We start from the raw sequence: 142,776 nt of genomic DNA on the forward strand, positions 1-142,776 counted from the left end.
ATGAGCTTTCCCGCCAGGCGCTAGCTCTCATCTGGAAACTTGTGACCAAGAGCTGAGTTTTGTCAGTGGAATATTGACCAACACTGGGTCTGTCCTTTCCCCCTGCTTCACAAATCTCACAGCACCAGGGTATTGTCCAATCAGATTAATTGAAATCACATGTTTACAGAGTGCTGCTGCTTTATCAGGGTCAGACAGCGTCATGGAGAGGGAGCAAGCTAACGTTTCAACTCCCGATGACGTTCCATCAGAGTATGTTTGAAACGTTTGCCTGCTGTCTCCATGGCTGCTGCTTGACCTGCTGTGATCTCCAGCAGGATTTGTTTCAGTTGGATGCCTTCTGAATTGGTCCACCCCAGGCCACACAGCTCTTACCAAACTGGGGAAGGCTGGAGTACAGGGAGCTGGCCATGGGACCTGGCCATGGGACCTGGGAACCTGTCACTCTACTCAGCCTGAGATTGTCAATGCTGTTGGAATGTTGTTTGCAAAATCAATATTTCTAATTGTACTGCCTGTGTTACAGGCTATGTCTTTGATGGAGGAGATGATGCTGGAGATAAATGATTTGAAGAACTTCAAAAATACTGTTGAAGATCGCATGACTGACATTGACAAAGATATGGATATGGTAAGATATGGATGGAGCCAAATGTTGGGAATTGAAGGAGGTGGGGAGAGGGAAGGAGAAGGGGCGTTGTAGCAAAAGGAGACTATGGGGAGGAGGGGGAATGTACCAGCCACAGACCAAAGAGATGCCCTCGCCCCTCGCCCCTATCCCCTATCCCCTGAGGGACATGGGGAGGTAGGTCTGCTGTTGCTTGTAAAGTATTGTGTCTGTTTACCCCACGTAAAAGCTCTGCAGATTGTAACCTTCCCAATAGCACCAGGGAGGCCCAGACACCGTCTGCTATCAGCTTGGGTTTTTGCAGCTGACACCTGTTACTCTCACGTGTTGTCAGTCCTTGGCTGCAGAGATCCAGACTCTCAACACACGCTGAAACACCCAAACAAAACTCCATCCTGGAGCAGTCATCGCTTTCACCCATGGGGAGAATGTTTGTGTGGTGGGAAATCCCATCCATGTTCAATGACCCGTTACAACATTTTAATCATGCAGTAATCACCCAGAATCCAACAGGGTTTCTGCGGAGGGCGGGGAATGACAGAAGCAATCAAATCTGATCCCACATCCTGGGAGATGCCTGACAGGCATCAGGTCCCTGGGTAAATGTGGAAGAATACGCAAAGATGCAATTCACGGTGCACCAGGGGACATTGCAGCTGAAAGGTTCACTTACTTCAGGATAATGAAGATGAAAAGAAATGTTAGAAAACAGGGAGGTACATCATTTCCATAGAATATAGAACAGTGCAGCACAGGACAGGCCCTTCAGCCCTCGATGTTGGACTGACCTTTTATCCTACTCTAAGATCACACTAACCTCCATACCCTTCATTTTACTAACTCCATGTGTTTAGCCAAGAGTCGCTTACATGTCCGTATTGTGTCTGACTCTACTACCACTGCATTCCACACACCCACCACTCTCTGTCCTCTGACATCTGACCTTAATCATCCTTCAATCACTTTAAAGTTATGCCCCCACATGATAGACATTTCCACCCTGGGAAAAGGTCTCTGGCTATCCACTCACTCTCTGCCCCTCATCATCTTGTACACCTCTATCAAATCACATCTCATCCTTCATCACTCCAATGAGAAAAGCCCTAGCTCCCTCAACCTTTCTTCATAAGACATGCCCTCCAGATCCAGACAGCATCCTGATAAATCTCCTCTGCAATCCCCCTGCTAATAAAAGCCAACGCACCTTACTCCATCTTACCAACCCTATCAACTTCAGTGGCAACTTTGAGAGATCTATGGACGTGGACCCAAGATCTCTCTTCCTCCACACTGCTGAGAATCCTGCCTCTAGCCCTGTATTCTGCATTCAAATGTGACCTTCCGAAGTGAATCACATCACACTTTTCTGGATTGAACTCTATCTGTTACTTATCAGCCCAATCCCAATTCTGCATCTTGTCAATATCCCATTACAACTTACAACTAGCCTCCACATTATCCACAACTCCACCAACCTTTGTGTCACGGGCAAACTTACTAACACACCCTTCCACTTCCTCATCCAAGTTATTTAATAAAAATCACAAACAGCAGAGGTCCCAGAACCAATCCCTACGGAACATCACTGGTCACCCAGCTCCAGGCTGAATACTTTCTATCTACTATGACCCCTTGTCTCCCATGGGCCCACCTTACATTCTGAATGAGCGTACCATGAGGAACCTTATCAAACACCTTGCTAAACATCCATGTACACCCCATCCACTGTTCTACCTTCATCAATGTGTTTTGTCACTTCCTCAAAGAATCCAAGAAGATTTGTGAGGCATGACCTGTCCCTCACAAAGCCATGCTGACTATCTCTAATCAAACTATGATTTTCCAAGTAATCATGAATCCTGTCTCTCAGAATCCTCCCTAGTGCTTTCTCCACCACAATGTGAGACTGACTGGTCTGTAATTCCCAGGATTGTCCCTGTTCCCTTTCTTGAACAAGGGAATAACATTTGCCCCCTCCAAACATCAGGCACTACTCCAGTGGACAGTGAGGATACCTTAGGACATATCCCATCTGGCCCAGGGAATTTATCTATCCTTATGTTTTTTCAAAACTTTCAGCACATCCTCCTTCTAACATCAAGCTGTTTGAGTGAATTTGTCTGTTTCACGCTGTCCTCTGAAACATCAAGGTCCCTCTCAGTGGTGAATAGTGAAGCAAAGTATTTAAGGACCTCCCCTACCTCCTTTGACTCCAGGCACAAGTTCCCTCCACTCTCCATGATCGGCCCGACTGTCACTCTGGCCATCTCTTGTTCCACACATTAGTGTAGAATGCCTTTGGGTTTTCCTTAATCCTACCCGCTAAAGGTTTTTCATGCCCCCTCTAACTCTCCTAAGTCCATTCTTCAGTTCCTTCCTGGTTACCTTGTAACCCTCCAGAGCCCCTGTCTGATCCTTGTCTCCTGTGCCTTAAGTAATCTTCCTGCTTCCTCTTGACTAGATGTTCCACATCCCTTGTTACCCAAGGTTCCTTCACCCTACTATCCCTTCCTTGTCTCAGGGGGACAAACCTGTCCAGCACAATCAGCAGGTGCTTCCTAAACAACCTCCACATTTCTGTCACACTTTTCCATGAGAACATCTGTTCCCAATTTAGGCATCCTGATTCCTGCCGAATAGCATTGTAATTCCCCCTCCCTCAGTTATATACTTTCCCATAGAGTCTGCTCCTATTCCTTTCCAGGAGTGTTGTAAAGGTCAGGGAGTTGGGATCACTGTCACGGAAATGCACTCCTACTGAGAGATCTGACACCTGACCTAGTTCTTTGCCAAGTACCAGATCCAACATGCCTTCCCTCTAATCAGCTTTGTTCCACCCAAACTATTTGAACTATGTAGGTTCCAATCAATATCAGGGAAGTTAAAGTCACCCATGACAACAACCCTGTTACCTCTGAACCTTTCCAAAATCTGTCTCCCAATATGCCCATCCATGTCTCCGTTGCTATTAGGGGGCCTGTGGAAAACTCCCAATAAAGTGACTGCTCCTTTCTAGTTTCAGATCTCTACACATACCAACTCTGTACCAAACCCTCCTCTACGACCTCCCTTTCTGCAGCTGTGACACTATCCAAGATTAGCAATGCCACTCCCTCATCTCCTTTCCCCCCCCCCCCCCTCCCCCCTCCCCAACTCCTTTTGAAACATCTAAATCCTGGACCTTCCAACAGCTGTTCCTGCCCCTGTGAGATCCAAGCCTCTGTAATGGTCACAACATCATAGATCAGTACTAGGACCCACTGTTCCGAGTTGGTCATCCTTATTCCTGATACTACTTGCATTGAAATAAACGCACTTCCAGCCATCACACTGACTGACTGCATCTTTGCCCTATCACATGCCCCTCCCTCTTCACAGACTCTCTGCGCGGTGTATCTGGCTGTTCATGACCTATTCTAGCACCTGATCTGTAGCTCAGGTTCTGACCCCCTGCTGATCTAGTTTAAACCATCCTGAAGAGCTCTAGCAAACCTCCCCCCGGGATGTTGGTGCCCCTCCCATTCAGGTGCACCCCGTCCTCCTTGTACAGGTCCCACCTTCCCCCGAAGGTATCCCAATGATCCACATATTGGAAGCTCTCCCTCCTACACCAGCCCTGCAGCCACATCTGCACTCACTCTCTGTTCCTAAAATCACTAGCACGGGGCATCAGTACCAAGCCTGAGATTACTACCCTGCTTGTCCTGCTTCTAGCTTCCAACCTAACTCCCAATATTCTCTTGTCATGTCCTCCTCCCACTCCATACCCATGTCATTGGTACCGATCAGTACCTCGGCTTTTAGCTGCTCTCCTTCCTCCTCAAGCATCCTGTAGACTTGATCCGAGACATCCCTGACCCTGGCGCTAGGGAGGCAACACTCCATCGGGGAGTTTCACTCGCACCCAGAGAATCTCCTGTCTGTCCCTCTCACGACTGAATCTTCTATCACTATCACTCTCCTATCCTTCCCCCTTCCATTCTGAGGCACAGAGCCAGAGACCTGCCCACTGTGACTTCCCCTCGGCTCCCCAACCCACACCCAACAGCATCCAAAGCACTGTACTTTTTTTTATTTCAAAAATATACTTTATTCATAAAATTATTTGGATCGTGCCATTCTTGTGCACACATTACATTGCTTTACATACAGACATTGAAATTTATTTTCCTATATACAAGTCTGTACATTTACTATCCAGCTCTTCTGCTGAGGCATCAGCAGAGCCCAACTGACTGCGTGGGCCCCCTGTTCTTTAGACAGGCAGATGTTACACGGTGGTCTTTCCCCACCGCGCCTTGGCGGCAGCTGCCCCAAGCTTCAGCACGTCCCTCAACACGTAGTCCTGGACCTTGGAATGTGCCAGTCTGCAACACTCAGTCGGGGTCAACTCCTTCAGCTGGAAGGTCAACAGGTTTCGGACCACCCAGAGAGCGTCCTTCACCGAGCTGATGATCCTCCAGGCGCAGTTGATGTTCGTCTCGGTGTGCGTCCCGGGAACAGGCCGTACAGCACGGAGTCCCGCGTCATGGCGCTGCTCGGGACGAACATCGACAAACACCACTGCATTCCTCTCCAGACTTCCTCTGCATAGGCACATTCCAGAAGGAGGTGTGTGACAGTCTCGTCCCCCCACAGCCGCTTCGAGGGCAGCGTGCGGTGCGGCTGAGAGTCCGGGCGTGCATAAAGGCACAAGCCATGTCTTGGTGCTTGTTGGAAAGTTCTGGCGATGAGGCATTCTGCCAAATGGCTTTGACAGTCTGCTCAGGGAACCGCTCGATAAGATCCGCCCTCTCCTTTTCCTGAAGGGTCTCAAGGACACTACGTGCTGACCACTTCCTGATGGACTTGTGGTCAAAGGTGTTTTTCTTCATAAACTTCTCCACGAAGGACAGGTGGTACGGAATGGTCCAACTACTCGGAGCGTTCCGCAGCAGCGAGGCCAGGCCCATCCTTCGCAACACCGGGGACAGGTAGAACCTCAGTACGTAGTGACACTTGGTGTTTGCGTACCGGGGATCCACGCACAGCATGATGCAGCCACACACAAAGGTGGCCATCAGGGGTGAAGGTGGCATTGGGTGTATTTTTCCCCCGTTGCCCAGATCTTTGTACAGTGAGTCCCTTCGGACCCGGTCCATCTTTGAACTCCATATAAACTGGAAGATGGCCCGGGTGGCTGCAGCGACACAGGTTCTGGGAATAGGCCAGACCTGTGCCACGTAAAATATCAATGACAGTGCCTCACATCTGATGACCAGGTTTTTTCCCGCGATGGAGAGCGACCGTAGCTTCCATCTGCCTAGTTTCTGTCTCACTTTGCTGATCCGCTCCTCCCAGGTCTTGGCGCACGCCCCAGCCCACCCCAAACCAAATACCCAGCACCTTCAGGTGGTTGGTCCTGACGGTGAAGGGGATCGAGGATTGGTCAGCCTAGTTCCCGAAGAGCATGGCCTCGCTCTTGCCTCAGTTTATCTTGGGCCCCGAGGCCCATTCAAACTGGTCACAGATGCACATGAGTCTGTGCACGGACAGCACTTATTATTGAGGGGAACAGCCACAGGGTGTCCTTGCATTGCCTGTCTGTTCCCTATCCCTCTCCTGATGCTCACCCAGCTACCTTTAGGTGTGACTGCCTCCCTATAACTCCTCTCTATCACCTCCTCAGCTTCCTGAATGATCTGATGTTCATCCAGCTCCATCTCCAGTTCCCTAACGCGGTCTGTGAGGAGCTGGAGTTGGGTGCATTTCTCGCGGGAGAAGTCAGCAGGGACACCAATGGTGACCCTTACCTCCCACATCCTGTAGGAGGAGCTTGGAACTGCCCTATCTTCCACCCCCTCTCCTCTGAATTACCAAGAGCAAAACTATCACAAAGATTAATGACCAGGTCGTCAGTTTGTATGATCCTGATACAGTCAATTAACACGTGATGATTAGATTTAATTCGCTACAGTATGGAGACAGGCCCTTCGGTCCACACCGACACGCCGAAAAGTGACCCACCCAGACCCATTTCCCTCTGACTAATGCACCTAACACTATGGACAATTTAGCATGGCCAATTCACCTGACCTGCACATCTTTGGACTGTGGGAGGAAACCGGAGCACCTGGAGGAAACCCACATTGACACGGGGAGAATGTGCAAACTCCACACAGTCAGTCGCCCGAGGCTGGAATCGAACCCAGGTCCCTGGCACTGTGAGGCAGCAGTGCTAAATTCTAAATTCGACACACAAATATTGGCCAGGACCCTGGGAAAGAAACTGGCTTCATCCATGCTGTGATTGGATCCTCCTAGTCCACCAGAGGCAGCAGCTGGGAACTTGGTTTCACTTCTGATCTGAACGGTGACATGGATTCACAGCTGTCTGCAGTCACAGCCTCTCGCCTGCTCCAGCTAACACTAACCTCAGTCATTCCCATCCATAACGTTTACTTCCCTATATCTCACTCCTTGTCTCAGCCTGCCTTGTGCTGAAACCCTCAGGTGTGTTTTTGTGGCCTCAGTTATTCCAATGCTGCTCTCTAACATTATTCTCTCTGTGCATTTGTGGGTGTCCACAAGTCTGCCTGTGTCTCAGTGTTCGCCATCACCCCTATGCTTGCACACCTGAATTGATCCCAAAGTGTTGATTTTAAAATTCTCATCCTGGCCTTTGTCATCCTGTAATTTCCTCCAAGTGCAGCACACCCTCTGTGAGGGCTGTCTGTCTCTGTCCTTTGTGAATCCCTAATCCCCACCACACCAGCATCAACAGTTACACCTTCCGCTGCCTGGCACCGAACTCTGCAACTCCCTCCCTGAAATCTCTCCGTCCCACCTCAGAATCAAACTTTGTTCCATGGCACTACTGCAAAGAACCTTGGGATGCTTCATTACAGCACAAGTCCTATCTCAGGAAGGGGTAATATCCCAGAATTAGAGACCCAGGGACTAGGGAGAATGAAAAATTGAAGGAAATTAGAATTAATTAGATGGTCATGGTGGAGAAATTAATGGTTGTTGAATCCCTGAGACCTGATACTCTTCATTATCTGTGGATTTCTTTACCACAGAGGGCTGTTGAGGCTGGGTCATTCAGTATATTCAAGACTGAGAGAGAGAGAGAGAGACAGGTATTTAATCAGTGAGGGAATAAAGGGTTATGGTGAAAAGGCAGGAAAATGTAGTTGAATTCTGATCAGATCAGCCATGGTCTCATTGAGCAGCAGAACAGACTCAATGCAGCAAATGACCTACCTTTGCTTTTACATCGTGTTAGCTTCATCCCAGAGTCCTGAGGTCAGTGGCTATAGAGACAGACCCCACCACCAGGGATATATTTCCCTTCCCACCCCTTTCCACCTTCCGCAAACTCCGTTTCTTCCGTGATTACCTCGTCAGGTCCACGCCCCCCACAACTACCCACCCTCCCATCCTGGCACCTTCCCCTGCCACCACAGGAATTGCAAAACCTATGCCCACACCTCCCCCCTCACCTCCATCCAAGGCCCTAAAGGAGCCTTCCACATCCATCAAAGTTTTACCTGCACATCCACCAATGTCATTTATTGTATCTGTTGCTCCAGAGGTGGTCTCCTCTACATTGGGGAGACTGGGCGCCTCCTAGCAGAGCGCTTTAGGGAACATCTCCGAGACACCCGCACCAATCAACCACACCGCCCCGTGACCCAACATTTCAACTCCCCCTCCCTCACCGCCGCTCCCTCACCACCAGACGCCTGGAGGAAGAACACTTCATCTTCCCCCTTGGAACCTTCCAACCAGACGGAATTAATGTGTATTTCACCAGTTTCCTCATTTCCCTTCCCCCCACCCCATTCCAGATCCAACCTTCGAACTCAGCACAGCCCTCTTGACCTGTCCATTATCTTTCCCATCTATCTGCTCCACCCTCCTCTCTGACCTATCACCTTCTCCCCCACTTTCGTCTACCTATCACATTCGCAGTTACCTTACCATCCAACCCCAACCCCTCCCATTTAACTCTCAGCCCTGACCCACAAGCTTCATTCCTGATGAAGGGCTAATGCCCGAAACGTCAATTTTCCTGCACGTCGGATGCTGCCTGACCTGCTGAGCTTTTCCAGCACCACACTCTCGACTCTGATCTCCAGCATCTGCAGTGCTCACCTTCTCCATGGCTATAGAGACAGTCAGTGCATTGGTGATTATCTTCCAAAGATAATTGGAAGAAATTCTGTAATGATTCCTGTGAGTTGGAAAGTAATAAACGTTACTCTGCTGTTTAAGAAAGGAGGGAAAACAAAGAATTATCGACCTGACCACCTTGTATCAGCAACAAGAGCAATCTACAATAAAGGACATGATGAACAGACATTGGATATTAATGAGCTGATTAGTTATATTTAGCATAGATTTGTGAATGTGAAATCATGTTGATGTAGCAGTTGACATTTTTGTGGTTTTTATGAGTAACATTGAAAAAAGGTATTGATGGATATAGTTTACTTAGATTTTCAGAAGGCTTTTGTTAAAACCCCTCACAGAAACATGATTACAGAACAACCTCAGTTTTCCTATCATCGATTATCTGAACAAGATCTCAAGTCCCATAAATACTTTATTTGTTTACGATCAGATCAGTTATCTGAACAATCAGTTATCCAAACAAAATCCTCCATGCCTGTCTGGCTTGGATAATCGAGGTGGTTCGGTATTGTTTAAGTACTGGGATGGGAGGTACTGTACTGGCATGGATTGAGGATTAGCTGTTAGGCAGGCTGTCACTAATGGGCACCTCAAGGATCAGGACTGAGCCTTACCTGTTCACAAAATGGCAAGATGTGATGGCCCAGTGATGTTATCACGAGACTGTTAGACCAGAAATCCAGGTAATGTTCTGGGTCAGCCAGCGTTGAATCCTCCCACACCAGGTGCTGGAATTGAGGGATGGTAGGTATAGGACAGATGTCGGAGATAGTTTCTTTACTCAGAGAGTAGGAGGGGTGTGGAACGCACTGCCTGCAACTTGTGTAGTCTCGCCAACTTTAAGGGCATTTAAATGGTGATTGGATAAACATAAGGATGAGAATGGAATAGTGTGGGCTAGACGGGCTTCAGATTGGTTCCACAGGGTGGCACAACATCCAGGGTGGAGAGGTAAGTGGGGCAGGGTGGGAGGGAGAGGGTGTGCGTCTGGGGAGAAGGTAGTAAAGAGTACAACAGGTGAATGGAGGTGGGGATGGAGGTGATAGGTCAGAGGGGATAGGTTGGAAGGGAGATAGGCAGGTAGGACAGGTCATGGGGACAGTGCTGAGCTGGAAGTTTGGAACTGGGGTGAGGTGGGGGAGGGGGACTGAGGAAACTGTTGAAGTCCACATTGATGCCCTGGGGTTGGAGTGTTCTGAGGCGGAAGATGAGGCGTTCTTCCTCCAGGCATCTGGTGGTGAGGGGGCGGCTGTGAAGGAGGCCCAGGACCTCCATGTCCTCGGCAGAGTGGGAGGGGGAGTTGAAATGTTGGGCCACGGGGCGGTGTGGTTGATCGGTGCGGGTGTCCTGGAGATGTTCCCTAAAGCGCTCTGCTAGGAGGCACCCAGTCTCCCCAATGTAGAGGAGACCGCATCGGGAGCAACGGATACAATAAATGATATTAGTGGATGTGCAGGTAAAACTTTGATGGATGTGGAAGGCTCCTTTAGGGCCTTGGATAGAGGTGAGGGAGGAGGTGTGGGTGCAGTTCCTGCCGTGACAGGGGAAAGTGCCAGGATGGGAGGGTGGGTTGTAGGGGGGTGTGGACCTGACCAGGTAGTCACGGAGGGAACGGTCTTTGCGGAAGGCGGAAAGGGTGGAGAGGGAAATATATCCCTGGTGGTGGGGTCTTCTTGGAGGTGGCGGAAATGTCGGCGGATGATTTGGTTTATGCGAAGGTTAGTTGGGTGGAAGGTGAGCACCAGGGGCGTTCTGTCCTTGTTACGGTTGGAGGGGTGGGGTCTGAGGGCGGAGGTGCGGGACGTGGACGAGATGTGTTGGAGGGCATCTTTAACCATGTGGGAAGGGAAATTGTGGTCATCAATGTAGCAGAGGAAGAGGTGGGGAGTGGTGCCGGTGTAATTACAGAAGACGGACTGTTCTACGTAGCCAACAAAGAGACAACACTGCTCATCTACACTACAACGAATCTGAAACCAACATGGTCATTCTAAAAGATGAGAGACTTTACAAACAATTCAGGTATTTTTCAATATGTAATTTCAGTTACATCACACTGTAAACTTTTGCTATAAATTCTGTGTGTTACAATCTCCACAACCATCTGATGAAGGAGCCGCGCTCTGAAAGTTAGTTCTTCCAAATAAACCTGTTGGACTATAACCTGGTATTCAGTGAACTTTAAGAATCTTATCGTTAGCCCAGAACTCTGTATTCCTCTTACTCCTTCCAAAGTGAATCACCTCACACTTTCCCGCAATAAACTCCATTTGCCACCTCTTAGCCCAGCTCTGCAGCTTATCACTGTCCCTCTGTAACCTACAACATCCCTCCTCCCAGCTCTGCAGCTTATCACTGTCCCTGTGTAACCTACAACATCCCTCCACCCAGCTCTGCAGCTTATCACTGTCCCTCTGTAACCTACAACATCCCTCCTCCCAGCTCTGCAGCTTATCACTGTCCCTGTGTAAGCTACAACATCCCCTCTCCCAGCTCTGCAGCTTATCGCTGTCCCTCTGTAACCTACAACATCCCTCCACCCAGCTCTGCAGTATTCCTTATTAAGAGTATTGCTCCGAACTGCCCATACCCTCAACATGAACAGCAGGTCGCTGAGGGAAAGTGGCAGTTACATTGACATGCAGCTGCACTGGGGGAGATGCCAACACCTGGAATATTAGCATTATTACCCCCCCCTTCACTCGCACTGATGATTGAGAGACCTGTCTCTCTAATGCACTGATCTCATTGAGCACGGCCTCGGTACAGTACCTTACTCTCTCGACTATTACCTCAGCTTTGCCCATCACTAACTGGGCTGTGTTGAGGGGCAGCTTTTCCCCCAGAGGGTGGTGTGGGTATGGAATGAGCTGCCAGAGGAGGTGGTGGAGGCTGGTACATTTACAACATTTAAAAGGTGTCTGGTTGGGGACAGTAAATGAATAGCAAGGGTTTAGTGGGATATGGGCTGGGTGCTGGCAAATAGGACTAGATTGGGGTGGGATATCTGGTCAGCATGAATGAGTTGGGCTGAGGGGTCTGTTTCCATGTTGTACATCTCAGTGACTTTGGATACATTCCTGGTTGAATTTGAACTTCATTCATTCCTGTTTCTCTCTTGTGTGTTTCAGGTGACGACTCACATCAGTTTAATAAACGAGCTCCTGGTGAGGACAGCGTCGGGTCGGGATCTGCATCCCCAGGGTTTTCCAGTCACTGTCTGTAGACAAATGAAGGAGTTACTGATGAGACCGTCTGGGGGGGTTAGGGTATAGGGGGGTTAGGGTATGGGGGGGGGTGTTAGGGTACGGGGGGGTTAGGGTACGGGGGGTTAGGGTATAGGGGGTTAGGGTATAGGGGGTTAGGGTACGGGGGGTTAGGGTATAGGGGGGTTAGGGTACAGAGGGGGTTAGGGTATGGGGGGTTAGGGCAGAGGGTGTTGGGGCAGTGTGTTGGGGTGCAGTGTGTTGGGGTGCAGTGTGTTGGGGTGCAGTGTGTTGGGGTACAGGGTGTTGGTGTACAGTGTGTTGGTGTACAGTGTGTTGGGGTACAGGGTGTTGGGGTGCATGGTGTTGGGGTACAGTGTGTTGGTGTACAGTGTGTTGGTGTACAGGGTGTTGGGGTGCAGGATGTTGGGGTACAGGGTGTGGAGGTGCAGGGTGTTGGGGTACAGCGGGTTGGGGTGCAGTGTGTTGGGGTGCAGTGTGTTGGGTGCAGGGTGTTGGGGTGCAGGGTGTTGGGGTACAGTGTGTTGGGGTACAGTGTGTTGGGGTGCAAGGTGTTGGGGTGCAGTGTGTTGGGGTACAGGGTGTTGGGTACAGGTTTTGGGGTTTAGTGTGTTGGGGTGCAGGGTGTTGGGTTGCAGGGGGGTCGGGGTACAGTGCGTTGGGGTGCAGGGTGTTGGGGTACAGTGTGTTGGGGTGCAGGGTGTTGGGGTGCAGGGTGTTGGGGTACAGTGTGTTGGGGTACAGGGTGTTGGGTACAGGGTGTTGGGGTACAGTGTGTTGGGGTGCAGTGTGTTGAGGTGCAGGGTGTTGGGGTGCAGTGTGATGGGAACAGGGTGTTGGGGGACAGGGTGTTGGGGTGCAGTGTGTTGGGGTGCAGGGTGTTGGGGTGCAGGGTGTTGGGGGGCAGGGTGTTGGGGTACAGTGTGTTGGGGTATAGGGAGATGGGGTGCAGTGTGTTGGGGTACAGGGTTTTGGGGGACAGGGTATTGGGGTACAGGGTGTTGGGGTGCAGTGTGTTGGGGTGCAGTGTGTTGGGGTACAGTGTGTTGGGGGACAGGGTGTTGGGGTGCAGTATGTTGGGGTGCAGTGTGTTGGGGGACAGGGTGTTGGGGTGCAGTGTGTTGGGGTACGGGGTGTTGGGGTACAGGGTGTTGTGGTGCAGTGTGTTGGGGTACAGGGTGTTGGGGTACAGTGTGTTGGGGACAGGGTGTTGGGGTACAGGGTGTTGCGGTGCTGGGTGTTGGGGGACAGGGGGTTGGGGTGCAGGGTGGTGGGGTGCAGGGTGTTGGGGTACTGTGTGTTGGGGTACAGGGTGTTGAGGTGCAGGGTGTTGGGGTGCAGGGTGTTGGGGTGCAGTGTGTTGGGGAACTGTGTGTTGGGGGACAGAGTGTCGGGGTGCAGTGTTTTGGGGTACAGGGTGTTGGGGTACAGGGTGTTGGGGTAAAGGTTGTTGGGATTCAGGGTGTTGAGGTACTGTGTGTTGGGGTACAGGGTGTTGGGGGACAGGGTGTTGGGGGACAGGGTGTTGGGGTGCAGGGTGTTGTGGTACAGTGGGTTGGGGTGCAGTGTGTTGGGGTGCAGTGTGTTGAGGGACAGGGTGTTGGGGTACAGGGTGTTGGGGTGCAGTGTGTTGGGGACAGGGTGTTGGGGTGCGGTGGGTTGGGGTGCAGTGTGTTGGGGTACAGTGTGTTGGGGAAAGGGTGTTGGGGTGCAGTGTGTTGGGGTACAGGGTGTTGGGGTGCAGTGTGTTGGGGTGCAGTGTGTTGGGGTACAGTGTGTTGGGGGACAGGGTGTTGGGGGACAGGGTGTTGGGGTGCAGTGTGTTGGGGTGCAGTGTGTTGGGGACAGGGTGTTGGGGTGCAGTATGTTGGGGTACAGGGTGTTGGGGAACAGGGTGTTGGGGTACAGGGTGTTGGGGTGCAGGGTGTTGGGGTGTTGGGTGTTTGGGAACAGGGTGTTGGCGTACAGGGTGTTGGGGTGCAGTGTGTTGGGGTGCTGGGTGTTGGGGTACAGTGTGTTGGGGTACAGGGTGTTGGGTACAGGGTGTTGGGGTACAGTGTGTTGGGGTGCAGTGTGTTGAGGTGCAGGGTGTTGGGGTACAGTGTGTTGGGGTGCAGTGTGATGGGGACAGGGTGTTGGGGGACAGGGTGTTGGGGTACAGTGTGTTGGGGTGCAGTGTGTTGAGGTGCAGGGTGTTGGGGTACAGTGTGTTGGGGTGCAGTGTGATGGGGACAGGATGTTGGGGGACAGGGTGTTGGGGTGCAGTGTGTTTGGGTGCAGTGTGTTGGGGTGCAGGGTGTTGGGGGGCAGGGTGTTGGGGTACAGTGTGTTGGGGTATAGGGAGATGGGGTGCAGTGTGTTGGGGTACAGGGTTTTGGGGGACAGGGTATTGGGGTACAGGGTGTTGGGGTGCAGTGTGTTGGGGTGCAGTGTGTTGGGGTACAGTGTGTTGGGGGACAGGGTGTTGGGGTGCAGTATGTTGGGGTGCAGTGTGTTGGGGGACAGGGTGTTGGGGTGCAGTGTGTTGGGGTACGGGGTGTTGGGGTACAGGGTGTTGTGGTGCAGTGTGTTGGGGTACAGGGTGTTGGGGTACAGGGTGTTGGGGACAGGGTGTTGGGGTACAGGGTGTTGCGGTGCTGGGTGTTGGGGACAGGGGGTTGGGGTGCAGGGTGGTGGGGTGCAGGGTGTTGGGGTACTGTGTGGGGTACAGGGTGTTGAGGTGCAGGGTGTTGGGGTGCAGGGTGTTGGGGTGCAGTGTGTTGGGGAACTGTGTGTTGGGGGACAGAGTGTCGGGGTGCAGTGTTTTGGGGTACAGGGTGTTGGGGTACAGTGTGTTGGGGTATAGGGAGATGGGGTGCAGTGTGTTGGGGGACAGGGTTTTGGGGGACAGGGTATTGGGGTACAGGGTGTTGGGGTGCAGTGTGTTGGGGTGCAGTGTGTTGGGGTACAGTGTGTTGGGGGATAGGGTGTTGGGGTGCAGTATGTTGGGGTGCAGTGTGTTGGGGGACAGGGTGTTGGGGTGCAGTGTGTTGGGGTACGGGGTGTTGGGGTACAGGGTGTTGTGGTGCAGTGTGTTGGGGTACAGGGTGTTGGGGTACAGTGTGTTGGGGACAGGGTGTTGCGGTGCTGGGTGTTGGGGGACAGGGGGTTGGGGTGCAGGGTGGTGGGGTGCAGGGTGTTGGGGTACTGTGTGTTGGGGTACAGGGTGTTGAGGTGCAGGGTGTTGGGGTGCAGGGTGTTGGGGTGCAGTGTGTTGGGGAACTGTGTGTTGGGGGACAGAGTGTCGGGGTGCAGTGTTTTGGGGTACAGGGTGTTGGGGTACAGGGTGTTGGGGTAAAGGTTGTTGGGATTCAGGGTGTTGGGGTACAGGGTGTTGGGGTACAGGGTGTTGGGGTGCTGGGTGTTGGGGGACAGGGTGTTGGGGTGCAGGGTGTTGTGGTACAGTGGGTTGGGGTGCAGTGTGTTGGGGTGCAGTGTGTTGAGGGACAGGGTGTTGGGGTGCAGTGTGTTGGGGACAGGGTGTTGGGGTGCGGTGGGTTGGGGTGCAGTGTGTTGGGGTACAGTGTGTTGGGGAAAGGGTGTTGGGGTGCAGTGTGTTGGGGTGCAGTGTGTTGGGGTACAGGGTGTTGGGGTGCAGGGTGTTGGGGTGCAGTGTGTTGGGGTGCAGTGTGTTGGGGTACAGTGTGTTGGGGGACAGGGTGTTGGGGGACAGGGTGTTGGGGTGCAGTGTGTTGGGGTGCAGTGTGTTGGGGACAGGGTGTTGGGGTGCAGTATGTTGGGGAACAGGGTGTTGGGGAACAGGGTGTTGGGGAACAGGGTGTTGGGGTACAGGGTGTTGGGGTGCAGGGTGTTGGGGTGCAGGGTGTTGGGGTGCTGGGTGTTTGGGAACAGGGTGTTGGCGTACAGGGTGTTGGGGTGCAGTGTGTTGGGGTGCTGGGTGTTGGGGTACAGTGTGTTGGGGTACAGTGTGTTGGGGTACAGGGTGTTGGGGTGCAGTGTGTTGGGGTACAGGGTGTTGGGGAACAGGGTGTGGGGTGTTGGGGTACAGTGTGTTGGGGTGCAGTGTGTTGGGGTGCAGTGTGTTGGGGTACAGGGTGTTGGGGTACAGGGTGTTGGGGTGCAGGGGGTTGGGGTGCAGGGTGTTGGGGTGCAGTGTGTTGGGGTGCAGGGTGTTGCGGAACAGGGTGTTGGGGTGCGGTGGGTTGGGGTGCAGTGTGTTGGGGTACAGTGTGTTGGGGAAAGAGTGTTGGGGTGCAGTGTGTTGGGGTGCAGTGTGTTGGGGTGCAGTGTGTTGGGGTGCAGGGTGTTGGGATACAGGGTGTTGGGGTGCAGTGTGTTGGGGTGCAGTGTGTTGGGGTACAGTGTGTTGGGGAAAGAGTGTTGGGGTGCAGTGTGTTGGGGTACAGTGTGTTGGGGGACAGGGTGTTGGGGTGCAGTGTGTTGGGGTACGGGGTGTTGGGGTACAGGGTGTTGTGGTGCAGTGTGTTGGGGTACAGGGTGTTGGGGTACAGTGTGTTGGGGACAGGGTGTTGCGGTGCTGGGTGTTGGGGGACAGGGGGTTGGGGTGCAGGGTGGTGGGGTGCAGGGTGTTGGGGTACTGTGTGTTGGGGTACAGGGTGTTGAGGTGCAGGGTGTTGGGGTGCAGGGTTTTGGGGTGCAGTGTGTTGGGGAACTGTGTGTGGGGGACAGAGTGTCGGGGTGCAGTGTTTTGGGGTACAGGGTGTTGGGGTACAGGGTGTTGGGGTAAAGGTTGTTGGGATTCAGGGTGTTGGGGTACAGGGTGTTGGGGTACAGGGTGTTGGGGTGCTGGGTGTTGGGGGACAGGGTGTTGGGGTGCAGGGTGTTGTGGTACAGTGGGTTGGGGTGCAGTGTGTTGGGGTGCAGTGTGTTGAGGGACAGGGTGTTGGGGTACAGGGTGTTGGGGTGCAGTGTGTTGGGGACAGGGTGTTGGGGTGCGGTGGTTTGGGGTGCAGTGTGTTGGGGTACAGTGTGTTGGGGAAAGGGTGTTGGGGTGCAGTGTGTTGGGGTGCAGTGTGTTGGGGTACAGGGTGTTGGGGTGCAGGGTGTTGGGGTGCAGTGTGTTGGGGTGCAGTGTGTTGGGGTACAGTGTGTTGGGGGACAGGGTGTTGGGGGACAGGGTGTTGGGGTGCAGTGTGTTGGGGTGCAGTGTGTTGGGGACAGGGTGTTGGGGTGCAGTATGTTGGGGAACAGGGTGTTGGGGAACAGGGTGTTGGGGTACAGGGTGTTGGGGTGCAGGGTGTTGGGGTGCAGGGTGTTGGGGTGCTGGGTGTTTGGGAACAGGGTGTTGGCGTACAGGGTGTTGGGGTGCAGTGTGTTGGGGTGCTGGGTGTTGGGGTACAGTGTGTTGGGGTACAGTGTGTTGGGGTACAGGGTGTTGGGGTGCAGTGTGTTGGGGTACAGGGTGTTGGGGAACAGAGTGTGGGGTGTTGGGGTACAGTGTGTTGGGGTGCAGTGTGTTGGGGTGCAGTGTGTTGGGGTACAGGGTGTTGGGGTACAGGGTGTTGGGGTGCAGGGGGTTGGGGTGCAGGGTGTTGGGGTGCAGTGTGTTGGGGTGCAGGGTGTTGCGGAACAGGGTGTTGGGGTGCGGTGGGTTGGGGTGCAGTGTGTTGGGGTACAGTGTGTTGGGGAAAGAGTGTTGGGGTGCAGTGTGTTGGGGTGCAGTGTGTTGGGGTGCAGTGTGTTGGGGTGCAGGGTGTTGGGATACAGGGTGTTGGGGTGCAGTGTGTTGGGGTGCAGTGTGTTGGGGTACAGTGTGTTGGGGAAAGAGTGTTGGGGTGCAGTGTGTTGGGGTACAGTGTGTTGGGGGACAGGGTGTTGGGGTGCAGTGTGTTGGGGTGCAGTGTGTTGGGGTAGAGTGTGTTGGGGGACAGGGTGTTGGGGTGCAGTATGTTGGGGTACAGGGTGTTGGGGAACAGGGTGTTGGGGTGCAGTGTGTTGGGGTGCAGGGTGTTGGGGTGCTGGGTGTTTGGGAACAGGGTGTTGGCGTGCAGGGTGTTGGGGTGCAGTGTGTTGGGGAACAGGGTGTTGGGATACAGGGTGTTGGGGTGCAGTGTGTTGGGGTACTGGGTGTTGGGGTACAGGGTTTTGTTGAACAGGGTGTTGGGGTGTTGGGGTACAGTGTGTTGGGGTGCAAGGTGTTGGGGTGCAGTGTGTTGGGGTGCAGTGTGTTGGGGTACAGTGTGTTGGGGTACAGGGTGTTGGGGTGCAGTGTGTTGGGGTGCAGGGGGTTGGGGTGCAGGGTGTTGGGGTGCAGTGTGTTGGGGTGCAGGGTGTTACGGAACAGGGTGTTGGGGTACAGTGTGTTGGGGTGCAGTGTGTTGGGTACAGGGTGTTAGGGTGCAGTGTGTTGGGGTGCAGTGTGTTGGGGTACAGTGTGTTGGGGTACAGTGTGTTGGGGTGCAGGGTGTTGGGGTACAGGGTTTTGGGGTACAGGGTGTTGGGGTGCAGTGTGTTGGAGTGCTGGGTATTGGGGTACAGGGTGTTGGGGTACAGGGTGTTAGGATACAGGGTGTTGGGGTGCAGTGTGTTGGGGTACAGTGTGTTGGGGTGCTGGGTGTTGGGGTACAAGGTGTTGGGGTACAGGGTGTTGGGGTGCAGTGTGTTGGGGTACAGTGTGTTGGGGTACAGTGTGTTGGGGTGCAGGGTGTTGGGGTACAGGGTGTTGGGGTACTGTGTGTGGGGGTACTGTGTGTTGGGGTGCAGGGTGTTGGGGTACAGGGTGTTGGGGTACAGGGTGTTGGGGTGCAGTGTGTGGGGGTACAGTGTGTTGGGGTACAGTGTGTTTTGGGTGCTGGGTGTTGGGGTACAGGGTGTTGGGGTGCAGTGTGTTGGGGTACAGTGTGTTGGGGTGCTGGGTGTTGGGGTGCAGGGTGTTACGGAACAGGGTGTTGGGGTACAGTGTGTTGGGGTGCAGTGTGTTGGGTACAGGGTGTTAGGGTGCAGTGTGTTGGGGTGCAGTGTGTTGGGGTACAGTGTGTTGGGGTACAGTGTGTTGGGGTGCAGGGTGTTGGGGTACAGGGTTTTGGGGTACAGGGTGTTGGGGTGCAGTGTGTTGGAGTGCTGGGTATTGGGGTACAGGGTGTTGGGGTACAGGGTGTTAGGATACAGGGTGTTGGGGTGCAGTGTGTTGGGGTACAGTGTGTTGGGGTGCTGGGTGTTGGGGTACAAGGTGTTGGGGTACAGGGTGTTGGGGTGCAGTGTGTTGGGGTACAGTGTGTTGGGGTGCAGGGTGTTGGGGTACAGGGTGTTGGGGTACAGGGTGTTGGGGTGCAGTGTGTGGGGGTACAGTGTGTTGGGGTACAGTGTGTTTTGGGTGCTGGGTGTTGGGGTACAGGGTGTTGGGGTGCAGTGTGTTGGGGTACAGTGTGTTGGGGTGCAGGGTGTTGGGGTACAGGGTGTTGGGGGACAGGGTGTTGGGGGACAGGGTGTTGGGGTGCTGGGTGTTGGGGTACGGGGTGTTGGGGTACGGGGTGTTGGGGTGCAGGGTGTTGGGGTACAGGGTGTTGGTGGACCGGGTGTTGGGGTACAGGGTGTTGGGGTACAGGGTGTTGGGGTGCTGGGTGTTGGGGTACGGGGTGTTGGGGTACGGGGTGTTGGGGTACAGGGTGTTGGGGTGCTGGGTGTTGGGGTGCTGGGTGTTGGGGTACAGGGTGTTGGGGTACGGGGTGTTGGGGTACAGAGTGTTGGGGTACAGGGTGTTGGGGTACGCGGTGTTGGGGTACAGGGTGTTGGGGTACAGGGTGTTGGGGTGCTGGGTGTTGGGGTACAGGGTGTTGGGGTACAGGGTGTTGGGGTGCAGTGTGTTGGGGTACTGTGTGTTGGGGTACAGGGTGTTGAGGTGCAGGGTGTTGGGGTGCAGGGTGTTGGGGTGCAGTGTGTTGGGGAACTGTGTGTTGGGGGACAGAGTGTCGGGGTGCAGTGTTTTGGGGTACAGGGTGTTGGGGTACAGTGTGTTGGGGTATAGGGAGATGGGGTGCAGTGTGTTGGGGGACAGGGTTTTGGGGGACAGGGTATTGGGGTACAGGGTGTTGGGGTGCAGTGTGTTGGGGTGCAGTGTGTTGGGGTACAGTGTGTTGGGGGATAGGGTGTTGGGGTGCAGTATGTTGGGGTGCAGTGTGTTGGGGGACAGGGTGTTGGGGTGCAGTGTGTTGGGGTACGGGGTGTTGGGGTACAGGGTGTTGTGGTGCAGTGTGTTGGGGTACAGGGTGTTGGGGTACAGTGTGTTGGGGACAGGGTGTTGGGGTACAGGGTGTTGCGGTGCTGGGTGTTGGGGGGCAGGGGGTTGGGGTGCAGGGTGGTGGGGTGCAGGGTGTTGGGGTACTGTGTGTTGGGGTACAGGGTGTTGAGGTGCAGGGTGTTGGGGTGCAGGGTGTTGGGATGCAGTGTGTTGGGGAACTGTGTGTTGGGGGACAGAGTGTCGGGGTGCAGTGTTTTGGGGTACAGGGTGTTGGGGTACAGGGTGTTGGGGTAAAGGTTGTTGGGATTCAGGGTGTTGAGGTACTGTGTGTTGGGGTACAGGGTGTTGGGGTGCTGGGTGTTGGGGGACAGGGTGTTGGGGTGCAGGGTGTTGTGGTACAGTGGGTTGGGGTGCAGTGTGTTGGGGTGCAGTATGTTGAGGGACAGGATGTTGGGGTACAGGGTGTTGGGGTGCAGTGTGTTGGGGACAGGGTGTTGGGGTGCGGTGGGTTGGGGTACAGTGTGTTGGGGAAAGGGTGTTGGGGTGCAGTGTGTTGGGGTGCAGTGTGTTGGGGTACAGGGTGTTGTGGTAAGGGTGTTGGGGTGCAGTGTGTTGGGGTGCAGTGTGTTGGGGTGCAGTGTGTTGGGGGACAGGGTGTTGGGGTGCAGTGTGTTGGGGTGCAGTGGGTTGGGGACAGGGTGTTGGGGTGCAGTATGTTGGGGTACAGGGTGTTGGGGAACAGGGTGTTGGGCTACAGGGTGTTGGGGTGCAGGGTATTGGGGTGCAGGGTGTTGGGGTGCTGGGTGTTTGGGAACAGGGTGTTGGGGTACAGTGTGTTGGGGTACAGTGTGTTGGGGTACAGGGTGTTGGGGTGCAGTGTGTTGGGGTACAGGGTGTTGGGGAACAGGGTGTTGGGGTGTTGGGGTGCAGTGTGTTGGGGTGCAGTGTGTTGGGGTACAGTGTGTTGGGGTGCAGGGTGTTGGGGTGCAGGGTGTTGGGGTGCAGTGTGTTGGGGTGCAGGGTGTTGCGGAACAGGGTGTTGGGGTGCGGTGGGTTGGGGTGCAGTGTGTTGGGGTACAGTGTGTTGGGGAAAGGGTGTTGGGGTGCAGTGTGTTGGGGTGCAGGGTGTTGGGGTGCAGGGTGTTGGGGTGCTGGATGTTGGGGTGCAGTGTGTTGGGGTACAGTGTGTTGGGGGACAGGGTGTTGGGGTGCAGTGTGTTGGGGTGCAGTGTGTTGGGGTAGAGTGTGTTGGGGGACAGGGTGTTGGGGTGCAGTATGTTGGGGTGCAGGGTGTTGGGGTGCAGGGTGTTGGGGTGCTGGGTGTTTGGGAACAGGGTGTTGGCGTGCAGGGTGTTGGGGTTCAGTGTGTTGGGGAACAGGGTGTTGGGATACAGGGTGTTGGGGTGCAGTGTGTTGGGGTACTGGGTGTTGGGGTACAGGGTGTTGGGGAACAGGGTGTTGGGGTGTTGGGGTACAGTGTGTTGGGGTGCAAGGTGTTGGGGTGCAGTGTGTTGGGGTGCAGTGTGTTGGGGTACAGTGTGTTGGGGTACAGTGTGTTGGGGTGCAGGGGGTTGGGGTGCAGGGTGTTGGGGTGCAGTGTGTTGGGGTGCAGGGTGTTGCGGAACAGGGTGTTGGGGTACAGTGTGTTGGGGTGCAGTGTGTTGGGTACAGGGTGTTAGGGTGCAGTGTGTTGGGATGCAGTGCGTTGGGGTACAGGGTGTTGGGGTACAGTGTGTTGGGGTGCAGAGTGTTGGGGTACAGTGTGTTGGGGTACAGTGTGTTGGGGTACAGTGTGTTGGGGTGCAGGGTGTTGGGGTACAGGGTGTTGGGGTGCAGTGTGTTGGAGTGCTGGGTATTGGGGTACAGGGTGTTGGGGTACAGGGTGTTAGGATACAGGGTGTTGGGGTGCAGTGTGTTGGGGTACAGTGTGTTGGGGTGCTGGGTGTTGGGGTACAGGGTGTTGGGGTACAAGGTGTTGGGGTACAGGGTGTTGGGGTGCAGTGTGTTGCGGTACAGTGTGTTGGGGTACAGTGTGTTGGGGTGCAGGGTGTTGGGGTACAGGGTGTTGGGTTACAGGGTGCTGGGGTACTGTGTGTTGGGGTACTGTGTGTTGGGGTGCTGTGTGTTGGGGTGCAGGGTGTTGGGGTACAGGGTGTTGGGGTACAGGGTGTTGGGGTGCAGTGTGTGGGGGTACAGTGTGTTGGGGTACAGTGTGTTTTGGGTGCTGGGTGTTGGGGTACAGGGTGTTGGGGTACGCGGTGTTGGGGTACGGGGGGTTGGGGTACGGGGTGTTGGGGTGCAGGGTGTTGGGGTACAGGGTGTTGGTGGACCGGGTGTTGGGGTACAGGGTGTTGGGGTACAGGGTGTTGGGGTGCTGGGTGTTGGGGTACGGGGTGTTGGGGTACGGGGTGTTGGGGTACAGGGTGTTGGGGTGCTGGGTGTTGGGGTACGGGGTGTTGGGGTACAGGGTGTTGGGGTACGGGGTGTTGGGGTACAGGGTGTTGGGGTACAGGGTGTTGGGGTACGCGGTGTTGGGGTACAGGGTGTTGGGGTACAGGGTGTTCGGGTACAGGGTGTTGGGGTGCAGTGTGTTGGGGTACAGGGTGTTGGGGTACAGGGTGTTGGGGTACAGGGTGTTGGGGTACGGGGTGTTGGGGTACAGGGTGTTGGGGACAGTGTGTTGGGGTGCTGGGTGTTGGGGTACAGGGTGTTGGGGTGCAGGGTGTTGGGGTGCAGGGTGTTGGGGTACAGGGTGTTGGGGTACAGGGTGTTGGGGTGCAGGGAGTTAGGGTACGCGGTGTTGGGGTACGCGGTGTTGGGGTGCAGGGTGTTGGGGTGCAGGGTGTTGGGGTGCAGGGTGTTGGGTTGCAGGGTGTTGGGGTGCTGGGTGTTGGGGTGCAGGGTGTTGGGGTACAGGGTGTTGGGGTACGGGGTGTTGGGGTACAGGGTGTTGGGGTACAGTGTGTTGGGGTACGGGGTGTTGGGGTACGGGGTGTTGGGGTACGGGGTGTTGGGGTGCAGTGTGTTGGGGTACAGGGTGTTGGGGTGCAGTGTGTTGGGGTACGGGGTGTTGGGGTACGGGGTGTTGGGGTACAGTGTGTTGGGGTGCAGGGTGTTGGGGTGCAGGGTGTTGGGGTACAGGGTGTTGGGGTGCAGTGTGTTGGGGTGCGGGGTGTTGGGGTACAGTGTGTTGGGGTGCAGGGTGTTGGGGTACAGGGTGTTGGGGTACGGGGTGTTGGGGTACAGGGTGTTGGGGTGCAGGGTGTTGGGGTGCAGTGTGTTGGGGTACGGGGTGTTGGGGTACAGTGTGTTGGGGTGCAGGGTGTTGGGGTACAGGGTGTTGGGGTACGGGGTGTTGGAGTACAGGGTGTTGGGGTACAGGGTGTTGGGGTGCAGTGTGTTGGGCTGCAGTGTGTTGGGGTACAGGGTGTTGGGGTACGGGTTGTTGGGGTACGGGGTGTTGGGGTACAGGGTGTTGGGGTGCAGTGTGTTGGGGTACGGGGTGTTGGGGTACAGGGTGTTGGGGTGCAGGGTGTTGGGGTACAGGGTGTTGGGGTGCAGTGTGTTGGGGTGCGGTGTGTTGGGGTACAGTGTGTTGGGGTGCAGGGTGTTGGGGTACAGGGTGTTGGGGTGCAGGGTATTGGGGTGCAGGGTGTTGGGGTACAGTGTGTTGGGGTGCAGGGTGTTGGGGTGCAGGGTGTTGGGGTACAGGGTGTTGGGGTACGGGGTGTTGGGGTACGGGGTGTTGGGGTGCGGGGTGTTGGGGTGCAGGGTGTTGGGGTGCAGGGTGTTGGGGTACAGTGTGTTGGGGTGCAGGGTGTTGGGGTACAGGGTGTTGGGGTGCAGGGTGTTGGCGTGCGGGGTGTTGGGGTATGGGGTGTTGGGGTGCGGGGTGTTGGGGTGCGGGGTGTTGGGGTGCATGGTGTTGGGGTGCAGGGTGTTGGGGTACTGTGTGTTGGGGTGCAGGGTGTTGGGGTGCAGGGTGTTGGGGTACAGGGTGTTGGGGTGCAGGGTGTTGGGGTACGGGGTGTTGGGGTGCGGGGTGTTGGGGTGCAGGGTGTTGGGGTGCAGGGTGTTGGGGTACTGTGTGTTGGGGTGCAGGGTGTTGGGGTGCAGGGTGTTGGGGTACAGGGTGTTGGGGTGCAGGGTGTTGGGGTGCAGGGTGTTGGGGTACAGGGTGTTGGGGTGCGGGGTGTTGGGGTGCGGGGTGTTGAGGTACAGGGTGTTGGGGTACAGGGTGTTGGGGTGCAGGGTGTTGGGGTACAGGGTGTTGGGGTACTGTGTGTTGGGGTGCAGGGTGTTGGGGTGCAGGGTGTTGGGGTACAGTGTGTTGGGGTGCAGGGTGTTGGGGTGCAGGGTGTTGGAGTACAGGGTGTTGGGGTACGGGGTGTTGGGGTACGGGGTGTTGGGGTGCAGTGTGTTGGGGTACAGTGTGTTGGGGTGCAGGGTGTTGGGGTACAGGGTGTTGGGGTACTGTGTGTTGGGGTACGGGGTGTTGGGGTACGGGGTGTTGGGGTGCGGGGTGTTGGGGTGCAGGGTGTTGAGGTACAGGGTGTTGGGGTACAGGGTGTTGGGGTGCAGGGTGTTGGGGTACAGTGTGTTGGGGGACAGGGTGTTGGGGTACAGGGTGTTGGGGTGCAGGGTGTTGGGGTGCAGGGTGTTGGGGTGCAGGGTGTTGGGGTGCAGGGTGTTGGGGTACAGGGTGTTGGGGTGCAGGGTGTTGGGGTACAGGGTGTTGGGGTGCAGGGTGTTGGGGTACAGGTGTTGGGGTGCAGGGTGTTGAGGTGCAGGGTGTTGGGGTACGGGGTGTTCGGGTACGGGTTGTTGGGGTGCGGGGTGTTGGGGTACGGGGTGTTGGGGTACAGGGTGTTGGGGTACAGGGTGTTGGGGTACGGGGTGTTGGGGTGCGGGGTGTTGGGGTACGGGGTGTTGGGGTACAGGGTGTTGGGGTGCAGGGTGTTGAGGTACAGGGTGTTGGGGTGCAGGGTGTTGGGGTACAGGGTGTTGGGGTACAGGGTGTTGGGGTGCAGGGTGTTGAGGTACAGGGTGTTGAGGTGCAGGGTGTTGGGGTGCAGGGTGTTGGGGTACAGGGTGTTGAGGTACAGGGTGTTAGGGTGCAGGGTGTTGGGGTACAGGGTGTTGGGGGACAGGGTGTTGGGGTACAGGGTGTTGGGGTGCAGGGTGTTGGGGTGCAGGGTGTTGGGGTACAGGGTGTTGGGGTGCAGGGTGTTGAGGTACAGGGTGTTGAGGTACAGGGTGTTGGGGTGCAGGGTGTTGGGATACAGGGTGTTGGGGTACAGGGTGTTGGGGGACAGGGTGTTGGGGGACAGGGTGTTGGGGTGCAGGGTGTTGGGGTACAGGGTGTTGGGGTGCAGGGTGTTGAGGTACAGGGTGTTGAGGTACAGGGTGTTGGGGTGCAGGGTGTTGGGGTACAGGGTGTTGGGGGACAGGGTGTTGGGGGACAGGGTGTTGGGGTACAGGATGTTGGGGGACAGGGTGTTGGGGTACAGGGTGTTGGGGGACAGGGTGTTGGGGTACAGGGTGTTGGGGTACAGGATGTTGGGGTACAGGGTGTTGGGGTGCAGTGTGTTGGGTTGCAGGGTGTTGGGGTACAGGGTGTTGGGGTACAGGGTGTTGGGGTACAGGATGTTGGGGTACAGGTGTTGGGGTACAGGGTGTTGGGGTACAGGATGTTGGGGTACAGGGTGTTGGGGTACAGGGTGTTGGGGGACAGGGTGTTGGGGTACAGGATGTTGGGGTACAGGGTGTTGGGGTACAGGGTGTTGGGGTACAGGATGTTGGGGGACAGGTGTTGGGGTACAGGGTGTTGGGGTACAGGATGTTGGGGTACAGGGTGTTGGGGTACAGGATGTTGGGGGACAGGGTGTTGGGGTACAGGGTGTTGAGGGACAGGGTGTTGGGGTACAGGGTGTTGGGATACAGGATGTTGGGGTACAGGGTGTTGGGGTACAGGGTGTTGGGGTACAGGGTGTTGGGGTGCAGGGTGTTGGGGGACAGGGTGTTGGGGTACAGGATGTTGGGGGACAGGATGTTGGGGGACAGGGTGTTGGGGTGCAGGGTGTTGGGGGACAGGGTGTTGGGGTACAGGGTGTTGGGGTGCAGGGTGTTGGGGTGCAGGGTGTTGGGGTACAGGGTGTTGGGGTGCAGGGTGTTGGGGTGCAGGGTGTTGGGGTACAGGGTGTTGGGGTGCAGGGTGTTGGGGTACAGGTGTTGGGGTGCAGGGTGTTGGGGTACAGGGTGTTGGGGTACAGGGTGTTGGGGTGCAGGGTGTTGGGGGACAGGGTGTTGGGGTACAGGGTGTTGGGGTACAGTGTGTTGGGGTACAGGATGTTGGGGTACAGGTGTTGGGGTACAGGGTGTTGGGGTACAGGGTGTTGGGGTGCAGGGTGTTGGGGGACAGGGTGTTGGGGTACAGGGTGTTGGGGTACAGGGTGTTGGGGTACAGGATGTTGGGGTACAGGTGTTGGGGTACAGGGTGTTGGGGTACAGGGTGTTGGGGTACAGGGTGTTGGGGTACAGGATGTTGGGGTACAGGTGTTGGGGTACAGGGTGTTGGGGTACAGGGTGTTGGGGTACAGGGTGTTGGGGTACAGGATGTTGGGGGACAGGGTGTTGGGGTACAGGGTGTTGGGGGACAGGGTGTTGGGGGACAGGGTGTTGGGGTACAGGGTGTTGGGGGACAGGGTGTTGGGGTACAGGGTGTTGGGGGACAGGGGTTAGGTTTGGAGGATGCTGCATGGAATGGGGTCTGTGTAAATGATGCAGTGTCTGGGATTGGTCAGAAGGGGTGAATGGGTGTGTCCTGTGTGCGGAGGTAAAGGATCTTGCGGTAAAGAGGGGCGTGTCCTGTGAGGTGGGGGTGTGTCTGTGGGCGGGGTGTGGTCCTGAGGATAAGGGGGGGGTCCTGTGGGTTTTGAGGGGGTGTTCTGGGTGGGTAGTGGGAGTCAGTGAAGATTTAGTCTGGAGCGGGGCAGGATTGTCATGTCCCACTCAGAGAGGGAGGGTGTCAGGTCAGGGTCTGGGGTAGGTGGGGGGGGGGTGGGGGAGGGCGTGAGGGTCCGAGGGGTCAGGGTCTTGGGGTCAGGGTCTCGGGGTCAGGGTCTCGGGATGAGGGTCTCGGGGTCAGGTCTCGGGGTCAGGGTCTCGGGGTCAGGTCTCGGGGTTAGGGTCTCGGGGTCAGGGTCTCGGGGTCAGGGTCTCGGGGTCAGGGTCTCGGGGTCAGGGTCTCTGCTGATACGTTAGTCAGGAGTTAGGCTGTGTCTGTAATCGTGTCATTACACTGGAGTTCTCTCAATTCTTGGATTTATTTGGAGACTTTTGGAGGTTTCCATGTGTGGGGGAAATTCCCAGGCAAATCCGACAGGTCCCTGTGCTCCCCTCCTACCTTCCCTGGAAATTCCCAGGCAAATCCGACAGGTCCCTGTGCCCCCCTCCTACCTTCCCTGGAAATTCCCAGGCAAATCCGACAGGTCCCTGTGCTCCCCTCCTACCTTCCCTGGAAATTCCCAGGCAAATCCGACAGGTCCCTGTGCCCTCCTCCTACCTTCCCTGGAAATTCCCAGGCAAATCCGACAGGTCCCTGTGCCCCCCTCCTACCTTCCCTGGAAATTCCCAGGCAAATCCCTGGAATAGAAACTGGCAATTGGGAAACTCGGGGCCTGGTTTTGTATCTGCTGCTGGGTTCCCCTGAACCTCACCACAACCCAACCACCAACCGGGCTACACACCGACAGGAACCACACATTCATGATCAGAGTGGGGGGGCACGGGGGGGAGGCTGAGGGGGTGAGGTCTCGGGGGGGGGTGAGGTCTCAGGGTTTATGCTGACCTGAGCAGCAGCACATAGTGCCAATGGGGAGGGGTGAGGGACAGAGCGCGGTGTCCTGTGGGGAGCATTTATTTTGAATATTTAGTTACGAAGCTGTCGGCAGAGTCTCTACATTTTCAGTTTGAATGTCTGCATTTTATAATCCCCCGTGTCACCTGATCATGGAGTCTGCAGCTCATTGCCATGACAACAATGTGGTAGCACCACCCCCCCCCCCCCCGGACCTCACCCTCTCACCCTCACCCTCCCCCCCAGGACCTCACCCTCTCACCCCCCACCCCCCCCAGGACCTCACCCTCTCACCCCCCACCCCCCCCCGGGACCTCACCCTCTCACCACCCCCCCCCCCCCCCCGGGACCTCACCCTCTCACCCTCACCCTCCCCCCCAGGACCTCACCCTCTCACCCCCACCCCCTGGGACCTCACCCTCTCACCCCCCACCTCCCCCCGGGACCTCACCCTCTCACCACCCACCCCCCCCAGGACCTCACCCTCTCACCACCTCCCCCCCCGGACCTCACCCTCTCACCCTCACCCTCCCCCCCCAGGACCTCACCCTCTCACCCCCCACCCCCCCCGGGACCTCACCCTCTCACCCCCCACCCCCCCCCGGGACCTCACCCTCTCACTCCCACCCCCCGGGACCTCACCCTCTCACCCCCACCCCCCGGGACCTCACCCTCTCACTCCCACCCCCCGGGACCTCACCCTCTCACCCCCCACCCCCCGGGACCTCACCCCCCACGCCCCCGGACCTCACCCTCTCACCCCCCACCCCCCAGGGCCTCACCCTCTCACCCCCCACGCCCCCGGACCTCACCCTCTCACCCCCCACCCCCCAGGGCCTCACCCTCTCACCCCCCTGAGTGTAACATCGCTGTTTGAATATAACCTTGTGGCCATGTTCTCTGGGTGGCTTATATTGTAAATATCTAAAAGCAGGTTGATGATCCGAACCCACCCGTACAGGAGAGTGTTTGATTGTGAACCCAGAACAGGGTCAGGGAGCCACACTCTCACCATCGAGCAGCATTTCACTGGAAGATTCTAGCCTGGCTTGTGAACAGTTTTATATGGAATTAATTAATTGCAGCAAGAAATGTTGTGACAATGCTGTTTAAAAAGCTGTAAATTAGTCGCTATTATTTTTAAACTAACTTGTATAAAACCACTTTGCTGTGTTCATGTTCTGATCTCTGTGATATTTAGTTGGTTAATTTGAGGCTGTTCCTAAACATTGAGACAGCTCCCAGTGCCCAATGACCCAAAATCAGTATTCAAAATACACAAACCGTCTCCTAAATCTTCATGTCCAATATCATTAATTCTCTCCCTTTTGTGTACCTTAGACTTCGCACAATTGCCTGCTAACCTTTTATTTCTGTGTATTAATTTGATGTAGGGGTCAGCACTTATTGCCCATCCTAGGACAGATGTCAGAGGTAGTTTCTTTACTCGGAGAGTAGCAGGGACGTGGAACGCAAGGTCTGCAGCAGTAATAGACTCGCCAATGTCATTGGATAGACATATGGATGAAAATGGAATAATGTGGGACAGATAGGCTTCAGATTGGTTCCACAGGCAACATTGAGGGCCGAAGGGCCTGTACTGCGCTGTAATGTTGTATGTTCTATGTCCCTAGTTGCCCCCTTGAGAAGGTGGGGGTGAGCTGCAGTCCCTGTGCTGTAGGTTGACCCACAATGTCAGGAAGGAAGCAGTTCCAGGATTCTGATCCAGCAACGTTGCAGGATTCTATCGATTAAATGGCACAGAAACAGCCATTCGGCCCAAACAGGCCCTACTAGTTGATGCTTGATTTGACTCCCCTCCTTTGTTTCCCCATCTATCTGACTGGAACCTTCTCTTCCCTCTCCTTTCTCCTCGAATGCATGTGTACCATTCACTTCCATTATTGCCTGCGATAGCAAGTCCCACCTTCCCACCATTCTCTTGGTAAAAAGAACAGGGATATATTTCCCGGCACAATGATGGTGTGTATCCTGCACATCCTGCTGTTTCCAGCATTCAGCGGCACAGCTCCCAGTTTTGGTGACTGTCATTGAGAAACCTTAATATGTTTAATTTAAGATGCTGTAAAGTTTGTGTGTAAGGAGCTGAAATTGTGAGATAGCTTGACTTTCCTGGAAAGAGACGGGACCCTCATGGGAAAAGGGGTGTGGTAGCCCGGCACTATTGACTTGTTTATAGTTTCTAAATTGGTTCGACCCCATATCTCCTCAAGACCATGTTAATTCGAGCTGCAATGATTGGGTTTCAACGTTAGTTAATTGTTTTTATTCATTCACGAGATGTGGTTATTGCTGACTGGAGCAGCATTCATTGGCTATTCCTGATTACCCATTGCTGTGGGTCTGGAGTCACATGTAGGCCAGACCAGGTAAGGATTGCAGTTTCCTTCCCTAACAGGCATTAGTGACCACGAGGGCTTTTTGATAATGAGCAATGGTTCCATGGTCATCAGTAGGTTCTTAATTGCAAATTTTCTAATGTTGAGTTCTAATTCCACCACTGAACCAGGATTGTCAGAATATTACCTAGGTCTCTGAATTGGTGCTGTTGTGTAGTCACTGCTTAGTGAAGGTAGGATGATTCTTGACCATGACTCACTAGTGTATAACTAATTCTCTTGTATTTATCTCCAGAATAAAACTCCGGAACAGTTGCAGCAGTTTGTCAGTTGGAAGACGCTGCAAACCACCCTTGTGGATGACCCTGAGGACCCTTCAGATGATGTAAAATATTATTGCAGCGTTGTTTTTCGGTTACTTGTCCTAGTGAAAGAAGACTCACATCTGAATGCTTCTTTTTACTTTTTAAAACAGATTGATTTGTTTCCAGCGAGCAAAAACACTGACAAGGCTCCCCAGGCTCCAAATGTTACAGCTGAAACCTCAGATAAACCGATGATTCCTGAAGATGTTGGCAGGAACCCCGTCCCCTTGAAAGATGAGCCTTCAGCTCCAACCAAAGAGACACACTCCAGTGAAAAATCTTTGAGAAAATTGGAAATTGAACTGATGGATCCTGCAGCATTCTCGGGGACTGAGGATGAAAACCAGCTGCATCCAGATGTTGTATTAGCTCTTCAACACATTCGACAGGTGACCAACACACAACCCGCTTTGATTCAGCGAGTAACTGTTCTGGAAAAGTCCTTAGCAGATCTAGGTGAGTGCTGGAGGATGATGACCAGCCCACTTCTAACCGGGGCAACAGGACATACGCCCGGGGCAACAGGACATACACCCGGGGTAACAGGACATACACCCGGGGTAACAGGACACACACCCGGGACAGCAGGACATACGCCCGGGGCAACAGGACATATACCCGGGGTAACAGGACATACACCCGGGGCAACAGGACATACACCCGGGGTAACAGGACATACACCCGGGGTAACAGGGCACACACCCGGGGTAACAGGACACACACCCGGGGTAACAGGACACACACCCGGGACAGCAGGACACACACCCGGGACAGCAGGACACACACCCGGGACAGCAGGACATACACCCGGGGCAACAGGACGTACGCCCGGGGCAACAGGACGTACGCCCGGGGCAACAGGACGTACGCCCGGGGTAACAGGACATACACCCGGGGTAACAGGACATACACCCGGGGTAACAGGACACACACCCGGGGTAACAGGACGTACAACATGAACCAGTCTGATTCCTTTTTGATGACTGGTGTTCACTCCCTCGGACCCTCCTCCTCCTTTACTGACTCTGTACCTTGTCTGGGTGTAGGTTTGGAGTGAGCTCCGTATGCTGTCCTGTCCCTGCTGCCCAGTGACACACGGTGTTATTGGAAGTACACTCACTTGTTTCTGTGGTTTGTGCTGAGCCTAGGCCCAGGATTGGAAGCTCAGAAAAACAATTGTAAAAAGATTATTTTAAATTTGTCATATTTACTTTGCAAAATCAAGTAATGAGATTTGGAAAAGTGACCATTATTCGGTTTTAAAAAATCAATAACGAACATTTTTTTTAATGTTTTGGTCTAAATGGAAAGGATCTTTTGGGTTGGGTTTGGAATTTGGTTATTTCCTCTCTATAATCAGATTGCAGTCCCACTGCCAAGACTGGAAGGTTCCCTTCTGTAAAGGGCATCAGTCAAAGTTGTGTACTTACAAACACAAGACTGTCATTAACTGTTACATCTCCTGAATGATGTTACGGTGGGGTTTGTGTCTGTGTCCCTGACGTTATCCTCTGAGTCACTCGTCCACAAACATTACCAGCAAGTCACAGTTCCTGGTTAAGTAGTTTGTTTTTGCTCCATTTTATTAACCTGCTGTCATTGAGACTGTCTGATATGGAGTTACAAACAATGACTGCAGATGCTGGAAACCAGATTCTGGATCAGTGGTGCTGGAAGGGCACAGCAGTTCAGGCAGCATCCGAAGTGCAGCAAAATCAACATTTCGGGCAAAACCCCTCATCAGGAAAAAAGGCAGAGAGCCTGAAGGGTGGAGAGATAAGCGAGAGGAGGGTGGGGTGGGGAGAAAGTAGCATGGAGTACAATAGGTGAGTGGGGGAGGGGATGAAGGTGATAGGTCAGAGAGGAGAGGGTGGAGTGGATAGGTGGAAAAGAAGATAGGCCGGTAGGACAAGTCATGGGGACAGTGCTGAGCTGGAAGTTTGGAACTAGGGTGAGGTGGGGGAAGGGGAAATGAGGAAACTGTTGAAGTCCTCATTGATGCCCTGGGGTTGAAGTGTTCCAAAGCGGAAGATGAGACGTTCTTCCTCCAGGCGTCTGGTGGTGAGGGAGCGGCAGTGAAGGAGGCCCAGGACCTCCATGTCCTCGGCAGAGTGGGAAGGGGAGTTGAAATGTTGGTCCACAGGGCGGTGTGGTTGATTGGTGCGGGTGTCCCGGAGATGTTCCCTAAAGCGCTCTGCTAGGAGGCGCCCAGTCTCCCCAATGTAGAGGAGACCGCATCGGGAGCAACGGATACAATAAATGATATTAGTGGATGTGCAGGTAAAACTTTGATGGATGTGGAAGGCCCTATTAGGGCCTTGGATAGAGGTGAGGGAGGAGGTGTGGGCGCAGGTTTTACAGTTCCTGCGGTGGCAGGGGAAGGTGCCAGGATGGGAGGGTGTGTTGTAGGGGGGGCGTGGACCTGACCAGGTAGTCACTGAGGGAACGGTCTTTGCAGAAGTCGTAAAGGGGTGGGGGGGGGGGGGAATATATCCCATCCCTTTCCTCATTTCCCCTTCTCCCACCTCACCCTAGTTCCAAACTTCCAGCTCAGCACTGTCCCCATGACTTGTCCGGACTTGTCCTACCTGCCTATCTTCTGTTCCACCTATCCACTCCACCCTCTCCTCCCTGACCTATCACCTTCATCCCCTCCCCCACTCACCCATTGTACTCTATGCTACTCTCTCCCTATCCCCACCCTCCTCTAGCTTATCTCTCCACGCTTCAGGCTCACTGCCTTTATTCCTGATGAAGGGCTTTTGCCCAAAACATCGATTTCACTGCTCCTTGGATGCTGCCTGAACTGCTGTGCTCTTCCAGCACCACTGATCCAGTGTCTGATATGGGGGTCAAGTTAAATTCCACTCACCCAGCTCAAGGCCCAACAATCAGCATATCCCAGGAAGTGAGTTGCATAATTCACGACATATTCTAAAGTTTAGGAACAAGGGGATTTATGCTCAGTGATGATTTAGGAGACTGTCCATTGTCCCAGACATGTATGTGTTTATTTTACCCAAGTGGAAATAAACTTTTAAGATTGAATGATTGGGCATCATTTCTATTGAACATAGATTTTGCCATTCACCAGGCAAGGTGTGTCATGAGCTTGAGTCTGTTTCATTCGGCAAGTGTAGGAATACAGTCATATTGCAATATATCCTTGATCAATTCATCCCTGATCATATCACAGTGCTGCCCGGTCACATTACTGTCATGGTCTCCGGTCAATTTTCCTCAGCTCTGGGTATGGTCTTGCTGTAAACCTTGTGAGAACACACATACAGACACACACACACAGACACACACTCACACACACAGACACTCACAGACACACACAGACACAGACACACACACACAGACAGACACTCAGACACACACACACACACAGACACTCACACACACACACACACACTCACTCACTCACAGACACACAGACACACACACACACACAGAGATATTCACACACACACACTCACTCACTCACACACATACAGACACTCACACACACACACCCACACTGACAAACACACACACAGACAAGCACACACACTCACTCACACACACAGACACAGACACACACACACACTCACTCACACACACAGACACACACTCACACACACAGACACTCACACACCCACACCCACAGACACAGACACATACACACAGACACATAGACACTCACACGCAAACACACACACAGACACTCACACTCACACACACACTCACTCCCACACACAAACACTCACACACATACTCACACACACATACAGACACACACACACTCACACAGACACGCACACACACACAGACACACATATGCACACACACAGACACACACACACAGATGCGCACACACAGACGTACACACACACAGACACTCACACAGACACAGACACACACACACTCACTCACACACACAGACACACACTCACACACACAGACACTCACACACCCACACCCACAGACACAGACACACAGACACATAGATACTCACACGCACGCACACACAAACACACACACAGACACTCACACTCAGACACACACACACAGACACACAAACACTCACACACATACTCACACAAACATACAGACACACACACACACACACACACACACCATCTATCTATTGTGTCATTCTAATTCAATATCGCTATTTATTTCTGTATAATTCCTTTAAATCTGTTGCAGTGTCAGGCCATGAGATGGGGAAGGGAACTGATTTCCATGCTGCTAAGGTAAGTGAAGATGTTTCTGTGAAAATAATGCAAGGCTTTGATGTCACATCAATTCAACGTGTTTCCATTTCAGTTTTACACTCTAATTGCAAACCGCATACTATCGTTATTCAGCTGCCTGAAATGTTTCATTGGACATGATGGTTTATTTAAACATTTCTAGAGAAATAGTAGCAGGAGGTCTGAAACAGGCAATACAGAGACACCATTCCACAAGGGTCCTCTCAACTAAAAACAAACAGTATCGAATCAGAGCTGAAAATGTGTTGCTGGAAAAGCGCAGCAGGTCAGGCAGCATCCAAGGAACAGGAAATTCGACGTTTCGGGCATAAGCCCTTCATCTCTGATCTCCAGCATCTGCAGTCCTCACTTTCTCCCAGTATAGAAACAGAACAAGGCTGTGGGGAGTGGGGGTGGTGGAGAGAATCTAACAAAGATACCCATTCAATCAAACAAACATCAAAATATTTATGGCATTTCCCCTGTGAAGATCATGTTGATATTGTTGTGAATAACTGTATCCTCAATGTTACACTGGTACAAATGATGCTGCAGTCACCCTTTCCCATGTTCAGTAAATGTTCCTGATCCTTGAAAACCATTCCACGTATCAGCTTCCCAGAAACAAAGTCACGCAGAGCTTATGAAATCTTCAGCTCAGAGACCACAGTATTGTCTTCTGTCAGTGCGGCACTCCCTCAGCACTGACCCTCCGACAGTGCGGCACTCCCTCAGCACTGACCCTCCGACAGTGCGGCACTCCCTCAGCACTGACCCTCCGACAGTGCGGCACTCCCTCAGCACTGACCCTTCGACAGTGTGGCACTCCCTCAGCACTGACCCTCCGACAGTGCGGCACTCGCTCAGCACTGACCCTCCGACAGTGCGGCACTCCCTCAGCACTGACCCTCCGACAGTGCGGCACTCCCTCAGCACTGACCCTCCGACAGTGCCCACTCCCTCAGCCTGACCTTCCGACAATGTGGCACTCCCCAGCACTGACCCTCCGACAATGCGGCACTCCCTCAGTTCTGCATTTGAAGATTTAGTCTTGAGTTCATGATCAAGTTATTGCATTGGGTGTTGTATCCTGAACATTGGGATTTGGGAAGTTAACATTTCTGGAGTGGTGGCAGGATAAGGTGTTTGGTGGGGGATGGTGGGATTTATGATTTCTTTCAGTTAATATTGTTTACGAAGAGTTCTCTGTGTTTTCTGTGTGATGTCAAAGTGAGTGTGGCCCCTCAGCTCACAAATCCTCTCAGGTTGTGACAGCTGTCACCTTTATCTTGGTCCTTAGACACCAAGAGACGCTGAGGAACTGAAATCAAAAGAAGATATGAGAGCCCAAATATCATCTCTCAGGTAAGGTTACACCTTCGGGTGGAGCCAAGATTATAGCTCACCTGGTATGAACACTTGGGTGGGTTATTGACCATTGACCAATCACTCTGAGTTCCCAAGAGTGATGGAGACTTGATTGGAGTGAGGTGAAAGTGGGTACATGGAGTTAGGGACAGATGAAGAATAATTTTCTTTCATGGGACACACTGCCAGGGTGATGCTGGCAGACATATTTGGGGCATTTAAGGGACTTTTAGATCAGTGTATGTTTATGCAAGGAATGATGGGATATGGACCAAGGGCAGGCAGAAAGGATTAGTTTAATTTAGCGTCATGTTGTGGGCTGAAGGGTTCATTCCTGTACTCTACTGTTTGATGTTCTAAATCAGGATGGTGTGTGTCCTGCAGGGGAACATGCAGGGGCTGGTGTTCCCATGTATTGCTGCCCTTGTCCTTCGAGATGGAAATGCTCATGGGTTTGGAAGGTGCTGTCTGAGGATCTTTGGTGAATTTCTGCAGTGCATCTTGTAGATGGTACACACTGAGTGTTGGTGGCTTAGGGAGTGGATATTTTTGGATGTGGTGCCAATCAAGCAGGGGCTGCTTTGCCCTGGATGGTGTTGAGCTTCTTGAGTGTTGTTGGACCTGCCCCCATCCAGGGCAAGTGAGGAGTATTCCATCACACTCCTGACTTGTGCCTTGTAGACGGTGGACAGGCTTTGGGGAGTCAGGAAGGGAGTTACTCACCACGATATTCCCAGCTTCTGACCTAGCCTTTAAAGAGAGTGTTTGTGTGGTGAGTCCAGTTGGATCATATGCTGATGTGTGGTCTGTAGCTATTCTTACTGGAGTCAGGATCTGGTGGGTGAGTCTGACCCACCTGGCTCATGATTGACTAATGCTCATCATTATTGGGAGCATAATTGACTGTTAATGGCTACTTGGGAAAATCAGTTGTCCTGACAGTTGATGGACATAGCAGCTTTGTGTTGGACATAGCAGCTTTGTGGTGCAGTCCTACCTTGTCTTTGGTTCTCACTTGCATCCTGCACCCATTCTAGTTTAACAACCTGCAGGGAGACGCGAGCTGGACACATTATTTCAAAAGTGGCCTCACCAATGTCCTGTACAGCGGTAACATGACATTCTCACTCTGATACGCAGTGGGTCTGAGTAATAAAGGCATGTGTGCCAAATGCTGCCTTCGCCACCCTGTCTATGTGCACTCCATGTGAACCTGCATCTCTGGGTCCCTCTGTTCAACCACACTCCCCTGGGCCCTACCATCAACTGAGTTAGTCCTGCTCTGGTTTGCCTTACTAAAATACAACACCTTGCATTTATCTAAATTAAACTCTATCTGCCACTTCTCAACCCATTTAATCAAGACCTGTCCATAATCTTAGATAGCCTTCTGCACTGTCCACTATATCACCAATTCTAGTGTCATCTGCAAACGTACAAACCATCTCTCCTATATTCTCATCCAAATCATTTATATAAATGACACACAATAGTGGTCCCAGAATCCATCCTTGTGGTACACCACTGATCACGGACCTCCCAGTCTGAAATATAACCCCCCACCACTACCCTCTGGCTTGGAGGTAGGAGATAATTTTGTCGCCAACTGGCCAACTCTCCTTAGATCCTATGTGATCTAACCTTACTAAAGAAACCTTGTGGAACACTGTGGAAAGCCTTGCTAAAGTCACCAATTCATTACCCACCAAAGGTGAGATAGCCCCAGCCCACTCCCATCACCTGCCTTACATTGAGCCAAGCTCTCCCTCTCATAGGTGGGACCTCTTCAGTTCCAATAAAAGTCTAACCTTTGCCTCTCTGTTAAATCCTTTTTATTATCACAGTTTTTAGGTCATGTGCTTGTGTGGATTTCTGATTTTAGACCCATCTTTCCAGCTGTGACGAGCCACACCAAACTGAAATGTTCACTCCGTTCCTCTCTGCACACATCCTGCTGCATTCCCCTCGCACTTCTTGTGTTTAGTTCTGTTCCATTTTGATCTGATTATAATCGGTTTGTTTTAAACAGCTTCTATGGAAGCATCTTTTGATTATTTAATCTCCTTTTTTCCAATCAGGGACACGGTGAAAAATATTGATGAGGAATTGAAAGAAATACGCAAATTTCAGCAAACCAGCAGCAAAGACCGGGGCGAGATGCAGAAACAGGTCAGAAAACTGGGCATTGGGGAACAGTGGGATATAAAGGAAAAACATGGAAAAATCATGGGGTGAGATGGGTAAGTGGAGCAACAGTGGAGTTTATGGGGCAGAGTATTCTTTGGTAACAAGAGATTGGTTAGTGTTAATGTTCTAAGGGACCTGGGTATCCTGATGCAGATCTGTCAAGCCATTAAGAAGGCAAATAGTCTGTTGACCTTCTTCAGAAAGGGATTGTCGGCCAAGGGTCAGGTTGTCTTGTTGCAATTGTATAGAGTTTTAGTGAGAGCTGTCCTAGAGGATTGTGTTCAGTTCAGTCTCATCATCAAAGGAAGGGATTGAAATGGCACTGAGGGAGTGCACTGGAGGTTCAACAGATTAACCTGCAGTTCCAAAGAATGAGTGGGATCTCACTGAAAATTACACAATTGTTCTGGGATGTGACAGGATTGATGTGGATGGGATTGTTCCCCCAGCTGGTGGAACCAGGATTAGACTGAAAGGTCAGTCTCAGGATAAGGGCAGGGCGTTTGAAATTTAGTTCCACAGGGAATCGTCACTCAGAGGATGGTGAATTTTTGAAATTGTCTACCTGAGAAGATTCCTGCGTTCGGCAGAGAGGGGGAAATCAGTCAATGTTTCTGCTCCTCATCACGATGCAGTGATCCCAGGGTTAGAGAGGGGGAAATCAGCCAGGGATCCTGCTCCTGATCACTATGCAGTGATCTCTGGATTATGTAGACAGGGGGAAACCAGTTGATGTAATATAATTGTTTTTACAAAAGATCTTTGATAAGGTACCACATTAGGCAACTCAATGCGACGAGAGCTCATGGTGTTGGAGATGATATATATGTATTAGTATGGATAAAAGATTGGTCAACAATTAAAAGACAGAGTTAGGATAAGGGGCATTTTCAGATGGCAACCTACAAAGGTGAACCCCCCAGGATCAATCAGGACCGAGATCCACAAACAGGACAACATATATTCATGAGGAAGGGAAAATGTTGTATCACCAAGTCAGTGGATGACACAAAAACAGCTGGAGAGGCAAGTACTGATGATGGCACAGAGTCTCCACACGAATATGGACAGGTAACGTGAGGATAGTGATATAGTGCAGGAGAAATGTGGGATTATGCATTTTTTCAGAGATAATCACGGGTCTTCATATTATTTGAATGAACAAAGACTGTAGAAAACTACGGTCCAGTGGGATTGGGGAGTTCTGATGCATGGATCACAAAAAGCTAGCATCCAAGTTTACTGGGTAATAAGGAAGGTAAATAAAATATCGGCCTTTATTTCAAAGGGAATGGAGGGTAAGATCAGGGACAGTTTTCTTAAGCTATAGGAACACAGATCAGACCAGAGCTGGGATTCTGGCAGCAAATCAGAGTCCCCTATCTGAGGAAAGATAAACTGCTGTTGGAGGCGATTGGAGAGAGACGTCACCCAGCTGATCCAGTGTTTGGAAGGAGGAGACTTGGCCTGGACTCTTTGGAGTTTTGAAGAATGTGGGGCAACGTTACTGAAACATGGGGAAGCTGAGAGGGTGGACACAGAAAGGTTATTTCACTGTTGGGGGAGTCTATAGGACTAGACAACATAATCTCAGAGTATAGCATTGCCCATTCAGAGGGCACTGAATCTGTGGAATTCTTTATCCCAGACGGCTGTCAAAGCTGGGTTTTATTAAATGTATTTGGGACTTAGAGAGACAGATTTTTTAATTAATGAAGGAGTTAAAAGTTATGGGAAAAAGGCAGGAAAGTGGAATGGAGGATTATCAGATCAGCCGTGACCTCACTGAATGGGAAAGCAGACTTGATGAGCAGAATGGCTGACTTTTCTTTGGTATGTTCTTTGGGAAGAGGGGAACTCAGGCAGAATTCCTGCTCCTGATCACTGTCTAGTCACCTCTGGGTTGGGGAGGGGGAATTTACTCGCACAAACTGACTGTCTCTCCCTGTCAGATATTTCTGTTTCACGAGTGGAACCCTGTCTTAAACTTGCCCTGGTTCAGGGCTATAACAGCCTGATGAAAGTTGATGCATCTGAGTGTTCAGACTCCATCTCAGAGCAGAATATCCTCCAATCTTCTCGTCAGGAGCTGGTCTCGTGTGTGATTGCTGCTTGTTTGCAGGATGTGGCTGTGAAGTAATTCTGTCTTGTGTTCTCGTCAGTTGGATAAGTTGGGGCCAGTCCTGGAGAAAATCATGAGCTCTTCCTGTGCCCTGCTGGGAATGAGCCTGGGTCTGGAGACGGAAGCCACCTGCCCGGTCTGCAGTTTAGATGTCAGTCAAGACGCCAGCAACCTGTGTCAACGTTTCCAGAAACTGCAGGATACAGTTAACAACCTTACAGAAGGCAAGGTACAGTATTGGGATGGAGCAGGGAAAGCTGCTCCTGTATTAAACAGAATCGACTATTCCCTCCACCTTCACTCGACCAGAGCCACCTCCATGACTCACAAACAAAAACAGAAATTGATGGAAAAGCTCAGCAGATCTGAGAGAAATCAGAGTGAACGTTTTGGGTCCAGTGACCCTTCCTCAGAACTCCATGGCTGTTATTTTTTCCCTCTGTCAGGAAACAAATTGAGATGAAGAATTTTACGAGTGAAGGTATCTGTGTGGCAACAGGATGCAGAGACATTCCCCACCACACAGGGCAGGACTGAGGAAGGGGGAGAGACGTTCCCCACGACACAGGGCAGGACTGAGGAAGGGGGAGAGACATTCCCCACCACACAGGGCAGGACTGAGGAAGGGGGAGAGACGTTTCCCACCTCAGGACTGAGGAAGGGGGAGAGACGTTCCCCACGACACAGGGCAGGACTGAGGAAGGGGGAGAGACGTTCCCCACGACACAGGGCAGGACTGAGGAAGGGGGAGAGACGTTCCCCACCTCAGGACTGAGGAAGGGGGAGAGACGTTCCCCACGACACAGGACAGGACTGAGGAAGGGGGAGAGACGTTCCCCACGACACAGGGCAGGACTGAGGAAGGGGGAGAGACGTTCCCCACGACACAGGGCAGGACTGAGGAAGGGGGAGAGACGTTCCCCACGACACAGGGCAGGACTGAGGAAGGGGGAGAGATGTTCCCCACGACACAGGACAGGACTGAGGAAGGGGGAGAGACGTTCCCCACGACACAGGACAGGACTGAGGAAGGGGGAGAGACGTTCCCCACGACACAGGGCAGGACTGAGGAAGGGGGAGAGACGTTCCCCACGACACAGGGCAGGACTGAGGAAGGGGGAGAGACGTTCCCCACGACACAGGGCAGGACTGAGGAAGGGGGAGAGATGTTCCCCACGACACAGGACAGGACTGAGGAAGGGGGAGAGACGTTCCCCACGACACAGGACAGGACTGAGGAAGGGGGAGAGATGTGCAATACTCAGGTGCAGCTACGATCTGTTTCTAATGAGCTGGACTGGACATCACATCCCATCGACAGCTAAAGCTCCACTGAACAGGGAACGTGCATTCAGTACATCTGTCCGATACTGGCCCCGAGATAAAACTAGCCCAGTGTACCCCAGTATCCCAGTACCCCAGCACCCCAGCACCCCAGTACCCCAATACTCCAGTACCCCAGTACCCATGTACCCCAGTACTCCAGTATCCCAGCACTCCAGTACCCCAGTACTCCAGTACCCATGTACCCCAGTACCCCAGTATTCCAGCACTCCAGTACCCCAATACTCCAGTACCCCAGTACTCCACTACCCCAGTACCCCAGGACTCCAGTACCATAGCACCCCAGTACCACAGTACCCCAGCAGCCCAATACCCCAGTATCCCAGTACCCCAGGATTCGAGTACTCCAGTACCCCAGCACTCCAGTACCCCAATACTCCAGTACTCCAGTACCCCAGGACTCCAGTACCATAGCACCCCAGTACCCTAGTACCCCAGTACTCCTGTACTCCAGTATCCATGTATCCCAGTACCCCAGTACTCCAGTACTCCTGTACCCCAGGACTCCAGTACTCCAGTACCCCTGTACCCCAGTACCACAGTACCCCTGTACACCAGGACTCCAGTACCACAGTACCCCTGTACCCCAATACTCCAGTACCCCAGTACACCACTACTCCAGTACCCCAATGCTCCAGTACCCTAGTACTCCTGTACCCCAGGACTCCAGTACCCCAGTATCCCTGTACCCCAGTACTCCAGTACCCCAGTACCCCTGTACTCCAGTACCCCTGTACTCCAGTACTCCAGTACCCCAGTACACCACTACTCCACTACTCCAGTACCCCAGCACCCCTGTACTCCAGTACCCCTGTACTCCAGTACTCCAGTACCCCAGTACACCACTACTCCACTACTCCAGTACCCCAGTACTCCAGCACTCCAGTACCCCAGTACACCAGTACCCCGTACCCCTGTACCCCAGTACTCCAGTACCCCAGTACCCCTGCACTCTAGTACCCCTGCACTCTAGTACCCCAGTACCCCAAAATCCCAGTACTCCAGCACACCAGTGCTTCAGTCCTCTAGTACCCCAGTACACCAGTACTCTAGTACACCAGTACTTTAGTACTCCAGTACTTCAGTACCCCAGTATTCCAGTACTCCAGTACCCCAGCACTCCAGTACCCCAGCACTCCAGTACTCCAGTATCCCATTACTCCAGCACTCCAGTACCCCAGCACTCCAGTACTCCAGTATCCCATTACTCCAGCACTCCAGTATTCTAGTACCCCAGAACCCAAGTACTCCAGTACCCCTGTACCCCTATACCCCTGTATCCCAGGACTCCAGTACTCTAGTACACCAGTACTTCAGTATCCCAGTACTCTAGTACTCCAGTACCCCAGTACCCCTAAACCCCAGTACTCCAGTACTCCTGTACCCCAGCACTCCTGTACCCCAGTACCCCAGTACTCCAGTACCCCAAAACCCCAGGACTCCATTACTCCAGTACACCAGTACTCCAGTACTCTTGTACCCCAGTACCGCAGTACCCCTGTACCCCAGGACTCCAGTACCCCAGTACCCCAGTACCCCAATACTCCAGTACTCCAGCATTTCAGTACCCCTGTACCTCAGTACTCCAGTACCCCAGGACACCAGTACTCCAGTATCCCAATACTCCAGTACCCTAGTACTCCTGTACCCCAGGTCTCCAGTACCCCTGTAGCTCAGTACTCCAGTACCCCAGGACACCACTACTCCAGTACCCCAGTACTCCAGTACCCCAGTACCCCTGTACTCCGGTACCCCTGTACTCCAGTACCCCAGTACACCACTACTCCACTACTCCAGTACCCCAATACTCCAGCACTCCAGTACTCCAGTACCCCATTCCCCTGTACCCCAGTACTCCAGTACCCCAATACTCCAGCACTCCAGTACCCCAGTACACCAGTACCCCGTACCCCTGTACCCCAGTACCCCAGTACTCCAGTACCCCAGTACCCCTGCACTCTAGTACCCCAGTACCCCAAAATCCCAGTACTCCAGCACACCAGTGCTTCAGTCCTCTAGTACCCCAGTACACCAGTACTCTAGTACACCAGTACTCTAGTACACCAGTACTTTAGTACTCCAGTACTTTAGTACTCCAGTACTTCAGTACCCCAGTATTCCAGTACTCCAGTACCCTTGCACTCCAGTACCCCAGCACTCCAGTACCCCAGTACCCCAGCACTCCTGTACCCCAGTATCCCATTACTCCAGCACTCCAGCACTCCAGTACCCCAGTACTCTAGTACCCCAGAACCCCAGTACTCCAGTACCCCTGTACCCCTATACCCCTGTATCCCAGGACTCCAGTACTCTAGTACACCAGTACTTCAGTATCCCAGTACTCCAGTACCCCAGGACTCTAGTACCCCAGTACTCCTAAACCTCAGTACTCCAGTACTCCTGTACCCCAGCACTCCTGTACCCCAGCACTCCTGTACCCCAGTACTCCAGTACCCCAGGACTCCAGTACTCCAGTACCCCAGTATTCCAGTACCCCGGTACCCCAGTACTCCAGTACTCCAACACTCCTGTACCCCAGTACCTCTGCACTCTAGTACCCCAGTACCCCAAAACCCCAGTACTCCAGTACTCCAGTACCCCAGTACCCCAGTACCCCAGTACTCCAGTACTCCAGTACTCTAGTACTCTAGTACTCCAGTACTTCAGTACCCCTGTACTCCAGTACTGCAGTAACCCCAGTACCCCTGCAATACAGTACCCGAGTGCTCCAGTACCCCTGTGCCCCTACACTCCAGTACCCCAGTACCCCAGCACTCCTGTACCCCAGTCCCCCATTACTCCAGCACTCCAGTACCCCTGCACTCCAGTACCCCAGTACCCCAGTACTCCAGTATCCCTGTACACCGGAACCCCAGTACCCCAGTACACCAGAACCCAAGTACCCCAATACACCAGAACCCAAGTACCCCAATACTCCAGTACCCCAGTATCTCAGTACACCAGGACCCTGGCACTCTTGTACCCCAGTACCCCAGAACCCCAGTACCCCAGTACTCCAACACACCAGCACTCCAGCACTCCAGCACCCCAATACACCAGTACCCCATTACCTCAGTACCCCAGTATTCCAGCACTCCAGTACCCCAGCACTCCAGTACTCCAGTACCCCAGTACTCCAGTACCCCACTACCTCAGTACTCCATTACTCCAGTACCCCAGTACCCCAGTACTCCAGTACCCCACTACCTCAGTACTCCAGTACTCCAGTACCCCACTACCTCAGTACTCCAGTACTCCAGTACCCCAGTACTCCAGTACCCCACTACCTCAGTACTCCAGTACTCCAGTACCCCACTACCTCAGTACTCCATTACCCCAGCACCCCAGTACCCCAGCACTCGTGTATCCCAGCACTCCAGTACCCAGTATTCCGGTACTCCGGTACTTGAGTACAGATGGCAATAAAATTGAATAATCTAATTTAAGCAAAATCTCCAGGCATGAAAGCTAAACCCTCCATTTTCCTCTTTGCCCAAGTCTTTATCCCAAGTCTCTGTCCCCAGCGTCCAATCCTGTTGCAGACTGGGCTCCTTATTTGCTCTCCCAAACAGAGTCATTATTTGAACATTCTGATCAAATCTCTCCTCCTTCCTTTTTGCTCCAAGGAGAAAACTCACAGCTTCTCCAGTATCAGATGTTTAACAAAACGTAGCAGGCAATCCTTCTATGTTTGTCTCTGACTAAATCCAAGGATTTTCATCATCATTTCGGAGCTCCCTGCTGATGACAGAGATTTCTGCACAAGCTTTCCAGACCTCCACCTGTTTTAAGGTTTTTCTTTTTATTCTTTCCAACAAAAAACACAATTTAAATGTCAGTGCCTTCAGTGTTGCCTCCCACCTTCCTGTTCATTCTGACAGGTCTATGTGGCTCCTGGAGCTTTCTTCTGATCATCTCCCTTTTTTTTAATGTTTCCTAAATTTTGCAAACTTTGGAAATGTGCCCGGGACCCTGAAGCTCAGGTCAGCATCGGCCTAGTGCTGAACCGCACGTTATATTTCCTTTAGTTTAAACGTTCGGGCGCACCTTCTGCTCTCTGTCCCTCAACAATATTCCAATAACGCTACGACTGTTGTCATTCACTTGGTTGTATCGTTGCTGATGATGATGGGCTTTCATCCGAAACATTGATTTCCCTGCTCCCCGGATGCTGCCTGACCTGCTGCGCTTTTCCAGCAACACTCTCATCTAAACTCTAGTTTCCAGCATCTGCAGTCCTCACTTTTGCCGGGTATCGTTGCCGATGACTGTATTAAATTTTATCCCATGCTGACAAACAGTTTGATGTGATCTTTTTGTTTCCACCTTTCTGTATCCCTGAGCCATGGCAGATGTAGGCTATTCACCCCATCCATTCCGGATGAAGGGCTTATTCCCGAAACATTGACTCTCCTGCTCCTCGGATGCTGCCTGACCTGCTGGGCTTTTCCAGCAGCACAATCTCAACTTCTACCCAGCGAGTCAGTTTCATTCACTGAGATCATGGCTGACTTGGTAATCCTCTTTCCCATTTTCCAGCCTTTCCCCCCCACCCCTACTTACCTTCCTGATTAAATCTGTGTCCCTCTCAGATATTCTGTTCTCTGCACCAAGGCAAGTACAGCCCAGAGCAGTGAGATTAGGGCGGCACGGTGGCACAGTGGTTAGCACTGCTGCCTCACAGCGCCAGGGACCTGGGTTCAATTCCCACCTCAGGCGACTGACTGTGTGGAGTTTGCACGTTCTCCCCGTGTCTGCGTGGGTTTCCTCCGGGTGCTCCGGCTTCCTCCCACAGTCACAAAGATGTGCGGGTCAGGTGAATTGGCCATGCTAAATTGCCCATAGTGTTAGGTAAGGGGTAAATGTAGGGGTATGGGTGGGTTGCGCTTCGGCGGGTCGGTGTGGACTTGTTGGGCCGAAGGGCCTGTTTCCACACTGTAAGTCTAATCTAATAATGTGGCAGGGTACAGACAGACCCATATCCATCTCTGTGTCACATTGTCACCCAGTGTCCCTTCTCTCATGCGTATGTCTCCATCCTCCCACAGCCCCCTCGACCCACCGTGTGTGTAATACTGTCCTGTCCAGTTACATCTCTCCCAATTCTTGCAGGACCTGGAACTGCAGACACAGCTGCAAAAACACATTCTGCAGCTCCAGGGCGAGTGTGAGAGACTTAACACAATGACCAGCCAACTTCTACAGGAAGACCAACTCCATCAGAGAAACATTGAGGTGGGTGACACACCGAGACCAACCTGAAATCTGCTCCAACCTGACACCATCATTAAACTGAACACAAACATGGCCAGAGGAAATGTTCAGATCAGGATCAAACTCTGCTCAGTCTCAGAGGAAATGGTCACACTAGTGTGCTCACACGGTCTCCCACAGACAGCAGAATTCACTTCTTTAACAAAATCAATTCAGAATTTAAGGAGCTGCCTTAGGGGAACATCACCTCAAGCAGCAACGGAGCATTTCACATCAGCATCTGCCATAAAACAGGCCAGCAATGCACACACGGTGGGAGCTGGGTATTACCGACAGCAATAAACACACGGTGGGAGCTGGGTATTACCGACAGCAATAAACACACGGTGGGAGCTGGGTATTACCGACAGCAATAAACACACGGTGGGAGCTGGGTATTACCGACAGCAATAAACACACGGTGGGAGCTGGGTATTACCGACAGCAATAAACACACGGTGGGAGCTGGGTATTACCGACAGAGGGGGCTGGTTATTATGGACAGAGGGGGCTGGTTATTATGGTCAGAGGGGGCTGGTTATTATGGACAGAGGCGGCTGGTTATTATGGTCAGAAGGAGCTGGTTATTATGGTCAGAAGGAGCTGGTTATTATGGTCAGGGGGGCTGGTTATTATGGTCAGAGGGGGCTGGTTATTATGGACAGTGGGAGCTGGTTATTATGGACAGGGGGAACTGGTTATTATGGACAGAGGGGGCTGGTTATTATGGTCAGAGGGGGCTGGTTATTATGGACAGTGGGAGCTGGTTATTATGGTCAGAGGGGGCTGGTTATTATGGTCAGAGGGGGCTGGTTATTATGGACAGTGGGAGCTGGTTATTATGGTCAGAGGGGGCTGGTTATTATGGTCAGAGGGGGCTGGTTATTATGGACAGAGGGGGCTGGTTATTATGGTCAGAGGGGGCTGGTTATTATGGACAGAGAGAGCTGGTTATTATGGACAGAGGGGGCTGGTTATTATGGTCAGAGGGGGCTGGTTATTATGGTCAGAGGGGGCTGGTTATTATGGACAGGGGGAACTGGTTATTATGGACAGGGGGAACTGGTTATTATGGACGGGGGGGCTGGTTATTATGGACAGAGGGAACTGGTTATTATGGTCAGAGGGGGCTGGTTATTATGGACAGAGAGAGCTGGTTATTATGGACAGAGGGGGCTGGTTATTATGGACAGGGGGGGCTGGTTATTATCGACAGAGGGGGCTGGTTATTATGGACAGAGAGAGCTGGTTATTATGGACAGAGGGGGCTGGTTATTATGGACAGAGGGGGCTGGTTATTATGGACAGGGGGAGCTGGTTATTATGGACAGGGGGAGCTGGTTATTATGGTCAGAGGGGGCTGGTTATTATGGACAGGGGGAACTGGTTATTATGGTCAGAGGGGGCTGGTTATTATGGACAGGGGGAACTGGTTATTATGGTCAGAGGGGGCTGGTTATGATGGTCAGAGGGAACTGGTTATTATTTATCGAGAGTTAACTGTAGTTCCTCTCCTCCATTTTCAGGCTTTGAATGAGTCACTGAATCGTTTGGAGCGAAAATGTTGTGAAGGGGTAAGTCGTTCTTCAGAATCTGAGGTCTGAGTGATTAGGTGGGTGCGTATGTTGCCTGTGGGGTTAGTGTGTCTGTGTGGCGTTGGTGTGTGTGGGGAGGGTTTGTTGTGTGTGGGGTGTTTGGTGTGTGTGGGTGTTTGATGTGTGGGGGGTTGGTGTGTGTGGGGTGTTTGGTGTGGGGAGGGTTTGGTGTGTGTGGGGGGGTTGGTGTGTGGGGTGTTTGGTGTGGGGAGGATTGGTGTGTGTGGGGGGTTGGTGTGTGTGTGGGGGGGGAGATTGGTGTGCATGTGTGTGTGGGGGGGTTAATGTGTCTGTGGGGTAAGTGTGTGTGTGTGTGGTTCTGTTCGCCGAGCTGGGAATTTGTGTTGCAGACGTTTCGTCCCCTGTCTAGGTGACATCCTCAGTGCTTGGGAGCCTCCTGTGAAGCGCTTCTGTGATCTTTCCTCCAGCATTTATAGTGGTTTGTCCCTGCCGCTTCCGGTTGTCAGTTCCAGCTGTCCGCTGCAATGGCCGGTATATTGGGTCCAGGTCGATGTGCTTATTAATTGAATCTGTGGAGAGTGCCATGCCTCTAGGAATTCCCTGGCCGTTCTCTGTTTGGCTTGTCCTATAATAGTAGTGTTGTCCCACTCGAATTCATGTTGCTTGTCATCTGCATGTGTGGCTACTCAGGATAGCTGGTCGTGTCATTTCGTGGCTAGTTAGTGTTCATGGATGTGGGTTGTTAGCTGTCTTCCTGTTTGTCCTATGTAGTGCTTTGTGCAGTCCTTGCATGGGATTTTGTAAACCACGGTTTTGCTCATGCTGGGTATCGGGTCCTTTGTCCTGGTGAGTTGTTGTCTGAGGGTGGCTGTTGGTTTGTGTGCTGTTATGAGTCCTAGTGGTCGCAGCAGTCTGGCTGTTAGTTCAGAAACGCTCCTGATGTATGGGAGTGTGGCTAGTCCTTTGGGTTGTGGCATGTCCTCATTCCGTTGTCTTTCCCTTAGGCATCTGTTAATGAAATTGCACGGGTATCCGTTTTTGGCGAATACCTTGTATAGGTGTTCCTCTTCCTCTTTTCGCAGTTCTGGTGTACTGCAGTGTGTTGTGGCTCTTTTGAATAGTGTCCTGATGCAGCTTCGTTTGTGTGTGTTGGGGTGGTTACTTTCATAGTTTAGGACTTGGTCTGTGTGTGTGGCTTTCCTGTGTACCCTTGTGGTGAATTCTCTGTTCGGTGTTCTCTGTACCATCACGTCTAGGAATGGGAGTTGGTTGTCCTTTTCTTCCTCTCTCGTGAATCGGATTCCTGTGAGTGTGGCGTTGATGATCCGGTGTGTGTTCTCTATTTCTGTGTTTTTAATGATTACAAAGAGGTCATCCACGTATCTGACCCAGAGGTTGGGTTGTAACTGCGGTAGGGCTGTTTGTTCTAACGTTTGCATTACTGCTTCTGCTATGAGTCCGGAGATGGGTGAGCCCATGGGGGTGCCGTTGATTTGTTCATATATCTGGTTGTTGAATGTGAAGTGTGTTGTGAGGCACAGGTCCAGTAGTTTGAGTATATAGATAGAGTACATAGAGGTGAACAGTGCCGTTACATCGAATGAGACTATGGTTTCTTCCTTGTCTATGTGTATATTTCTGATGATGTCCAAGAATTCCTGTGTTGATTGTATAGAGTGTCTGGATCCGCTGATCAGGTGTTTCAGTTTCTGCTGGAGTTCTTTAGCCAGTTTGTGTGATGGTGTCCCTGGGAGTGATACTATGGGTCTGAGTGGGATGTCTGGTTTGTGTACTTTAGGTAGTCCATAGAATCTGGGGGTGTTGTTGCTTTCCGGTTTCATTCTTTGTAATGTTACTGTGTGTGTGGGGTGGGTTGGTGTGTGGGTGGGGGCTGGGGGGAGGGGGGGAGTTGTGTATGTGTGTGTATAGTATTACTGTGTGTGGGGGGGGGTTAGTGTGTATGTGGTGTTACTGTGTGTGGGGGGTGGTGTGTGTGTGTTGGGGGGAGTTGGTGTGTGTGGGGTTAATGTGTGTGTGTGTGTGTGGGGGGGGTGTTGGTGTGTGTGGGGTTAGTGTGTGTGTGTGTGTGTGTGTGTGTGGTTGGTGTGTGTGGGGGGGAGGGTGGGGGTGGGGGTGGAACGTGGGGGTGGTGTGTGAACCTGGGGATGGTTTGATGCTGATGGGCTCCGGAAGGTGACAGTCAGTGTCGGAATTGTAAGACAGTCATAAGGAACCGAGGGACAGTCACACTGAGTCCGTGCTGATGGACAGAGTTAATAAAACTTAAAAGAGAGAAAAAGGAGAAATAAACAGGAGATGAGACACAAACTGAGACACAAACTGAGACACAAACTGAGACACAAACTGAGCAGACCAGCCTCAGCTGCAGAGTCCTACCCTGCTGCCATCTTGCAAGTTTTGTTCATGGGCTATTTGTAGGAAACTTTCAGGGTTATTATAAAATCAAAACATGCAATTCCTCCACTTTATCACAAAGTGTTCTGGATGTTTTTTTTTTCTGTTTCAAGTGTTTAAAAATTGCTAAAAATGGACATATTGTTCAGTCTTGCCCACATCAGGCATTGGTTACTGGAGATAAAGCCTAAAAAAGGATGACAGTTTTGGAGATGAAATTGTGATTTTGTTGGGATAGAGCGAGAAAAGTCAGGAGAGAAAACAGAAACTGGCAATCTCTGTGTTTCATGGTAACACTGTTTCACTTCACTTTGCCCAGAAACTTCTAAATTCTTTTTCGAAGAACTTGATGGACTCTGCTTCTGCCTCCCAGTGTTCCACATCTCAGCCATCAGCTACGTTAGCAAAACTCTCCTCGTCTTCCCCATTTGTTCTCCTGCCAATCACCTTAAATCTCTTGCTGACCTTCTCTCCCTGGCTACTTTCTGTAAACCCCTTGATTGTCCACATCCCTGTAACCCTCTCTCCTCTCTGTGTTATACCTACACTGGTGATAATGCAGGATAAGTCCAATCCCTGATCTACCTTCCTTGATAGACCATGAATTTTCTTTTTCTCTCGGTTTACTGCGGAGGTCAGTCAGTGAAAACATTCACAAGAGGCTCCCAATGTCCTTTTGCAAAAGAACACAGAAGTTTATTACAGAGAAGAAAATCACAGAGTATGTTACACTTTATGAGAACTATTTTCATGTTCTTATTACAAACATCAGAAGATACGTATTGATATTTTTTCCTAACAATAACCTCCAGATACATAGCTCTGAGTGAATCGTCAACCCTATTGTAAACACCACTTCTTTTTTATTTTGCTTTATTCTGGATCTTGAGCCAAAATGGGAACAGTGCAGGTTTAAATCGAGGACAATGGAAGGCGTTGCTTCATTTTTAAAAACCAGTTGTTGAGAGGTGATGGCCGAGTGGTGTTATCGCTGACTGTTAATCCAGAGACCAAAACAAGGGGCTGGAAAAGCACAGCCGATCAGGCAGCATCTGAGGAGCAGGAGAATCAGCGTATCAGGCATTCGCCCTTCATCAGGAACGTTAATCCAGAGACCCGGGGACCTGGCTCCATCATGGCAAATGGTGGAATTTGAATTCAATAAATATCTGGGATTAAGAGTCTAATGCTGACGATGAATTGATTGTTGGAAACCCCCATCTGGGTCACTAATGTCCCTTAGGGAAGGAAGCGGCCATCCTTACCTGGTCTGGCCTACACGTGACTCCAGACCCACAGCAATGGGGTTGACTCTTAGGGATGAGCAATAAATGCTGCCTGGCCAGCAACTCCCTCATTCCGGGAATGAATAAAGAAAGAAAATCTCATTGTGAGTTGTGTTTACACTGTTACATTGTTCAAGTGATGGAGGAAGATGTTTGAGGCCCTGTGGGAGGGGGGATGTGTTCACTGTGAGCTTCACCCAGACACACATTGTTCATTGGTTTTTCAATTAAGACGGGTCATGAAGGCCAGGAGTTACCAACATCCAAACAGCTCTCTGATTGGCTCCTGGGCAAGTGGACAGTTAGTGTGTAAACAATCAGTGCTCAGGTGTCCATATTTCAAGAGGCAACATCTCTCTGTCCTGAAGAAACCATGAACAAAACAGCAGCTAGTTATTTTCAGAGAGCCGTGGAAGGTTACTGCACAGGAAAAGGCCATTCAGCCCATCAAATCAGTGCCACTGAAAACCAGCCAACCTTTTCTGTACTCACCATTTGTACTCACCTCTAACCAGTGATGGAAAACATGACCAATTAATGAATTACTCGCCCTATTGTGCTTTTAGCAATGGACTGAAAGAGTATTAAATCAGAGATCAGAGGGACGGAGAAGAAACGACAGGGATACCTCATTGAATTCTGTGGAGTGGTGTTATTGATTGGTACTCCATTAATTTTCTTTTTCTTCATCCGTAATATCTGTGTTTGTAGATCTGTGTCTGTCTGAGGTGGCTATTTAAGAAGGGGGCAGAGTTTAAGTTCGTGGAGTTACACATCGAGAATTCATATATTGATTTCCGATAGTTAGAATTGATTTCCATGTGATAAAAAATGCTTTCTTTTCTTGTTAAGAGCAGAAATCTGGTCAGTATTTTTGTGAGAGGCTATTGGGCAGCTAAATTTGCGACTTTGATTGGATTAAATATTTTTTTCTGAGACAGTATGAGTGGGGCTCATGTATCAGCCAATTCCCCCAAGTGGGTCACAGCGAGAGATTGGGGGTCAGTCTGGGTGCTTACGACTGCAGCTGTGAAGAGTTGGGTATGGATTTAGGGGCAATGAGTGGGGCGAGGGGGGATGGTGTGTGGGACAAAGCAACTAATACAAATCACTTTCCCTGTCAGAATATCAGCCGCGCACAATTTGATGCTGTAACAGACCAGATCAACAAGATGATTCAGGGAATTCTGAACAAGATCTGTTTGCAGGAGAAGGACTGGGGCAGTATTCTTGAACAGCTCACCACAGAGATGGATTGCAAGGTAATGTCCCACAATTCTCAGACTCTGTTTCCTAATGTTTTCCCGTTGGTCAGCGAGTTTATTGCACTGGTGTGCAATGATTTATAAAATAAGTGAGCTTGCAATCACTGCTGGATTTTGTAGTCACTTTTTAGTAACAGCTACTTGGTCTCGTAATAGCTGCTGGTTTTTCTGTAATAGCTGTTGGTTTTTCTGTAATAGCTGCTGGCTTTTCTGTAATAGCTGCTGGTTTTTCCGTATTAGCTGCTGGTTTCTGGTTTCTGAACCTTCTTTGTCTCTTTCAGCTTAACCGTGTTGAGCTGGATCCATTGAAGAAGCAGTTGGAAAATAGATGGAAATCAGTTCGGAAGCAGCTGCAGAGACATAAATGTTTGGAGGAGGATGGAGCTGCAGGATTAAAGAAGTGAGTGAATGAGAATCCCTCCCTCCCCCAGCCCCAGTGATTACTGCAAACACTGAAACACAGCCAGAACCCACGTCCCATCCACACAGAAAACTCACAGCTGACTCCGGAAAGCCGGTTTGTGAACAGCAGAACTGGAAGCTACCTTTACCCCTTTTTATATTAATTTGGGGAATTATATATTACACGGTAACCCGACAATCCCAATTTTAGTTTAATAGGGGCTTCAGTGAAAGTCAGCCAAGGAAATACAAGAAGCAGATTCCTCTGCTTTTGGTGAAGATGAGAATTTATATGTAGAACTAAATTTTAAAATAACAAAATCAAAACCCTCTATCTAAACCTAGACAGAGCACATCCCTCCTCTCAGACCCCCAAACATTAACTTTATGGGCATTTTGTTTTGAAAAATCACCAGAGAGCGAGCGATTATATTCATTGGTTTAATTTTACAGATTTCTCTTTCTTTCTTGCATTTGTTCCAAAGAATCAAGACCAATTCCTAATCTTTACTCATTCGGTTTGATTTTATATTGTACATTTATATAATGTTGGGCATCATCTGTATAGTACACAGTCTTTATACTGCCTTCAGTATCCCTCTTGCACACAGTACACTGTATTGAGTATACCCATTGTACAAAAGCTCAGTTGTAATATTTGACAGTCCCATTCCCTCCACCTTCAGGTTTGTCAGGGTTTCAGGAGCTGAAGTCCGTCTCTCAGTCCTTTTGCCTTCTGAGCTTCCCCGTTTCCCATCTTTCCCCATTGTAACAGGACTGCCCTTGAATATTCATCATGGAGACTACAATTCTTTCCTGATGTCAATGTCATCACCAGATTTGGTATCTGATATTCCTTAACCTTGTATTGATCTGTATTACTCTGTGAGTCAGGCTAACGGTCTAACTGATTAAAACAGTGCTACAAATACCTACCAGGCCAGAGAGTAATCTGTGCAGGAGGAGGGTTAACCCCTTTAGGACGATGATCGTTTGTCAGGAGTTGAAAATGTACCAGTTTGCCGCGTCAGTGTTTGGAGCAGAATGCAATGATGTCTCAGTAACAGCCTGTTCCTTTGACAGACAGCTCGTAAACCATTTCCACTGCCTCTCCTGTGATCGGCCGCTGGATGTGAAAATGCCCTCTGGCCCGTAAGTAACAGTTTCTCAGTGACTGGGGGCATGGCCATGGGGAATGGATCCCAAATGGAGCTCCACACAGCGCAATCAGGCACATTGTTTCAGGAAGAGTCAGTGTATGTCAGTGTGGAATTTTAACGGGCATTTCAGAAAAAAAAACAAAAAAAAAGTGAACTTATACAGAAAATAAGGGCGGCACGGTGGCACAGTGGTTAGCACTGCTGCCTCACAGCGCCACAGACCTGGGTTCAATTCCCAACCTCAGGCGACTGACTGTGTGGAGTTTGCACGTTCTCCCCGTGTCTGGGTGCTCCGGTTTCCTCCCACAGTCCAAAAATGTGCAGGTCAGGTGAATTGGCCACGCTAAATTGCCCGTAGTGTTAGGTGAAGGGTAAATGTAAGGGAATGGGTCTGGGTGGGTTGCGCTTCAGCGGATCGGTGTGGACTTGTTGGGCCGAAGGGCCTGTTTCCACACTGTAAGTAATCTAATCTAATCTAATTTCATAACAAAAGGATATCCCAAAGCACATCCAAACCAGTGAAATACTCTCGGGAAGATGAGTTAATATCGTGTTTCTGAAAGGTGGCAAACACTTCACACCAAATGCCTGTAATAAACAACATATTTAATGTTTAAAAACTCTGTTCCTCTTCGTGATGATTGTGGAAGAGATCCATCAGCTCTTTTCAAAACACTGCCATTGGATCCTTTATCAGCACCTCAGGAAGGAAAGGGATCTGAATTAAACCAGCATTCAAATGATACTCCTCCGACAGTGTGGCACTCCCTCAGCACTGACCCTCTGACAGTGCCCACTCCCTCAGCACTGACCCTCTGACAGTGCCCACTCCCTCAGCACTGACCCTCCGACAGTGCGGCACTCCCTCAGCACTGACCCTCTGACAGTGCCCACTCCCTCAGCACTGACCCTCCGACAGTGCGGTGCTCCCTCAGCACTGACCTTCCGACAGTGCCCACTCCCTCAGCACTGACCCTCCAACAGTGCCCACTCTCTCAGCACTGACCCTCCAACAGTGCGGCACTCTCTCAGCACTGACCCTCCAACAGTGCGGCACTCCCTCAGCACCGACACTCCGACAGTGCGGCACTCCCTCAGCACTGACCCTCCGACAGTGCCCACTCTCTCAGCACTGATCCTCTGACATTGCGGCACTCCCTCAGCACTGACCCTCCGACAGCGCGGCACTCCCTCAGCACTGACCCTCCGACAGTGCGGCGCTCCCTCAGCACTGACCCTCCGACAGTGCGGCACTCCCTCAGCACTGACCCTCCGACAGTGCCCACTCCCTCAGCACTGACCCTCCGACAGTGCCCACTCCCTCAGCACTGACCCTCCGACAGTGCGGCGCTCCCTCAGCACTGACCCTCCGACAGTGCGGCACTCCCTCAGCACTGACCCTCCGACAGTGCCCACTCTCTCAGCACTGATCCTCTGACATTGCGGCACTCCCTCAGCACTGACCCTCCGACAGTGCCCACTCCCTCAGCATTGACCCTCCGAAAGTGCGGCACTCCCTCAGCACTGACCCTCCGACAGTGCGGTGCTCCCTCAGCACTGACCCTCCGACAGTGCCCACTCCCTCAGCACTGACCCTCCGACAGTGCGGCACTCCCTCAGCACTGACCCTCCGACAGTGCCCACTCCCTCAGCATTGACCCTCCGAAAGTGCCTACTCCCTCAGCACTGACCCTCCGACAGTGCGGCACTCCCTCAGCACCGACCCTCTGACAGTGCCCACTCCCTCAGCATTGACCCTCCGACAGGGCCCACTCCCTCAGCACTGACCCCCCGACATTGCGGTAAGATTGAAGTAATTGTGTTAGATGTCATTTTGAGCTGAGCTGATCAGCTGTGTACAGTGTTGGGACCCAGACTCCAATGGGAATGTGAATGAACTGGAGAGAGTGATGACTGAGTGGATGAGAACGATCTGTGATGAGAACAGATTGTAGACAAAGGGAATGTTTCCTTGGAGAGGGGGGAAGCTGAGCACTGAGCCGACTGTTTTAAACATAACAAGGGGCTGTCCAGGTCACATGGAGAGACAGAAAGATTGCGAGAGAGTGGACCCTGATCTAAGATAATTTTTACAAGGAACTGGTGTGATGGTAGACAGAGTTGTCTCCCCCAGCAAGTGGTTCGCGTGTAGAATGCTCTGCTTGGAGACATGATGGAGGCAGGTTCAACTGTAACATTGCAAAGGGGCTGATTGTTTAAATCAACACAGTGTGCTCTGTTACAGAAAAGGCAGGACAATGGCAATAAGACTCATTCAGAGGGTCAGTACAGACACAATGGGCTGAATAACCTCTGTCTGCCCTGTCAGCATTCTATGGTTTGACACTGGTAAGATGATAAATTGTATTCTGTGGGAGGAGAATCCAAAACACAGGCAAAGACCAATTGTTTGGGGCAGAGACAAAGAGAAATGCGTTCACTTGAAGCTCGAGCCTGGAGAGTTTTTAGATTAGATTAGATTACTTACAGTCTGGGAACAGGCCCTTCGGCCCAACAAGTCCACACTGACCCGCCAAAGCACAACCCACCCATACCCCTTAACTAACACTACAGGCAATTTAGCATGGCCAATTCACCTGACCCGCACATCTTTGGACTGTGGGAGGAAACTGTAGCACCCGGAGGAAACCCACGCAGACACGGGGAGAACGTGCAAACTCCACACAGTCAATCGCCTGAGGTGGGAATTGAACCTAGGCCTCTGGCACTGTGAGGCAGCCGTGCTAACCACTGTGCCACCATGCCGCCCACGTTGAGGAATACGTTTTAGGCTGGCACAGTCAGATTGTGTATTGGGGGAAATTGGAGTTGAAATCCAAGTTGAGCCACCATTGTACTGAATTGGACAGCAGATTGAATGGGCTGAATGGTCCGTTTCCTGCAGGTGAAGGTTCTCATTGTTTTCTGTTCCCTGCAGGGATGTAATCTCGTTTCCGATACCAACCTACCCTGTTCACGGTTACCCTCGCTCTCACTGGCATGATGTTGACCATTCAAGATGGAGGAGTCGGGGGTAAGTCAGTGGTAGCTCCTTCCTTCCCAGAGTATTCCTCACCCCCCCAACTTCGCCATGACATCCCATATCTTTCTGGGTGTTTATAGGGTCATAGAGCCATAGAAATGGAAATAGACCCTTCGGTCCAACCCGTCCATGCTGACCAGAGATCCCAACCGAATCTAGTCCCGAGTCACTGGAATCTGATTGGTGTGAGTGACTAGGCCCACACCTTACCATCAACAGATGGCATCATGTGACTTTGACAGCGATTCGGGATGTCACAGGCAGCAATGTCTCGGTCCCGTGCTGGTCAGTCTGTGAGCAAGTGACCCGAAAACTGGAGGCTCCAGGCAGACAGGACGTTGCTGAACTCAGCAACCAGTTAGATTCTGCTGAGATCTTCAGCATTAACCACTAATTGGCCAGATCAGGGCTGTAATCTAATAGGAGTTTTGCACAAATTTATGAACTATCAGCATTGGACTGACCTCAGAGACCTCGGAGCTCAGTGCCTTCTGTTGTGTGAATACTGTTTAGAAATCTGAGAGGAAACCTTTAACCTCCCAGATCAGACTGCCAACTGGGCCGCACTTTAGAGCCACGTGACTCCATGGCTTTGTAGGTGAGGGGCTGGATTGGTGTATGAAGGCAGCTCATCACCACCTCCTGCTGGGCAACTCGAGAAGGGGCAGTGAATTAAAAATAAAGCTCCCGTGGAATGGGAACTGAGTGACATGGCTGTGACCCCAGAAGGACACTGATGCAACTGTCCCACTCAGTCTCGATCTCTCTGTGGTTTAGAATTTTGTAGTAATGTAACTGCCATGTTTCCCTGTTAACAGAGTGCAGTCCCACGCCCAACCTGATCAGAACATCAGCAGCATGCAGCGCCTACACCTGAGCCTGTGCAGACAGATAGCGAGTGTACAGAGCCACTTTAAGGGATCAATCAAGGCAGTGAGTCCATTTCTAAGGCCCCTACTTCATATAGGCTGTCCAATAGCAAGACCAGCTCCTCGCAAAATGTATGAGAGTCTCACCAAATCGTGAGTATGAGAAGAGATGAGGAATAGTGTAAGGGAGGGTCACATTAATGTGGAGAAGATGGTGTGGACAGGGACATGGAGACACAGACGCACTGGATTATAGAGTGACTGTGGTCCCCACCATCACTGCGCAAATAAACCGCCACATCTACAGATGTACCAGAGTCACAGGCAACTCACACTTGGTCTGGGTCATCCACACCCGGCCTGGTCACTCACCCCGGCCTGGTCACTCAACCCGGCCTGGTCACTCCTACACCCGGCCTGGTCACTCACCCCGACCTGGTCACTCACACCCCGGCCTGGTCACTCACCCCGGCCTGGTCACTCACACCCCGGCTTGGTCACTCTCACACCCAGTCTGGGTCATCCACACCCGGCCTGGTCACTCACCCCGGCCTGGTCACTCACACCCAGTCTGGTCACTCACACCCAGTCTGGGTCATCCACACCCAGCCTGGTCACTCACCCTGGCCTGGTCACTCACACCCAGTCTGGGTCATCCACACGCGGCCTAGTCACTCACCCCGACCTGGTCACTCACCCCGGCCTGGTCACTCCCACACCCAGTCTGAGTCATCCACACCCGGCCTGGACACTCACCCCGGCCTGGTCACTCCTACACCTGGCCTGGTCACTCACATTCTAGCCTGGTCACTCCCACACCCGGCCTGGTCACTCCCACATCTGGCCTGGTCACTCACATTCTAGCCTGGTCACTCACCCCGGCCTAGTCACTCCCATACCCCAGCCTGGTCACTCACCCCAGCCTGGTCACTCCCACACCCCGGCCTGGTCACTCACCCCGGCCTGGTCACTCCCACTCCTGGCCTGGTCACTCCCACACCCGGCCTGGCCACTCTCACACCCGGCCTGGCCACTCTCACACCCCAGCCTGGTCACTGTCACTGCTGACCCTTCAGAGAGGGAGACAATTTCCTTCAGCCAGATGGTCATGCTTGTTTGATTCGTGCAGTCTAGTTTAGCTCCTGGTCAGAGATGTGGCTGTGAGTGTGAGTGAAGAAGGTGAGAAGCTACAAGTTCAGGAGCGTCAGCCCTTACCGTTATCCAAGGTCCTTGCAGCTCGTGTGGACCAGAGCAGAACTGGCCAGGGGAAGGGGGTGGGGTAAACAAACTGACCATGACACACGTAGCTATTTGAGTGAAAACAATTAACAGGAATGTTGTGGCAGTAGGATCAGTACGGAGGGTGAGACAGTGTTCTCTGAAGCTGAGGGGGAGAGTCAAGGACAGCTGTGTGTACTGCCCAGGGTCAGAGGTTAGGAGAGAGAGTGACTGACAGCAGGACGGGGTGGGGAAGGGGGTGATTCACTGCTCATGGTCCATACGAACAACAATGACAGGATCTGCTTCAAGATTATTGGTAGCTAGGAGTTCAATTAAAAAGCAACCCCCCCCCCCACCCCCCTAAATTATTACCTGAGCCATTCGCAAATTGGAGGAGGATATGTAAGGTAAGTGCATGGCTCACATGTTGATGGGGGAGGAATGGGTTTTAGGTCATGGGACGTTGGTACCTGGGGAAGGAGAGAGCTGTCTCATTAACAGGAGGTCAACGTGAACCATGTAGGGAACTGTGATTCAACAAAACGTATAACGAGGATCTTGGGAAGGTCTTTAACCGAAACAGTCGAGGGAAGGGAATGAGTAAGAAAGGATATGGCATACCAAAGGAAAGCAGTGAGATAAAGACCAGGGTGATAATATGGGTAATAATAATCAGAGTGTGAGGGCACATCAACTGCTGAAGCCAACTTGCAAAACAAGACATAGACAGAATTTTGGGTGAGGTATTTGTAACCCAGTGTTTGTGACAAAATGGAAAAAGTGCTAGCCTAGATATTAATAAATAGACTTGTTCAACATGGAAACAGACCCCTCAGTCCAACTCGTCCATGCCAATCAGATATCCTGAATAAATCTAGTCCCATTTTCCAGCACTTGGCCCATATCTGCCCCTTCTTATTCAGATATCCATCCAGATGTTCTAATTGTACCAGCCTCCACCACATCCTCTGGCAGCTCATTCCATACACGTACCACCCTCTGTGTGAAAACTTTGCCCCTTAGGTCTCTTTTATATCTTTCCCCTCTCACCTCTGAGCACCTTCTCCCATGTCCTTATCCCAAGCCCTACACATATTGGCTCATTGTCAGCTGTTAACAGTCCCCATTAGCAGGTTGATTCTCCCAGGATGACCTTTACCCATTCCTTTATCTGTCCAACTGGTTTCCTTTCTCTCTGGACTCCATCTTCACCTCTCATTCATTCCTCCCACTGCCTCCCCTGCATCTTCAGTATACCTGTATATACCAACCTTTTCCGAGCTATAATCAGTTATAATCCTAAAAAAGGATCACTGGACCCAAAATAATTTGGAGACGCCGGTGTTGGACAGGGGTATACAAAGTGTAAAAATCACTGTCCTTATTTGGAAGCACTAGCTTTTGCAGTGCTGCTCCTTCATCAGGTGGTTGTGGAGAATAAGATTGTAAGACACAGAATTTACAACAAATCTTTCCAGTGTGATGTAACTGAAATTACAGATTGAAAAAGACCCAAATTGTTTGTTAAGTCTCTCAGCTTTTAGAATGACCAGGTTGGTTTTAATTCTTTCATATGTAAATCACAAAACTTTTTTTAAAAGTTACATTCTCGAGTGACCTTTAACAATTGGTGTCATGTCGGCCCAGATAAGGTTTTGAAGGTGTCAGCTCCCCTGTGTGAGGCTGTCTGTGCCATAATGGCCAGACTGATTCTAATCTAAAAAACAGATTTACAGAATCTTACATGGATTCATGCAGTTTTTGAGCAAAGTAAAATGTAATTCTGCAAGTACAAATTCACTCCAGAAACTTATATATATGTGTGGGGGGGGGGGGGGGGGGTGGAGGGTGGGAGGGAGGAGCGTTATGAGTGTTTGTGAGAAGGTGTGTGCATGTGTGTGAGTGTAAAGGGGTTTAGGTCTGTGAGTGGGTGTGTGTGGGAGTGTATGAGAGAGGGTCTGAGTATGTGTGTGTACAAGTGTGTGTGTGTGTGTGTGTGTGTGTGTGTGTATGGTGCAGTGGGGTCACCTGGAGTGTGACATGAACCCAAGGTCCTGGTTGAGGCCCTCCCCATGGGGACCGAACTTAGCTATCAGCCTCTGGTCGGATACTTTTCATTGCTGCCTGTCCCGAAGTCCGCCTTGGAGGATGGTCACCCGAAGGTCCGAGGTTGAATGTCCTGGACCACTGAAGTGCTCTCCGACTGGGAGGGAACCCTCCTGTCTGGTGATTGTTGTGCAGTGTCCATTCATCTGTTGCTGTAGCTTCTGTAACTTTTAAAAAAGTTTTGTGATTTACATATGAAAGAACTGAAACCAACCTGGTGATTGTAAAAGCTGAGAGATTTAACAAACAATCCGGGTCTTTTTCAATCTGTAATTTCAGTTCCATCACACTGTAAACTTTTGCAGTAAATTCTGTGTGTAACAATATTATTCTCCACAACCACCTGATGAAGGAGCAGCGCTCTGAAAGTTCCTGCTCCCAAATAAACCTGTTGGACTCTAACCTGGTGTTGTGTGATTTTAACTTTGGACCCAAAATGTTAACTCCGCTTTCTGTCTACAGATGCTGCCTGTCCTGCTGAGTTTTTCCAGCAATTTCTGTTTTTGTTTCTGATTTCCAGCATCTGCAGTTCTTTTTTTATAAATAAATGTGTTGAGCCACTACAGAGATATGATAACAAAGCCTCAGAACTAAATATTGCAGGATATTTAACAGTTTGAAAGATCAGAAGCTAGGAACAGATGGTGGGTAGCTCTGAAAGTTAAGGATGTCATTATAGTATGAGGGAGAGATACCATTTATTTCAGAGTGAAAACTAGTATCAGTTTTGGGTGCAGGTAAGAGATAGGAAATATAAAAGGCCACTAGTAGAAACACCTTCTAAGCCCATTAACCGTGAGTACAGTCTAGATCAGAGAAAAAGGGGCAGGACACTGCAATAGCCATGGTTACATTGGAAAAGGTAGCCTGGAAAATTAATTCTTAGAATGTTTTCAGGAAAATGCCTTTAAAGTGTACGTTTTAGAGACAGCCAGGGATTCTACTCTAGATCTGGTAATGTTCAATGAATTAACTGTGAATGAAGAGGCTGTGGTAGTGGGAGGGAGAGCCCAGCAGATACCGACATAAAACTGGATCAAGGCTGAGTGATTCTCTACAAATATTCATGATGTTTTCAAATCACTTCCACTGTGAAATAGTGACACTCCCATCATCTAATCACCTGCTTCCCTCTCCTTACTGTCAGAAACAAATGGGCAAAATCACTATGAATTTAAACTTCATTAACTGTTTGTTTAGAGTGACAGTATAAGTAACTGATATGTTTTGAGAGTGTTCCCAAAGAGTGCCTTCTCACAAGCAATGCTTCAGCACAGTAGAGCAGTCTGATGAAAATACTGGTGAAAATGGGGTAAGTGCTTTCTGCGATGGTCTCATTCTCAGTTAAACACTTTGTTGAGGACTTTAGGAAGCTGGTCTTCTGCCTTTGGCCCTATGCATAGCATCATGGGAGGTCTGCACATCTGCTCTATCTTCTGCGCTGGGAACATACTTCATAAGAAACCATCTCAGGTTGCTGCACTGGTTCTAACTTGGCTGTTACCTGATCCAGTTCTCAGGTCAACGCTCCGACCAGAGTCGACCCGTCTGATTTGAAATCTAAACAAAGTGTGGCAGTTAACTGTCAATCACCAGTAGAGGGTCCATTCCCCATGGTAACGCCTCTAACAATCAGTCAATTTGCTAACCAACCTATACTCTGTTCCCATGCAAACAAAATTTTTTTTTCTTTTTGAAGTTGAATTCTTGTGAAATCCCTGACAGCTGTAAGATGAAAAGCTTTGACAGAATATGTCTTTAGCAAATTTTGAGAAGATTTGTAGCTCAGGTTGAGGTTCTAGATGTAGATTTGCTCGCTGAGCTGAAGATTCATTTTCAGATGTTTCATCACCATACTAGGTAACATCTTCAGTGAGCCTCTGGATGAAGCCCTGGTGGTGTAGCCCACTTTCTGTTTAGATATTTAAGTTTCCTTGAGGTGGTGATGTCATTTCCTGTGGTGGTGCCATTTCCTATGGTGGTGTCATTTCCTGTTCTTTTTCTCAGAGGTTGGTAAATGGGACCCAAGTCAATATGTTTGTTGATAGAGTTCCAGTTGGATTGCCATGCTTCAAGGAATTCTCATGCATGTCTCCGGCTTGTCCTCAGGTGGATCTGTTGTCTCAGGCAAAGTGGTGTCCTTCCTCATCCGTATAAGGACATTAGTGATAGTGGGTCATGTCCTTTGTGGCTAGTCGATGTTCATGGCATGTAAAGGCAGAGAGGTGTTATCATTCAGTCAGTCATTCAGAGGCTCCCAAACAATGCTGTGGGGACAGGGGTTTGTCCTGCACCGTGGCATTGAATTACAAGTGTAATGATGACAATGAAACAATGTCCCCTAGGGAAGGAAGCTGCTGTCCTTACCTGGTCTAATCTACATGTGACTCTAGACCCACAGCAAAATGTTGATTCTGAACTGCATGCTTATTTCAAACCACTAAAAACAGATAGACCACGTGGCATTAACCTGGGCACCAGAAATTATCAACTCTACAAAATCCTCCTGACCAACATCTGGGCCTTCTGCTCAAAATGTGAGAGCTCCTCATTAATCAAGCAAGCACTTGACATAGTCATACTTACAGCATTGTACCCAGGTATATCCTTAACATCAAAAGCAGGACAAATCCAGCCTGGCCAGTTCCCACCCCATCAGTCTACTCTCCATCATCAGTAAAGTGATGGACGGTGTCAGTAACAGGGCTATCAAGCAGCACTTGCTCAGCAATAACCTGCTCAGTGACCCCCAGTTTGGGTTCTCCCAGGGTCACTCAGTTCCTGACCTCATTACAGCCTTGGGTCAAACATGGATAAAGGAGCTGAATTCCAGAGGGGTGGGGAGAGGGACAGCTCTTGATATCAAGGCTGTATTTGACCGAGTAAGGCATCAAGGAGCCCTGGCAAAACTGGGATTTTGAGGACTGACCTCTGTTTCTCTCCAGAAACTCAATCATTGTCATAAGTTCCCAACAAGGCAGCCAACACCTGGTAAAGGTTGGATGAAGAAATCTTTGAGAACCCAGCACCATGTGTTTGCTGAGTACAACAGTCAAGATATAGACACAGACCATTATATTTTGTGTTAATAAAATTTCTGGTCCTGAAGGAAACGTAGCCAGATTTAGGTTAAGATCGTATTCCACACTGTAGGGATTCTATGATTCTAGGAAAGATCCCAGAGAGAGTACTCAATCTAACTTTAATCCCCGGGCCCACTGAGGGTTATGGGGCTCTGTGAATCTGGGGCTCTGGGGTTACAGAGGTACCTGGTATCATTTGGGGTTCCAGATGGGTATAAAGGTTCTGGTGAATATCTGGCTTTCTGGGGAGATGAAGAGTCCTGTAAGATTTGAAATTGTAGGAAATCAGGAGATTTAAGGGAAATTCTGGATGATGGCGGGTGATTAATGCTCAAGGTAGAGGTCACTTCAGTGATGGCCAAGCAATAGGGATGGAAAGGGAGTCAGGATCTGATCCAACACTGAGATTGTGAATGAGCTGATTCTGCATGAGACAGTGGTCAGGCAAGGAACTGGAGAAGGGAGCTTCTAGCAAGAATCCAAGATCATATTGATCTTCCATTAGGTGGAATCATCCAGGATGAATATTTACCAAGTAGATGATACCACAGGCATTGAGGAGGAAGTGGGGAGTGGGGGGAGGTGGAGGACAGAGGGACAGAGAGAAAGAGGTGAGGAAGGGGAAAGAGAGGTTGTGGAGGGTGGGAGAGAGAGGGAGATGGAGGAGGGGAGAAGGTGGGTTGGGGACCTGAGAATAGATTTAGGGAGCTGCAATGGTAACAGGGTTAAGCTGCTGGAGAGGTAAAGAATGATTGCTGGGTCACTGGATACCCAGAGGTCAAAGAGAGATAATTCATCATGTTACAGTCAAAGAGGATTGTTATACCCCATTTTGGGTGAGTTGAGGGAGAGTTCAGACTGAGAGCTATATTTGGCATGGCCATGTATTTCAGAAAAGGGAAGAGATTCCAGGACGTTTTTTTTTTAAATTGAGAAGACTCTGATTCTCCTGTTTATTTTATTTAATAAATTACAAAAACAGTTTACAACAAACAGTTACATTTACAGCTGCATACAAGAGGCAGCAATTTTACAAGGGAGAGGAGCAGCAAAGCCAGGCCCCAAGCCCGACCGTTCAAACAGTTTACAGGGAGATAAGGACAAACCTCAAATCCCAGTTTCACACATGACAAGACAGTGACAACGACATTTGTACATTAGACAATACTGCTACATACAGAAGTGCAGACAATACAGACCCAGCGAGCCCCCGCCCCTCCCACCTTCCGACCACTCTAAGGCAGCCCGCCCCTACCCACCTTCTGGCTCTCGGTCTGCCCCTACGTACCATTGGGCTCTCACCCACCCCGTTGCACCTCCAGGAAGTTTTTTTATTTGTGTGTGGGATGTGAGTGATTGGCTGGGACAGGAGTTACTGTCCATCCCTAATCACCCCTTAAACTGGGAGAATATGCTTGGCCATTTCAGGCTGCATTAAGAATCAACTACATTGTTGTGGGTCTAATGTCAGCTGTAGGTCAGACCAGGCAAGCACGTTAGCTTGGAACCATATATTTGTACAACAACTGATAGTAAACTCCATTGGGCCAGGTTTTGATTCTGGATTACTTATTAAATTCTAATTTCTCCCTCTGCCATTAGTGGGATTCGAGTCCACATGCCCAGAACATCAGCTTGGGGTTCTGGATTACTAGCCCAGTGGCATTACCATCCTAGTTGGAGATGGTTAAGGTGGGGGTTCAGTCTATGGTTAATTGAGTCTGAGTGGTGGGGTGAGGGGAATGCAGGTGTGTAGTGAAGCAGTGATGGGGGACCGGGGAGAGGAGACCTGCTCTGGGTCAGTGTTTGCACTCTGTGATGGGAAGCGTGAACAGGGAATGGCAGGCTTTAAACAGAAGATTGATCATGAAAGATCTGGGGGTACACTTTGTGGACAGCAGACAGCAGGGATGCTGGCTGAATTCGATGTGCTCAGATCACCACCTTCTTCACAGAGTGAAGATTGGGTCAGGTCGGAAAATGCCATGAAGACGTTGCTGTGGTGAGAGCTGTCAGTGATTGAACACTCGCTGAGTTATTGTGGTGGGGGAGAGTCGGTGGGTGGTCAGTTTGGAGGGGGGTCAGTTTGGAGGGGGGTCAGTTTGGAGGGGGGTCAGTTTGGTGGGGGGTCAGTTTGGGGGGGGTCAGTTTGGAGGGGGGGTCAGTTTGGAGGGGGGTCAGTTTGGAGGGGGGGTCAGTTTGGTGGGGGGTCAGTTTGGAGGGTGGAAACACCATTGCAAGTGATTTGGGAGACTTGTTCTGGGAGTGGACACTGAGGTGGAGGGGCTTAGGAGGAGTATCCTTCAATCATTAAGACCCCAAGTGGTTGGGACTAATGATGGGGCTGGGGCTGTCAGATCATGTTTAAAATCGAGTCACTCTGTCGGACTCTGTCCGTCACCTGTTCCCTTTTTCTCAGAGAACGGATTTCTGATCTGATTGAGAACTTCCCACCAAATGCCCGGAGCTGCGGTGGGAGCCATACCCTGACATCTGGTTACCATCGCCGAGGCCTGAAGGGATATGATCACCACCTGAGCATGCTGCTGGATGAGGAGCACCCCAACAAGGTTTGGCCAGAGATGGACGGGGGAGATGTCTTGTTCTATCGGGGAGGGGGAAGGGGGGTCCTCTAGATGGGGTCATGTCCTCTGGATCAGGGATCTACTGGATGGGGGTGTGTCCACTGGAAGGGGGTGTCCTCTGGATCCTGATGAAGGGCTTTTGCCCAAAACGTTGATGTTACTGCTCCTCGGATACTGCTTGAACTGTGGTGCTTTTCTAGCGTCTCTAACCCAGCCTCTGGATCAGGAGAGTGGTGTGTTATGGAGGTCTACAGCACAGAAAAAGGCTCTTCAACCCATCGAGTCTGTGCTGGGTCAAAACCAACCACCTAACTATTCTAATCCCCTTTTCCAGCACCCAGCCCACAACTGCACACCTAAATCCTCCTTCGATGTAATGAGGGTTTCTGTCTCTCCCACCCTGACAGACAGTGAGTTCCAGATTCCCACCCCCCTCTGGGTGAGATGTTTTTCCTCATGGCCCCTTTAAACCTCCTGCCTCTTACCTTCAATCTGTGCCCCTGGTCCATTTTATCCATCCATCAGGAGGGAAGGTTTTTTCCTATTCACCCTGTTAATACCCCTCATTATTTTACCCATCTGCCATTGTCTCTGAAGTCTGAAGAATGGTCACTGGACCTGTAACATAACTCTGCTTTACCTCCACAGATATTGCCAAATCTGCAGAGGTTTTCCAGCACTTTCTGTTTTTGCTTCCCATTTTATCCAATTTCTTTTCATAACTGAAGCTCTCATTCCATGCAATATCCCGGCAAATCAGCTCTGCCCCTGCTCCAGTTGAATCTCATCCCTCCTACAATGTGGATTCCAGAATTATGCAAAATACTCTAACTGTGGCCTAACAAACTTTTTATGTAGCTCCAACGTCACTTCCCTGCTCCTAAACTCTGTGCTTTGGCTAGTAAAGTCAAACATATCATATGTCTCCTTAACCACTGTCTCTACCTGCCCTATTCCTTTCAGGGTCAGGGGATATGCACACCAAGGTCCCTCTGAGTCCTCATGCTTCCCAGGGTCCTCTTCCCCCCCCCCCCCCCCCCCCAACTTCATGTACATCCCTTACCTTGCTTGTCATTCTCAAGTGCATTGTCTCTCTCTTTTCCGGATTGTATTCCATTAACCGAGGGCAGATCCCATCGAGCCCCAGAGACTTCTTATCTCTCTCTTTTCCGGATTGTGTCAGCCTGTCTTTATCATCTTGTACTCTAAGGTTATCCATCTCCTCATTATTTACCAACCCACCACTTTTTCATACTGTCTTCTTATTGATCCTTCAGTATTCACATCTGGATTGGTTATATAAACCACAACCAGCGAGACCGATCCCTGTAGAATCCGACTGGACACATTTTCAGTCACACACACCATCGGCCATCACCCTGTGTTTCCCACCACCCAGCCAATTCTGGACAGGTCGTTCTGCTATAACGCAACAGTTGTGTTCCTCTGTGACCTCACACCGTGGAAAATCGCTAAACTTTTTCAGTAGAAAAATTGTGTTATCCAAACAGCATCCACAATTTATCAATTGTGTTAGAGCCAATTCGTGTTAAAGAAACGCCACGTTGAAGAAACGGCGTGTTAATGAAACGGTGTGTTATACCAGAACGACCTGTAGGTTTGCTGGCTCCATATGCAAATTCCCACTGTGCTCCTTAAGTTTCCTAGTTATCGTATATCCTCCTTAATTTAATTATAAAATAACAAAGGAATTCCTTTTATTTTACCTGCCATTATTCTTTCATCGCCCATTTTGCTCCTCTAATTTCCTGTCTAAGTTTCCCCTCACACATTCTGAACTTCTCTCAGGCCTCTGCTGTTTTGAGCCCTTGTTATCTGCCAGAAGCCTTCCTTTTTGTCTTTCTCCAATCCCATGTATCCGTCAATATCCAGGGTTCACAGGACTTGATGATCCTGCCTTTTTAATTATTGGAACATGCTGACCCTGGACTCTCCCTATTTTCCCCTTAAATGGGTCCCAGTTTTCTGACACATTTACCTGAAAGTGTCAGCTGCCAGTCCATTCTGGCCAATTCCTATCTGATTTTATTAAAACCCCCCAGCTTTCCTCTCATTGAGAATTTTGATTTCAGGCCCATTCTTGTCCTTTCCCAGGACAGTCTGGAAACTAATGGAGTTACGATCGCTGCCTGCAAAATGCTTCCCTTTGATCCTCCAAACCCTCGGCCAGCTGCACTGCCTAAGATTAAATCCCAGTTCATCCCCTCTCTCCTCGGGCTTTCTACAGACTGGCTGCAAAATCTCTTCTGGATACAGTTTAAGAATTCCGTTCCCTCTAAAACCTTTCACATTATGACTACCCCAGTTAATGCCGGGGAAGTTGAAATCACCCACTCTCCCTCCCCTTTAGTTTTATTTCACTGAACTTTGCCTGTATATCTGCTCTTGTGTTTCTCTGAACTCTTAGGGTATGGTAGTAATGTGATGGTTTTGAAGTTCTACCCCTATGGCTTCACTGTCGGTGTACCCAGTGCCAGTGTTAGTGTATCCAGTGTCAATGTACCCAGTGCCAGTGTTAAGGTATCCAATGTCAGAGCACCCAGTGTCGGTGTATCCAGTGCCAGTGTTAGTGTATCCAATATCAGGGTACCCAGTGTCGGTGTACCCAGTGCCAGTGTTGGTATATCCAATGTCAAGGTACCCAGTGTCGGTATTAGTGCACCCAGTAGCAGGGTATCCAGTGCCAGTGTTCATGTATCCAGTGGCAGGATATGCAGTGTCGTCGTACCCAGTGCCAGTGCTGGTGTATCCAATGCCAGGGAATCCAGTGTCGGTGTACCCAGCATTAGTGTATACATGGCTGGGAACCAGTGTCGGTGTATCCAGTGCTAGTGTTGGTGTATGCAATGGCAGGGAATCCAGTGTCGGTGTACCCAATGTTAGTGTATCCAATGTCAGGGTGTCCAGTGGCAGTGTATCCATTGTCTGTGTACCCAGTGCCAGTGTTGGTGTATGCAATGTCAGGGTACCGAGTGTTGGTGTTAGTGCATCCAGTGTCAGTGTTCATGTATCCAGTGGCAGGATATTCAGTGTCGGTGTACCCAGTGCCAGTGTTGGTGTATCCAATGTCAGGGTACCCAGTGTCGGTGTACCCAGTGCCAGTGTACCCAGTGGCAGGGTATCCAGTGACGGTGTACCTAGTGCCAGTGTTGGTGAATCCAGTGGCAGGGTACCCAATGTTGGTGTATCCAATGCCAGGGTATCCAGTGTTGGTGTATCCAGTGCCAGTGTATCCAGTGCCGGTGTATCCAGTGTCAGTGTAGCCAGTGCCAGTGTTAGTGTATCCAGAGTTTGTTTTAAAACTGTCCCTTACCTACACAGTGGGCTGATGGGGCCATGTCTCCTGGTATATTGGGATGACAGCCTTTGTCTCTGACATTACGGACTCTTGATATGCAGTGGTAGTGTCCCTAGCTGTGGACCAGGAGACCTACGTGCTCCAGAGCTGCGTCAGTACATGCCTGAGCAGTTGATTCGAAAGTGTCTCTCAAGGGATAGCCATGTGATCATTGGTGCTCCCACACAGTGTTGTTGGTACTTCTCACCCACAGAGCAGTGAATAGGTGCTAACCTCCCTCCCTTCTCTAACAGTGGGCAGATTCGGTGGTGGCCAATGTGGAGGTACAGCTCCCCAAGACCAGGAGCAGCTGCAAGCTGCCATCTCTGACAGCCAAGGATGGTATGGAACCCCAGCACTCCACTCTCTCACACTATCCACAACCCAGACTTCCATTTGGCAGCTGGAAGTTCAGTATTTCTTGGAGTTATTTTGGAATTTTCATATTTTCAAACCATTCTGATTTGCAGAGAATTCTGGGGCTGCTTTCTGCAGTCTGTGGAAATTATATTCGGAATGTTCACAAGACTACAGCTCAGTTTTGTCCCCACTCCCATCAAAACACACTCAGCAATCCAAAAACCTGGCTTTATGAGGGTCCAGCGCCTTCAGCTGTCATTTACATTTCAGATGGAGACTCTTCAGCCCATTGAGTACCTGTCATCACTCCTGGAACAATCCAGCCACGGGTCTCACTCAACTCCCCGTTTCCTCCCATCCCCCCCAACTCCCTGTCTCTCCCTCCGCCCACCGTCCCTGACTCCATCCCCATCCTCACTTCACCCAATCTCCGACACCGCCCCAACTCACCACCACCCCATCCCCAACGCCCTGGTCCCCATCTCCCCTTCTGTCTCCAATCCACCCCTATCCTCATCAGCACCCATCCCCCACTCTCCCCCGGTAGCTGTCACGCCTCCCCTGTCTCCCCCACGCCCCTGTTACCTTGTTGTTACTGCCAAGTCAGACTGTTGACGCTCTGCCATGCTCTTTCCTCTTACAGTGAACAAGTGCAGACCTGCTCAGTGCCCCTCTCGGAAGAGCTCATCGTGCAGACCAGCCTGCAATCCCTTGTGCTGTCCGCACCTCCCGTCCATCAAACCACCAGGTAGGGGCATTCAAATCACACCCGCCAGAACTCCACACCACCCACTTCACTCAAACAGCCCTCCCTCAGGGCACTCACTCACCACCAATCCAGCTTACCCACACGGGGTTTCTCACAGAGCTCACCAAGAGGGAACTATCTCAAACAGGACTTCTTCTCTGTCACAAGCTGCTACCACACACAGTGCTGACCAACCTGTCGGAGGGTCACTGCTGAGGGAGTGAGCACTGTCGGAGGGTCAGTGCTGAGGGAGTGGGCACTGTCGGAGGGTCAGTGCTGAGGGAGTGGGCACTGTCGGGGGGTCAGTGCTGAGGGAGTGGGCACTGTCGGAGGGTCAGCGCTGAGGGAGTGGGCACTGTCGGGGGGGGTCAGTGCTGATGGTGTGCTGCACTGTCGGAGGGTCAGTGCTGAGGGAGCGCCGCACTGTTGAAGGGTCAGTGATGAGGGAGCACCGCATTGTCGGAGGGTCAGTGCTGAGGGAGTGCCGCACTGTCGGATCGTCAGTACTGAGGGAGCGCCATACTGTCGGATGGTCAGTGCTGAGGGAGTGCCACACTGTCGGATGGTCAGTGCTGAGGGAGTGCCGCACTGTTGGAGGGTGAGTGCTGTGGGAATGGGCACTGTCGGAGGGTCAGTGCTGAGGGAGTGCCGCACTGTCGGAGGGTCAATGCTGAGGGAGTGCTGCACTGTCGGAGGGTCAGTACTGAGGGAGTGCCACACTGTCGGAGGGTCAGTGCTGAGGGAGTGACGCACTGTCGGAGGGTCAGTACTGAGGGAGTGCCACACTGTCGGAGGGTCGGTGCTGAGGGAGTGCCGCACTGTCGGAGGGTCGGTGCTGAGGGAGTGCCGCACTGTCGGAGGGTCGGTGCTGAGGGAGTGCCGCACTGTCGGAGTGTCGGTGCTGAGGGAGTGCCGCACTGTCGGAGTGTCAGTGCTGAGGGAGTGGGCACTGTCGGAGGGTCGGTGCTGAGGGAGTGCCGCACTGTCGGAGTGTCGGTGCTGAGGGAGTGCCGCACTGTCGGAGTGTCAGTGCTGAGGGAGTGGGCACTGTCGGAGGGTCGGTGCTGAGGGAGTGCCGCACTGTCGGAGGGTCGGTGCTGAGGGAGTGCCGCACTATTGGAGTGTCAGTGCTGAGGGAGTGCCGCACTGTCGGAGGGTCAGTGCTGAGGGAGTGGGCACTGTCGGAGGGTCGGTGCTGAGGGAGTGCCGCACTGTCGGAGGGTCAGTGCTGAGGGAGTGGGCACTGTCGGAGGGTCGGTGCTGAGGGAGTGCCGCACTGTCGGAGGGTCGGTACTGATGGAGTTGTATATGATTGCTGGTCACTCTGGCTCTGTGTCAAGCCTGACTCAGTTGTGCCTGTGTTAATTATGTTGTGGGTGTTTGCAGTGACAGGTTCAGTGAGCGTTTCAACGTTTGGTGTTTCTTTTTCCTCTCCTTTGAGCTTCTGTCGATTGTGAAGATTTCTCCATTGACAGTGCTAGATCTGCTGGACATGCTGATATATGACTGTAGTATTCTCCTGTGTAAAGCAGGATGTACAGGAATATTCCTGTGTTCACTCCCGTCCATTCTCAGAAAGATCATTGAAGTCTGCTCTTGGCTCCAGTTGCTTTGGCAATTGTAGCACGTGTCTCATAATCAACTGCCCGAGAGAGTGTCCTGCTCAGCTCCCTGTCCTCAGCTTCAGCTCCCTGGACTGGGAGCACTGGCTCACTCACTCAGGCTCCTGCTGAACCTCTGTCTTGAGGCTGATTGTCTTGTGCATCAGAGAGCAAGCCCATGCCACACTCTTGAGGCAGCTATGCCACTTGGGCACGTGGACAGTAGAGGCACCTTGTATTCTTGTGGGATGGTTCTGTGCTGCTACATGGACTGGAGCAATTCAGTCAGTGTCTTGACCAGGCTGTCACCTCTAGCCCTGTGATAGCTCCTCATAGGTAGGAGTGTGATTCTGTTAGTGGGGTTTTTAACAGGGTGTGGGAGGGTCATTGAAAGACTAGCTGGTGGCAATTTTGTGGCAGTATGCTGATTGTGGAAAGCTGATGGTGGATGTGATTAAAAAGCTGTGCCCATTCTTCTAGGATTTGGGTGTTTATTGTGCGCAGTCTTGAGCCATTGTTGCTGAGTATTGAGGATGAACCATTGAGTGGAGCGCAGAGGGAGGGTTCACAGCCCCATTACAGAAACTCATGCAGATTTGATGGTCAGTGAATGACTGAACTGTGTCTACTTTCTGAATCAGTTCGGCATCGTGTATCTCTGATCATGTTGTGAACATTCCTGGGGGTGTTTTGACAGAACTTAGACAACATTTGGATCTGGCTAATCATAATTTATCATTGAGAGAAACCTGGGAATTTCTGGATTTCTTTTTTGTTCTCATAGAATTAATTTTGTTGCGAATGAGAGGTAAGACCAAAGATTCTGGAGTGCAGAGAGATGCTTACTTTACAAGAGAAAAAGTATAACATAGCAAAGATAAGCAGGAAAACGGAGGACTGGGAAGCTTTTAAAGAACAACAGAGGATTATTAAGAAGGAAATACGCAGACGAAAAATGAGGTACGAAGGTAAACTGGCCAAAAATATAAAGGAGGATAGTAAAAGCTTTTTTAGGTATGTGAAAGGCAAAAAAATGGTGAAGACTAAAATTGGGCCCTTGAAGATGGAAACAGGGGAATATATTATGGGGAACAAAGAAATGGCAGAAGAATTGAATCGGTACTTCAGATTTGTGTTCGCTGGGGAAGATACAAGCAGTCTCCCTGAGGTAACAGTGAACTGAAGGGAATCTATATTTGCCAGGAATTGGTGTTGGAGAGACTGTTAGGTCTGAAGGTTGGTAAGTCCCCGGGGCCTGATGGTCTACATCCCAGGGTACTGAAGGAGGTGGCTCGGGAGATCGTGGATGCTTTAGTGATTATTTTCCAGAGTTCGATAGATTCGGGATCAGTTCCTGCGGATTGGAGGGTGGCTAATGTTGTACCACTTTTTAAGAAAGGTGGGAGAGAGAAAGCAGGAAATTATAGACCAGTTAGTCTGACCTCAGTGGTGGGAAAGATGCTGGAGTCGATTATAAAGGATGAAATTACGGCACATCTGGATAGTAGTAACAGGATAGGTCAGAGTCAGCATGGATTTATGAAGGGGAAATCATGCTTGACTAATCTTCTGGAATATTTTGAGGATGTAACTCTGAAGATGGACGAGGGAGATCCAGTGGATGTGGTGTACATGGATTTTCAGAAAGCTTTTGATAAAGTCCCACATAGGAGGTTAGTGAGCAAAATTAGGGCGCATGGTATTGGGGGCAAAGTACTAACTTGGATTGAAAGTTGGTTGGCTGACAGGAAACAAAGAGTAGTGATAAACGGCTCCATTTCGGAATGGCAGGCAGTGACCAGTGGGGTACCGCAGGGATCAGTGCTGGGACCGCAGCTTTTTACAATATATGTTAATGATAAAAAAGATGGTATTAGTAATAACATTAGCAAATTTGCTGATGATACTAAGCTGGGTGGCAGGGTGAAATGTGATGAGGATGTTAGGAGATTACAGGGTGACCTGGACTGGTTAGGTGAGTGGTCAGATGCATGGCAGATACAGTTTAATGTGGATAAATGTATGGTTATCCACTTTGCTGGCAAGAACAGGAAGGCAGATTACTACCTCAATGGAATCAATTTAGGTAAAGGGGCAGTACAGAGAGATCTGGGTGTTCTTGTACACCAGTCAATGAAGGTAAGCATGCAGGTACAGCAGGTAGTGAAGAAGGCTAATAGCATGCTGGCCTTCATAACAAGAGGGATTGAGTATAGAAGCAAAGAGGTTCTTCTGCAGCTGTACAGGGCCCTGGTGAGACCACACCTGGAGTACTGTGTGCAGTTCTGGTCTCCAAATTTGAGGAAAGACATTCTGGCTATCGAGGGAGTGCAGCGTTGGTTCACGAGGTCAATTCCTGGAATGGCAGGACTACCTTACACTGAAAGACTGGAACGACTGGGCTTGTATACCCTTGAGTTTAGAAGACTGAGAGGGGATCTGATTGAGACATAAGATTATGAAAGGATTGGACACTCTGGCAGCAGGAAACATGTTTCCGCTGATGGGTGAGTGCCGAACCAGAGGACACAGCTTAAAAATAAGGGATAGGCCATTTAGGACAGAGATGAGGAGAAACGTCTTCACCCAGAGAGTGGTGGCTGTGTGGAATGCTCTGCCCCAGAGGGCAGTGGAGGCCCAGTCTCTGGATTCATTTAAGAAAGAGTTGGATGGAGCTCTCAAGGATAATGGGATCAAGGGTTATGGAGATAAGGCAGGAAGAGGATACTAATTAAGGATGATCAGCCATGATCATATTGATTGGTGGTGCAAGCTCGAAGGGCAGAATGGCCTACTCCTTCACCTATTGTCTATTGTCTATTACATAGCATCTTTCACAGGATGAGCTGCTGCCATTCCTTACCTTCCAATCTGGCCATTACCACCATCACCATCCCTGGATATGCCCTGTCTCACTGGCAGACCAGGCCCAGCACAGGGGCAGCACAGTGTGATACAGTCAGGAGAGAGTTGCTTTGGGAGTTCGTAACGTTGACCCCATGAAGACTTGAGGCTTCAGGTTCAACATGGGCCAGGAAACCTCCTGCTGATTACCACGTACCGTCCTCCCTCAGCTGATGAAACAGTACTCCTCTATGTTGAACAGTATTTGGCAGAAGGACACAGAATGTACTCTAGCTTGGAGCACCAGACAGACCTGAAAATGGAGGGCAGGGTGGTGTCAATCTGGTGAAGCTACCAAACAGGACAATGTGCCAAACAGCATAAACAGCACTAAACAAGCTCACAACCAATAGATCAGATCAAAGTTCTGCCGTCCCGCCACATCCAGTTGTGAGTGGTAGTGTTAAAGGGTCGTAAAGATGTACAGCACAGAAACAGACCCTTCAGTCCAACCCGTCCATGCCGACCAGATATCCCAACCCAATTAAGTCCCATTGACCAGCACCCAGCCTATATCCCTCCAAACCCTTCCTATTCACATACCCATCCAAATGCCTCTTAAATGTTGCAATTGTACCAGCCTCCACCACTTCCTCTGGCAGCTCATTCCATACACGTACCACCCTCTGTGTGAAAAAGTTGCCCCTTAGGTCCCTTTTAAATCTTTCCTCTCTCACCCTAAACCTATGCCCTCTGGTTCTGGACTCCCCCACCCTATTTGTCTATTTATCCAATCCATGCCCCTCATGATTTTATAATCCTCATTAAGGTCACCCCCTCAGCCTCCTAGGATGGATCCATGTGCAAGCCAAACAGAGACATGCACAAGAATTCCTCGAAGCATGGCATTCTAACCGGAACTCTATCAACAAACACATTGACTTGGATCCCATTTACCACCCTCTGAGAAAAAGAACAGGAAATGACATCACCACAGGAACTGACATCATAATCCCAAGGAAACTGAAACACATGAATAGAAAGTGGGTCACTAACACCAGTGCTTCACTGGAGGCTCACTGATGATGTAACTTAGTATGGTGACGAAACTTCTGAAAATGAACCTTCCAGCTCAAGGAGAAACCTACATCAAGAATGATATCTGCTGTGTGGCATCCCTGTCCTTGAGAAGGTGGGGGCGATCTGCCTGTCTGAACCACTGATGTCCATATGCTGTGGGTTGACCCACAATACCCTCAGGGAGGGCTTTCCAGGATTTTGACCTAGCACCAGTGAAGGAACGGTGATAAATTTCCAAGTCAGCATGGTGAGTGTTGAAGGGGAACTTGAAGGGGGTGATTTTCATCTGAATCCATTGCCTTGGTCCTTCTAGGTATGGTGGTTTGGGAGGAGTTTTGGTGAGTTGCTGCGATGCATCTTGTAGGTGGTACACACTGCTGCTACAGAGCATCAGTGATGAAGTGAATGGATGTTTCTGACAGATCTAGGTGGGCATTGTGACCATTGGTCATTCTGTACAGGTAGCAGTGATGGGACTGAGGTGGCTTTACTGGGCATGGTCTCTCAGTAATCTGTCTTTCAAACATGTCACAGTGTTAGTACAAGACACGGTCTACAGTAACCCAGAGGCAATCTAACCATCGACCATATTCCCTTTCAGGTTCAGTAATGCCAAAAGAAATGTTCTCAGACCGTGACTGTCAGTGCCTGACTGAGCCATCACTGCTGTGTCCTTGCAATGGGAGCGAGACATCATCAGATCAGCCCTCACTGTCTGGCCCATCAACAGAGCAGCCTCTGGATGTACCTGTGCCCTCAGGAGTAGAACCACAGGCACCTGTCAAGCCTCTAAATATTTAAAACTCATGAATATATGTGGAAAAGTTTTGTTAAAGAACTCAGTGTGTGTCTGTGACTTTTGGCTTCTGAGGAAGGTGACAGGTGCTCCTGGGAATGTTAAAGTCAGCGAAATTTGTTTGTTAGGGAAGATGTTCTGAAAACATCTGGTCACTATGGCTGTGAATAAACAGGCAGTTTTTGCCAAAGTTGGTTCCTTCACATTGTGCTTTCTGCTGTTAATGAAGGTAACTGCTGAAGGAATTCCACATCTCCATGTAGCCTTGGGCACAATTATCACTCATCACTGACCCAGATTCTCATCATTTCCCATTACCAGTACATCAGTGACAGCAGCCAGGCCCAAACACACAGTGCTCTCTGTAACAGTCACCACCCCCTGCACGTTCCTCTCCAAGCCCAACACCATCCCCGACTTGGAAATATATTGCCGTTCCTTCAGTGTCACTGGGACAAAATCCTGGAATTCCCTCCCTCAGGGCATTGTGGACCAACAGACAGCAGGTGGACTGCAGTGGTTCAGGGAGACAGCTGATCACCATCTTCTTTACAGTAATCAGATCAAACAGCAATGTCATTCTTCATGTGCTCCTGGATAATGCAGTTTGTTAGAAAGTAGGTAACTCAGGGTGGGTTTGCCTGCCAGGAAGGTTTAGGTTTGAATGAAGTTCACTGTGAGTTGGTATGTGTCAGCTCTCAGTGGTCTGGGCTCCACCTGACAGCAGTGTGAGACCATCCCAGCTCTACGCAGAGATTATTGCTAGGAGCTGGGGCTGAGTTAGTCAGGACTGGATTGGGAGTGAGGGATATGGGTGTGGGGACAGAGAGAATTCAGGGGGAGACGAGGGTCCTCAGGACGCAGTCAAAGTATTGACAGGGTGAGGGATGAGAATGACAGGAGAGTGGGGGTGGGTCAGAGCGGGGGGGGGGTATGCATTGACAGAGGAGGGGTAGGAGAGAGTACAGGGGGAGGATGAATGCTAAAGCAGGGAGGGTGGTGGAGAGTATTCAGAGTTGCTATGATGAACCTGTGTCTGGGTTTGGACATTAGTTAGTTAGGGGACTGAGCTCAGCAGAGTTTCCCCAGCACAAGTCTGAGTCAATAATGACTTTCTTGGTCTGTGTGACCCCAGGAACATTCAAATTAAATCTTACTGGAAATGAAGAGTGTAAAAAGAGCAAGCTCCTAGGCAGATCCAAACATTCTGTCCTGTCAGAGGAATCTCAAAGATTTTCTGCCTTTAGTTTGAATGATAACATTAGACAGGAGATGGGAGATCTAAACATGGAGCTATAACCCTCTAACCCAATTGTGATAAAGTCGCCAAGGCAGCAAGTTAGCCCACTCCCCCAGTATTGGCAATGAGTGACCAAATTCCTCTCCATTCCATCACACACCCACCACCAGTTCAGCCTCCTTCCTACCCTCAGCCCTCGCCAAAGTCCTGCGCCTACACTTGCAACCATACCTGCTCCACCCACACCAGCCTTCCCACCCTCTCCCCAGCCTAGCTCACTGCTGCCCTACCCTCATAGTGACCAAATGACCAACTGTCCCGGGAGTATTTGTGAGCAAATCCTCTGGCGCACCTCCTCAGTTTGCTTGTGCCTCAAAATTCTTTTGGAAATCGTTTTGTTCAGAATTGTATGAGTTATCCTGCTGCGAACTGATTTGTTCTGTTCACTGTATTGGAATGTCAAACCACTGACCCCACACTTTGCTCATCTGAATAAATATCATTTGAAAAGGAGATTTAGTTTTGAGATGGACTGTGGTATCTCAGAGTTATTTGGTGTGTAATTGTTCTACACTGCACATGAGGACAATGACAACCCTGGTGATGTCCCCCACTGTGACAGCTGGCTTATCCCAAGATGGAATAATGTAACTGGGAATGTCAGGCGTGGAGATCAGCAAGTTACAGGAATGAGGGAAACAGTGGCACAAAATGGTGACAATGGGCCAGAACCATGAGGTTTAAAGGGAGTGGGTGAGAATATTGCCAAAGCGCTCTCAGTTCAGGAACGGTTGGAATAAATGGGAAAGATTAGATTACTTACAGTGTGGAAACAGGCCCTTCGGCCCAACAAGTCCACACCGACCCGCCGAAGCGCAACCCACCCATACCCCTACATTTACCCCTTACCTAACACTGCGGGCAATTTAGCATGGCCAATTCACCTGACCCGCACATCTTTGGGCTGTGGGAGGAAACCGGAGCACCCGGAGGAAACCCACGCAGACACGGGGAGAACGTGCAAACTCCACACAGACAGTCGCCTGAGGCGGGAATTGAACCCAGGTCTCTGGTGCTGTGAAGCAGCAGTGCTAACCACTGTGCCACCATGCCGCAGTTCTGGAAATAACTGCCATTGATGAAGCAAGCAGAGTGGGATCCCAGGGAATTACACAGCATTGGGCCCATTGTCTGTGGGTGGGTAATGATACAGGGGTAGGGCTAGGGTGACACTGAGAGTGTGGGGGGTGGGGAGGGAGGTGGGTCACTGAGGGGGTCAGCGACCGTCAGAGGTCACAGAGGGTCAGGGGTCAGTGCCCACATCCCCATTGTCTGTGGGTGGGTAATGATACAGGGGTAGGGCTAGGGTGACACTGAGAGTGTGGGGGAGGTCACTGAGGGTCAGGGGTCACAGAGGTCACTGAGGGGGTCAGTGCCCCCAGTTGTTTTTCCAGAAGGTCATGGATCCAACGTCCCGGGAGCGCGCCCCTCCGCCCGCGGGTGCTGGAGGCGAGCCGGCTGCAGTGCCGGGAGCGCGCCTTGCGGAATGGGAGTGTGTCGGGAGCGCGCCTTGCGGAATGGGAGTGTGTCGGGAGCGCGCTTTACGGAGCGGGTGCGTGCCGAGAGCGTGCCTTGCGGAGCCTGAGTGTGTCGGGAGCGCGCCTTGCGGAGCGGGCGAGTGCCGGGAGCGCGCCTTGCGGAGCGGGAGTGTGTCGGGAGCGCGCGGCGATGGGGTCTCTGAGCAGCCGCCAGGACGCGGGTGTGGAGGATGTGGAGGTGCCGCCGGCTGCGGTTTATCGATACCCCCCGAAATCCGGTAAGACCCGGGGACCGGACACCACCGAGAATCCGCAACCCGCACCGGGAATCCGCAACCCGCACCGGGAACCCGCACCGGGAATCCGCACCCCGCACCGGGAACCGGAGAGTAACGGTGCTGGGGGAGGGGTGTGTGTATGTGTGTGTGTGGGAGTGTGGGTATGTTTGTGTGTGTGTGTGTGTGTGTGGGGGGGTGTTTGAGGGTGTTTGTGTGTGTGTGTGTGGGGGGGGTGTTTGAGGGTGTTTGTGTGTGTGTGTGGGGGTGTGGGTATGTGTGTGTGTGGGTATGTGTATGTGTGTGTGGGGGGGGGTGTTTGAGGGTGTTTGTGTGTGTGTGTGTGTGTGTGGGGGTGTTTGAGGGTGTTTGTGTGTGTGTGTGGGGGGGGGTGTTTGAGGGTGTTTGTGTGTGTGTGTGTGGGTATGTGTATGTGTGTGTGGGGGGGTGTTTGTGTGTGTGTGTGTGTGTGGGGGGGGTGTTTGAGGGTGTTTGTGTGTGTGTGTGGGTATGTGTATGTGTGTGTGGGGGGGGTGTTTGAGGGTGTTTGTGTGTGTGTGTGTGTGTGTGTGTGTGGGGGTGTTTGAGGGTGTTTGTGTGTGTGTGTGTGGGGGGGGGTGTTTGAGGGTGTTTGTGTGTGTGTGTGTGGGGGGGGGTGTTTGAGGGTGTTTGTGTGTGTGTGTGTTGGGGGGGGGTGTTATCTGGTGATGGGTGACTGAGTTGATCCCCTCCACTCCCCGGGGAGCGGGTGGTGATGGTGACGCAGAGACTGAGCAACAACAATCCCCATCAGCTCTGGGTAACACACTGGGAACCAGGTCACTAGGCAAATAGATAACCAGACAGATAACACAGCAACTAGATAACTACATAACCCACTAGATAACAGATCAACTAGATAACCAACTAGAATACCAATTAGATAACACACTAACTACATAACCAGCTGGATAACAGACCACTCTAGACTGGGTACTGTCTAATGAGAAAGAAGTAATTGGCAGTTGATTCCTGTGAGGCCCCTTTGGGGATGAGTGACCGTAATACGATCAAACGCTTCATCAGGATGGAGAATGATGTGGTTGATTCTAAGATTAGGATCCTGAGTCTAAACAGAGGACATGGCGATGAGCTGAGCCTTGAGTTGGTTTGATACATTGCAGAATATTACTTAGAGATACCAGTGGACAGGCAATGGCAGTCATCAGAGAGCGTGTGGGTGAACACACCCCAGGCAAAGGTACATGGAGAATATAGCCAAACGCAGGCTGACAAGGGAAATGAGGAAATGTTAGCTAAAAATAGCAACAGACCTGAGCACGGGGAGTAGCTGAGAATTAAGCAAAGTAGGACAGAGGGATTGATTAAGTAAAGGAAGATAGAGTAAGCTTCCATAGGTGTGTGAAGAGAAAAATATTTGTGAGGACCCATGTCGGTCCCTTAGTCAGAAACAAGGGAATTTATGTTGGGAACAAAGCAATAGCTGACCAACTAAATACTTTTGGTTCTGTGCTCACAAAGGAGAACACAAATGACAGACCTTAAATATTGAGGAAGACAAAGTTTAGTGAGAGTGAGGAGTATTAGTAGCGAAATGGTGTTGGGGAAATTGGTGGGATTGAAGGCTAATGAATCCCCATGGAAATTCCTGGGGCCTGGATATTCTCTATCACAGAGTATTTAAGGAACTGGCCCTAGAAGTAGTGAAAGAATGTTCCAAGATTCTCTAGGGTCTGGACTAGCTCCTACAGATTAGAGAATAGGCAAGATAACCCAGTATTTAAAAAGGAAAGTAGGGAGAGCATTGGGAGTAATAGACCCATCAGCCTGGCATCATTAGTAGGGAAAATGTTAGAGTCCATTGTAAAAGATTTAAAAGCAGAGTAGTTGGAAAGAGGACTGGACTGAGTCTGTCCAGATTTACGAAAGTGAAATGCTTCACAAATCGATGGGAATTCTCTGAAGATGTAACGAGTAGAGTTGATGTGGGGGAACCAGTGGATGTGGTTTATTTGGACTTTCTAAAGGCTTTTGACAAAGTCTCCCAGAAGAGATGACTGTGTAAAATAAAAGTACGTGGGATTGGGTAGAGTAATAAACTGGATAGAGAACTGGCTAGCAGACAGGGAACAGAGAGTGGGAATAAATGGGTCATTTTTTTGAATGATGAGCAGTAATTAGTGAGGTACTGCAGGGATCAGTGCTCAGACCCCAGCTACTTCACAACATATAATACTGATTTAGTCGAGGGAACCGAATTTACTATCTCCAAGTTTGCAGATAACACAAAGCTGGGTGGGAGGTTGAGCTGTGAGGAAAATACAGAGATGTTGCAGTGTGATTGGACAGGCTGAAGGAGAGGGCAGATGCATGGCAGATGTAACATAATATGGATAAATGTGAGATTATCCACTTCAGTAGCAAAAACAGGAAGGCAGATTATTATCTGAATGGCTTTAAGTTGGAAAGGGTGCAAGGATACCTGTGTGTCCTAATGGACTGGTCACTGAAGGTCAGCAGGCAGTGAAGAAAACAGATGGTACACTGGTCTTTCCAGGATACAGGAGAGGATTCAGGTCCACGCGCAGGAATGGCTTGTTGCAATTATACAGGACCGTGGTGAGACCACACCTGGAATCTTGTGTGCGTTTCAGGTCTCTTTCTCTGAGGAAGGGTGTCCTGGTGATGGAGGGACTGCAGTGAACGATTCCCAAACTGATCCCTGGGATGGCAGCACTGACCTAATGAGGAGAGACTGGAACAGTTCGGATTATACTGACTGAGGTTTAGAAGGATGAGGAGGGATCTAACTGAATCCTGTAAAATTCTGACAGAGCTCGACAGGGTAGAAGCAGGAAGGTTGTTCCTTATCTTGGGGGGATCCAGAGTGAGGCGCACAGTCTCAGGATTGAGGGTAAACCATTTAGGACTGAGATGATGAGAATATCTTCACCCAGAAAGCAGGGCGCCTGTGGGATTCACTAGCATGGAAAGCTGCCCAGGCTACACTATGCCTGATTTCAAGAAGGAGTTAGACACAGCACTTGGGGCTAAAGGGATCAAAGGAACTGTGGGAAAGATGGGACCAGAATATTGAGTTGGATAATCAGGCAATATCTCAGTGAATGGTGGAGCAGGTGTGTCGGGCTGAATGGCCTGTTCCTACTCTCGATGTTCAATGACAGGGATGCATGGAGCAGGATTAAATACATTATATAACCAGGAGATCATTAACACCAACCAAGAGAAATTTGCTTTTTCTCTGTCAAATTAATACTAAAGAATATAAGCGAGGAACTAAATACCATCACCATCAATAAAGAAGTTTTATGAGACAAATTAATGGTGTTACAGGCAGATAAGTCCCCTGTCCCAGACAGCTTGCATCCTACCATCCGAAATGAAGTAGCTACACAGATAGTGGATGCAGTGGTTATAATTTTCCAAAAGTCCTTGGACTCTGGAGAAGTACCATGGTTTGGAAAATTGCTCATGTGACACCCCTATTCCAAAATACTGATACTTCTAGCTATATTAGCCTAAAATCTATTATTGGGCAATTATTTAGGAGGCAATAGAAGAGCATTGGAAAATCAAATCTCATCAAGCAGAATCATCATGGTTTCATTAAATCTATCACGTCTGACCAGTGTATTAGAGTTTTCAAGGAAGATTCAACCAGGCTGGATAGAGGGAAACTAGGAGATGTAATTGCATTTGGACTTCCAGAAAGAATTTGATAAGGTACCTCACAAAAGGTTAAGGTATAAGGTGAGAAAACGGGGTGGGGGTGGGGCAGTGAGAAGTGACCGAGGAGGAGTCTGGGAGAGTTTTTCCATCCTCCCAGCAGCAGGCAAAGGGAGGCACACTCTGGTGGGAGCAGCTGTGAGGTCAAAGTGCAGGCTTTGTTCTGTGTTGAGCTTGCTGAAGAGGGGGTGGGCAGCAGTGAATTACAGTGAGGTATGGTCCTTCCCTCTCCTTTAATCCAATAGTTACTCTAGAGATAGTAATGGCATTTACTGGAGTGGTCTGCTCCTCCAGTGATATACGGGAGATCAGAAGATCAAATGTTCCTGACAACAATATCTGCAGGAACAATGTCCACCTCAGACTGTATGGATCAGTTACAGCAGCAGACTCACTGAGGAGCAACCAGGTAGCTTAAGGCTTTATTGATAGGCGTTTGAGGGAAACGGTCACACCAAAGTTCAGCCAGACCACCAGGAGGAGCAAAGCAGGCAGTGCAGCATTCCCCTGTGGCTATTACCCTTTCCAACAGGGATACCATTTTGGATACTGCTGGGTGGGATGATCTCTCAATGGAATAGTAGCACAGATCAGTGGCACCGTGATTGGCTATGTTGAACTGCAGGGAGGGTCAGTGTGTAGGCAAGCGGTAGTGATAGGGGACTCTATAGTTAGGAACACAAATAGGTGTTACTATGGACATGAGAAAGACTCCAGAATGGTGTGTTGCCTCCCTGGTGCCAGAGTCAAGGATGTCTCTGAGCGGGTACAAGATATTCTGAAAGGGGAGGGAGAACTGACAGAGGTTCAGGTCTATATTGGTACCAATGACACAGGCAGGAAGAGAGATGATTTACTGTAAAGAGAGTTTAGGGAGTTAGGCAGGCAGTTGAAAAGCAGGACCTCGAGGCTGTAATGACTGTGAGAAAGTGAGGACTGCAAATGGGCTTCCTGTACTGCTGAATCAGCCCTATCAGCATTCCGCAGAGATCACTCCCTCCGCGACTCCCCTCACCCTCCACTCTCGGCACCTTCCCCTGCCACCACAAGAGGTGTAAAACTGCACCCTCACCTCCATCCAAGGCCCCAAAGGATTCTTCCACATCCAACAGAGATTTTCCTGCACATCCAAACATCTCATTTACCATGTCCCTTATTCTCGATGCGGTCTCCTCTACGGTGGGGAGACAGGACACCAACTCGCAGAGCATTTCAGGGAAAATCCCCAGGACACATGCACTAAACAACCCCACCGCCCTCCCCTCCTACTCTGCCAAGGACATGCAAGCCCTGGGCCTCTTCCACCACCAAATCCAAGCCACCAGGTGCCTGGAGGAGGAACACCTCACCTCTGCCTTGGCTCCAACCACACGGGATCAATGTTGATTTCTCCAGTTTCTTCATCTCCCTTCCCCCACCTCCCCCAACCTTATCCCAGTTCCAACCTTCCAACTTGCCACTGCCCTCTTGAACTGTCCTACCTGCCCAACTTCCTTCCCACCAATCCGCTCCACCCTCCAGTCTGACCTATCACCATCACCCACCCACCCCCCCCACCTGCATTTACAATCACCTTCCCAGCTACCTCCCCCTGCGCCCCACCCCCGCCTTCCTATTTATCTCTCAGCCCCCTTGCCCCCACCACATTCCTTATGCCCAAAACATCGACTCTCCTGCTCCTCGGATGCTGCCTGAGCTTTGATTCTAGGATTGTACTCTCAGGATTCCTCTCTGTGCTGCAATATTAGGAGCAAGAGGATAGCTGGGGAAAGGGTAGGTCCACCTAAGGCCAAGGGAGGGAATTACATGTGGAGCAGAGGAATTGGGTGAGTCCTTAATGAAAATTTTGCATTAGTATTCACCAAAGCAGAGAGCATGGATGATGGTACGGTCAGGGAGCGGTATGCTGATATTTTGGGGCACGTCACTATCAAAGAGGAGGTGGTGTTGGGTGTCTTGAAAATCATTAAAGACCGATAAGTCTCCAGGGCCTAAAGGGAGGCAATGGAGGAGATTGCTGGAGACTTGACAGAGATCTTTGCATCCTCTTTAGCCTCAGGCGAGGTCCCAGAGACTGGAGAATCACCAGTTCAGTTCCATTGATTAAGGACAACAGGGAGAGTAGGTGATTATAGGGCTGTCAGCCTTACAGCAGGAGGAGGGAAGATTCTGAAGGACATACTTACTCACATTTGGGAAAAATGGACTTGGAGGTAGTCAGTGTGGCTTTATGTGAGGGGCGGCTTGTCACACAAATCAGCTTTTTTTAAAGGAAGGGACAAATCTGATGGATTTTTAAAAAGTGTATTCACGTGTGGCATGTGGGGTCTCTGGCTGGGCAGTATTTAGTGCCTGTCCCCAGCTGCCCTTGAATGGAATGGAATGGCTGACTAGGCCGTTTCAGAGAGCGACTGAGAGTTACCCACAATGCTGTGGGCCTGGAGTTATGTGCAAGGCCAGACCAGGTAAGGATGGCAGATTCCCTTCTCTGAAGGACATTAATGAACCAGATGGGTTTTTATGACAATGGGCAAACGTTCCAGGAGTAGTTTCTGAATTATGTGCTTTTAACAAAACTCTTGAATTTAAATTCTTCCCTTTGCCATGGTGGGATTCAAAGCAGGCCCCCCTGAACATTCCCTGGGGTCTCTGGGATAACGGTCTGGCGATGATACCTCTGGGCCATTGCTCCTCTGAAGGTTCGGGCAGTGGGTGATGCCTGCAGGGACTTTACTGAAGCATTTAAAAAGGTCCCTCATGGACGGCTCATCCAGAACGGGAAGGAACAGAGAATCCATTGAGTGCTGGTGTGGCAGCTACAAAACTGGCTTACTCCCAGAGCACAGAGGGGAGATACACTTGGTCACAGAGCCCAGAGGGGAGATACACTTGGTCACAGAGCCCAGAGGGGAGATACACTTGGTCACAGAGCACAGAGGGAGCTACACTTGGTCCCAGAGCACAGAGGGAGGACTACACTTGGTCACAGAGCCCAGAGGGGAGATACACTTGGTCACAGAGCCCAGAGGGGAGATACACTTGGTCACAGAGCACAGAGGGGAGACTAGGTGGTTTTGCGGGGGCGACAGAGACTCACGTTTGGTATGTTGCCTCCCAGGTGCAAGGGTACGTGATGTCTCTGATCGTGTTTTCTGGGTCCTTAATGGGGAGGGGGAGCAGCCCCAGATCGTGGTCCACGTTGGCACCAACGACATAGGTAGGAAGAGGGATGAGGATGTTAGGCTGGCTTTCAGGGAGCTAGGTTGGAAGCTCAGAGCTAGAACGAACAGAGTTGTTGTCTCTGGTTTGTTACCCGTGCCACGTGATAGAGAGTCGAGGAATAGGGAGAGAGAACAGTTAAATGCGTGGCTACAGAGATGGTGCAGGAGGGAGGGATTCCGGTTTCTGGACAACTGGGGTTCTTTCTGGGGAAGGTGGGACCTCTATAAACAGGATGGTCTACACCTGAACCTGAGGGGCACCAGCATCCTTGGGGGGAGGTTTGCTAGTGCTCTTTGGGAGGGTTTAAACTAACTCTGCAGGGGCATAGGAACCTAGACTGTAGCTTTAGGGTGCAGGACCTGGAGTGTAGGGAGGTTAGGAACGTGGCATCAATCTCGAAGGAGGGTGCCTGTAAACAGGAAGGTGGCTTGAAGTGTGTATACTTCAATGCCAGAAGTATAAGAAATAAGGTAGGTGACCTTGCAGCGTGTTGGTACCTGGGACTTCAATGTTGTGGCCATTACAGAGACGTGGGTACAACAGGGACAGGATTGGCTGTTGCAGGTTCCAGGGTTTAAATGTTTTAGTAGGGTCAGAGGTGGGGGTAAAAGAGGGGGAGGTGTGGCATTGCTTGTCAAAGATAGTATTACAGCGGTGGAAAGGACGATGGAGGAAGACTTGCCATCTGAGGTAGTTTGGGCTGAAGTTAGGAATAGGAAAGGTGAGGTCACCCTGTTAGGAGTTTTCTACAGGCCTCCTAATAGTCCTGGAGACGTAGAGGAAAGTATTGCGAGGATGATTCAGGAGAAGAGTGAAAGTAGTAGGGTGGTTGTTATGGGGGACTTTAACTTCCCAGATATTGACTGGGAAAGCTATAGCTCGAGTTCATTAGATGGGTCAGTGTTTGTCCAATGTGTGCAGGAGGGTTTCCTGACACAATATGTAGACAGGCCAACAAGAGGTGAGGCTATACTGGATTTGGTTCTGGGTAACGAACCAGGCCAGGTGTTAGACTTGGAGGTAGGTGAGCACTTTAGTGACAGTGACCACAATTCGGTGACTTTTACTCTAGTGATGGAGAGGGATAAGTGTGCACTGCAGGGCAAGAGTTATAGCTGGGGGCAGGGAAATTATGATGCGGTGAGGCATGACTTAGGATGTGTGGATTGGAAAAACAGGCTTCAAGGGAAGAACACAAATGATATGTGGGGATTGTTCAAGGAACAGCTGATGGGTGTCCTTGATAAGTATGTACCAGTCAGGCAGGGAGGAAAGGGTCTTGTGAGGGAGCCGTGGTTTAACAAGGAATTGGAATCCCTTGTGAAAGGGAAGAGGGCGGCCTATGTAAGGATGAGGCGTGAAGGTTCAGTTGGGGCGATTGAGAGTTGTAAGGTAGCCAGGAAGGATCTAAAGAGAGAGCTAAGAGCAGCGAGAAGGGGACATGAAAAGTCCTTAGTTGGTACGATTAGGGAAAACCCAAAGGCTTTCTATAGGTATGTCAGGAATAAAAGGATGACTAGGGTAGGTATCGGTCCAGTCAAGGATAGTAGTGGGAAGTTGTGCGTGGAGGCGGAGGAGATTGGAGAGATACTAAATCAATACTTTTCGTCAGTATTCACTCAGGAACAGGACACTGCTGATGTGAATATTGAGTCACAAGTGAGTAGAATGGATGGCCTTGAGGTATGTAGGGAAGAGGTCTGGGGAATACTGGATAGGGTGAAAATAGATAAGTCCCCTGGGCCTGATGGCATTTATCCTAGGATCCTCTGGGAAGCTAGGGAGGAAATAGCGGAGCCTTTGGCCTTGATTTCTATGTCTTCGTTGTCTACAGGAATAGTGCCAGAAGACTGGAGGATAGCGAATGTGGTCCTCTTGTTCAAGAAGGGGAGTAGGGATAGCCCTAGTAACTATAGGCCAGTGAGTCTCACTTCTGTTGTGGGCAAAGTCTTAGAGATAATTGTAAGGGATAGGATTTATGAACATCTGGATAGGAATAATGTGATCAAGGATAGTCAGCATGGTTTTGTGAAGGGCAGGTCGTGCCTCACAAACCTTATTGAGTTCTTTGAGAAGGTGACCAAGGAGGTGGACGAGGGTAAAGCAGTAGATGTGGTGTATATGGATCTTAGTAAGGCGTTCGATATGGTTCCCCATGGTAGGCTACTGCAAAAAATACGGAGATATGGCATTGAGGGTGCATTAGAGGTTTGGATTAGGAATTGGCTGGCTGGAAGGAGACAGAGGGTAGTAGTTGATGGTAAAGGTTCATCTTGGAGTGCAGTTACTAGCGGTGTTCCGCAAGGATCTGTTTTGGGACCATTGCTGTTTGTCATTTTTATAAATGACCTAGAGGAGGGGCTTGAAGGCTGGGTGAGCAAGTTTGCGGATGACACGAAAGTCGGTGGAGTTGTGGTCAGCGAAGAAGGATGTGGCAGGTTACAGCAGGATATAGATAAGTTGTAGAGCTGGGCAGAAAGGTGGCAAATGGAGTTCAATGTAGCCAAGTGTGAAGTCATTCACTTTGGTAGGAGTAACAAGAAGATGAATTACTGGGCTAATGGTAGGCTGCTTAGTAGTGTGGATGAGCAGAGGGATCTCGGTGTCCATGTACACAGATCTCTGAAAGTTGCCACCCAGGTAAATAGTGCTGTGAAGAAGGCATATGGTGTACTGGGCTTTATTGGTAGAGGAATTGAGTTCCGGAGTCCTGAGGTCATGTTGCAGTTGTATAAGACTCTGGTGAGGCCTCATCTGGAGTATTGTGTGCAGTTTTGGTCACCATACTATAGGAAAGAAGTGGAGGCATTGGAACGGGTGCAGAGGAGGTTTACCAGGATGTTGCCTGGTATGGTAGGAAGATCGTATGAGGAAAGGCTGAGGCACTTGGGGCTGTTCTCATTGGAGAAAAGAAGGTTTAGGGGAGATTTGATAGAGGTGTACAAGATGATTAGGGGTTTAGATAGGGTTGACAGTGAGAACCTTTTTCCGCTAATGGAGTCAGCTGTTACAAGGGGACACAGCTTTAAATTAAGGGGAGGTAGGTATAGGACAGATGTTAGGGGTAGATTCTTTACTCAGCGGGTTGTGAGTTCATGGAATACCCTGCCAGTAGCAGTGGTGAACTCTCCCTCTTTATGGTCATTTAAGCGGGCATTGGATAAACATATGGAGGTTATTGGGCTAGTGTAGGTTAGGTAGGCTTCGGTCGGCGCAACATCGAGGGCCGAAGGGCCTGTACTGCGCTGTATTTTTCTATGTTCTATGTTCTACACTTGGTCAGAGAGCACAGAGGGTTAGTTGTGGAGGTGTGGATCTGTCACCCGTGATATTCCACGGGGATCAGTGCTGAGATTCCTGTTTTTTACACTTAATGTAAATGATTTGGATGGAAATGTTGTTGGACTGCTCAGTAAGATTGCAGATTACATGACAATTGGTGGTGGTGTACCGAGTGAGGAAGGGTTACAAAGATCACGGCAGCATATCGATCAGCTGAAGGTTAGCCAGGCAAATGAAAGCTGGGACAGATTATTTTCAGGTATCTGATTGGCATGGACACGGTGGGAGGGAAAGATGGTGTGCTGGGTGAGGAGGGGGAGACTGTGAGGGGGGATGACTGTGAGGGGGGATGACAGTGAGGGAGGGGGAGGGGCAGTGAGGGGGGGACGGTGAGGGGTGAGATGTGGGAGGGGAAAGAGATTGTGAGGGAGACGGTGAGGTGGTTGACAGTGTGGGGGAGACGCTGAAGGTAGGGGAGATGTTGAGGGAGTGGGAGACAGTGCGGGAGGGGGAGATGGTGAGGGGTGAGATGTGGGAGGGGAGAGACGGTGAAGGAGGGGGAGATGGTGAGGGCGGGGGAGACGGTGAGGGCGGGGGAGACGGTGAAGGGGGGACAGTGGGGTGGGGAGGGACGTTGAGGGGGAGATGCTGAGAGTGGGGCAGATGGTGAGGGAGTGGGAGATGGTGCAGGGGGGATGGTGAGGGTTGAGATGTGGGAGGGGAGAGATGGTGAGGGAGGGGGAGACGGTTAGGGGGAGACGGTGAAGGGGGGACAGTGGGGGTGGGGAGGGATGTTGAGGGGCAGACACTGAGGGCGGGGCAGACAGTGAGGGAGTGGGAGACGGTGCGGGGAGGGAGGGAGGGGGAGACGGTGGGGGAAGATGGTGAGGGGGGAGACGGTGAGGGAGGGGGACGTGGTGGGGGGGTACGGTGAGGGAAGGGGGTTCGGTGATGGTGGGGGAGGGGGAGTCACTGAGGGAGGGGGGACGGTGAGAACAAAGTGAACAAAGAAAATTTAAGGCACGGGAACAGGCCCTTCGGCCCTTCAAGCCTGAGCCGATCCAAATCCACTGTCTAAACCTATCGCCCAGGCCTAAGCATCTGTATCCCTCTGCTCCCCACCTACTCATGCATCTGTCCAGACGCATCTTAAATGAATCTACCGTGCCTGCCTCTACTACCTCTGCTGGCAACGCGTTCCAGGTACCTACCACCCTCTGTGTGAAGTACTTGCTGCGTGTATCCCCCTTAAACTTTCCACCTCTCACCTTGAAAGCGTGACCTCTCACCCTGGGAAAAAGCTTGTCTCTATCCACCCTGTCTATACCCTTCATGATTTTGTAAACCTCAGTCAGGTCCCCCCTCAATCTCCTTTTTTCTAATGAAAACAATCCTAACCTACTCAACCTCTCTTCATAGCTAGCACCTTCCATACCAGGCAACATCCTCGTAAACCTTCTCTGCACCCTCTCCAAAGCATCCACATCCTTTTGGTAATGTGGCGACCAGAACTGTACACAGTATTCTAAATGCAGCCAAACCAATGTCTTGTACAATTTTAACATGACCTGCCAGCTCTTATACTCAATATCCCGTCCAATGAAGGCAAGTATACTATATGCCTTCTTGACCACTCTATCCACCTGTGCAGCCACCTTCAGGGTACAATGGACCTGCACTCCCAGATCTTTCTGCTCATCAACTTTTCCCAAGGCTCTTCCATTTACAGTATAGTTCACTCTAGAATTAGACTTCCCAAATGCATCACCTCACATTTGCCTGGATTGAAACATCTGCCACTTCTCCACCCAACTCTCCAGTCTATCTGTATCCTCCTGTGTTCTCTGACAGTCCCTTCTGCTTTCTGTTACTCCACCAATCTTTGTGTCATCTGCAAACTTGCTGATCATACCAACAGTGCCCTCTTCCAGATCACTTATGTATATCACAAACAACAGTGGCCCCAGCACTGACCCCTGTGAGACACCCACTGGGCACCTTTCTCCATTTCAAGAAACTCCCTTCAGCTACTACTCTCTGTCTCCTGTTGCTCAACCAGTTCTTTATCCTCCTAGCTAGAACACCCTGCACACCATGTGACTTCACTTTTTTCATTAGTTTACTGTGGGGAACCTTATCAAACACCTTACTAAAGTCCATGTATATGACATCAACAGCCCTTCCTTCATCTATCAACCTGGTCACTTCCTCAAACAACTCTATTAAGTTGGGAAGGCACGATCTCCCCCGCACAAAACCATGTTGTCTATCACTGATAAGCCCATTCTTTTCCAAATATAAATAGATTTTTTCCCTCAGTACTTTCTGCAGCAACATTCCCACCGCCAACATCAGGCTCACTGATCTGTAGTTACCTGGAATATCCCTACTACCCTTCTTGTACAGGGGGACAACATTAGCAACTCTCCAGCCCTTCAGCACTTCACCTGTAATTAAGGATGCCACAAAGATATCTGTCAGGGCCCCAGCTATTTCCTCTCTCGCCTCCCTCAGCAACCTGGGATAGATCCCATCCAGTCCTGGGGATTTGTCCACCCTAATATCCTTTAGCCTACCCAACACACCTTCCCTCCTTACGTCAATGTGATCCAGAGTAAACAAACTTCTATCTCTAATCTCAACATTCATCATGTCCCTCTCCTCAGTGAACACTGATGCAAAGTAATCATTCAGAATCTCACCCATTCTCTCAGGTCCAATACACAGCCTTCCCTCATTGTCCTTTCGTGGACCAACCCATTTTTGTTACTCTCTTGCTTCTTATATAAGAACAAAAGACCTTGGGATTCTCCTTAATTCTGCTTGCTAAAGATATTTCATGACCCCTTTAAGCCCGCTTGATTCCTCGTTTAAGACTGGTCTTCCTCTTCTGATATTCCTCAAGACCCGGTCTAATCTTAGCTGCCTGGACCTTATGTACACTTCCCTTTTCCACTTGGCTAGTCCTACGATTTCTCCTATCATCCACTGTTCATGAATCTTGCCTTTCCTATCCCTTGTTTTCAATGGGACATGCCTATCCAGCACTATCTTTAACCTATCTTTGAAAGGCTCCCATATATCAAATGTGGACTTCCCTTCAAATAGCTGTGTCCAATCCACATTTCCCAGCTCCTGCCTAATTTTGATATAATTGACCTTGGCCCAGTGTAGTACTCTTCCCTTAGGGCCACTCTCTTCTTTATCTGAGTATTCTAAAACTTACAGAATTGTGATCTCTGTTCCCAAAGAAATCCCCCACCACAACTTCTACCACCTGGCCTGGCTCGTTCCCCAGTACCAGGGGAATATGGCCCCTTCCCTCGTCGGACTATTGACATACTGCTCTAGAAAACTCTCCTGGACGCTTCTTACAAATTCTACCCCATCCAGACCTCTGACGCTAAGTGTATCCCAGTCAGTGTAGGGAAAGTTAAAATCTCCCATCACCAGCACCCTGTTGCCTCCACACCTTTCCATAATCTGTTTACCTGTTTGTTCTTCTACCTCACGCTCACTGTTGGGAGGCCGGTAATACAGCCACAAATAGTGTGACTGCACCCTTATTTCTCAGTCCCACCCATAATGCCTCACTGCTCAAGTCCTCCATCGTGACCTCCTTTAGCACAGCCATGTGAGGGAGGGAGAGGTGAGGGAGGGAGGGGAGATGGTGAGGGCAGGGGAGAGGTTGTGGATGGGAGAGATGGTGAGGGAGGGGTGGGAGATTGTGAGGGAGGGGGAGACGGTGAGAGAGGGGGGAGACGGTGAGGGAGGGAGAAAGACGGTGAGGGAGGGGGAGAGACTGTGATGGAGGGGGAGATGGTGATGGAGGGGGGAGACGGTGAGGGAGGGAGAGCGACAGTGAGAGACAGTGAGGGAGGTGGAGATGATGAGGGGGTGAGAAACAGTGTGGGATATTGTGTCCATTCTCATGTTCCAGACTCTTACACATCATACCACCAATGGAAACGTGATGCTGTTCCCAAAATGGCTCAGTTTCCTTTGTCCTGCTCCCCAGAGCAATAGAGACTTTCTCAGACTTTAAAACCACAATCCGACTGTCATCAAACAGAACTTACTTTGAAAATCAATCGGCAAACCTGGTTACCGAGTGTATGCTAATTCAGAATGAGAACACTATTCTCCCTTAAATCTTACACAAGGGGAAACAGTGCTCTCTGCTTTTATCCAGAAATTCAGCTGGTGGTTCGATGGGAACAGGTCTAAAGCCCTCCGTGGCAGAACATCCTGAAATCATTGTTAACTATCAAGAAAAGCCCATCCTTACCTGGTCTGGCCGATGTGTGACTCCAGACCCAAAGCAATGTGGTTAACCACTAATTGCCCTCTGAAATGGCCCATCAAGCTATTCATTTGGATCAATCACTAGAAAGTCTCAAATGAAATGAAAATGGATAGATCACCTGGCATTGACCTCAGCGCTGTAAAAGACAACGGCAGAAACAGCCCTGTTGATCATGCATGGTCCCCCTCATTTACATCTGGGGGCTGGTGTCAACATTGGGAGAGCTGTCTCTCAGAATTGTCAAGCCACAGCCTGACATAGGAGCAAGTGAGGACTGCAGATACTGGAGATCAGAGCTGAAAAATGTGTTGCTGCAAAAGCACAGCAGGTCAGGCAGCATCCAAGGAGCAGGAGAATCCCGAAATGTCAATTCTCCTGCTCCTTGGATGCTGCCTGACCTGCTGCGCTTTTCCAGCAACACATTTTTCAACAGCCTGACATAGTCATTCTTACAGAATCAAACCTTACAGATAATACCTCAAACCCCTCCTTTACCATCCCTGGATATGTCCTATCGCACCAGCAGGATGGATCCAGCACACGTGGTGGCACAGTGGGATACAGTCGGGAGGGAGTTGCCCAGGAAGCCCTTGACATCGACTCTGGACCCCATGAAGTTTCATGGCTTCAGGTTAAACGTGGGTAAGGAAACCTCTTCCTGGTTACCACGTACCGTCCTCTTTCGGCTGATGAATCGTTACTCCTCCATGTTGAACAACACTTAGAGGAAGCACTGAGGGTAGCAAGGGGACAAAGTGTACTCTGGGTGGAGGATTACACTGTCCACCACCAAGAGTGACTCGGCAGCAGCATTACTGATCGAGCTGGTCGGGTCCTAAAGGATATAACCGCTAGACTGGGTCTGCAGCAGGCGGTGAAGGGACCAACAAGAGGAAAAGACATACCTGACCTCATCCTTACGAATCTGCCGGCTGCAGAAGCATCTGTCCATGACAGAATCGGTAAAAGTGACCACCGCACTGTCCACGTTGAGAATACCCTCCATCGTGTTGTGTGGTACTATCACCGTGCTCAATGGGACAGACTTCAAACCGATCTAGCAGCTCAGGACTGGGTACCCATGAGACGCTATGGGCCATCAACAGCAGGAGAACTGTACTCTAACACATGCAACTCTGCAACCTCATGGCCTGGGATATCCCAACTCAACGATTACTGTCAAGCCTGGGGATAAATCCTGATTCAATGGAGAGAGCAGGAAGGCATGCCAGGAGCAGCACCAGGAGTACCTGAAGGTGAGGTGTTAACCTGATGAAGCTACCAAACAGGACTGCGTGCGTGCCAAATGGCATAAACAGCCAGTGATCAACAGAGCTAAGCAATTCCACAAACAATGGATCAGATTTAAGCTCTGCAGTCCTTCCACATCCAATCAGGAAGGTGATAGACAATTACACAACTCACTGGAGGAGGCGGCTCCACAGATATCCCAACCTCAATGATGGAAGAGCCCAGCACATCAGAGCAAAAATTAAGGCTGATGCATTTGCAACAATCTTCAGTCAGAAGTGCTGAATGGATGATCTGTCTTGGGCTCCTCCAGTGATCACAGATTCCAGTCTCCAGCCAATTCTATTCACTCCGCTTGATATCAAGAAACAGTTGGAGGCACTGGATACTGCAAAGGCAATGGGCCCTGAGAACATTCCAGCAATAGGACTGAAAACGTGTGCTCCAGAACATGCTGCTCCCTGAGCCAAGCTCCTGCAGTACAGCTACAACAATGGCATCTACCCGACAATGGGGAAAATTGCCCGGGTATGTCCTGTACGCAAAAAAGCAGGACAAATCCAGCCTGGCCAGTTCCCACCCCATCAGTCTACTCTCCATCATCAGTAACATGATGGACGGTGTCAGTAACAGGGCTATCAAGCAGCACTTGCTCAGCAATAACCTGCTCAGTGACACCCAGTTTGGGTTTTGCCAGGGTCACTCAGTTCCTGGCCTCATTACAGCCTTGGGTCAAACATGGATAAAGGAGCTGAATTCCAGAGGGGTGAGGAGAGGGACAGCTCTTGATATCAAGGCCGTATTTGACTGAGTAAGGCATCAAGGAGCCCTGGCAAAACTGGAATCAATGGGTATCAGGGGCTAAACTCTCCACTGGTTTGACGCATACCTATCACACAGGAAGATGGTTGTGGTTGTTGGAGGTCAGTTACCTCAGCTCCAGGACATCTCTGCAGGAGTTCCTCAGGATAGTGTCCTAGACCCAACCATCTTCAGCTGCTTCATCAATGACCTTCCCTCTGTCATAAGGTCAGAATTAGGGATGTTCACTGATGATTGCACAATGTTCAGCCCCATTCACAACTCCTCAAATAATGAAGCAGTCTGTGGTCAAATGCAACAAGATCTGGACACTATCCAGGCTTGGGCTGACAAGTGGCGAGGAACATTCATGCTGCACAAATGCCAGGCTATGACCATCTCCAATAAGAGACAAGCTAACCACTGGCCATTGACATTCAATGTTGTTACCATCACTAAATCCCCTACTATCAACATCCTGGGAGTTATCTTTGATCAAAATTCAACTGGACTCACCACATAAACACAGAACCTACAAGAGCAGGTCAGAGGTTAGATATCCTGCATTGAGTAACTCACTTCCTGACTCCCCAAACCCTGTCCACCATCTACAAGGCCCAAGTCAGTTTGATGGAATACTCCCCACGTGCCTGGATGGGGGCAGCTCCAACAACACTCCAGAAGCCTGACACCATCCAGGACAAAGCAGCTGCTTGATTGGCACCACATCCACAAACACCCCCTCCCCCCACCATTGATGCTCAGTGTGTTTATCGACAAGATGCACTCAGAAATCCACCAAAGATCCTTAGACATCACCATCCAAACCCATGACCACTTTCATCTAGAAGGTCAAGGGCAACGGATACATGGGAACACCACCCCTTGCACATTCCCCTCCAAGTCACTCACCATCCTGACTTGGAAATATATTGCCGTTCCTTCACTGTTGTTGGGTCCAAGTCCTGGAATTCTCCCCCAAGGCCATTGTGACTGAACCCATAGCACCTGGGCTGCAGCGGTTCAAGAAGACATTCACCCCCACCTTCTCAAGTTGCAACTAGGGATGGGTAATAAAATCTGATGCCCAGTCAGTGACGCCCAGGCTCCACAAATGAGTAAAACCAAGTCAGCACAGCTCTGCAAGGGTGAGGCCTGAACAGGGCAAATTAAAACACAGTCATTGGCCATTGCTCTGAAATAAAAAGTGAGATTTGATGAATTCTCACAAGTCAGTTGGATTTCATGTTGATGAACTCAAATTACTGACAGCCATAGATTGATCATGCAAGGCCTTCATTTGGATGGAAATCAGGCTCATTCCTATGGCAGGAAAGTGATCACTGTTTACTTTTTCAATGTTTCCAAAAATAGTTAAAATAATGAGATGTGGGAACGTTATCAAGTTCACAAATACTTCAGTTGAAAGAGGATTTAAAACCTTTCAGATTTTTGAGGTATTTTCTCTTCTACCTCCTGGGATTTTAAAACAAATGTAGATTGAAGGGGTTGCTAGGTAACCATCAGTCCAGGTCCTCATAGTTTTTTCCAAAGCCTGGATTTCCTACACGTTAAGACATTAAACCACATCATTTGTCTCCCTAAAAGCTTGACTTGGTTGTTTTTCTAAACTTGAAGTGGACTTCCTGTAATCAGAGCTCGATTAACATAGACAGTGAAGTGAAGATAAAGAAATTTGTAAATGATGTCTGAACTGTTTTTAGAAGTGTGTTTTTATCATTACAGCAACATTTGACCTTGGACATTCATGAACTCAATATCTAAGGAACAGAGAGATGGGAAATTGCACCTCATGCTGGAATTGTAGAAAGGGGTTAGCTCCAAGGGAAGTTCTCCTCATTTGCTCAGTGTCCAATGAATGTCAGGATTCCTGACGTTCTGACGCACATACAAACTCCCAGTGACACTCTCTTGTGCTGGCATTCAGAGATTGATTACACTCCCAGCTTAAAACCAAGTCCCTTTCACTGGATTCTCAATGACACAGTCAGCAGAGGCTCCCCTCATAGAGCCATAGAGATGTACAGCACAGAAACAGACCCTTCGGTCCAACCCGTCCATGCCGACCAGCTATCCCAACCCAATCTAGTCCCACCTGTCAGCACTTGGCCCATATCCCTCCAAACCCTTCCTATTCATATACCCATCCAAATGCCTCTTAAATGTTGCAATTGTACCAGCCTCCACCACTCCCTCTTGCAGCTTATTCCATACACGCACTACACTCTGCGTGAAAAAGTTGCCCCTTGGGTCCCTTTTATATCTTTCCCCTCTCACCCTACATCTATGCCCTCTAGTTCTGGACACCCCCACCCCAGGGAAAAGACTTTGTCTATTTACCTTATCCATGCCCCTCATGATCTTATAAACCTCTACAAGATCACACCTCAGCCTCTGACGCTCCAGGGAAAACAGCCCCAGCCTGTTCAGCCTCTCCCTATAGCTCAAATCCTCCAACCCTGGCAACATCCTTATAAATCTTTTCTGAACCCTTTCAAGTTTCATAACATCCTTCCAATAGGAAGGAGACCAGAATTGCACGCAAAATTCTAAAAGTCACCTAACCAATGTCCTGTACAGCCGCAATATGACCTCCCAACTCCTGTACTCAGTACTCTGACCAATAAAGGAAAGCATACCAAACGCCTTCTTCACAATCCTATCTACCTACGACTCTACTTTCAAGGAGGTCTCTTTGTTCAGCAACACTGCCCAGGACCTTACCATTAAGTGTATAAGTCCTGCTAAGGTTTGCTTTCCCAAAAATACAGCACCTCGCATTTATCGAAATTAAACTTCATCTGCCACTCCTCAGCCCATTGGCCCATCTGATCAAATTTGCTAACTATATACCTCTTATGCTCACATCCAAATCATTTATATAAATGCTGAAAAGCAGTGGACCCAGCACCGATCCTTGTGGCACTCCACTGGTCACAGGCCTCCAGTCTGAAAAACAACCCTCCACCACCACCCTCTGTTTCCTACCTTTGAGCCAGTTCTGTATCCAAATGGCTAGTTCTCCCTGTATTCCATGAGATCTAACCTTGCTAACCCGTCTCCCATGGGGAACCTCGTCGAAACCCTTACTGAAGTCCATATAGATCACATCAATCCCTCTGCCCTCCTCAGTCCTCTTTGTTACTTCCTCAAAAAACTCAATCAAGTTTGTGAGACATGATTTCCCACACACAAAGCTATACTGACTATCCCTAACCAGTCCCTGCCTTTCCAAATACATGTACATCCTGTCCCTCAGGATTCCCTCCAACAACTTGCCCACCACCGAGGTCAGGCTCACTGGTCTGTAGTTCCCTGGCTTGTCCTTACCGCCCTTCTTAAACAGTGGCAGCACGTTGGCCAACCTCAAGCCTTCTGGCACCTGACCTGTGACTATAGATGAGACAAATATCTCAGCAAGAGGCCTAGCAATCACTTCCCTAGCTTCCCACAGAGTTCTAGGGTACACCTGATCAGGTCCTGGGGATTTATTCACCTTTATGTGTTTCAAGACATCCAGCACTTCTTCCTCTGTAAAACAGCCATTTTTCAAGATGTCACCATCTATTTCCCTACATTTTATATCTTCCATGTCCTTCTCACAGTAAACATTATGCAAAATACTCATTTAGTATCTCTTCCATCTCCTGCAGCTCCACACAAAAGCTACCTTGCTGGTCTTTGAGGGGCCCTATTCTCTCCCTAGTTACCCTTTTGTCCTTAATGCATTTATAAAATCCCTTTGGATTTTCTTTAACCCTATTTGCCAAAGCTATCTCATGTCCCCTTTTGGCTCTCCTGATTTCCCTCTCAAGTATACTCCTACTGCCTTTATACTCTTCTAAGGATTCACGTGATCTCTCCTGTCTATACGTGATTTTTCTTAACCAAACCCTCAATTTCTCTAATCATCCAGCATTCCCTACACCTACCAGCCTTTCCTTTCACCCTGACAGGAATATACTTTCTCTGGACTTTCGCTATCTCATCTTTGAAGGCTTCCCATTTTCCAGCCATTCACTTACCTGTGAATACCAGCTTTTGAAAGTTCTTGCCTAATACCGTCAAAATTGGCCTTCCTCTAATTTCGAACTTCAACTTTTAGATCTGGTCTATCCTTTTCCATCATTATTTTAATACTAATAGAATTATGGTTGCTGGCCCCAAAGTGCTCCCCACTGATACCTCAGTCACCTGCCCTGCCTTATTTCCCAAGAGTAGGTCAAGTTTTGTACTTTCTGTCTGGTAGGTACATCCACATACTGAATCAGAAAATTTTCTTGTACACACTGAAGAAATTCCTCTCCATCTAACCCCTTAACAGTGTGGCAATCCCAGTCTATGTTTGGAAAGTTAAAATCCCCTACCATAACCACCCTATTATTACAGATAACTGAAATCCCCTTTACAAATTTGTTTTTCAATTTCCCACTGACTATTAGGGGGCCTATAATATAGTCATAATAAGGTGATCACCCCTTTCTTTTTTCTCAGTTCCACCCAAATAACTTCCCTGGATGTATTTCTGGAAATATCCTCCCTAAGTATAGCTGTAATATTATCCCTTATCAAAAACACTTTATCCCTGCCTGCCCTATTTGACTCGCTTCTGTTCTCAACTGTACCAGTCTCAGATTGATCTCTTTCCTCACTATCTCACTGGGTCCCCCACCCCCACCTTACTAGTTTAAATCCTCCCAATCTGCTCTCGCAAATCTCCCTGCCAGTATATTAATCCCCTTCCAAGTCAGGTGCAATCCGTCCTTCTTGTACAGGTCACTTCTATCCCAGAAGAGATTTCACTGATCCAAAAATGTGAATCCTTCTCCCATACACCAGCTCCTCAGCTATGCATTCATCTGCTCTATTCATCTAGCTCGTACCACTGGGAGTAACCCAGGTATTACTGCTCTTGAGGACCTCATTTTTAAATTCCTGCCTAGCTCTCTGTAATCTCCTTTCAGAATCTCAACCTTTTCCCTTCCTGTGTCATTGGTTCCAATGTGGACAATGACCTCTTGCTGGCCCCTCTCCCCCGTGAGAATATTCTACACCATCTCTGAGCCATCCTTGATCCTGGCACCAGGGAAGCAACACACCATTCTGATTTTTTGCTGCTGGCCACAGAAACGTCTGTCTGTGCCTCTGACAATAGAGTCCCCTAACTCAGTCCATCGCTTGGAACTTGACATATCAGTCATTGCATTATAGCCAGTCTCACTACCAGAAACTTGGCTGTTCGTGTTATGTTCCCCTGAGAATCCATCACCTCTACATTTTCCAAACCAGCATACTTGTTTGAAATGGGGATAGCCACAGAAGACTCCTGCACTAGCTGCCTACCTCTCTTTCCTTTCCTGGAGTTAACCCATCTATGTGACTCTTTCTGCAGTCTTTCTCCTTTCCTATATCTGCATCACACCCCTTACTCTTGGAAATTCTTCATTGCCTCTAACTGCCTCTCCAACCAATCCATGCGATCTGATAGGATTTGCAACCAAAGACACTTCCTGCAGACATAATCATCAGTAACATGGAAACTCTCTAAACTCCCACATCCGACAGGAAGGGCATCTACTCTACTAAAGGCCACCTTTGCTCCTTCACAATCTACAGACCCAGCAAATAGCACCCTCCTTTTGCTCTGAAAAATAGTGCTCCAGGCTAACTTAGTACTTACGGTTTATATTTTAAAAATTTAGTCAAGAGACAGATCTCAATAAAACACAGAATCAAGAGAGAACCCACTGTACTCACTACTGTAAACTTACAACAAAGTTACACTTAAAAGCTATACACATACCTGTTCCAGTGCTGTGAGCTCTCCCAAGATAAATTGTGAATTTCACTATTTGTTCATTTTCCCAGACACACTCTGATGTCCAGCGATACACGAACTCAGACGGCAAAGGCAGTAACTGTGCAGGTTCACTGTTGTGTCAGTTAGCAGTGTGGGTTCCTTTCTCTCTCTCCATCACTGACCATGTGGTTGCTGCCTTTTGTCTGTCTCTCTCCCTTTTAAAATGTCAATGTTTTGATCATTTTTTTCCCCCAAAATTTCAAAACAATGCAACAGCATATAAAACAGGAACTGCTGTTCCTGGAATTCGAGGAAATCACCTCCAAACCCTAAAATCCCTCAAAAAAGGTGCAGCTGTTACAGCCAGAAATTTTTCCCGTGCTTCATCTTGGATTACCCAGAAACTTTTAATCAACCCCACACACAAAGACTGACCCTTTCCCCAGGATCCTGACATTAAGCAATCAGTTTGCATCCTGATGTTCATGCTGTTGCCCCGTGTGGGGGTTACTCTCTGCCTTTTTCAGGAAATTACTTTGCCAGTCATTTCATCATGGGAGGAGAGAGGTTTGACTCCACTCATCCTGAAGGCTACCTGTTTGGAGAGAACAGTGACCTCAATTTTCTGGGAGTCCGCCCAGTAGCTGTGAGTATTGTGTGAGATATGCCTTCCCTACATCACCATTATTCAAACACAATTGACTGCGTTTGTACAAGCACATGTTTAGTTGAGGTTTGGATTAATGGACAAGGGATATTCAAAATATTTTGCTATTGTGGACTGTCGTGCCAACAGGAATTCTGCAGGGAACATTGGTTGTCTCCTCATTAACAATGATTCACTTACAGATTCTGATTGAGTTCTGGAATGTTCTGTCATTCTGTACCAATATGAAGAGAGAGAGAATGAATCTCAAATCATCGCCTTCCTCAACCAGGGACGACAGCATTTGATTTGGGACATTGTCATTAGGAAGTAATGACGACAGGCAAATGGAAAGTTGCAGGTTGTGAGGAATTATTAAAGTTGGGAATTTTGCTTCAGTTTTACATCAGAAGTGTGTAATCTGGAATAGTTTGTACGGTATTGGTCACCGTCTTTACAGAAGATGTCCCTGGGCTGTATGTTGTTCAAAGAAGATTTGATGACTCACATCTGTAATGGGCACTATTTCTATGGAAAGGTTTGGCAGCCTGGACCAGTGCTATAGGAACCTGTACATTGCTGCATGGTATAGGAATCTACACATTGCAACCTCAGGACCCTCCGTGTTTTAATAAGATCATCTTCAAAACTCTGAAGGAAACAGACCAAGCACGCTCAACCTTTCCTCAGAAATGAACATGTTGCCAACCCCAGGGATGAGTGGCTGAATCTTTTTTGAACATTGGCATCCTTCTGTAAAAAGGCAGAGTCCCCAGCCCCCTTTGGAGGTTTGAAGGTGATCTCACGGAGACATGGAGGATTCTGAGGGATTCGACTGAAAGGATAGTGCCCTCTGCGGCTGAGATTGGAACTTGGGCATGGTTTAAAAATAAGGGGTGACCTGTCTAAGATGGAATAGAGGAGTGTTTTTATTTCTTGTGTGTTTTTGGACAGCTCTTCCTCAGAGTAAAGTCCACATTATTTTTTGGTTTGTCCTTTTAAAAACTGGCATGAAATGAGAAAGAGTTGTTTTAAAAGCCAGGGGTTTACAAGGACAGCAGCATGTGTTAAAGGCAAGGAATTTAAGACTTCTTGTGAACTGCATTTGTGTCCTGCTGGGTTCCAAAGTGCAGGTGAACTGGAGCCAAGGGATTGTTTACTAGTGAAGCAGACTGGTTTGTGGACTAGACCAGTTCTCAAGAACGGCATTTTCCTGCCTGTCAATAAGTATGTGGTTCACTGTCAGGAGGCTGGACAGATTAGGCTATGAATCAGATAGAGAAAAGCTTTGTCAGACCTCAAGAGAAACCTGCAGGTCTGCAGGTGCCAAAGAATTCTCTTTCTTAGTTCTCTGCAGTAATCCACTTTAAACCTGAAGGAAACTAGTGTTTCTTTCCCTCAGCAGCTACATGTTGGAGATTTGAATTAGAGAAGCCAGCAATGTTTCAGAAGGGAATCAGCTAACTTGTGCCTTGAGTAATGGAAACATTCAGAGAATGACGACGGAACTGTTTTTCCACAATTCCTTGATGTTACTCCACTTCCCCCATCCTTCTCTGTTCAGGTGCCTTGTACTGTTTCGTTTACATTTTGTCTACATCAGATCACTGTCCCAGTCCCAGTCCCATAGTAACTGCACCACTTTAACTGAACACTCCTGGTTGCTGTGTAGGTTGCTCTGAGCAGCGTGTTCGGAGCAGGTTGTTGCTGAGCAGGTTCTGAACAGGGTGTTCAGAGCAGGGTGTTGCGGAGCAGATCGTTGTTGAGCAAGTTGTTCTGAGCAGGTTGTTCTACATCAGATCACTGTCCCAGTCCCATAGTAACTGCACCACTTTAACCGAACACTCCTGGTTGCTAAGCAGGTTGTTGCCGAGCAGGTTGTTGCCGAGCAGGGTGTTCCCGAGCAGGGTATTGCCGAGCAGGGTGTTCCCGAGCAGGGTATTGCCGAGCAGGGTGTTCTGAGCAGGTTGTTACTGGCTAGTTGCCTATTGCTGGAATCTCGAGGTGAAGCTGCTTATGCAGATGTTGCTTGATTGAAGACCAATACCGGGTTTCAAATCAAAAACCTATTCTTGGATCAAATGATTGATTGGAATTTTTTTGTGTGTCTCATGTTTCCACAGTTTCCCTATGCTGCTCCACCCCCTCAGGATCCTGTGAAGACATTACGCAGCTTGATAAACATCCGGAAAGACACTCTGCGACTGGTCAAGTAAGTGAATAACTTGGGAAAAGTCCATGGCTGCCAGGTTCAGTCACCTCTCAGTGTGAGAGATCGATCCAACTGTGGGAGAGAACAAGATGGTCGGGCCTAGTGAATGCTCCAGACACAAAGCAGCTCAGCTCAGACAGCAAGATGTAGGGACCTGTACATTGCTGCATGGTATAGGAAGCTGTAATTTGCAGTATTGTTTAGAAAGCTGTATGTTGCAGTATGGTATAGGAAGCTATATGTTGGAGTATGGTATAGGAAATTGTATATTACAGCATTGGAGAGGAAGCTATATGTTGCAGCATGGCATAGAAAGCTGTATGTTGCTGCATGGTGTAGGAAGCTATATGGTGCTGCATAGTATAGGAGGCTGTAATTTGCAGTATGGTGTAGGAAGCTGTATGTTGCAGCATGGTATAGGAAGTGATATGTTACAGTATGTATAGGAAGCTATATGTTGCAGTATGGTATAGGAAAGTATATGTTGCAGCATTGTATAGGAAGCTGTATGTTGCAGCACAGTATAATGTTACGACATGGGGGTAAACCCTTCTGCTAATTAAACCAAACCCCCAGAAAAGCTCACCTCGCCTCGTAACTGTATGAGTGACAGAGAACCATTCAAATTCCACTGTTTAAAGAAAAAGAAAAATTTTATTCTTTAACTCTAAAAACGAACATTAAACATCAACTATTTACAACTCTAAGCCTCCTTGCTCTTAAAGGTTTGTAATTTCCCTCTGACTCTATAACAATGTGCTGATCTAATAAAAGTCCCTATTAAAATTACATTCCACTTAATTTTGAAAACCAAACAGTGGCGTCATCATTAGTGTCGGTGTGCTCTCAGCTGCAGATCTCCCGGGGTCGTCTTCAGTCTTTTACTGCAAAGATGTCTCATATGAAAAAGGTCCCTTTGATAGAGAGTGATTTGAATGGCAGTCTCTCTCTTTCCCTAGATTGAAGGTTGTTGCTCTCTCTCTGGCTAACCCTCAAAATGCTGACTTATTTATATCCCAAATATTGGTTAATCTCATTGGTACGATGTTGTCAAAACAGTAAAATTCAAATTCGATTGGGTTTTAGTATCCTGGCGCAAAATGTAAACTGATTGGTTACATTTTAAATTGTTGCCAAACATAGCAGCCAAATGTTACATATTTTCAGTTGTCCAGTCCTCTCTGAGACTGCTAGTCAGTCACATGACAGGTGCCTGCAAATGCTCACCGCCAACAACTGTCACTCTCTCTTAAAGGTATAGTACATGCCTTCAACAACATAACAATAGGAAGCTGTGCCCACTGTTTATACGTGGAGACGTACGGAGCATATTGACTTTACTCACACTCTACAATGTCTGAGCAGTTTCCCTGGGGGTCTCAGCTGAGTGTGTTCTCTGTGCCAGGTGCAGTGAGGAGGTGAAGACTCCAGGTGAGGAACTCCTGAAGCCGAAGGTCTACTACAACGTAGAGTTTACTTTCGATGCTGACGCGCGTGTGGCCATCACAATCTATTACCGAGCAACAGAGCAGTTTCAGAACGGCTGTGCCAGGTGAGTGAGTGGGAAACACGGCCGACTGAGTCAGGATTTGATTGAGAATAGTGAGGGCTATGGCTCCTGTGGCTGGGAAGGGGCCTGTTTACCTTCACAGAGAGCTCAGGGAGTAGGGCTCTGAGGTTTACAGTGATTGGGAGAAGGGTTAGGGTGAGATGAGGAAATCCTTTTTTTCACCTGGAGCGGGGTCAGGGTCAGAGCTCACTGTCCGAAAGTGTCAGAGAGGCCGACACCCTCGATTCAGATAAAAGGAGCTTGGATCTGCCCCCGGGGTCCCAGAACCTTCAGGGAGACGGAGCTGGGAATGGGGCTTGTTTTCCAGTTGACAGGCAGAGTGGCTTCATTCGATGCTGTATGTTTCAGTGAATTTTCTGATTATAAACACTGGATGGTGAGGAATGTAAAGGGGAGAGGGTGGGGGAGGGCTAGCACAGACATGATGACTGAATGGCCTTGCTCTGTGCTGATTCTACAGTTCAGTCTCTGAGACACTGCAGTGTACTCTGGACTGACGATACCAATATTCAGTCTCTCGAATCTGTTTAATTTGTCTCATAGAATCATTGCAGCATACAGTTCAATAGAGGCCCTTCAGCCCATTTCTATTGAGTCTTTACTGTCCCACTTTTTGCACTACACCCATAGCCTTGAATGTAATGAGACTTCATGTTCTGACCAGGGACAAAGTTTGTGAGGTTTCCTGCCTCAAACCCCTCCTAGGGAGTACATTTCCAACCATCCCCACCCTCTGGGGGAAAGGCCTGATCCTCAAATCCCCTCGAAACCTCCTGCCTTTCACTTTCAAATGATGCCCTGTCATTATTGAACTCTCAGCTAGGGGGAGCAGCAGCTTTCTGTCCACCCAATCCATGCCCCTCCCTATCTTATCCACCCCTATCCAGCCCCCCACAGCCTCTCTGCTCTAAAGAAAATATCCTGAGCTTATCCAGCCTCTCTTCATCACTGAAATAGTCTATCCCAGGGCAACATCCTGGGGAATCTCCTCTGCACCCCCTCCAGTGTAATCACACCTTGCCCTAGTGCAGTGACCAGAACTGCACACAGTATTCCAGCTGTGGTCTAACCAAAGTCCTGTACATCTCCAATATAACCTCCCCACTCTGAGAACCAATACCTCCATTGTGTCCCATTTTTCTTATCCACTGTATTCACCTGTCCTGCCACCCTCAGGGATCTCTCTGTTCCTTCAAGGTTCCCAGTGACCTGCTATTTCATGGAGAACTCCCTTGTCTTGTTACTTCTTCCAAAGTACATCATCTCCCATCTATCAGAGTCAAATTCCATCTGCTTCTGATCTGTCCATCTGACCATCAGTTTATATCTCCTGTTAGCTAAGACCTTCTTCCTCACTGCCAACCACACGGTCAATCCTGCTGTCAAACTGACTGACCATCCCCCACATTCTCATCTGCATCATTTATTTACATATCATGAACAACAACTCTCCGTGCGGATTATCCCTGATCAAACCGAACCTCTCCGTGCGGATTATCCCAGACCAATCCTCACCTCTCCGTGAAGATTATCCCAGACCAAACCTCACCTCTCCGTGCGGATTATCCCTAAACAAACCTCACCTCTCCGTGCGGATTATCCCTGACCAAACCTCACCGCTCCGTGCGGATTATCCCTGACCAAACCTCACCGCTCCATGCGGATTATCCCTAAACAAACCTCACCGCTCCGTGCGGATTATCCCTGACCGAACCTCACCTCTCCAAGGAGAGGTTAATCCAGTCCTTCACTATTTTCTCCAATAGATGTCCCAGCACTGATGTGAGACCCAGTGGGATCTCGCCACGTGTTATCTGGATGGTTGGTTCGCTGTTGCTTGTTCCTCTCTGATATTTCCCAATCTGGATCTTTGCAGTTACATAGTGAAGGATGACTCCCTCCAATCGGAGACAGTGCACTACAAACGGGGCGTGTGCCAGCAGTTCTGTTTGCCATCTCACACCATCGACCCTTCAGACTGGATGGAGGAGGAGGTACAAAGCAGGAGTGTACAGGATCTGGGTCATTCCCATGGGAGACATGTCGGACATCACATTCCGATCAGAAAGGAGGGGCAAGACAACTCAACAGAGCAGATTCCAGAGGTGGTGACAGAGTTAGGGAGGGGGTGTAGGGGCTGGAGGAGGGGACAGAGATAGGGAGGGGGTGTAGGGGCTGGAGGAGGGGACAGAGATAGGGAGGGGGTGTAGGGGCTGGAGGAGGTGACAGAGATAGGGAGGGGGTGTGAGGACTGGAGGAGGGGACAGAGATAGGGAGGGGGTATAGGGGCTGGAGGAGGGGACAGAGATAGGGAGGGGGTGTAGGGGCTGGAGGAGGGGACAGAGATAGGGTGGGGGTGTAGGGACTGGAGGAGGGGACAGAGATAGGGAGGGGGTGTAGTGATTGGAGGAGGGGACAAGATAGTGAGAGAGTGTAGGGGCTGGAGGAGGGGACAAGATAGTGAGGGAGTGTAGGGGCTGGAGGAGGGGACAGAGATAGGGAGGGGGTGTAGGGCCTGGAGGAGGGGACAGAGCTAGGGAGGGGGTGTAGAGGCTGGAGGAGGGGAAAGAGATAGGGAGGGGGTGTAGAGGTTGGAGGAGGGGACAGAGATAGGGAGGGGGTGTAGGAATTGGGGGTGGGGAGGGGGTTGGGGGTGGGGGTGGGGAGGGGGTTGGGGTGGGGTGGTGGGGGTGGGGAGGTGGTTGGGATGGGGGGTGTGGGGTGGTGGTGGGGAGGTGGTTGGGGTGGGGGGGTGTGGGGTCGGAGTGGGGCGGTGGTTGGGGTGGGGGGGTGTGGGGTGGGGAGGGGATTGGGGTGAGTTGTGTGGGGTGGGGTGTGTGTGGGGTGGGGTGTGTGTGGGGTGGGGGTGGGGTGGGGGTGTGTTGGGGGTGGGTTGGGGGGCTGGAGTGGGATGGGGGTTGGGGTGTGGGGTGGGGGTGGGGAGGGGGTTCGGGTGTGCAGGTGGGGGTGGGGAGTGTGGGGTTGGGGTGGGGGTGGGGAGTGTAGGGTGGGGGTGGGAAGTGGGGTGGGGGTGGGGGGGATTGGAGTGTGGGGTGGGGGTAGGGGTGTGTGCGGGTGGGGTGGGGGTGGGGGGGTGTGGGGGTGTGTGGGTGGGGGTGGGGTGAGGGTGTGTGGGTGGGGGTGGGGGTGTGTGGGTGGGGGTGGGGGGGTGGGGTGGGGGGGGGGTGAGGTGGGGGTTGGGGTGGGGAGGAGTTTGGGGTGGGGGGTAGGGGTGGAAAGGGGGTTGGGGTGGGCGTGTGTGGGGTGGGGTGGGGGTGGGGAGAGGGTTGGGGTGTGGGGTTGGGGTGGGGGTGGGAAGGGAGTTGGAGTGGGGGGGTGGGGGGGTGTCGGTGGGGGCGGGGAGGGGGTTGGAGTGGGGATGTGGGGATGGGGTTGGGGGGGTTGGGAAGGGGGTTGGAGTGGGGGGCTGTGGGGTGGCGAAGGGGTGGGGGTGGGGAGGGGGTGTGGGGTGTGAGGTGGGGTGGGGAAGGGGTTGGGGAAGGGAAGAGGGTGGGGAGGGTATTGGGGTGCAGGGGTGAGGGGTGGGGGGGCGTGGTGGAGTGTGGGGTGGGGCGGAGCGGGTGGGGGGATTGGAGGGGGTGGGATGAGTGGGTTGGAGTGGTGGGGGGATGGGGGTGGGGTGTAGGGGAGAGGGGGTGGGGGTGTGGGGGTGGGGGTGTAAGGTTGGTGGTGTGGGGGTGGGGGTGTTGGTGTGGGGATGGGGGTGTAGGGGTGGGGTGGGGTGGGATTGTGGGGGTGTAGAGGGGTGGGTGTGTGGGGGTGGGGTGTAGGGGTGAGGGTGTAGGGGTGGGTTTGGGTTATACGGGAGAGGGTGTCGGGGAGGGGGTGTAAGGGAGAGGGAGAGTGTGTAGGGGAGTGGGAGGGGGTTTTAGGGAATGTGGGGGGTGTAGGGGATGGGGGGGGACAGGGGATGTAGGGCGTGTAGGGGACAGGGAGTGTGCGGGTGTAGGGGATGTGGGTGATAGGGAGAGGGTTAGAGGTTTAGGGAGAGGGTGTCGGGGATAAGGAGTGGATGTCAGGGATATGTTCGGGGTGTAGGGGATAGGGCGGATGTAGGGGTGAGGGGATGTAGGGGTTATGGTGGGTGTAGGGGTTAGGGTGTGGGTATAGGAGATTTGGGGTTGGGGGGTTGTAGGGGATGGGGGGCGTAGGGGATGGGGGTGTAAGGGATAGGGGGGTGTAGGGGATGGGGGGTGTAGGGGATAGGGGGGTGTAGGGGATAGGGGGGTGTAGGGGATGGGGGGTGTAGGGGATAGGGGGTGTAGCGGATAGGGGGGTGTAGGGGATAGGGAGGTGTAGGGGATGGGGGTGTAAAGGGTGTAGGGGGTGTGGGGTGGTGAAAGGGATGTGGGGGGTGTAAGAGGTGTGTGGGGATAGGGAGGGGGAAAGCCAACAGAGTCGAGTTTTAAGCTAATAAATGAAGGCTTCTGTAGCCGATGAGCTGAGGTGGTGGGGAGGTGGGTCGTGTTAGTGTTTGAGCAGGTTCCAGGGTAATTCTCTGTTGGAGAGTACAAACAGAGACTTGGGATGCTGGAGGGAAACTGGGTTTAACATGAGCACACAATACTCACTTGATAACTCGCTCCTCCTCTCCCGATTATCTGTTCAAGTTCCTCCGATTCCCTAACTCCCTTTCCTCCCCCCTTTCCACACTCTCTCTGGGAAGCAAGGGAGGAGATAGCAGAGCCATTGGCCTTGATTTTTATGTCCTCATTGTCTACAGGAATAGTGCCAGAAGACTGGAGGATAGCGAATGTGGTTCCCTTGTTCAAGAAGGGGAGTAGGAATAACCCTAGTAACTATAGGCCGGTGAGTCTCAGAGCTGAAAATGTGTTGCTGAAAAAGCGCAGTAGGTCAGGCAGCATCCTTCCTTGGATGCTGCCTGACCTGCTGCGCTTTTCCAGCAACACATTTTCAGCTCTGATCTCCAGCATCTGCAGACCTCACTTTCTCCTCGCCAGTGAGTCTCACTTCTGTTGTGGGCAAAGTCTTAGAGAGAATTGTAAGGGATAGGATTGATGAACATCTGGATAGGAATAATGTGATCAAGGATAGTCAGCATGGTTTTGTGAAGGGCAGGTCGTCCCTCACAAACCTTATTGAATTCTTCGAGAAGGTGACTAAGGAGGTGGACGAGGGTAAAGCAGTAGATGTGGTGTATATGGATTTTAGTAAGGCGTTTGATAAGGTTCCCCATGGTAGGCTACTGCAAAAAATACGGAGGTATGGCATTGAGGGGGAGTGGGAGGTTTGGATTAGGAATTGGCTGGCTGGAAGAAGACAGGGTAGTAGTTGATGGTAAAGGTTCATCTTGGAGTGCAGTTACTAGCGGTGTTCCGCAAGGATCTGTTTTGGGACCATTGCTGTTTGTCATTTTTATAAATGACCTGGAGGAGGGGCTAGAAGGTTGGGTGAGCAAGTTTGCGGATGATACGAAAGTCGGTGGAGTTGTTGACAGTGAGGAAGGATGTGGCAGGTTACAGCGGGATATAGATAAGGTGCAGAGCTGGGCAGAAAGATGGCAGATGGAGTTCAATGTAGCTAAGTGTGAAGTGATTCACTTTGGTAAGAGTAACAAGAAGATGGATTACTGGGCTAATGGTAGGCTACTTGGTAGTGTGGATGAGCAGAGGGATCTCGGTGTCCATGTACACAGATCTCTGAAAGTTGCCACCCAGGTAAATAGAGCTGTGAAGAAGGCATATGGTGTACTGGGCTTTATTGGTAGAGGAATTGAGTTCCGGAGTCCTGAGGTCATGTTGCAGTTGTATAAGACTCTGGTGCGGCCGCATCTGGAGTATTGTGTGCAGTTTTGGTCGCCATACTATAGGAAGGACTTGGAGGCATTGGAACGGGTGCCGAGGTGGTTTACCAGGATGTTGCCTGGTATGGTAGGAAGATCGTATGAGGAAAGGCTGAGGCACTTGGGGCTGTTCTCATTGGAGAAAAGAGGCTTTAGGGGAGATTTGATAGAGGTGTACAAGATGATTAGGGGTTTAGATAGGGTTGACAGTGAGAACCTTTTACCGCTAATGGAGTCAGCTATTACAAGGGGGCATAGCTTTAAATTAAGGGGTGGTAGGTATAGGACAGATGTTAGGGGTAGATTCTTTACTCAGCGAGTCGTGAGTTCATGGAATGCCCTGCCAGTAGCAGTGGTGGACTCTCCCTCTTTATGGGCATTTAAACAGTCATTGGACAGGCATATGGAGGATGGTGGGCTAGTGTAGGTTAGGTGGGCTTGGATTGGCGCAACATCGAGGGCCGAAGGGCCTGTACTGCGCTGTATTTTTCTATGTTCTAGGTTCGATGTTCTCTCCCCCCCTTTTCCACTCTCTTTCCCCCCCCTTTTCCACTCTCTCTCTACCTTCCTCTCTCTCTCCCCCCCAACCTCTCTCCCCCCAACCTCTCTCCCCCCAACCTCTCTCCCTCCAACCTCTCTCTCTCTCTCCCCAACCTCTCTCTCTCACCCCCTTCTCTCTCTCTCTCTCACCCCTCCCTCTCTCTCTCCTGCCCCCCTTCCTCTCTCTCCTCCTTTCCATGCTCACTTTCTCCCCCCTTTCCTCTTTCTCATCCCCCTACTTCTCTCTTTCCTCTCTTTCCTCCCTCTACCCCATTTGCTCTCTCTCACCCCCACCTTTTCCACCCTCATCCCTCCCTTCCTCTCTCTTTCTGTCCCTCCACCTTTCCCCTCTCTCTCGCTCTCTCCCTCACCCCCTTCCTCTCTCTCTTTCCCCTTCCTTTCTCTCTCCTCCTTTCCACGCTCATTCTCTCCCCCTTTCCTCTTTCTCATCCCCCTACTTCTCTCTCTCTCCTCCCTTTCCTCCCTCTACCCCCATTTTTTTCCCTCTGCCCCCAGTTACTCTCTCTCCCCCCACCTTTTCCACTCTCATTCCCCCCTTCCTCTCTCTCTCTCTCTTCCCACCTTTCCTCTCTCTCCCCCACTTTTCCTCTCTCTCTCCCTCTCTCTCCCCTACCTTACCCCTCTCTCTCTTCCTTCCTTACCCCTCTCTCTCTCCCCCCCCACTTCCCCCCTCTCTCCACCCCCCACTTCCCCCCTCTCTCCACCCCCCACTTTCCCCCCCTCTCTCCACCCCCCACTTTCCCCCCCTCTCTCCACCCCCCACTTTCCCCCCCTCTCTCCACCCCCCACTTCCCCCCCCTTCCTTCCTTTCCTCTCTCTCTCCCCCCCACCTTTCCTCTCTCACTCTCCCTTCCTTTTCCCCTTCTCTCTTTGTCTCTCTCTGTCTCCCTTTTTCCTTCTCTCCCCCATATCCCGCACCAGTCCCTTCCTCTTCCTGGGGTTAACTCCAGTGATTGAGACTATCCCTAAGAAGGAATGGCCTGTTTCCGGATGATGAGGGTGTAGGGGAGTCAGAGCAGGACCAGGCTTCACATTCCCCTGAGCTTCTGGGAATGAGGCCTGGACCCATTGGAGTGGGGCCTAGACCCTGGGATTGGCACCTGGCCCCTGGGGGTGGGGCCTAGACCCTGGGGGTGGGGCCTGGCCCCTGGGGGTGGGGCCTAGACCCTGGGGGTGGGGCCTGGCCCCTGGCCCCTGGGGGTGGGGCCTGGATCCTGGGGGTGGGGCGTGGACCCTGGGATTTGCACCTGGATCCTGGGGTGGTACTTGGTCCCTGTTGTGATTGCTGTGTGTGCCTCCCTCTCCCATTAGCTGGTCCTGGATGGAGAGCACACGGTCTACCCCATGGTCATTCACGCGGTGGTGGATGAAGGAGATGGTAAGCACACCAGCTGAGTGTGGTGGGGTCAGATCAGTGTGGGTGGGGGTTAGATCAGTGTGGGAGGAACTAGCTCAGAGTGGGTGGGGTCAACTCAGTGTGAGAAGGGTCCGCTCAGAGTGGGAGGGCCTACTCAGAGTGGGTGGGGCAGCTCAGAGTGGGAGGGGTCAGCTCAGTGTGGGTGGGGGCAGCTCAGAGTGGGAGGGACTGATCTCTGGGAGTGGGGGTGGTCTGGTCCCCAGGTTGAGGGACAGATCTCCGGGGGTGGGGGTGGTCTGGTCCCCAGGGTGAGGGACTGGTTTCTGAGGGTGGGGGTAGTCTGGTCCCCAGGGTGAGGGACTGGTTTCTGGGAGTGGGGGTGGTCTGGTCCCCAGGTTGAGGGACAGATCTCTGGGGGTGGGGGTGGTCTGGTCCCCAGGGTGAGGGACTGGTTTCTGGGGATTGTGGGTAGTCTCGTGGGTTGGGTCCCGTGTCAGGTGGGGTCTAGACTGAGTGTTAGTCAGTGAGACACTGGTCCCTGGAGCTGTGGGCTGGTCTTGGGACCTTAAGATATAGGGGCACAATTCAGCCATTCAGCCCATCAGGTCAAACTGCCATTCAATCATGGCTGATGTGTTGCATAACCCCATCCTCCTGCCTTCTCCCTGTAACCATTGATCCCCTCACTAATCAATAACCTATCTACCTCTGTCTTATAGACACACAATGATTTGGTACCCATCACCCTCTGCAGCAATGAGTCCCACACAGTCACCTCCCCTGGCTGAAGAAATCCCCCCTCAGCTCAGTCCCTTCCTTCACTCGGAGGCTGTGCCCTTTGGCCCTCGACTCTCCTACTAACGGAAACATCTTCTCCATGTCCAATCTATCCAGCTCTCTCAGTATTCCAAATAAAAACTGAAAGAATTGCGGATGTTGTAAATCAGCAACAAAAACAGGAATTGCTGGATAATGTTTTGGGTTCAATGACCCTCCTTCAGAACATTCTGGGGAAGGGTCACCAGACCCGGAATGTTAACTCTGCTTTCACTGCACAGGTGCTGCCAGACCTGCTGAGCTTTTCCAGCAATTTCTGTTTTTGCTGCTGATTTACAACATCCGCAATTCTTTCTGTTTTTATTTAGAATACTGAGTACAGAAACAGACCCTTTGGTCCAACCGTTCCATGCTGAACATAATTCCAAACTAACCTAGCCCCACCTGCCTGCACCTGGCCCATATCCCACCAAACATTTCCTATTCATGTACTTATTCAAATATTTTTCAGATATTGTAATTGTACCCATATCCATCACTTATTCAGGAAGCTCATTCAACACATGAATCACCCCCTATGTAAAAGGATTGCCTCATATATCCTCTTTAAACCTCTGTCCTCTCACCTTAAAAATGTGCCTCAATCTTGAAAGTTCCCATCTCAGGGAAAAGACAATTACCATCAACTCTGTCTGTACCTTTCCTCCTGCTAAACTCCATCAAATACCGACCTAGCGTCCTCAACTGCTCCTCAAATGACAAGTCCTTCATCCCTGGGATCATCCTTGTAAATCTCCTCTGAACCCCCTCCAACCAGCACATCCTTCCTTAGATACAGGATCCAAAACTGCTCGCAATATTCCAGATATGATCTGACCACAGCCCTATTGCTAATGTTGTCTCTGTGTTTAAAAAGGGTATCAGGGGTAATCCAGGTAATTACAGACCTGTGAGCCTGACATCAGTGTTAGGGAAGCCTCTGGAGAACATACTGAGGGATAGGATATATACCCATTTGGAAAAAAATGGGCTTATCAGTGATAGGCAGCATGGTTTTATGCAGGGAAGGTCATGTCTTACAAACCTAATAGAATTATTTGAAGAGGTAACAAAGTTGATTGATGAGGGAAGGGATGTAGATGTCATATACATGGACCTTAGTAAGGCATTTGATAAAGTACCCAATGGTAGGTTGATGAAGAAGGTGAAGTTACAGGGGTCCAGGGTGTTCTAGTTAGATGGATAGAGAACTGGTTGGGCAACAGGAGACAGAGAGTGGTCGTGGAAGGGAGCATCTCAAAATGGAGACCTGTGACCAGTGGTGTCCCACAGGGATCCGTGCTGGGACCACTGCTGTTTGTGATTTACACAAAGGATTTGGAGGAAGGTGTAGGTTGCCTCATTAGCAAGTTTACAGGTGACACTAAGATTGGTGGAGTAGCAGATAGTGAAAGGGACTGTCAGAGAATACAGCAGAATATAGATAGATTGGAGAGTTCATAGAGTCATAGAGATGTACAGCATGGAAACAGACCCTTTGGTCCAACCCGTCCATGCTGACCAAATATTCCAATTCAATCTAGTCCCATCTGTCAGCACCCGGCCCATGTCCCTCCAAACCCTTCCTATTCATATACCCACCCAAATGCCTCTTAAATGCTGTAATTGTACCAGCCTCCACCACATCCCTTGGCAGCTCATTCCATTCACGTACCACCCTCTGCGTGAAAACGTTGCCCCTTAGGTCTCTTTTACATCTTTCCCCTCTCACCCTAAACCTGTGCCCTCTAGTTCTGGACTCCCCGACCCAGGGAACAGACCTTGTCTATTTATCCTATCCATGCCTCTCATAATTTCGTAAACCTCTATAAGGTCACCCCTCAGCCTCCGACACTCCAGGGAAAACAGCCCCAGCCTGTTCAGCCTCTCCTTGTAGCTCAAATCCTCCAACCCTGGCAATATTCTTGTAAATCTTTTCTAAACCCTTTCAAGTTTCACAACATCTTTCTGATAGGAAGAAGACCAGAACTGCAAGCAATATTCCAACAGTGGCCTAACCAATGTCCTGTACAGCTGCAACATGACCTCCCAACTCCTGTACTCAATACTCTGACCAATAAAGGAAAGCATACCAAACACCTTCTTCACTATCCTATCTACCTGCGACTCCACTTTCAAGGAGCTGCAAGGTGATGCGTTTTGGAAGATGCAATTCCAGAGCGAACTATACAATAAATGGAAAAGTCCTGAGGAAAATTGACGTACAGAGAGATCTGGGTGTTCAGGCGCATTGTTCCCTGATGGTGGTAATGCAGGTCAGTGAGTGGTCAAGAAGGCATACGGCATATTTTCCTTTATCAGACGGGATACTGAGTACAAGAGTTGGCAGGTCATGTTACAGAGTTGTATAGGACTTTGGTTCGGCCACATTTGGAATACTGCGTACAGTTCTGGTCACCACATTACCAAAAGGATGTGGATGTTTTGGAAAGGGTGCAGAGGAGGATCACCAGGGTGTTGCCTGGTATGGAGGACGCGAGCTATGAAGACAGGTTGAGTAGATTAGGGTTATTTTCATTGGAAAGAAGGTTGAGGGGGACCTGATTGAGGTCTACAAGGTCATGAGGTGTGTAGACAGGGTGGATAGCAAGAGGCTTTATCCTAGAGTGTGGGACTCGGTTAATAGGGGTCATGAGTTCAAAGTGAGAGGGGAAAAATTTAGGGGAGATATACGTGGAAAGTTCTTCATGCAGAGGGTGGTGGGTGCCTGGAACGCGTTGCTAGGGGAAGTGGTAGAGGCAGGAATGATAGTGTCATTGAGGATGTATCTAGACAGATACATGAATGAGCAGGGAGCAGAGGGATACAGATCCTTAGAAAATAGGCGACAGGTTTAGATGGAGGATCTGGATCGGCACAGGCTCGGAGGGCCAAAGGGCCTGTTCCTGTGCTGTAATGTTCTTTGTCCTTTCCAGCCTCAGCTGTAACCTCTGCTCTGGTGTTCTCGCCCAGTTGAAGTGAATGCTCATGTTGTATTTGCCTTCCAAACTGGCAACTAAACCGACAGGTTAATCTCAGGAGAATCTGGAACTAACACTCTTAAGTCCCTTTGTGCTTCAGAATTCCAAAGCCTTTCCCTGTTTAGTTACAGTCTGTTTCTATTCTTCCTTCCAAAGTGAATACCCTCTCACTTTCCCGCATTGTATTCCACCTGCCACTTCTTTGCCCACTCTCCAAGCCTGTATTAGTCCTTCTACAGCCTCCCCCTGATTCCACACCTACCTGTCCCTCCACCTATCTTTGTCTCATCTGCAAACTTAGCAACACTGTCCTCAGTTCCTTCATCCAGATCCTTAATGTATAAAATGAATAGTTATGGTCCTAACACTGACCCCTGCAGAGCTCCCACTGGTCACCAGCTGCCATCCTGAAAAGACCCCTTTATTCCCTCTCTCTGCCTTCTGCCAGTCAGCTAGTCCTCTCTCCATGCCAGTAACTTGCCCCTAACACCACAGGCTCTTATCTTATTCAGGAGCCTCCTGTACAGTACCTTGACAAAGACTTTTTGGAAATCAGAATAGATCACGGTCCCTGGCTCTCCTTTGTCTAATTTGCTCTTTGCCTCCTGAAAGCATTCTAACAGATTCTCCCAGCATGACCTCCCGTTGATGAAGCCGCGTTAACTCAGCCAATTGTACCACGCACTTCCAAGTATTACCCATTCTCATCCTTAATAATGGACTCGACAAGGGGAGGGTCTGGTCTGGGCAAGGGTGGGTGTGCTTGTCTCTGGGAGTGGGGGAGTGGTCTTGGAGTGGGGAGGGTGGTCTCTGGGGTGGGGGGTTGGGGATTGGGGATTGTTCTCTGGGTGTGGGGGAGTAGTCTCGAAGGTGAGGGATTGTTCTCTGGGGTGGGGCGTGGGGTTGGGGTTGTGGGGGTTGGGGCAGCCGTGGTCTCTGTCTCTCAGTCTAACTCCATCTTATTGTTCTCTTATCCCCAGAACATCTGGGACATTCCCACGTGCTACTGACCACGTTTGATAAGGTACACCATTCAAACTGAGCTCCAGGCTCTGGCCTGGCCTTCCATAGTCATACATTGAGGGAAGCCATTCAGCTCATTGAGCCAACTCCACCATTCAGTCAGGTCATGGTTGATTTGTGGCCTAAGTCCATATGCTTGCCTTGGGTCTGTTTCCCTTGATACTCTGGCTCAATAAAACTTTGTCTATCTCAGATTTATATTTAACAACTGAATTAACATTGACTGCCATTTGAGGAAGAGAGTTCCAAAGCTCCAATACTCTTTGTTTGGAGAAATGGTTTCTAACATCCCGCCTGAATGGCCTGGCATTAATAATTAGAGTCGAGAGTGTGGTGCTGGAAAAGCACAGCAGGTCAGGCAGCATCCGAGTAGCAGGAAAATCGATGTTTCGGGCATAAACCCTTCATCATATTGTCCCCTGGTTCTAGAACCTTCAGCCAGTGGAAATAGTTTATCTACCCAGTCTTTCCCTGTTAATATCCTGAAAATCTCAGTTGGATCACTCATTAATCTGCTATATTCTAGCCCTCAAGTGCCTCATCTCCTCTCATAAACTGAATTCCAAATGTTGGTTCTTTCCTAAAGATGTTGAGTTCTGCTTCATCTTGTTAGCGATGATAGAATTGTTCACAATCTCAGCCACAGGTGGAGCTTGGACTCCATCTGAAACTTTCATTTCACTGACTTCTGGCCACCGTTCAGTTCCTCAAACCTTTGTTCCTTTGACTGTTAATAAGTCAGACCAAGGTGACCCTCTGGATTTACACTGACATTATTGTAGGAATGGCCTCTCTCCTGTCTGAACATGGCATAGAAACATCGAGATAGACAGCGTGGAAACAGACCCTTCGGCGCAACTCATCCATGCTGACCCGATATCCCAACCCAATCTAGTCCCACCTGCCCTCAACTTCCAGCAGATTTAACTTCCTCTGAAGGTGCTCCTTCCCCATCTCCCCACTTCCATCTCTCCTCAGCGCACCCCCCACCACAACCACCAACACTACACCAGCCCCCTCCCCCACCCCGATGCTGACTCACCTCCCCCGTGTGGGGCGAACAGTGTGGGGGTTGGGATGGTATGGGGGTGGGACACTGTGGGGGGTGGGGCACTGTGAGGATGCGGTGTTGGGGTGGGGCAGCGTGGGGGGTGCGGTGGTGTGGGGGTGGGATACTGAGGGTTGGGGTGTGTGTGGTGGGATGGTCTGGGGGTGGTACAGTGTGGGGAGTGGGACAGTGTGAGGGTGGGGCAGTGGGGGTGGCGCAGTGTGTGAGTGGGGCGGTGTTGGCGTGGGACAGAGTGTTGGTAGGGGGGTGTGTAGGGGGAGACAGTGTGGGGGTGGTGTGGTGTGGGGAGTGGGACAGTATGGGGGTGGCGCAGTGTGGAGGTGGGACAGTGTGGGTGTGCGGCAGTGTGAGGGAGGGTTGGTGTGGGGAGTGGGACAGTGTGGGGGGGGAGAGTGAGGGTGGGGTGGTGTGGGTTGTGGGACAGTGTGGAGGTGGGGCAGTGTGGGGGTGTAGCAGTGTGGGGGGGGAGAGTGAGGGTGGGACAGTGTGGAGGTGGGACAGTGTGAGGGTGGGTTGGTGTGGGGAGTGGGTCAGTGTGGGGGGGGCAGTGTGGGGAGTGAGACATTGTGAGGGTGGGGCACTGTGGGTGTGGGGCAATTTGGGATGTTGTGGGTGTGCGGCCCTGTGGGGAGTGACCCTGTGGGGGTGTGGCCAGATGGATGGGTGTGGCCCTATGGGGGTGTGGCCCTGAGGGGTGGGTGTGGTTTGCAGACCGTGCTCACTCTGCCTCGTTGTTGTTGTTGTTGTTTACAGAGTGTGGACGGTAACTGCTCGGTGAAACCTCTCAAACAGAAACAGGTGGTAAGTCTTTTTTCACTCCCCACCCCCTTATCACCTCATCCTCTTACCCCCATCCCCTCACCCCTCACTCCCTTACCACCTCATCTTCTTACCACTCACCCCCTCTGCACCTCACCCTTCATCCCTCACCTCTCACTGCTCACTTCGCTCACTGCTCATGCCTCATCACTCACCCTCTCACTGCTCACCTTTCACCCCTCACCATGTCATCTCTCATCTCTCTCCCTCACCCCCTCACTGCTCTTGACTGCTCTTGTTCTAACTTTCCCTTTAACTTCCTTAAACTCCCAGTTTGTCCCCTCCCCCCGCTACTTAGTTTAAACGTAGCTGTGTTGCAGTAGCAAACCTGCCTGCCAGAATGCTGGTCCCTAACCTATTAAGGTGCAAACCATCTCTCTTGTAGAATTTATGCTTACCACAAAACATACCCCAGTGATCCAAGAATTTAAATCCTTGCTTCCTGCACCAGTTCCCCAGCCACACGTTCAAATCCATTATCTCCCTGTTTCTGGCCTCACCAGCCCGAGGAACTGGAAGCAAACCGGAGATAACCACCCTGGACGTCCTACTTTTCAGCCTTCTTCCTAGTTCTCCAAAGTCCCGCCTCTTCTTCCTGACATCATTTGTGCCGACATGTACCACCACGTCTGGCTCTTCACCTTCAGGAGGTGTGTTACTCACTGCAGGTTTCCCAGCCTCTGATCTACTTTTGTGTTTATGTGGTGAGTCCAGTTGGGTTTCTGGTCAATGGTAACCCCCAGGATGTTGATAGTGGGAGGTTCAGTGATGGTAACACCATTGAATGTCACGGAGTCTGGCAATTGTGTGGCACTCACCCCTAACCCTCCTACCTCTCAACCCTGATCCAATTAAAAGCTGGAACAGGCTTGAGGGGCCTAATCCTGTTTCTATTTCTTGTTGTCTAATGGTCTTACTTTTCCCCCCTGACCCTCTTACTATCTGTGGATATACACTCACTGTTTACAGTAGGATTCTATTCATTCCAATCTCTTCCTGTGTCTTTCCCCCAGGTTGATGGGGTCAGTTACCTGCTGCAAGAGATTTATGGAATTGAAAATAAGTATAACTCGCAGCAATCGAAGGTGGGAACCGGGAAACTTTCACATTTATGGAGGAAGGGTCTGGAGGATGACTTTACTGTGTGGGGGGTTTACTCTGGGGGGTGTTTATTGGAGGGGGGTGTACTGTGGGGGGGGGGTTTATTGGGGGGGTGTATTGTGGGGGGTTTACTGTTGGGGAGGTTTTACTGTGGGGGGGGTTTACTGTGGGGGTTTGTACTATGGGGGGATTTATTGTGGGAGTGTTTACTGTGGGGGGGTTTATTGGGGGTGTGTACTGTGGGGGAGGTTTTACTGTGGGGGAGGTTTTACTGTGAGGGGGAGGGTTTACTGTGGGGAGGGAGGTGTTACTGTGGGGGGTTTACTGTGGAGGTGTGGGTATACCGCGGGGGCTAGGTTTAATGTGGAGCAGATGGGTTTACCATGGAGGAGTGGTTTTACTGCGGGGGATGGTTTTACCTTGGGGGGGGGGGGCAGGGGTTTACTGCAGGACGTGGGTTTATAGTGGGGTATGGGGTCACTGCCGGGGGGGCAGGGTTTGGGGCTAAGGGGATAATTTGTTTCTCTTCTGTCCCACTCTCCCTTCCAGACCTGACCCCCTCCCCAGTCTCCCCTCCTCTTCCCCCCCCCCGCCTCTCTGGGGTGTCCCCTTGCTCAGTGCTGCTCTCGGTCTCTCTCTGTCTGCCCTCGGTGTCTAGGTCCCAGCCGATGAGCTGAGTGATAACAGTGCGGAGTGTGTCGTTTGTCTGTCTGATGTCCGGGACACCCTTATCCTACCCTGTCGTCATCTGTGTCTCTGCAATGCCTGTGCTGACACCCTCCGATACCAAGCCAACAACTGCCCAATCTGCCGGCTCCGTAAGATCACCTGTGTAACCGCTTAGTAACCAGTGTAACCGCTTATTAACCAGTGTGACCACTTAGTAACCCGTGCAACTGCTTAGTAACCTGTGTGCTAATTTGTAACCGCTTTGTAACCAATGTAACCATTTAATAACCAGTTTAACTGCTTAGTAACCTGCATGACCACTTAGTAACCAATGTGACCTCTCAATAACAATAACCAGTCTACTCTGCTAGTAACCACTGTGTCCCACTAGTTACCAGTATGACCACTCAGTAACCAGAGTTCCTTCTCTCATAACCAATATGCCCCCAACTACAGTAACTAGTGTAGCCCTCTAGTAACCAGTGTGCCCCACTAGTTACCACTGTGACCAACAATACCAGTGTGCACCACCATGCCGTGGCCCAAGCCAAGCTCCTGCAGTACAGATACAACAATGGCATCTACCCGACAATGGGGAAATTGCCCAGGTATGTCCTGTACACAAAACGCAGGACAAAGCAACCCACTTGACGTGTACCACATCCACAAACGTTCCCTCCCTCCCCCATCGGCGCTCAGTAGCAGCAGTGTGTACTATCTACAAGATGCACTGCAGAAATTCACCAAAGATCCTCAAACCGCATCTTTCAAACCCATAACTCCTTCCATTTAGAAGAACAAGGGCAGCAGGTACATTGGAACCCCACCCCCTGCAAGTTCCCCTCCGAGCCCCTCACCATCCTGACTTGGAAATATATCGCCGTTCCTTCAGTGTCACTGGGTCAGAATCCTGGAATTCCCTCCCTAAGGGACATTGTGGGTCAACCCACAGCACATGGACTGCAGCGGGTCAAGAAGGCAGCTCACCCCTACCTTCTCAAGGGGCAACTAGGGACAGTAATGACTCATAGCTAGTGACACCCACATCATATGAATTAATAAAACACAAAGAGTGCTCTCCCCTCGGTTTGTTTCTCTCTGGTCTGTCGCAGTTTAAGGAGTGTCACTGGGATTGTGTTCTCGGGGGTAGTGAGTGTTGATGTGAAGAGGAAATGGGGTGGAGTGAGCCACAGGGGTAACATTACTGGTGTGTGTGTGTGTGTGTGTGTGTGTGTGTGTGTGTGTGTGTGTGTGTGTGTGTGTGTGTGTGTGTGTGTGTGTGTGTGTCTTTCTCTATCTCACTGTCTCAATCTCTCTCTGTCTCTCGCGCTCTCTCTCTCTCTTTCTCTCTTTCTCTCTGTCTCTCTGTGTCCCTTTCTGTCTGTCGTGCAGCATTCCGTGCTCTCCTGCAAATCCGGGCGATGAGGAAGAAACTGGATCCTCTGACACCGAGTGGCTACAACCCTATCATCACATCGCAGCTAGCTGAGACCGATGATCATCCGGTGGGTGGCAGGAGAGAGCCAGGGACAGATCCATCCTCCTGGTCACTTCTGAGATCCTTGTGGAGTGGGAGTGGGGGTGGGGGGGAGCGGGGTGGGGGGTGAGCGGGGTATGGGGGGGAGTGGGGGGTGAGCGGGGTATGGGGGGGAGTGGGGGTGGGGGGGAGCGGGGTATGGGGGGGAGTGGGGGTGGGGGGGGGGAGCGGGGGTGGTGTGGGGATGGGGTCCTGTCTGTGAGCACCTGCAAGCCTTAGATGAATCTGCGATGATAGGGGATTGAAATTAATCTCAATGATAACGGATAAAGGATCAATTTAAAAGTTATTATTGAAATAATTATTAGTCATGATGAAAATAATGAATATTACCAGCAATTCCAGTGCCATTAGTGGGAGCCCTGGGTATGAATGACTGTGACACCGCAGTTTCCGATTGGCAGTAGACACTGCTTGCTCCTGATTAGATCCTGGCGTCTGACGGTGGGTCAGCTCCATGGTATTGAGGTCATGCCAGTTTCCCTCCCATTGCAGAGGTGACGGGGGGAATCCTACTGCCTCACTAACTCGCTAGCACTGTGACTAAAGCCTGACCATTCTGTTTATTTCTGTACCTACAGAACACAGACTGAGCTGCTAATTATTCCCATGGTTTTCTGTTTGGTCCCAGATTCCCAGCAGTACGTGCAGTATTTTACTGTTGGATTGGTTTTTGTCAGTGCTAGTAAATGTGACTAACCTCCTTTCTCCAGGCTTCTGATCATATCCCTGTGGGCTATGAGGTCGTTTCACTGCTTGAAGCTTTGAACGGACCCCTCACTCCTTCACCTTCAGCTCCTCCCATTCACCGGGTTAGAGATGGCCTCACACCCAGTCCCTTACCTACCATTGGACCTGATGGACGAACACTTCCTGTGCACACTTTGTCTCCATTGGACAGAGTTTGTGACAACACCAACCAAGGCTTCAAGCTGAAGAAAAGCTCTTCCAAGTAAGAAAAGCTCTCGCCGCTGACAAAACGCAGTCTCACTCTCTGTCTCTCTATCACACTCTCTGTTTCTGTCTGGGTCTCTCTCTCTCTCTCTCTCTCTCTTACTCAGTCTTTCATTCTTTCTCTCTCTCTCTCTCTGTCTCTCACTGTCACTTTGCTAACAGGATTCACTCTTTCCCTCAAGGTCAGTCTCACGCAGCTCGTCCATTCTTCATGAGGAAGATGAAGAGAAGTCATTCAGTGACGGGGAGATAGTGTCCCCCATAAAACAGAACAATCAGGAGATTGAGGTCAGTTCCCAGTGACCTGCGGTAAGATTAATGCACTCTGTCAGCTTCTGATGCCATGCTCTTTAACAGCACTGCCAGCTCACTGTGGGGTTGGAGGGCAAACCACTGCCTGCTCTAACTAGAAAAGACTCTTGTAACAGGAACTAGTTCATTATACATTTCACCGAGCTTTGGAGGGGAGTGTACCATTGCTCTGATCCCATATTACACAGGACACAACATGGTCAGTTAAATACCTCAGTGATATCATCTCGAAAACAACAGGATCCAGCAACCAAGTCTCCTCATGGCAAAGCCTACTCAGTGAAAATGCAATCATTAGATAATTTACAGTCAGCAGATAGAAGCATAAATGCTTATCCCGATAAAGATTCCCAACACACACACACACACACACACACCAGCACACACACCCCAACACACATACCCGGACACACACAGACACCGACACACACATATACACACCCGGACACACACTGACACACACACCCATACCCGACACACGCACACCCGGACACACATACACCTCAACGCGTGCACGCACGCGCGCGCACACACACATACCCTGACACACACACTCCAACACATACGCACACACACACATACCCTGACTCACACACACACACACACACACACACACACCCTGACACACATCAGGAAAAGAGAAAGCTACTTGATCTTCCTGGAGTGGTTGGCTTCCTGGTTAAAAAAAAAGAACCCATTTGTCAATATGTTGTTTTGAAGGCAAAGGATAAAATTCAGGATGTTCTGAATCAGTTGCTCGGATGTTCTGGCAGGTATAGTCAAGTCAGTAATCTCACATGGCTGTCTCTGAAATCCAGCAAACAGCTTGTTCCAAGATACAATCTGGAGGTGTTCCTTTTGTCACTTCCAATAGAACAGCAAATTTCACCCTGAAATGAACAAGAGCTTTATTTTCAGAAATGAGCAGCTTGTTCTTAGCAGCCCTTCCTCTAACACTGCTCAAAAAACACCTCCCTCCCCCAGCCCGTCCCTGTTCAATAAAACACCTCCCTCCCCCAGCCCGTCCCTGTTCAATAAAACACCTCCCTCCCCCAGCCCGCCCCTGTTCAATAAAACACCTCCCTCCCCCAGCCCGTCCCTGTTCAATAAAACACCTCCCTCCCACAGCCCGTCCCTGTACAATAAAACACCTCCCTCCCCCAGCCCGTCCCTGTACAATAAAACACCTCCCTCCCCCAGCCCGTCCCTTTTCAATAAAACACCACCCTCCCTCCCTCAGCCCGACACTGTTCAATAAAACATCACCCTTGCTCAGCCCGTCCCTGTTCAAAAAACCATCACCCACCCTCAGCCCGTCCCCGTTCAACAAAACGCCACCCTCCCTCCCTCAGCCCGTACCTGTTCAATAAAACACCACCCACACCCAGCCCGTCCCTGTTCAATAAAACACCACTCTCCCTCAGCCCGTCCCTGTCCAATAAAACACCACCCTCCCTCAGCCCGTCCCTGTTCAATAAAACACCACCCTCCCCCAGCCCGTCCCTGTTCAATAAAACACCACCCTCCCTCCCCCAGTCCGTCCCTGTTCAATAAAACACCACCCTCCCTCAGCCCGTCCCTTTTCAATAAAACACCACCCTCCCACCCTCAGCCCGTCCCTGTTCAATAAAACACCACCCTCCCTCCCTCAGCCCGTCCCTGTTCAATAAAACACCACCCTCCCTCCCTCAGCCCGTCACTGTCCAATAAAACACCACCCTCCCTCAGCCAGTCCCTGTTCAATAAAACACCACTCTCCCTCCCTCAGCCCGTCACTGTCCAATAAAACACCACCCTCCCTCAGCCCGTCCCCGTTCAATAAAACACCACCCTCCCTCCCCCAGTCCGTCCCTATTCAATAAAACACCACCCTCCCTCCCCCAGCCCATCCCTGTTCAATAAAACACCACCCTCCCTCCCCCAGTCCGTCCCTGTTCAATAAAACACCACCCTCCCTCCCCCAGCCCGTCCCTGTTCAATAAAACACCTCCCTCCCCCAGCCCGCCCCTGTTCAATAAAACACCTCCCTCCCCCAGCCCGTCCCTGTTCAATAAAACACCTCCCTCCCACAGCCCGTCCCTGTACAATAAAACACCTCCCTCCCCCAGCCCGTCCCTGTACAATAAAACACCTCCCTCCCCCAGCCCGTCCCTTTTCAATAAAACACCACCCTCCCTCCCTCAGCCCGACACTGTTCAATAAAACATCACCCTTGCTCAGCCCGTCCCTGTTCAAAAAACCATCACCCACCCTCAGCCCGTCCCCGTTCAACAAAACGCCACCCTCCCTCCCTCAGCCCGTACCTGTTCAATAAAACACCACCCACACCCAGCCCGTCCCTGTTCAATAAAACACCACTCTCCCTCAGCCCGTCCCTGTCCAATAAAACACCACCCTCCCTCAGCCCGTCCCTGTTCAATAAAACACCACCCTCCCCCAGCCCGTCCCTGTTCAATAAAACACCACCCTCCCTCCCCCAGTCCGTCCCTGTTCAATAAAACACCACCCTCCCTCAGCCCGTCCCTTTTCAATAAAACACCACCCTCCCACCCTCAGCCCGTCCCTGTTCAATAAAACACCACCCTCCCTCCCTCAGCCCGTCCCTGTTCAATAAAACACCACCCTCCCTCCCTCAGCCCGTCACTGTCCAATAAAACACCACCCTCCCTCAGCCAGTCCCTGTTCAATAAAACACCACCATCCCTCCCTCAGCCCGTCCCCGTTCAATAAAACACCACCCTCCCTCAGCCCGTCCCTGTTCAATAAAACACCGCCCTCCCTCCCCCAGCCCATCCCTGTCCAATAAAACACCACCCACCCTCAGCCCGTCCCTGTTCAATAAAACACCACCCTCCCTCCCCCAGCCCATCCCTGTCCAATAAAACACCACCCTCCCCCAGCCCGTCCCTGTTCAATAAAACACCTCCCTCCCACAGCCCGTCCCTGTTCAATAAAACACCACCATCCCTCCCTCAGCCCGTCCCCGTTCAATAAAACACCACCCTCCCTCCCTCAGTCCGTCCCCGTTCAATAAAACACCACCCTCCCTCCCTCAGCCCGTCCCTGTTCAATAAAACACCGCCCTCCCTCCCCCAGCCCATCCCTGTCCAATAAAACACCACCCACCCTCAGCCCGTCCCTGTTCAATAAAACACCACCCTCCCTCCCCCAGCCCATCCCTGTCCAATAAAACACCACCCTCCCCCAGCCCGTCCCTGTTCAATAAAACACCTCCCTCCCACAGCCCGTCCCTGTTCAATAAAACACCACCATCCCTCCCTCAGCCCGTCCCCGTTCAATAAAACACCACCCTCCCTCCCTCAGCCCGTCCCCGTTCAATAAAACACCACCCTCCCTCCCCCAGCCCGTCCCTGTTCAATAAAACACCACCCGCCCTCCCTCAGCCCGTCCCCGTTCAATAAAACACCACCCTCCCTCAGCCCGTCCCTGTTCAATAAAACACCACCCTCTCTCCCCCCCAGCCCGTCCCTGTTCAATAAAACACCACCCTCCCTCCCCCAGTCCATCCCTGTTCAATAAAACACCACCCTCCCTCCCTCAGCCCGTCCCTGTTCAATAAAACACCACCCTCCCTCCCTCAGCCCGTCCCCGTTCAATAAAACACCACCCTCCCTCCCTCAGCCCTACCCTGTTCAATAAAACACCACCCTCCCTCCCTCAGCCCGTCCCTGTTCAATAAAACACCACCCTCCCTCAGCCCGTCCCCGTTCAATAAAACACCACCCTCCCTCCCTCAGCCCGTCCCCGTTCAATAAAACACCACCCTCCCTCCCCCAGCCCGTCCCTGTTCAATAAAACACCACCCTCCCTCCCTCAGCCCGTCCCTGTTCAGTAAAACACCACCCTCCCTCCCCCAGCCCGTCCCTGTTCAATAAAACACCACCCTCCCTCCCTCAGCCCGTCCCTGTTCAATAAAACACCACGCTCCCCCAGCCCATCCCTGTTCAATAAAACACCACCGTCCCTCCCTCAGCCCGTCCCTGTTCAATAAAACACCACCCGCCCTCAGCCCGTCCCCGTTCAATAAAAGACCACCCACCCTCAGCCCGTCCCTGTTCAATAAAACACCACCCCCCCTCCCCCAGCCCGTCCCTGTTCAATAAAACGCTTCCCTCCCTCCCCCAGCCCGTCCCTGTTCAATAAAACACCACCTTCTCCCAGCCCGTCCCTGTCCAATAAAACACAACCCTCCCTCCCTCAGCCCGTCCCTGTCCAATAAAACACAACCCTCCCTCCCTCAGCCCGTCCCTGTTCAATAAAACACCACCCTCCCTCCCCCAGCCCGTCCCTGTTCAATAAAACACCACCCTCCCTCAGCCCGTCCCTGTTCAATAAAACACCACCCTCCCTCCCTGAGCCCGTCCCTGTTCAGAAGCTGGGTCCATATCAAAGCACAGATGTCCCACCAGTTGAGTGATACTAAGAAAAATGTATTTTTAAATGAAATCTCCAATGTACACAGTACCCTCTCAATGAGCTCTATTTAAATAAACATTCCAGGTATATCCACGTAACTTGAAATAAAGTTATTTTTCACAATCCTTCACAGTCTTAGTACTTGAAGGAATATTGGCTCAGATGTCCCGAGGAGTAGCCATGACAGTAGGAATGTAATTTTGTTCACGTACGGACTCTCGGCTAATCCTCCCGGAGCCGCTGTGGTATCAGCACAGTGCAGGAGGCTGGGGACATTTGGCACTCCTCAGTTTTAACCCTTTCACATCCAAAAACAAATTTAAACATGGGCCACTTTAACCCAGAGTAAAGACAGTGATCCTGACTAAAGGACTTGTCTTTTGGAGAGAGTTTAGCAGGGAGTTGAAAGGGGAGTTAAGCTTGTTCCATTTGAGTGTCTCAGATACACGTTCCCTGAGCTGGGCCTTTTGTTACTCAGGATTCGAGTGCTACTCCTGAGAGTGAGAATGTGACCCTGTCATCATCGGGAGCTGTCGACCAATCTTCGTGTACCGGCACACCACTGTCCTCCACCATTACATCACCCGAAGGTAATCCAACCCAACTCCCCCTGCTCTACAACATTTGTAGAGCCACTGCAAGGGTTCAGGACTGGCAGAAGGTAGGCAAGGCAGCTGTGGAGTGGGCTTAAGGTACTTTCCAAAAGATATAAATAGGTGAGTGGGGAAAGATATAGCAAAAAGAGTATAACGTGGGAAAATGTGACATTTTTGGCTGAATAAGTAAAGAGGAAGCAGTGTATTTAAACAGTGAGAGGGCGCAGAGTCTCGGAGGGGGGTTCGATTGCATAAATCACTGAAGGTTAGTCTGCAGATCCAGTAACTCATCACGAAAGCAAAGTGAATGTAATGTTTTATTGTGAGGGGGATTGAGAAGGGTGGTTCTGCTCCAGTTAAAGAGGGCACTGGTGGACTGAGTACAGTACAGATCAGTGTCACGACAGATGAATCTTGACATACAGGAAGCAATTCAGTGAAGGTTCACTCAACAAATCCCTGTGATGAGAGGTTGCTGTTCTTGCTGCATTTTATCTACTGCAGTTCAGAAGAGTCAGACCCAATTGGGGGTGAGAGATGGGAATGGGTGGGGGTTACAGGAGGGGGAGCTGGGGGATGATTATTGGGGTGGGAGGAATGGGTCACAGCATATGAAGGTGGCAATGAGAAGCTGCCCTGCCTACTGTTGGATAAAGGTTGTTTGTTTGTCCCATTCACACGTGCATACAGAGTCAGCTGAAATCAGTGTCCATTTCAGAGACGCCCCCTCCCTCGCCATCCGTGCCCCGAAAGCACATGTGAACGTCTGTCCTGGGTCTCAGACAATAGTCTGCATTCACAGTCAGAGCCCCTGAGGAAGAGGGAGTCTGTATACCTGAGGATTCACTCCCAAAATACCATTCCCAATCGTTCTCTCCCAATTAAGCAGAATCCCAAGGCATTTTATTCTTATATAAGAAGCAAGAGAGTAACAAAAAATGGGTTGGTCCACGAAAGGACAATGAGGGAAGGCTGTGTATTGGACCTGAGAGAATGGGTGAGATTCTGAATGATTACTTTGCATCAGTGTTCACTGAGGAGAGGGACATGATGAATGTTGAGATTAGAGATAGAAGTTTGTTTACTCTGGATCACGTTGACGTAAGGAGGGAAGGTGTGTTGGGTAGGCTAAAGGATATTAGGGTGGACAAATCCCCAGGACTGGATGGGATCTATCCCGAGTTTTTGAGGGAGGCGAGAGAGGAAACAGCTGGGGCCCTGACAGATATCTTTGTGGCATCCTTAATTACAGGTGAAGTGCTGAAGGGCTGGAGAGTTGCTAATGTTGTCCCTTGTACAAGAAGGGTAGTAGGGATATTCCAGGTAACTACAGATCAGTGAGCCTGATGTTGGCGGTGGGAAAGTTGCTGCAGAAGGTACTGAGGGATATTTGGAAAAGAATGGGCTTATCAGTGATAGACAACATGGTTTTGTGCGGGGGAGATTGTGACTTCCCAACTTAATAGAGTTCTTTGAGGAAGTGACCAAGTTGATAGATGAAGGAAGGGCTGTTGATGTCATATACATGGACTTTAGTAAGGGGTTTGATAAGGTTCCCCACAGTAAACTAATGGAGAAAGTGAAGTCACATGGTGTGCAGGGTGTTCTAGCTAGGAGGATAAAGAACTGGTTGAGCAACAGGAGACAGAGAGTAGTAGCTGAAGGGAGTTTCTTGAAATGGAGAAAGGTGCCCAGTGGGTGTCTCACAGGGGTCAGTGCTGGGGCCACTGTTGTTTGTGATATACATAAATGATCTGGAAGAGGGCACTGTTGGTATGATCAGCAAGTTTGCAGATGACACGAAGATTGGTGGAGTAGAAGATTGGGCGGCACGGTGGCACAGTGGTTAGCACTGCTGCCTCACAGCGCCAGAGACTCGGGTTCAATTCCCACCTGAGGTGACTGACTGTGTGGAGTTTGCACGTTCTCCCCGTGTCTGCGTGGGTTTCCTCCGGGTGCTCCGGTTTCCTCCCACAGTCCAAAGGTGTGCGGGTCAGGTGAATTGGCCACGCTAAATTGCCCGTAGTGTGAGGTAAGGGGCAAATGTAGGGGTATGGGTGGGTTGCACTTCGTCGGGTCAGTGTGGACTTGTTGGGCCGAAGGGCCTGTTTCCACACTAAGTAATCTAAAGTAATCTAATCTAAAAATAAGGGACTGTCAGAGAACACAGGAGGATACAGATAGACTGGAGAGTTGGGTGGAGAAGTGGCAGATGTTTCAATCCAGGCAAATGTGAGGTGATGCATTTGTGAAGTCTAATTCTAGAGTGAACTATACTGTAAATGGAAGAGCCTTGGGAAAAGTTGATGAGCAGAGAGATCTGGGAGTGCAGGTCCATTGTACCCTGAAGGTGGCTGCACAGGTGGATAGAGTGGTCAAGAAGGCATATAGTATGCTTGCCTTCATTGGACGGGGTATTGAGTATAAGAGCTGGTAAGTCATGTTAACATTGTACAAGACATTGGTTTGGCTGCATTTAGAATACTGTGTACAGTTCTGGTTGCCACAGTTCAGGATGTGGACGCTTTGGAGAGGGTGCAGAGAAGGTTTACGAGGATGTTGCCTGGTATGGAGGGTGCTAGCTATGAAGAGAGGTTGAGTAGGTTAGGTTTATTTTCATTAGAAAAAAGGAGATTGAGGGGAGACCTGACTGAGGTTTATAAAATCATGAAGGGTATAGACAGGGTGGATAGAGATAAGCTTTTTCCCAGGGTGAAGGATTCAATAATGAGAGGTCACGCTTTCAAGGTGAGAGGTGGAAAGTTTAAGGGGGATACATGCAGCAAGTACTTCACACAGAGGGTGGGGGGTGCCCGGAACGCGTTGCCAGCAGAGGTAGTGGAGGCAGGCACAGTAGATTCATTTAAGATGTGTCTGGACAGATGCATGAGTAGGTGGGGAGCAGAGGGATATAGATGCTTAGGAATTGGGTGACAGGTTTAGACAGTGGATTTGGATTGGCTCAGGCTTGGAGGGCCGAAGGGCCTGTTCCTGGGCTGTAATTTTTATTTTGTGTATACAGAGTATCTCAATCCCCCACCCCACAGTGTACACAGAGTACTTCCCCACCCCCACCCCCCAGTTACAGTGTATCTCCCTACCCATCCCCAGTGTACACAGAGTATCTCCCCCCCGCAGTGTATACAGAGTATCTCCCCCCCCAGTGTATACAGAGTATCTCCCCCCCCAGTGTACACAGAGTATCTCTCCCCCCAGTGTACACAGAGTATCTCCATATCTCCCCCCCACCCCCCACCCCCACCCCCACATGGTGACCCTGTTCCTACCCTCGATGGCCAGGCCTTGATGGTTGTGTTTCTGAATATTTCCTTTGCTCTGAGTGTCTTGATCCTGCACTGTCTCTGCCTGTGTCTGTTTCTCTCTATCTCACCATCTCTCTCCTCTCCTTCCCTCTCTTTTCTCCCCCTTTGTTCTCTCCGTGTCTCTCAGATGGCAGCAGCAGTCTGGTGCAGTCAGTGATGTCAATGGCATCCTCTCAGCTGAGCACAGACACCATCTCCTCGATGTCTGGCTCCTACCAGGCCCCTGGTCCTGATGGTCTGTTGGAGGGTGTTTCTGAAGAGCGTCTGACCCTGCCGGCCACACAGGAGGAAGATGAGGAGCTGAAGGTGAGACTTTGGCTATCGCTCCCGAGGTCTGTAATTCACACAATCTCGACAGTGCAGCAAGAGGCCATTCGGCCCATCCTGCTGCACTGGCTCTTCTAACAGGGCCACTCTCCTCCCTTTCCCTAATATCCCTGCCTTTTAATTCCACATAACCATCCTGTCTCCTTCTGACTGTCTCACTTGAACCTGCCTCCACCACATTTCCTGGCAGGGTCTTCCAGACCCTAACAATTCGCTGAATGAGAATGTTTTATCTTCATTGGCAGCTTGCTTCATTTACGGATCACTTTAACTCTGGACCCTCACCTTCTGGTTCCTGGTTCCTCAGTGGGAACCTATCCACTGTATCCAGTCCCCGTTCACCAGTGAAAATCCACTCCTGGTGTTCTTGCCTGTCAGTAATTACCCTTAAACCACTGACTGGCTCAGGCCATATTGGAGTCCCCCACATTGCTGCCAGTCTGGAGTCACGTGTAGGCGAGGCCGAGTAATGACAGCAGTTTCCTTCTCTAAAGCCCCCCAACAGACTTTAACAAAAATCCCCCAACAGTGCCAGAGCCACAGCACTGAGCCTGACAGTCATTTCAATTCCAGATTTCACTCAGTGGGCTTGTGTTGGACAGTAACCCTGTGGGAATTGAAGCTGTATCCCCAGGACGTCAGCTGCTGCTCTGGGTCACTAAACCAGTGACAATCCCACTGCAACACTACCACCCCGCTCCTGTGGGGGATCTGACACTGTCCCTGTCAGGTATTAGCCTGCAAAATTATGGGACTGTGTTTGGGATGGTGTCTGGCAGTGTGGGACTGTGTCACTGTGGGTCTGTGTTTGGGGGGGTGTCAGTGTGGGACTGTGTTTGGGAGGGTGTGTGTTTGGGGGGGTGTATATCAGTGTGGTTCTGTGTTGGGGGGGTGTCAGTGTGGGACTGTGCCAGTGTGGGACTGTGTTTGGGGGGTGTCAGTGTGGGACTGTGTCAGTGTGGGTCTGTGTTTGGGGGGGTGTTAGTGTGGGACTGTGTTTGGGAGGGTGTGTGTTTGGGGGGGTGTATCAATGTGGGTCTGTGTTTGGGGGCGTGTGTCAGTGTGGGACTGTGTTTGGGAGGGGGTGTCAGTGTGGGACTGTGTCAGTGTGGGTCTGTGTTTGGGGGGTGTCAGTGTGGGACTGTGTTTGGGAGGGTGTGTGTTTGGGGGCGTGTATCAGTGTGGGTCTGTGTTTGGGGGGCATGTGTCAGTGTGGGACTGTGTTTGGGAGGGTGTGTCAGTGTGGGACTGTGTTTGGGGGGGTGTGTTTGGGGGGGTGTTAGTGTAGGACTGTGTTTGGGAGGGGTGTCAGTGTGGGACTGTGTTTGGGAGGGGTGTCAGTGTGGGACTGTGTTTGGGGGTGTTAGTGTGGGACTGTGTTTGGGGGGTGTCAGTGTAGGACTGTGTTTGGGGGTGTCAGTGTGGGACTGTGTTTGGGGGGGTGTGTCAATGTGGGACTGTGTTTGGGGGGGTGTTTTGGGGGTGTCAGTGTGGGACTGTGTTTGGGGGTGTGTGTTTGGGGGGTGTCAGTGTGGGACTGTGTTTTGGGGGTGTCAGTGTGGGAGTATGTTTGGGAGGGGTGTCAGTGTGGGACTGTGTTTGGGGGGTGTTAGTGTGGGACTGTGTTTGGGGGGTGTCAGTGTAGGACTGTGTTTGGGGGGGTGTTTTGTGGGTGTCAGTGTGGGACTGTGTTTGGGAGGGGTGTCAGTGTGGGACTGTGTTTTGGGGGTGTCAGTGTAGGACTGTGTTTGGGGGTGTCAGTGTAGGACTGTGTTTGGGGGGTGTCAGTGTGGGACTGTGTTTGGGGGTGTGTGTCAGTGTGGGACTGTGTTTGGGGGGGTGTTTTGGGGGTGTCAGTGTGGGACTGTGTTTGGGTGTGTCAGTGTGGGACTGTGTTTTGGGGGGTGTCAGTGTGGGACTGTGTTTGGGGGTGTGTGTTTGGGGGGTGTCAGTGTGGGACTGTGTTTTGGGGGTGTCAGTGTGGGACTGTGTTTGGGGGGGTGTTAGTGTAGTACTGTGTTTGGGGGGTGTCAGTGTGGGACTGTGTTTGGGGGGGTGGGTCAGTGTGGGACTGTGTTGGGGGGGTGTTTGGGGGGTGTCAGTGTGGGACTGTGTTTGGGGGGTGTCAGTGTGGGACTGTGTTTGGGGGGGTGGGTCAGTGTGGGACTGTGTTGGGGGGGTGTTTGGGGGGTGTCAGTGTGGGACTGTGTTTGGGGGTGTGTCAGTGTGGGACTGTGTTTGGGGGGGTGTTAGTGTAGGACTGTGTTTGGGGGGGTGTAAGTGTAGGACTGTGTTTGGGGGGGTGTCAGTGTGGGACTGTGGGGGTGTGTCAGTGTGGGACTGTGTTTTGGGGGGTGTTTGGGGGGGTGTCAGTGTGGGACTGTGTTTGGGGGGGTGTGTTTGGGAGGGTGTGTCAGTGTGGGACTGTGTTTAGGGGGTGTGTCAGTGTGGGACTGTGTTTTGGGGGGGTGTTTGGGAGGGTGTGTCAGTGTGGGACTGTGTTTGGGAGGGTGTGTCAGTGTGGGACTGTGTTTGGGGGGGTGTTAGTGTAGGACTGTTTTGGGGGGGTGTTTGGGGGGTGTCAGTGTGGGACTGTGTTTGGGGGGGTGTTAGTGTGGGACTGTGTTTGGGGGGGTGTAAGTGTAGGACTGTGTTTGGGGGGGTGTCAGTGTAGGACTGTGTTTGGGGGGTGTCAGTGTGGGACTGTGTTTGGGAGGTGTTTGGGAGGGTGTGTCAGTGTGGGACTGTGTTTGGGGGGTGTTTGGGAGGGTGTGTCAGTGTGGGACTGTGTTTGGGGGGGGTGTCAGTGTGGGACTGTGTTTTGGGGGGTGTTAGTGTAGGACTGTGTTTGGGGAGTGTCAGTGTGGGACTGTGTTTGGGGGGTGTTAGTGTGGGTCTGTGTTTTGGGGGTGTGTGTTTGGGGGGTGTCAGTGTGGGACTGTGTTTGGCGGGGTGTCAGTGTGGGACTGTGTTTGGGGGGGTGTCAGTGTGGGACTGTGTTTGGCGTGGTGTGTTTGGGAGGGTGTGTCAGTGTGGGACTGTGTTTAGGGGGGTGTGTCAGTGTGGGACTGTGTTTTGGGGGGGTGTTTGGGAGGGTGTGTCAGTGTGGGACTGTGTTTGGGAGAGTGTGTCAGTGTGGGACTGTGTTTGGGGGGGTGTTAGTGTAGGACTGTGTTTTGGGGGGTGTGTTTGGGGGGTGTTAGTGTAGGACTGTGTTTGGGGGGGTGTCAGTGTGGGACTGTGTTTGGGGGGGTGTTAGTGTGGGACTGTGTTTGGGGGGGTATAAGTGTAGGACTGTGTTTGGGGGGGTGTCAGTGTAGGACTGTGTTTGGGGGGTGTCAGTGTGGGACTGTGTTTGGGAGGTGTTTGGGAGGGTGTGTCAGTGTGGGACTGTGTTTGGGGGGTGTTTGGGAGGGTGTGTCAGTGTGGGACTGTGTTTGGGGGGGTGTCAGTGTGGGACTGTGTTTGGGGGGTGTTAGTGTAGGACTGTGTTTGGGAGGGGTGTCAGTGTGGGACTGTGTTTGGGGGTGTGTGTTTGGGAGGGTGTGTCATTGTGGGACTGTGTTTAGGGGGTGTGTCAGTGTGGGACTGTGTTTTGGGGGGGTGTTTGGGAGGGTGTGTCAGTGTGGGACTGTGTTTGGGAGGGTGTGTCAGTGTGGGACTGTGTTTGGGGGGGTGTCAGTGTGGGACTGTGTTTGGGGGGTGTTAGTGTAGGACTGTGTTTGGGAGGGGTGTCAGTGTGGGACTGTGTTTGGGGGTGTGTGTTTGGGAGGGTGTGTCATTGTGGGACTGTGTTTAGGGGGTGTGTCAGTGTGGGACTGTGTTTTGGGGGGGTGTTTGGGAGGGTGTGTCAGTGTGGGACTGTGTTTGGGAGGGTGTGTCAGTGTGGGACTGTGTTTGGGGGGGTGTTAGTGTAGGACTGTGTTTTGGGGGGTGTGTTTGGGGGGTGTCAGTGTGGGACTGTGTTTGGGGGGGTGTTAGTGTGGGACTGTGTTTGGGGGGGTGTAAGTGTAGGACTGTGTTTGGGGGGGTGTCAGTGTAGGACTGTGTTTGGGGGGTGTCAGTGTGGGACTGTGTTTGGGAGGTGTTTGGGAGGGTGTGTCAGTGTGGGACTGTGTTTGGGGGGTGTTTGGGAGGGTGTGTCAGTGTGGGACTGTGTTTGGGGGGGGTGTCAGTGTGGGACTGTGTTTGGGGGGTGTTAGTGTAGGACTGTGTTTGGGAGGGGTGTCAGTGTGGGACTGTGTTTGGGGGGGTGTCAGTGTGGGACTGTGTTTGGGGGGTGTCAGTGTGGGACTGTGTTTGGGGGTGTGTGTTTGGGGGGTGTTAGTGTAGGACTGTGTTTGGAGGGGTGTCAGTGTAGGACTGTGTTTGGGAGGGGTGTCAGTGTAGGACTTTTTTTCTTTTAGATTACTTACAGTGTGGAAACAGGCCCTTCGGCCCAACAAGTCCACACCGACCCGCCGAAGCGCAACCCACCCATACCCCTACATATACCCCTTACCTAACACTACGGGCAATTTAGCATGGCCAATTCACCTGACCCACACATCTTTGGACTGTGGGAGGAAACCGGAGCACCTGGAGGAAACCCACGCAGACACGGGGAGAACGTGCAAACTCCACACAGTCAGTCACCTGAGGCGGGAATTGAACCCAGGTCCCTGGCGCTGTGAGACAGCAGTGCTAACCACTGTGCCACCGTGCCGCCCAATCTTCTACTCCACCAATCTTCGTGTCATCTGCAAACTTGCTGATCATACCAACAGTGCCCTCTTCCATTGTGTTTGGGGGGGTGTCAGTGTAGGGCTGTGTTTGGGGGGTGTCAGTGTGGGACTGTGTTTGGGGTGTGTGTTTTGGGGGTGTCAGTGTAGGACTGTGTTTGGGGGGGTGTTATTGTAGGACTGTGTTTGGGGAGGTGTCAGTGTAGGACTGTGTTTGGGGGGTGTCAGTGTGGGACTGTGTTTGGGGTGTGTGTTTTGGGGGTGTCAGTGTCGGACTGTGTTTGGGGGGGTGTTATTGTAGGACTGTGTTTGGGGGTGTGTCAGTGTGGGACTGTGTTTTGGGGGTGTCAGTGTGGGACTGTGTTTGGGGGGTGTCAGTGTAGGACTGTGTTTGGGGGGTGTCAGTGTGGGACTGTGTTTGGGGTGTGTGTTTTGGGGGTGTTAGTGTAGGACGGTGTTTGGGGGGGTGTTATTGTAGGACTGTGTTTGGAGGGATGTCAGTGTAGGACTGTGTTTGGGGGGTGTCAGTGTGGGACTGTGTTTGGGGTGTGTGTTTTGGGGGTGTCAGTGTAGGACTGTGTTTGGGGGGTGTTATTGTAGGACTGTGTTTGGGGGTGTGTCAGTGTGGGACTGTGTTTGGGGGTGTGTCAGTGTGGGACTGTGTTTTGGGGGTGTCAGTGTAGGACTGTGTTTGGGGGGTGTGTCAGTGTGGGACTGTGTTTGGGGGGGTGTTTTGTGGGTGTCAGTGTGGGACTGTGTTTGGGAGGGGTGTCAGTGTGGGACTGTGTTTGGGGGGGTGTTTGGGAGGGTGTGTCAGTGTGGGACTGTTTGGGGGTGTGTGTCAGTGCGGGTCTGTGTTTTGGGGGGTGTCAGTGTGGGACTGTGTTTTGGGGGGGTGTATCAGTGTGGGACTGTGTTTGGGGGGTGTCAGTGTGGGACTGTGTTTGGGGGGGGTGTCAGTGTGGGTCTGTGTTTTGGGGGGGTGTCAGTGTGGGACTGTGTTTGGGGGGTGTTAGTGTAGGACTGTCTTTGGTGGGGTGTCAGTGTGGGACTGTGTTTGGGGGATGTTAGTGTGGGACTGTGTTTGGGGGGTGTCAGTGTAGGACTGTGTTTGGGGGGTGTCAGTGTGGGACTGTGTTTGAGGGAGGTGTTTTGGGGGGTGTCAGTGTGGGACTGTGTTTGGGGGGGTGGGTCAGTGTGGACTGTGTTGGGGGGGTGTTTGGGGGGTGTCAGTGTGGGACTGTGTTTGGGGGGTGTCAGTGTAGGACTGTGTTTGGGGGGTGTCAGTGTGGGACTGTGTTTGGGGGGTGTGTTTTGGGGGGTGTCAGTGTG

The 142,776-nt window shown here is 50.9% G+C and overlaps 2 protein-coding genes across 3 annotated transcripts in view; both read left to right on the plus strand.

Moving 5' to 3' along the window:
* Positions 1–323: 323 nt before the first annotated feature.
* LOC132827883 (uncharacterized) lies at positions 324–79,906 on the plus strand. The gene is made up of 18 exons (XM_060844646.1): positions 324–631; positions 11,938–11,973; positions 30,744–30,833; positions 30,924–31,269; positions 35,008–35,054; positions 36,355–36,419; positions 38,501–38,591; positions 40,772–40,960; positions 47,188–47,310; positions 48,855–48,902; positions 53,710–53,847; positions 54,132–54,250; positions 55,336–55,404; positions 58,351–58,446; positions 68,154–68,304; positions 71,932–72,019; positions 72,681–72,785; positions 78,912–79,906. The coding sequence occupies exons 1-18, from the start codon at positions 479–481 to the stop codon at positions 79,109–79,111; spliced, it is 2,154 nt and encodes a 717-aa protein (XP_060700629.1). The 5' UTR covers positions 324–478; the 3' UTR covers positions 79,112–79,906.
* Positions 79,907–82,074: 2,168 nt separating this feature from the next.
* The window catches only part of rnf157 (ring finger protein 157), a 77,035-nt gene continuing 16,333 nt past the window's right edge, over positions 82,075–142,776 (plus strand). For both annotated transcript variants that reach the window (XM_060844647.1, XM_060844648.1), the window contains exons 1-15: positions 82,075–82,162; positions 105,117–105,235; positions 107,359–107,447; positions 108,853–108,999; positions 110,894–111,011; positions 116,714–116,780; positions 121,537–121,580; positions 123,402–123,449; positions 124,481–124,552; positions 125,227–125,386; positions 126,630–126,742; positions 127,488–127,726; positions 127,911–128,016; positions 132,956–133,067; positions 136,524–136,702. In XM_060844647.1, coding sequence (XP_060700630.1) covers positions 82,075–82,162; positions 105,117–105,235; positions 107,359–107,447; positions 108,853–108,999; positions 110,894–111,011; positions 116,714–116,780; positions 121,537–121,580; positions 123,402–123,449; positions 124,481–124,552; positions 125,227–125,386; positions 126,630–126,742; positions 127,488–127,726; positions 127,911–128,016; positions 132,956–133,067; positions 136,524–136,702 — 1,701 coding nt within the window. The remainder of the gene's footprint in view (positions 82,163–105,116; positions 105,236–107,358; positions 107,448–108,852; positions 109,000–110,893; positions 111,012–116,713; positions 116,781–121,536; positions 121,581–123,401; positions 123,450–124,480; positions 124,553–125,226; positions 125,387–126,629; positions 126,743–127,487; positions 127,727–127,910; positions 128,017–132,955; positions 133,068–136,523; positions 136,703–142,776) is intronic.

The sequence above is a fragment of the Hemiscyllium ocellatum genome, chromosome 25 (assembly GCF_020745735.1).
Source record: "Hemiscyllium ocellatum isolate sHemOce1 chromosome 25, sHemOce1.pat.X.cur, whole genome shotgun sequence".
NCBI classification, from domain to species: domain Eukaryota; kingdom Metazoa; phylum Chordata; class Chondrichthyes; order Orectolobiformes; family Hemiscylliidae; genus Hemiscyllium; species Hemiscyllium ocellatum.

Excerpts from the sequence above, each read along its gene's own strand:
- LOC132827883 (XM_060844646.1), top strand. The coding sequence starts at position 479 with ATGTTGTTTGCAAAATCAATATTTCTAATTGTACTGCCTGTGTTACAG. Across the intron at positions 35,055-36,354 it reads CTGATTTCCATGCTGCTAAG|ACACCAAGAGACGCTGAGGA; the intron begins GTAAGTGAAGAT and ends CTTGGTCCTTAG. Across the intron at positions 36,420-38,500 it reads GCCCAAATATCATCTCTCAG|GGACACGGTGAAAAATATTG; the intron begins GTAAGGTTACAC and ends TTTTCCAATCAG.